The sequence below is a fragment of the Prosopis cineraria genome, unplaced genomic scaffold, assembly GCF_029017545.1.
Source record: "Prosopis cineraria cultivar Desert tree isolate PC_DT_omini unplaced genomic scaffold, ASM2901754v1 PC2, whole genome shotgun sequence".
NCBI lineage: Eukaryota > Viridiplantae > Streptophyta > Magnoliopsida > Fabales > Fabaceae > Prosopis > Prosopis cineraria.
The window spans coordinates 193,939-304,353 of record NW_026555333.1 but is presented as its reverse complement, the minus strand read 5'-3'; the positions used below and the strand labels follow the sequence as shown (position 1 = coordinate 304,353).

At 34.6% G+C, this 110,415-nt stretch overlaps 7 protein-coding genes, 2 long non-coding RNA genes and 1 pseudogene across 20 annotated transcripts; 3 read left to right on the top strand and 7 right to left on the bottom strand.

Annotated features, from left to right (window-relative positions):
• Nucleotides 1-12,409: 12,409 nt before the first annotated feature.
• On the top strand, nt 12,410-15,906 carry LOC129304069 (U-box domain-containing protein 15). Its single transcript, XM_054943703.1, is given in 7 exon segments — nt 12,410-13,212; nt 13,307-13,423; nt 14,129-14,303; nt 14,306-14,553; nt 14,765-15,248; nt 15,251-15,599; nt 15,601-15,906. Coding segments are annotated over 7 exon segments (1,896 nt in total). The 5' UTR covers nt 12,410-12,873; the 3' UTR covers nt 15,785-15,906.
• A 902-nt stretch (nt 15,907-16,808) lies between these two features.
• On the top strand, nt 16,809-19,990 carry LOC129303257 (catalase isozyme 1-like; annotated as a pseudogene).
• Nucleotides 19,991-20,212: 222 nt separating this feature from the next.
• On the bottom strand, nt 20,213-36,686 carry LOC129303256 (uncharacterized). 3 transcript variants are annotated; one of them, XM_054942453.1, is made up of 39 exons: nt 36,515-36,686; nt 35,754-35,833; nt 35,348-35,447; nt 35,033-35,140; nt 34,717-34,833; nt 34,102-34,252; nt 33,638-33,885; nt 33,330-33,521; nt 33,117-33,193; nt 32,923-33,040; nt 32,078-32,161; nt 31,304-31,399; nt 31,127-31,228; nt 30,929-30,997; nt 30,197-30,292; nt 29,999-30,106; nt 29,508-29,621; nt 29,266-29,349; nt 29,003-29,131; nt 27,687-27,885; nt 27,439-27,504; nt 27,281-27,324; nt 26,766-26,849; nt 26,588-26,656; nt 26,431-26,507; nt 25,664-25,733; nt 25,277-25,426; nt 24,907-24,972; nt 24,653-24,797; nt 24,462-24,526; nt 24,320-24,385; nt 24,009-24,102; nt 23,137-23,173; nt 22,929-22,986; nt 22,650-22,760; nt 22,321-22,388; nt 22,057-22,123; nt 21,901-21,969; nt 20,213-20,652 (listed from the first exon to the last, which is right to left on the bottom strand). In XM_054942453.1, the coding sequence occupies exons 1-39, from the start codon at nt 36,557-36,559 to the stop codon at nt 20,572-20,574; spliced, it is 3,804 nt and encodes a 1,267-aa protein (XP_054798428.1). In that variant the 5' UTR covers nt 36,560-36,686; the 3' UTR covers nt 20,213-20,571. The 3 variants fall into 3 exon arrangements, with proteins under 3 accessions (XP_054798428.1, XP_054798426.1, XP_054798427.1); XM_054942451.1 differs by having other exon boundaries at nt 27,439-27,582; nt 36,515-36,685; XM_054942452.1 differs by having other exon boundaries at nt 27,439-27,582; nt 33,333-33,521; nt 36,515-36,685.
• Nucleotides 36,687-44,339: 7,653 nt separating this feature from the next.
• Nucleotides 44,340-50,254, bottom strand: LOC129304114 (uncharacterized). Of its 2 annotated transcripts, XR_008591598.1 has the most exons (4): nt 50,003-50,254; nt 47,553-47,836; nt 45,367-45,627; nt 44,340-45,262 (listed from the first exon to the last, which is right to left on the bottom strand). It is a non-coding gene; the product is annotated as an uncharacterized LOC129304114 (long non-coding RNA). The 2 variants fall into 2 exon arrangements; XR_008591597.1 differs by lacking the exon at nt 47,553-47,836 and having other exon boundaries at nt 50,003-50,240.
• Nucleotides 50,255-51,464: 1,210 nt separating this feature from the next.
• On the bottom strand, nt 51,465-53,379 carry LOC129301967 (probable serine/threonine-protein kinase PIX13). Its single transcript, XM_054940620.1, has 4 exons — nt 52,838-53,379; nt 52,617-52,753; nt 52,419-52,542; nt 51,465-52,329 (listed from the first exon to the last, which is right to left on the bottom strand). The coding sequence occupies exons 1-4, from the start codon at nt 53,289-53,291 to the stop codon at nt 51,941-51,943; spliced, it is 1,104 nt and encodes a 367-aa protein (XP_054796595.1). The 5' UTR covers nt 53,292-53,379; the 3' UTR covers nt 51,465-51,940.
• Nucleotides 53,380-54,865: 1,486 nt separating this feature from the next.
• On the top strand, nt 54,866-60,220 carry LOC129301968 (uncharacterized). 2 transcript variants are annotated; one of them, XR_008591129.1, is made up of 5 exons: nt 54,866-55,124; nt 55,467-55,545; nt 57,699-57,951; nt 59,072-59,174; nt 59,852-60,220. It is a non-coding gene; the product is annotated as an uncharacterized LOC129301968 (long non-coding RNA). The 2 variants fall into 2 exon arrangements; XR_008591128.1 differs by lacking the exons at nt 54,866-55,124; nt 55,467-55,545; nt 57,699-57,951 and adding an exon at nt 57,958-58,969.
• A 3,592-nt stretch (nt 60,221-63,812) lies between these two features.
• Nucleotides 63,813-67,647, bottom strand: LOC129303368 (probable serine/threonine-protein kinase PBL21). 4 transcript variants are annotated; one of them, XM_054942648.1, is made up of 8 exons: nt 67,535-67,647; nt 67,171-67,429; nt 67,020-67,055; nt 66,768-66,958; nt 66,403-66,592; nt 65,105-65,496; nt 64,505-64,794; nt 63,813-64,382 (listed from the first exon to the last, which is right to left on the bottom strand). In XM_054942648.1, the coding sequence occupies exons 2-8, from the start codon at nt 67,256-67,258 to the stop codon at nt 64,322-64,324; spliced, it is 1,248 nt and encodes a 415-aa protein (XP_054798623.1). In that variant the 5' UTR covers nt 67,259-67,429; nt 67,535-67,647; the 3' UTR covers nt 63,813-64,321. The 4 variants fall into 4 exon arrangements, with proteins under 4 accessions (XP_054798623.1, XP_054798624.1, XP_054798626.1 ...); XM_054942649.1 differs by having other exon boundaries at nt 67,520-67,603; XM_054942651.1 differs by having other exon boundaries at nt 63,813-64,341; nt 64,453-64,794; nt 67,171-67,585.
• Nucleotides 67,648-69,171: 1,524 nt separating this feature from the next.
• On the bottom strand, nt 69,172-73,576 carry LOC129304044 (uncharacterized). 2 transcript variants are annotated; one of them, XM_054943668.1, is made up of 9 exons: nt 73,064-73,576; nt 72,452-72,488; nt 72,282-72,360; nt 72,150-72,195; nt 71,973-72,071; nt 71,434-71,502; nt 70,995-71,337; nt 70,760-70,905; nt 69,172-70,434 (listed from the first exon to the last, which is right to left on the bottom strand). In XM_054943668.1, exons 1-9 carry the CDS (start codon nt 73,541-73,543, stop codon nt 69,598-69,600), a joined length of 2,136 nt encoding a protein of 711 aa, XP_054799643.1. In that variant the 5' UTR covers nt 73,544-73,576; the 3' UTR covers nt 69,172-69,597. The 2 variants fall into 2 exon arrangements, with proteins under 2 accessions (XP_054799643.1, XP_054799644.1); XM_054943669.1 differs by lacking the exon at nt 73,064-73,576 and adding an exon at nt 72,841-73,016.
• A 3,154-nt stretch (nt 73,577-76,730) lies between these two features.
• On the bottom strand, nt 76,731-95,884 carry LOC129303262 (uncharacterized). 4 transcript variants are annotated; one of them, XR_008591444.1, is made up of 29 exons: nt 95,441-95,880; nt 94,833-94,914; nt 94,020-94,095; nt 93,229-93,293; nt 93,094-93,138; nt 92,895-92,995; nt 92,632-92,773; nt 91,837-91,898; nt 91,685-91,758; nt 91,529-91,599; nt 90,711-90,798; nt 90,568-90,640; nt 90,388-90,483; nt 90,050-90,158; nt 89,621-89,714; nt 89,453-89,536; nt 89,217-89,373; nt 88,825-89,021; nt 87,580-87,624; nt 87,221-87,249; nt 86,998-87,119; nt 86,802-86,849; nt 81,008-81,132; nt 80,677-80,918; nt 78,340-79,261; nt 78,106-78,177; nt 77,576-77,695; nt 77,381-77,490; nt 76,731-77,238 (listed from the first exon to the last, which is right to left on the bottom strand). XR_008591444.1 is itself a non-coding variant. In XM_054942458.1 (28 exons), the coding sequence occupies exons 1-28, from the start codon at nt 95,787-95,789 to the stop codon at nt 77,221-77,223; spliced, it is 3,708 nt and encodes a 1,235-aa protein (XP_054798433.1). In that variant the 5' UTR covers nt 95,790-95,882; the 3' UTR covers nt 76,731-77,220. The 4 variants fall into 4 exon arrangements, 1 of the variants encoding a protein (XP_054798433.1); XR_008591445.1 differs by having other exon boundaries at nt 77,381-77,487; XM_054942458.1 differs by lacking the exon at nt 77,381-77,490 and having other exon boundaries at nt 95,441-95,882.
• LOC129303263 (uncharacterized) lies at nt 84,685-86,324 on the bottom strand. The gene is made up of 3 exons (XM_054942459.1): nt 85,821-86,324; nt 85,233-85,735; nt 84,685-84,906 (listed from the first exon to the last, which is right to left on the bottom strand). The coding sequence occupies exons 1-3, from the start codon at nt 85,835-85,837 to the stop codon at nt 84,878-84,880; spliced, it is 549 nt and encodes a 182-aa protein (XP_054798434.1). The 5' UTR covers nt 85,838-86,324; the 3' UTR covers nt 84,685-84,877.
• Nucleotides 95,885-110,415: the final 14,531 nt, after the last annotated feature.

Below are 110,415 nucleotides of genomic sequence, written 5' to 3'. Positions count from 1 at the left end.
AGCCTTTCACATACCGGATCACCTTATCCTTACATCTATTAGGTGTGCATGACGTGTTTCACGCCTCACAACTTAAAAAGTACCAACTCAATTCGTCTCACATAATAGAGCTCGAAGAGGTGGAGTTATAGGAGAAATTGACCTACCGAGTTGAACCAGAGAGGATAGCTAATGTGAAAGATAAGCAACTAAGAAACAAACCATTCTCCTAGTTAAGGCAATATGGAAAGGAATGACTCTCAGAGACACTACTTAGGAAACAGAAGATAAAATGAGACAATGGTATTCCCACCTATTCCAGTGAGGTATGTTCTACGTAGTTAATCAAATTTTAAGGATAAAATTCTTAAAATGATGGGAGAGTTATAACATCCTAGAAATTTAAATCCGTTTAATTAAGATTAATAAGGGTAATTAAGTGAATTAATGTGGTATATGACCAGAAAGGTCTAATTTGGGTAAATGATTGTGATTTCAACTCTAAATGCTGGTTTGAAGTAAAATTGGGCCACCCAAGCATTAAAAGTATCGGAAAAAAGTGAAGAAAAGTTTTTTTGTGCCAGATGCTACGGCTTAACGAATGTCCACCGCAGCCCATAAAGGCAAAATCACAAAGAAGAGCCTCTCTGTGCTGCGTGTTGCGGTGGGAGGCTACGTGCGCCGTGATGCATGACTAAAATTCTGTCTAAATTAGTTTGTGTCTATGCGAGAAATCAAAAGAAGAGAAAGGGAGAAAATGAAAGGCAAGCTCATCACTCTACTAGGGCATGACATTAGAACCCATTAGAGGTATTTAGGAACTTCCTAACATACAAGGTAAGTATAATATGTCTTTCTTTTCTCGTTTCTTCCATTTTTATGAAGAGTTAAGTTAGGGTTTGAGTTAGAAAAGGGATTTTCGATTAATATGAGTTATGAGTCTGAAATCATTGGTTAAAATGGGTATATGAGAGTTGTTTGATTTAAACCCCACATTTATGATTTTAAGAGTTGTTAATGGTTGGAGACCATAAATATATAAAAATAGCAATAAATAAGGTTGTTAGGAGTTTTGATAACCATTAATGATAGTTTAATGACTTATTAATGATAATGTGGGTTAGTAGAACCTAATAAATCTATTAGGTATGATGAGTAGTGAATTTATGGCTTAATGAAAGAGAGTGTGTGAAGCTATAATATTAAAAATTGCCTAAATATAGGGTAATAATAAATATCCTTGTGATTTCATTGTAAACTATCGATATTAGCACCATTCAAATTTGAGGAGAAGCTTTGGGAGTAATTATTTTGAGGGGTAATCCTTTGACCTCTTAAAGATTTGAGGTAACCGGAAAAACTTTAGTTTAGATAGTTGTATATTAATTAATTACTTGTTGGAATTAATGATTTGGAACTTGTTTGGCGTGTGAAAACTATTGATGCAATCATTGGCAATGTGATTATTTATATGTGTGGTATTGCTTAGTATTGTAGAGAACCATATGCTTGTTATTTACATATATCACTAGTGATGTTGAATAGAAAGCATGAAATTATGAAAATGAGAAATATGTTATACTTAACATATGGAGTATGTTGGAGTGAGAAAATCATGTGAATGTAATAATATAATATGATTTGTGTTGAAATGATATACTAAGTGTCAATATATACATAACATGATCATTGGCGAGAATTCACCTAGGGAGAGGAATAGATTAGTAAATCTATGTGGTATTGACGGCTTATTGTTAGGATCAAAAGCTTACCTTGACATTGACTATTAGAATATGAAGGTAGCCATTATCCTATGATTGACTCAAGACTGTCTCACTTGTTCTACAAGAGACTCGATCCAACTAGTCTCCATTAGCTCATGAGAAGGTTAGATTAGAGGTATAACACTTCATAGTTGTTAGTATTGGAGGAAACCGCAATATATAAGTGAGTGAGTTAACCTGGCCCAGTTACTCCTCATAAGTGAAAGGCTAGGTTTGTTCAAGTTGTGGACGTAGCCACTTAATAGCTATCGGTTTCATGTCAGAGGTAGCATGAGAATATAAGATTATCATTGATCATGCATTTAACTTCAGCCACATGATTGTTATTATTGTGGTTCAGTATGTTTTAGGGATACATGGTTGTTATTTTTGTGACCCTATGATATACATAATTGATATATATGATGATATGTGCTATATGCCCGATCACATAGTTGTTATTATTGTGGCCGAGGCTATATGTGCCATATGTGCATGATAATTGATGTTTAATGCCATTTTCATCTATTCTAATTGATATGCAATTATATAGGCTAGGTGGACTTTAGTTACTGAGTTATTGTACTCACCTCTCATTCTTTAATATTTGCAGGGCCTAACTCATCAAATTTGAATCGAGAGAAAAGATCATAGGCTTAAGATTTTGAGTAAATCCTGCTAGTAGGCCTCTTAGATTTGTTTTTATGTATATTTAAGTTGTTAACTTGCCAACCAAGACTCATATAATTGTTTTGATGTACTTGTATTATCATTGTGAAAATCATATGTATTTTATGCCTTGAGTCAGTGAGATGTGGTTGTAAAACTTGTATAGGGCCGAAATACTTGTACAAGTACAGTAAAGTGTAATTTAGGATGAATATTGATTATTTATGCAAAGTTTTCCTTCCCTTTTTGTTTTGTAAATTAAGAGGTTGAGGGTTGAATTTATAATATATGTGCATTTGAACAGGTTTGGTGTGTTACATGAGTCCAGAATGGTCTATTGAGTGTAGTCTAAAGGTTAGTATAAGCTTTTAGCACATATTTGAGTTCGGGCACCCTAATTGTGGTTTTTATGAAAAAGGAGTGAGTTTGGTATTGGGTGTCCAACTTTTGATAAATAAGGAATTTAGTTGTGAAACTTATGTTATTAGCTAGAGTTAGGAGAAAGCTTTCTATAGATACCTAGATTACCTTAATCAGACATCAGACGGAGATTTAGGATGTGTCAAAAGTTCATCCCTTATGCTATCAAACTCATGCAATATGCCGTGGCACATGGCGTCTCATATCACCACACATGGCACAAAAACATACACGCTGCAGTGTAGGAGTGCTTTGCCATGGTGCATATGTAGTTTTTTGCACAAGTTCACAATTTTGAGATTTTATTCAAATGTTTTGATTCTTTCTTAATTTCCATATTGTCGCAAACATTTTAAACTCTGATTTGAGATTATTGAAAGTGTATGGGAGTGTTTTTAAATATTGAAATCTTGGCATCCTATTTGTGTAAATTATGAAAGTTTGGTAACCCTTATTGGATTAAGACCCTTGACTACATTGTTGATGGAGTTTATGGTGATTATAGAAGGGAGATACATCATACGTGTGACTCTATTTACCTAATTTAACATCAATAATAAATTTGTAAATAAAATTACAAGGTCCCTCAAAGACCACCTTACTTGGCTTATGAAAGAGGATAGAGCATCTAGACTTCCAATTATTCCAACAAGTATAAGTAAAAAGCAAATTCCAAGGAACGACATGTGTATTGGGGTTCTCGACCTATATCTTGATATTCCAGTTGATCCAATCCTTCCTATCCAAACTAAAAAAAATCTCTCAATTAAATTAGCTTGGACATACTCCATTCATTATCATTTTGCATGACTGTAATCCCTAAAAAGTTGCATCGTGTCTTCTATTTGGTTACATCCAAACGAGCATAGTCTGTTGTGGTCAATCGTCTCCTTACCTGTAATTCCATAGCATGCACTTTATCATGTGCCATTTTCTAGAAAAGTGTTTTTTATCTTCTCTGGTGTTGACCATCTCCAAATATTATGCCATGTAAGATCAATATACTCTTAAGTACCTATACAAAGAAAGGAATAACCAGATTTCACATAATAATTTCCATCAATTGAATGGATTTATAGGTGTTTATCCTTACTACTCTCCTTACTAGGTACTCTAGTGCTAGTGATGAGATCCACAACATGGCTTGGCAACCACGATAACATCTTGAACACTTCCCATCCCCCATGAGGCAAGACATAATCTCTCGCATATTTATTTATGCAATAAATTCTCTTCCATCTTCCACAAGATCAATGAGGGTTTCTTTATTAGGTAGCTATTTGTTAAACCAAAAGGAAGTTTGATCCCTTGAAATAATATGTTTGCTCATTCCTTGAAGAAAAGAATTCCATATTTAACTATACTTCACCAAGTGATAAATACCCCCACTCTGCTTTTGACTCTAGGTATTATCCCATCACCATAATTATATTTAGATCTCAAAACTTCAACCTCTAAGGCTTTAAGATAGGTAAGTAGTCCTTAGCAAAGTTTCCAAATGAAGGCCTTATTTTGATGTTGCAAATTCCATGTACCAAAACCTCCAAATTCCTTGTGCTTTTGTGTGGTGTCCTAAGCTAAGAGATGAACTTTCATGAATCCTTGATTTTCTCCCTAAAGAAAGTCTCAGCTAGCCTTTTCCAGCTTATTAAGAATTCCTAATGGGAGGAGAATTGTTTGCATGTAGTAACTAGGAAACGCTGAAATGACCAACTCAACTAGCATCGATCTCCCTGCTAAGGTAAGAAACTTGCATTTCCATCCTGACATCCACTTCTTAGCTTTTGCTAAAATAGGTGAGAAGAGGCTATTATTAACTCTCTTGTGAATAAGAAGGATGCCTAAGTATTTCCACATTTCTCTAATAAGTCCCACTCCCATATTACTACTGAGTTTAAGAGCTCTATTTATATGAACATTCATAGAGACAAAGAGCTTTTGTTTTTTCTTTATTCATCTTTTACCCTGAGGCTTGATAAAATTTATAGATTCATCTATTCCTAGTATCAATTAAGATCAAATCATTCGCAAAAAAAAGGTGTGACAAAAAAGGCTCATCCTTAACAAGTTAATTGGTTTCCACCTTCCATTTGAAATTTTATGCTAAATAATGTGACTAAACTTCTCCATACATAGAGTAAATGTGTATGGAGAGATCAGATCCCTTTGTCTTAAACCTCTAGAAGGTTCGACTTCCATTATTGGCTTACCATTCTAAAGTACTCTTGTTGAAGGAGTGTTGATATAGGCCAAAAGAACATTACACATCCTTTCCTCAAAATTGATTTCCTTCAAATAGCTTTTGATGAAAGTCTATTCAAGTTTGTCATAAGCTTTTTCAAGATCCACTTTCCCTACTACTAATCCTTCTTTACTTTTCTTCATGGTCATTTAGTTAATAACTTCCTAAGTAATGATGATATTATCCCCACTTTATCTCCCAGCTATAAAATTGATATAGCATAGTCCTATATGTTTGTTCATTGAGCCCTTGATCTTGTTTGCAATAATTTTTGAAATAACCTTATAGCTCACATTACACAAAGAAATCAGCCTAAAGTCTTTCATGCTTTATGCGTTGTCACTTTTAGAATAAGCATAAGGTGAGTATTATTTAGTTCAGCTACTTTACTCGAATCTTCAAATAATTCTTTAACCATAAAGAAAATTGGCCTTCCCATCAAGTCCTAGTATTATTGCTAAAATATAGCTTGAATTTCACCTATTCTAGGGCTTTCAATATCGAAAGTCGCTTGCTTGATCTCCTTATCCATGATTTCACAGGTTATGGAGCCATGTTCCTCCTTGTTAAGATTAGGGAAGGAAATGAAAGATAATCTAGCTGGCTATGACACTACCTCTACCTTAAAAAGATCTTTGTAGTAACTTAGAGCCATTTTTTTCATATCCTTTTGCTCAAAAATCCAATTCCCATTATTATCTTTTAACATATCAACATAGTACCAAAAAACTTATTGTTCCTATCATCATAATTCAACCACTTACATCTCAATTTTTGGTACCAGAAAAGCCCTTATTGTGTAAGAATTTTATCATAATCCCTTTGAATTTTTGCTTCAACTTGTTCTATGTAGCTAGAATCTCTTCTCCTTCTAATTGCATCAATGTTTTCAAGTCTTTGCAATAAGTATCTCTTTTTTCTTGGTATATTACCCACCCAAGATATGTTTTATTGGCTAACTTTGTTATCAAAATTCTTTACCTTTTCATTCCACTTACCAACATTCCAACATTGCTTTATCATATCAATAAAACCCTCTTCAAGAAACCATAACACTTGACATCTAAATAGGCATTGTCCTCAACAATGATTAGGTTGAGTTGAGCTTCTAATGTAGATAGGATAATGATCAGATCCAACTTTACCCAAATGGCATGCCTTCATTTTAGAGAAAGAGGAGCTCCACTTATAATTAACGAATACCCAATCATTCTTTTCTTTTATATTTTTATTTTTCTAACATGAATCTGTCATCCACCATGTCCATCTCTATGAGATTAGCCTTATGTATCCTATTATTGAATTATTTCATCGACAAGTTATTTTGAGCAGCTCCACTATACTTGTCCACCATAATTAAATAAGCATTGAAATCCCCCATTATTAGCCAGGGTTCAAAAATATCCATCCCTTGTAACTCCAAACTACTCCAAAGACATTTTTAAAAGTTATAGTTTATCTCCACATAGACATAAGTAACCTAAAAAAGGAGTATTGTTTTCAACTTTATTTGCTCTGACGTGTAGAAATTAGGTATTATAAAAAGTATAATCAATAGTAATAGTATCATTATTCCAAAGCAACTAAATCCCACTTGAAAAACCTATAGCTTTAACTTTTAACTAGTTAGAGAAACCCAATTTCCTATAGATCACATCAGCCTTGCTGCTACTAGCACAAGTTTTAAAAAGTGTGAACATATCTACTTTACAATCATGTAACAAATCCTTTATTTTAGTAGGGAAAGACTTAGCAGCAGCCCCTTACAATTCCAAGCTATAGCTTCTAAAACTATAAAATTATATTAACAAAGAGTCAAAAAGATAAAACCTATGAGTCATAGCTCTTGTGGACCATCACAACATCATTCCCCTCGGTGAACACACTAGTAATTCCTTCTTGTTCTACTTTAAAGAACTATTCTTGACTTTCTGATCCCTTATCAATGATGTAAGTCGACTCCACCCAACCCGTTTGTTTTTCAAGAGGTCTTAACTGGTCATGTGTTTTCTTCTTACTTTCCAACAAGTCAAGCGTCTGGTGAATATTAATTTAAACCTACCCTAAGGCCTCTTTATTACAACCTGAGGGATTTTCCTTTGAAATAATATTTTGAATATTGGGCCTTTATTCAGGAAATAGAGGAGCCCTTAATAAAATAGAACCTACTATAATGTTATATTACCTTTCCACAATCTTTGTCTTGAGTAGTGGAGACAGCATTTGCAATTTTGTAGATTGACTTCTTCTTTTTTTTTCACTTGCACACATTGGTGAGCCCATTTTAGGTCTACTATGTTTTTTCACTCTACTTAGGCCTGCCTCCTTTAAGGCCTTTTTAAAAGTCTATGCATTGAAGCAAAAGTATTGGTTTCCCATAGTTGGGCTATGATGGCTTATTATCCTAATATCTTCACCTAACCCATTCTAGATTATACTCCCATTAGATTGGCAGGAACAATTAATTGGGCTACCTTAGCCTGACTCCTTGGCATATGTTTTATTCTCATGTTGATAACTTTTACCTTTATCCATAGTCATTGACTTTGTCTCTTCTTGCTTTTTTTCATTGCTTAAGGACTAAGCCCTTTTTTCAATTTCATCCATATACAATTTGCCATTATGATTGGCATGCCTATGCTCTTCTTTCTGCCTCCATTATGTTGTTATCCCTTTTTTTGTGAAATGGGGTTTTGTAAAGCTGGGTTCTCTATCTTCTCTCATACCAACTAAGATACCAAATCTCAGCTTAGAGGAAACTTTATTACCAGTAAAATGCTAATTTGTCTAATTTAGGAGGCCATACCCTTGTGGATACATCTTTTCCTTGTCTTGTTTGAATAACTTAGGTTTACAGTGTAACATCCGGGAAAATTTAACCCTCATTTATTAACCTAATGAGCGTAATTAGTGCATAATTGTTGTGATTTCAACCTTAGAAGTGGGTCTGGATTGATGGTAGGCCACTCGGGCAATGAAAGAGGAAGAAAAAGTGAAGAATTGTTCTATATGCCACAGGCCCGGCTCGTGGCTTGTCCACTGCGGCTCACAGAGACAAATTTGAATAACAAGATTCTTTGTGCCATATGTCGCGGCGGAGGGCGCCATGTACCGCGACTACGGCCAAAATTCTGATATCTTAGTTATGTTCTACATGTGAAAATAGAAGAAGAGGAGGAGAGAAAAATGAAGAGCTTGACTTAGGCTTTGCTAAGGCATGGTATTGGCTCTCATTGTTGACATTTTAAAGCTTTCAAACATACAAGGTAGGTAATCTAAGCCTCATTCTTCCTTTCTTTCTCTCATTAATGATGATTTATGGTAGGGTTTGACTTGGGAGATGGATTAAAATCCATAGAAGTATGGGGTCTGATTTCATTGGTTAAAATAAGTATAATGGGAGTTGTTTAATGTCTTAAAATACCACATTATAATTTTAAAAGTGGCTGGTCTATAGAAGCATTTATTATCCAAAAATTATCATAAATGTGGTAGTTGAGAGAGGTTAATATGCATTAATGATGGTTTAAGGTGTTGCTAATGATAATGTGTATTAATGAAATTTAATGAGCCTATTAGGTGTGAATGAATAGTGATTAAGAGTTGATAAAAATAGTGTGGAGTTTTATGTTGATCAAGCTTCAAGAGTTAGATAATGATAAAATTCTGTGGTATGGATGTAGAAAGGTTTATTTTTTACACCATTTGAGCTTGTTCAAGCTTTGAGAAGTTGATATAATGAGGGATAAACCTTTAACCTCTCAAAGGTTTGAGGTAACCGGGAGAAACTTAATCTTTATAGTTGAATGTTAATTGTGTTTATGAAATATGAATTATGAGTTATATTAATTATGCATATTGACAAAATGTTTGATTTGTGAAATGGTTTTTGAAAAGAAAACCTTGATTATGCCACTCTTAATGTTTTATAAAATTGATTATAATTTATTATTATTGGGTGGAGCATCGTGATATATTATGTGTTGAATTATTGAGTATTGAATTATATGGGTTCGTGTATTATGAATTGATTGTTAAATTGCATATTATGTGAGAAATGTGCATAGTATGATCATTGGCGGGAGTTCGCCTAGGGAAAGGAGTAGATTGATTGAAATCCATGTGGTATTAGTAATGATTGTTGGAATCAGGAATTAGCATTGGCACCGACTGTTGGAATCGAGAGGTAACCCTTATCCTATGGTTGAATTCGGGACTGTCTCACTTGTTTTATAAGGGAACTTGAACCTAACTAGTCTCTACTAGTTCATGAGAAGGCTAGATTAGGGGCACAACACCTCATGGTTGTGGGAAAAATCGGATTACATAAGTGAGTGAGTTCACCCTAGCCCAGTAGCTCTCACAAGTGGAAGGCTAAGTTAGTCCGTGAAGGATGTAGTCACGTGATAGCCACCGATTTTGTGTTGGAGGTAACCAGAGGATATAAGGTTGGTATCTGATCATGCATATAAGTCCGGCCACATGATTGTTAGTTTTGTGGTAGGGCATATGTTGATGGTGCATGGTTGTTATTTTTGCAGACCTTGTGTTATGTTTTTGCTAAATAACATGATAAAGTATTTTTGTGGCAAACCTAATCACATAACTATTAGTTTTGTGAATCATGATCGAGTGTTATGTGTTACATGTGCTTATTTGCCTAATTACATCTATTTTCAATTGATATGCAATTGTATGGGATAAGTGAAACTTGGTTATTGAGTGGCTGTACTCACCCCTCAATTCTCAATATTTTTAGGACTTAGCTCATCAGATCCGAGTTGAGAAAATCATATAGAGGCCTAAGATTGTGGAATAATCCTTTATATGCCTCTCTTTTGTTATTTTCATGTGTATGTATTAATGTAATTGCCAACTAGAATTATTTGACATGATTTTTTGTACTACTTACATGATTTTGTACATAACTAGTGTATTTTATACCTAGGTTAGTGAGTCTTGGTTTTGAACCTGTGAATAGGGCCAAAATACTTGTGCAAGTAGAAACATATGTATTTTGAGAAATTTAGAATGAGATTGTTGATTTTGTGCAACATTTCCTCCCCTTTATGTTTTGTAAAAATCAGGGCTGAATGGTAATTTTATGAGATAAGCATTTTTTATTGTGCGTAGTGTATTGCACAAGTCTGCAAAAGCCTATTGAGTGTGATCAGATGGTTAGTGTAAGCTATTGGTACGTGTGGTTGAGTTGGAATACCCCATTTATGAGATTTTGTGAAAAAGTGGTCAAAATAGATTTTGGTGTCTAACTTTTTATAGAAATAAGTTTAAGTATAAAACTGGTGCCTTTAATTAGAGCTAGGAGAAAGCTCCGTGTAGACACTGAAACTACCTCAATTGGACGTCGGACGGAGATTTGGGACGCATTAAAAATCCACTTCTTATACTGTCAAATGACAGCACTAATACTATCAAATTTAGTGCAATACGCCACGGCGCACGGTGCCTCACGCCGCGGTGCATGGCATAGAGAAGACACGCCGCAGCACACGTGACACTTCCTGCACAAAATTTATTTTTGAGTTTTAAAACTCATTATTTAGGTTTCAATTAATTTTCAAACTTTCGCTTTATCTTCAAAAATTTGATTTAAATTTATTAAATCATGTTTGAGATTTGAATTGTTAAAATTGAGATTCTTTAAAAGAATTTTGAAAAATTTTTTTATAAATTTTACAATTTGGTAATCCTATGAGGGCTAAACCCTAGATTATCATGATTTGGAGTCAATTGCAGTTTAATCTTAGGGAGGTTACATGTAGGGTTTCTTTTCTAGCATTCAAATTCTATACTCCTCATCTAGTGAAATTTGACTCGGATTGATAAAGCCAAATTTTGTTGACGACACTTCTGCTTATCTTCTTCGATGAGTTTTCAGCCTTTATCTTCTTCTTAGTTTGGTTCTCTTCTTTCTTCAACAAAGGACAGTCCTCCTTTTTGTGCTCATATTGACCACAATTGAAACAAATTGTGTCTAAACTTTTATATATCACTGTGAAAACTTGCCTTTGAATTACAAACGTGGACGATAATTGCTTATTAAGGTCTACTTCTACGCTAACGCAAGAAAAGCGACTCTCTCCATCTTTGCCACTTGATCTACCGTTCGTACTAAGGTATTTTTATCCTGTTTTAAGACTCTACCAATCTTATTTCCTACTTCCTTCAACATTTCTTCTATGAAATAATGCATGGGGAGGATTGGGATCTTAACCTATAATGGTAGTTTTCGCACCTTGTTGCTAAAGGAATTAAAGTTTGGACTCCATAGTTGCACTGCAAGATAGTGTCCTTGGATTACCTATGGCCCTTCGTTTAACGTAGCCCACTGTTTTCTAATCTTAGCACGAAGTAATTGTTAGCCATGTTGATTAGTTCAAAATCGGAGGTTCTCGGCAAGGTTTCTTTCTTATCTCATCTAGTCTCAATCTTTTCCCCATGAGTGTTAGGATCAAACCATCCTTCCATGGCTTACACATTTCCTTCCACCGAACACCGTTCATATCGATCTTAGGAATTTGGTCAAAAAGTTTTTTTTTTTTTTTTCGTTCCTCTGGCAATGGTGGAAAAACCTTAGCCTCCTCTATTAGCCATTTCTTAAATAAGTCATCATAGTTCTCTCCAATCTCTATATTATCACAGCCAACTAGACAATCCCTATGTGAGATTTGAGTCCAAGGTCTTGGCTTTTCTCCTTCATTCCCTAATTTATCTTGTTTGTTGTCGACATTGCCCTCCGACATTTCCACATCCCTGTTAGCGGAGTTGTCCGCCTTCTTAGTCACTATTAATTTTTTTCACGCTTCTCGCAATTGCATCTTCTGAGACTATCACTGTTATTGTCGGCCGCTTGCCACGTAGGAGTCTTGCCACCAACATCTGAGTACCTGCTCTCACTCTCTCTGGCACCCAACCTCATTTTTAGCAAATTTTTCAATCGAACTCCTAGATTTGCCATGCGGACAAAATTTATGGGAGCTAGTGGCGAGCCACATGAGCTTGAGGGGGCATATAATATCTTGATATCAAATAGCTATTGGCTGCAGTATAAGATGAATGCTAGTCAAATTAATCGACGAGTCATGCATCCCAAATTTCTTATGATGACATCATAGCTTAGCATATTCATGATAATTAGCCATGTTATCCTGATTGAATGCCTCACAATTGTATGTTCAAGCGTTAATATTGGTACATTATTAAATTAAATATTAGGCAGACATATGGATATTTTCAGTTAAATTAAATGACTTGACCTGTGCTCGTGAGATTTGTTTTGTTTTTAAACGCAATACACAATGGCCAAAATTAAACTCAAGTTTGTTAGAATCAAATTCAATGATATTTCATACTGGCACGAATTCAATGAAGCTCCATATTTGAAAACCCAATATGAATTTCGGCTGAGATGATTAGGAATCATAAATAAAATATAGAGAGAGAGAGAGAGAGAGGGAAGGAGGGAGGGAGAGAGGTGGCTCACCATTTGCGGGAGATTTTACCATAAACGATGACGCGTGACCTTCTTGTGAGGAAAGGGGCGATTTCAGCACATGATGCATTCTTTTAAACCGAACTTCATTGGAGACTAACCGGAAAAGCTTGGGAGATTGGTCTCCCACTCTCCCCAACACACATCACGTGGAAAACTGAGGCTAGGGTTCATTTTTTGAGCATTGATTCCGGTAATTTCTTATTAATCAGGTACCATTACAGTGCTCGAAACTAGCTATCATTAATTCCCCCTTAACTTTTTTCTTGGCCTTTATAAACGGATCCATGACGGTGGAAGAAGAGGAAGAAGGAGGTGAAACACTGGAAGGGGATAATGAAACACTGGAAGGGGATAATGGGTTGGAGGATTCCGATATGGTGGAAGAAATTCAAAGAGTGATTGAATCGGTAGCTCAGTTTGGGGAATATCGGAAGGCTCACCGAAAAGAATGTCATAATCTTGCGAGGCGGATGAAAATCTTGTTGCCACTAGTCGAAGAAATTCGGGACATGGGTCCGCACATTCCAGAGAAAGGCATAACTTGGTTGAAGGGTTTGAAGGATGCTCTCCTTTTTGCGAAGAAATTGCTGAAAATGTGTAGCGAGGGAAGCAAGATTCACCTGGTTAGGGTCTCCGAAAAATTTCGAGGTTTTCTTGAGAAGCACGAGTGGGTTCTATGGTGTCTCCCTCATATATTCTGACGCATTGTCATTTCAGGCGTTCGAGAGCGAAGCGGTTATGTCCAATTTTCGATCTGCCAACGAAAAATTAAGCCGAGCGTTCGACGGTTTCCCTGGTGAAGAATTAGAAATATCAGATGAATTGAAGGAAAAGGTAGTTTCGTTTTTCATCTCTCACCTGAACTTTAAGGAATCTTTGCCCTCTCTTCTTAGTAGCCACTTAGCCATGCTAATTCCTCCTATTCCATACGTACACATATCCAAACCAACTATTCTCAACTATGTCAATGGAACTGTGATCCTTTTCTGGCTCTGCTTCTATTTGGCGTCATGTACAAATTAAAATGTAACAAAATTCATCTAACCTTTAAAAAATACGTCACAGAGTTCCATTTATTCTGAAATCTGAAAGGTAGTAGTCTGATAGAGACATTTCCTCACTGGTCTGGGCGAAAATAGGAATTATTATTTTAGAAAAAATAAACTTAAAATACTCATAATTAATAGAAATTATAAAAATCAAAGTTGTTTTTAGATTTATTGTTATTATTAATATTTTTAAAATTATGAATTTTCTATTCAAAGATAAGTATCAGAAAAACCGTTGTAATATCAGCGAAAGATGAAATTATGACTTTCGATTATATGAGTAGTAATTTATAAATTGTAATTTATTAATTTTTCTATTCACTTTTTTAATTTTTGATATCCTTAAATAATAATATTTATAATTTTACAATTTAAGCTTCAATGAGCAGTTTGTGTTCAGCCAACAAGCTTACGTTACTTGCAAAAGACTTGTGTTCATGTGAAGTCTCTTTATTCATAAGTTTTGAGATAAGTTGATACTGTGATTCAGCTTAAGCTAATGTGCGTCCAACTCAGGCGGGCAAAGAGGCGAAAGGATACACAAGACATAGAACTGGCAATGGATATGATAGCTGCATTTTCCAAAGATGACAGCCGAAATGCTGATAGCGCTATCATCGAGAGGCTTGGACAAAAGCTCGAGCTTCATACTGTCGAGGATCTTAAATGGAAACTGTTGCTGTAAGGAACCTTGTCCGAGAAAGAAAAGGCAAGCATGCAGAGAGTACCCAGCAAATAATTGACCTTCTTAAGAAATTCAAACAAGCTGCTGGCATGGAAGACACAGATGTTCTTGATGAACCTATCATGCCCAGAATCATTGATAAGTGCGCATCTTTGGTCATCCCTCAAGAATTTCTCTGCCCAATCACCCTAGAAATCATGACAGATCCTGTTATCATCGCGAGCGGACAGGTAACCGAACAACTTTTGTTTGAAATAACTCATGATATTTCATTGAGAAATAAGTGAAGTAAAGAGTTGAGTTTGCAGATTAGGAGATTCTGCTGGAGCCATAGTAGTTTGAACCAGTTTCTGGCTGTGAGAATTTTTCTAGTGTTTGAGAGTTGATGCTTGTTTTAGTAACTGATTTCTTTTTCTTTCGTTTTTACAATTCTTGCTGAAGACATGTGAAAGGGAAAGCATAGAGAAGTGGTTCGAGTCTAATCGTAATACTTGCCCGAAGACGAGACAAACTTTGGCTCACCTGTCATTGGCACCAAATGAAGCTCTAAAAAATTTGATTTCCGTTTGGTGCGAGGAAAACAACTTTGAGCTCCCTAAAAAAGAAAGTTGTTGGAGTGAAGAAGGTTGCTTAGTGGATCCGAAAGAAGAAATACTGGCTTTGGTAGGGGACCTATCGTCTGTTCAGTTAGAAGTGCAGAGATAGGCAGTGAAGAAGATACGCATGATGTCAAAGGAGAATTCTGGGAGCAGGGTTTTGGTGGCGGAGAACGGGGGAATAGCGCCGTTGGTGCAACTGCTGTCGTATCCAGATTCAAAAATACAGGAGAACGCGGTGACAGCGCTTTTAAATCTATCAATTGACGAGGGCAACAAGGTACTGGTATGCAGAGAAGGAGCGATTCCGGCTATTATAGAAGTATTGCGGCCAAAGAAAACTCTGCAGCAGCTCTATTCAGCCTGTCAATGTTGGATGAGAATAAAGAAATTGTGGGCCTCTCAAACGGCATTCCCCCTCTAGTAGACTTACTGTGGAACGGGACAGGGAGAGGGAAGAAGGATGCCATCACGGCTCTGTTCGGTTTATCTATGAACCACACAAACAAGGGAAGGGCCATCAGGGCAGGCGTAGCGGCCCCTTTACTCCAATTGCTCAGGGACACCAACTTGGGAATGATTGACGAGGCCCTCTCCATCCTCTTACTTCTTGCCTCCAGCCCTGAGGGACGACAAGAGCTGGGACAGCTCCCTTTCATCCAAACTCTCGTCGACTTCATCAAACAAGGAATATGCATTGTGCGTTCTCCTTGACTTGGCTTCCTATAACTCTAACCTCATTCTTGCTGCTCTCCAGTTTGGTGTCTATGAGCACTTGATTGGCATCAAAGAAAGCGGAACAGCTCGAGCCAAGGGTAAAGTACATGCGCTCTTGCACCTCATGAGTAAGAGCGAGCATATTTAATTCCCTTCTTCTAGGTATCTGGGTTAATCAAAACAAACTTCATTCTCTTGCTGCAATGTAAAACACAGTTGAAGAGTGTAGTTGAATTTCTACATTGAGAAGTAAATCATGTTATTCATATTTCTCTAGTCTCGATGGTTGGTTCACAGATTTAGTTGTGTTTTCAATGAAGACTGTACTTCCTCACAGTCACCGTCGTCAACGCTTAGCCCACGCCATCATGAAGCTTCAATCACCAAACACCCATTTTTTTAAATGTGCAAGTGCAAGTTTGTGTCTTTTGATTTTTCTTTTTTCTTTTTTAAATAGTGTGTCTTTTGAATTCACTTCCACGGTGATGAGGCTTCGAAGCTCTAACTTCTAACGCTTACATACCAAACACCCATATTTTAACAGGCATCTAATTTAATTTTTTTTTTTTAAAAGATGTGTTACTACAACCAGGTTGCTAGGAAATAACAAATTAATTGTCCTTACTATAACCACTACTATAAGGATGCAAAAATTGGGCTGATCCACATGTCGAGGCTTTTGCATTCTTCCTTATGTGTGGTGAGTCCCACTGGATTAGCTGATTGATATTTCCAACGTTTGCCAAAATCAAGTTAGGCCACAAATGAACCCAAAACAATGTCTTTTCCTAATTTACACGGAGGAAGACAAAAGCAAATAAAATACAAGCGCTTCAATTTAAAACCCGAGATAATTTTGGGAATTGAAAGTAATTTCGAGATATTGAAATAGGACGTTATCTTTGATGTTTTATATTGCTTATTTTATGAACAAATTAATTCACTAGTTAAATTATACTAAGGTGAATTTTTGTGTTTGATTTAACATACTAGCGAAGAAGGCATGAAAGCTATGTTTTCTGCTCCACAGAAGTGGATTTGTTTTCGGCCTACCCAACCAGCAAAAAAAGAAAAAAGAAAAAAAATCAAGTAAACGCACGCCTTATTACTATATATAAAATTATTCAAGTTGAAGATAAAGGTTTTATCCAAGAAAAATGGGAAAAAATGGAGAAGATATGGACAAAATAAAGTAGGAGACGAAGATAACGATGAGATTTCTTAAAATGAATCAGGGAAATGGGTTGGCCAAAAAAAAAAAGGGAAATGGAGATTACGGCAAAGCGCGAGAATTTCATATTCGAAAAATAAAGCGCAAAGCCCCTGATTCCCTCACGAAATCACCATTTTTCTCTGCTGCTTCTCACTCTTCTGTGTTCTCTACAGCTCCCTTCCGCCATCGCCATGGATCCTTTCAAGTTACAACTTTATCAACATTTGGTCTTGGATTCTCTTGTTGATCATCATTTTGTCTTTGAATATATTCATACTCTCTATTTCTCTTCTTGTTTTTTTTTTTTTAACATCGATTTTGACTTTATTTCATTATCGACCTTCTCCTCTGCTTTGTAATTCTCAAATTTTTGCTGCTCTTTTTTGTTATCAAATCCTTCTTTGAAAAAAAAAAAATCCTTCTTAATTTAACCCGTCTCTTATGTTTCGAAGTTTCTGGGTTGTCCTTCGCTTGAGAAATCAGATAGGAGACATCACTCTATGTTTTCTTTGCCACATCGATCAAGCGAGTCTTGCTGTTTCTGGCTTCAACGCTGTCAAATTCAGGATACTATGTTGACTAATTTGTTACCCTTTCTGTTTCGTGCAGTATCGACCATCAAGCGCCTTCAATTCTCCTTTCTGGACCACCAATTCCGGTGCTCCAGTTTGGAACAATAATTCATCTCTGACAGTTGGATCTAGAGGTATATCAATATATTTGCGTGATTAATATTGGCATGACGGAAAACAATGATCAATGTGGAAATGATATTTTAAACTCCTTTTGGCAGGCCCAATATTCCTGGAGGATTACCACTTGGTGGAGAAGCTTGCAAATTTTGACAGGGAGCGGATCCCAGAAGGTGTTGTCCATGCCAGGGGAGCAAGTGCAAAGGGTTTTTTTTGAAGTCACACATGATATTTCTCACCTAACATGTGCAGATTTCCTTCGAGCCCCTGGAGTTCAGACTCCTGTCATTGTCCGTTTCTCAACTGTTATCCATGAGCGTGGTAGCCCTGAAACTCTGAGGGATCCTCGAGGTTTTGCTGTGAAATTTTACACCAGAGAGATAATAATCTGAAGTTAAAATTATCTTCTGGTGACTAAATATGATTGCTACGCTAGTTTTTTCTTGCCTTGTTATATTTAAAACGAAAGTTCCCCGTTTTAACTGAAACTAATAGCTTCGTGAATGGTGCTATATATACATGATTCCTATTCTTATTTTATAATCTCAGGGTAACTTTGATCTAGTGGGAAACAACTTTCCTGTCTTCTTCATCCGTGATGGAATGAAGTTTCCCGATATGGTCCATGCTCTTAAAGCCAATACCAAGTCTCACATCCAGGAGAATTGGAGGACCCTTGACTTCTTCTCCCACCATAATTCTGCACATGTTTACCTTCTTATTTGATGAGGTGGGTGTCCCGCAAGATTACAGGCATATGGAAGGTTCTAGTGTTAACACGTACACTTTGATCAACAGGGCTGGGAAAGCACATTATGTGAAATTTCACTGGAAACCTACCTGAGGTGTCAAGTGTTTATTGGAGGATGAAGCCATTCGGATTGGAGGATCCAACCACAGCCATGCCACTCAAGATCTTTATGATTCGATTGCAGCTGGAAACTATCCTGAGTGGAAACTCTACATCCAGACAATTGATCCTGACCATGAAGACAGATTTGACTTTGACCCACTTGATGTCACTAAGACTTGGCCAGAGGACATTTTGCCCCTCCAGCCAGTTGGTCGCTTGGTCTTGAATAAGAACATTGATAACTTCTTTGCTGAGAATGAGCAACTTGCCTTTTGCCCTGCTATAGTAGTAACCAGCATATACTATTCGGACGATAAGTTGCTCCAAACTCGCATCTTCTCCTATGCCGATACTCAGCGACACAGGCTTGGACCAAACTACCTGCAGCTTCCTGCTAATGCTCCCAAGGCTGCTCATCATAACAATCACCATTAGGGTTTCATGAATTTCATGCACAGGGATGAGGAGGTAAGCTAAGAGGCATTATTTTCTTATTTTCTTATCCTAGATAAAATGGTGGTAACCTTATCAGCCATTTGATGACGTTGCATTATTATTCACATACATATTCGGACATAGCTTTTCTAGTAAAACGGGAACTTAATTTTTATTCATGTACTTCATTATTATGACTACAATGCTGTAGGTCAATTACTTCCCGTCAAGGTATGAACCTGTTCGTCATGCAGAAAGGTTCCCCATTCCTCCTGCTATTTGCACAGGAAAGCGTGAAAAGGTTAGTTTTGTTTGTCGCACAGTGTAAATGTTGGCCATGGTTGGTAATGAATCAACTAATCATATCTTCTATTTATATTGTATCTGTTTATTTTAGCATTGCTTTGTTGAAATATTACATCATTTTCGAATTTTTTGTCTTTCCTTTTTGGTTAAAAGTGCAAAGTGACTTAGATGTTTCATGCTGTGCATAATTGAGAAGGAGAACGACTTTAAGCAACCACGGGAAAGATACCGATCCTGGGCACCTGACAGGTTCCTGGCTAACATTTGATTCTGATTTTTTTCAGGCAAGATAGATTTGTTCGCAGATGGGTTGAAGCTTTACCAGACTCACGTGTCACCCATGAGATCCGCAGCATTTGGATATCATACTGGTCTAAGGTGAGACTCGTTTTATACGTGGTTATTTATTAGGTAGGAATTATACAGTTAAAACCAAAATGATTTTTCGCACTGGCTTGCTGATGTGACGGTGCTGGTGCACAGGCGGGCCGCTCTCTTGGTCAAATGATAGCATCTCCTTTGAATTTGAGGCCACTCATCTGAATCTGGTCACGAATACGCCGATGAGCAAAGAATGTGAGGAGGACCTGGCCGCGAGGTCATTTGAAGGGTTCAATCATCAATCCCTTTATTGCAATTCCATGTAATATTGATGCGTATAGAAGTAGTATGACACCTTAATAAACTGTTCTTAACTTGTCAATTCTCCATTTTATTTCCTGTGCTTTTCATTTAATTGCATTCCTCGGATTGGAATGTTTAAGGTCTGTTATAGTGTAGGTAGCCCTGTTGAAGCTCCTACATCAATTGAGTCAACGAAACCTAAAGAATTTGAATCTCACATTTTTACGAGTAGAGTTTAATAATTTAGCATTTAAGGCAAAATGGTCACTGTGGTATCTAGCTTTTGAACATACGCAAAGAACATTCTCCCCCCCCCCCCCCCGGTTGAATAAAATAATGCTACAAGACCATTTGAATATGAATGATTCACTAGAATCAAGCTGGAGCATGCTTTGGGCGTTTGGTTGCTAATGGATCAGGTGCGAAATATCACCAGGAGTTGCGAACAGAGAATAAGTAACACCGAGTCAACCTCCCCGTCTGAGTTAAATAAAAGCTAAAGCCACTACTCAAGTTCGAGATAATCCTGGTGCCATCGTTAGATATTATGTAGTATATAGTAATATAGATGACTCTGTTTGCTACCCCACAACCATGAATTCTGATTCCCTCTCATCAACAATATCAAGTACTAATGCTAGGGGGACAAAATTTGGTGTTCTTTTCTTTCTTTCTTTCTTTCTTCTTCTTGTACCTTACCGTTTTACTATTCCCTCAAGTCACTCTATACATTGCGGGCACTTACTGTTTGGCATATTACAATTAGCGAGGGCGACCTGTGCATCAGACGCTTGTAACCTCATGTCCACAAGTTATGACGAGGTTGATGACCGATCTTCACCCTGCTCAATTTGCACGCTTCTTGATGGCGGGCCAAAGATGCTCAATACCACCTATTATTCCCAAACAACAAAATCGATGGAGAATTGTTTTTAGCTTCAACCCCAAGAGTCCATAAATGAAATCAACATGTACACAAGCATGAGAAAGCATTTATAATTTTGTAATGCAGGGGATTACTGGTAATACTATCACATAGAACATATTTGAAAACACATTGAACGTAGCGAAACCATGTTTTCACAAACAGTAAACTTGTCATACCCATAATAAACGAAATGCTAGGAAACAAAAAAAATAAAATCCTGAAATAAATAAATAAATAAGCAAAAAGAAGAAACATAAACACAAACAGTTTACAGACTGTCGTACAAATCCATTTGACAATACTTGCTAAACATTGACAAAGAAAAACCAATAAAGATGGCGTTGCCTTCCCAACAATGCATGCTACTAATCTCCAAGAGTAGACCAAAAACTATGATAGCTCCACGGAAAAAGGTTTTCTAGTGAAGGTTCTCTAACAGTTTGTGCTGGTCAACGGGCTTGAGATGAAATTTGGTTAGCTGACATAAATTTTAATTGATCGAAGCTTTCAACCAACCCTGAAAATTGTACTTTCCAATTTGGTGGAGTTTTTTTTCTTTCTAAATCACTTTTTACTAGTAACGTTCTAGGTGCAGAGTCTTCGCCTCTATTTGTCATGCGGAATCTGAAGCATCCAAATATAAGTCACCCCTATGGTGATATTATTGATATTGCTTAATGTTTTTTTAGGAGGGAGTGACGACTCTCAATTCATTTTATGTATAGAGAATAAAATCAATGAGCTAACGCATAGCTGGGATCTTCCATAGTTTAGACAGTTTTGTTCCTTATCAACCCCCACCTGCATGCCAAAAAGTGGTGGATGATGAAAGGGAGTCTAACGTTTGTAATGACTTGACGTAAACTTGTTTCTTGTTCCTTTTTGAATGCAGTATATAGTTTTTTATTCATAAAGAACTGTTCACATCATTTTTAAATTCTCAAGGTTTTCTTGAACGACAAAAAGAAAAGTAGAACATTTCTCTCCCAGATATTATTTGAAACATTAGGGTTATTGGCGGGTAAATTGCTTAAGAGTTTGTTACCCACGAGTTAGAAAACTGAACATCACCCAGACCCCAACAGGTACATGTTACTTCATAAAATCTATCGCACCAGAGCGCACTGGCAGGTATTCTGCTGCTTTTTGTTTTTTAACGCAGTCCATTTTGACTTAAAAAGAAAAGAACAAGAAATCAACAAGGATGACTGACCGGCAAGAAAATTAGTCCGTGCAAGAAACCGAGTAGTACTAATGCCAGGTACATTTGAAAGTAATATACCTGCAAAACAAGAAGGTAAATTATAAACAAGAATTCTTATACATACTTCCTACTGACCAGAAACAAAGGATGATTTATCAAAAATACCACAAAAACTTCAGTCCTTGAGAAACAAAGAACAATAACTCCAACCAGCTTTGTCAGAGTGATCCCACTGCAATCACAAAGGAATGCACTGTGTCAAAACAAAGTAACAGTGCAGATTAGAGCAAGACTGGATATGGATGTGGATTCTGATGTAGCACGTCGATTTCCTTTTTCACTGGATGTGAAATTGGTGCTGAACAGCATGTGCTTGCGTTTTGAAGAGAAGTCAGGAAATACGAAAAAAGATTTCTGCTGGTATATCACCTGAAAACTGAAGCTCCCATTGTACCCAGAGCCTCCTTAGCACGTTTTTCTTTGTCTCCACTTGTTACCTGTAAAAGATCGTGAAATAATATTAGGAAACGATTAAATTTCAGAGGACCTAAGCAACATGTTGTCATTATCATTCTTTTTCCTTCCTGATGTAATCACTTCAATTAAAAGACTATAACAGAAGATACGGAAAACAATTGCTCATTAGTTTCACCTAAATCAAGAGGGAAGTAGGAAGAGATGATGTACTTAAATTTTAACGAAAGCATGCTTTTCATATAAATCAAATTTGCAAAAATGAATTGCAGAGTAGCACTGACAGCAAAGGTGTGAGCAATATGCACACAAAACTCGACAGCAATGCCCACTGACATGACAAGGTTGACAACTGAGACAGCATTCAACTGGATGTCCAAAAGTGCCATCACACCCTACAAAGCACAACTTGTAAGTAAAAGAACTGTAGACCAAGAGAATTTTCTGTTCGTGAGAATCCAAAAAGATATTGGACAGATAAACTAGAAATTTCTAAACTGATAGCGGGTTCAGTTAGCAGGGAAGAGAAGAAACACAAGACGCCTAAAAATGATGGAACATACCATAAGATCAACAACAATCATGGCCAACACCAACAAAATGATTGCTGAACACCATAAACTACATTGAAGTTCAAAACACAAAAAAACACAAGTGAATAAGATGAAGACATTATTAATTAATAAAAAACAACCCTTGATAATCCCTTTGATAAAGCTAAAAAGCCAAAGACTACATTTAAACCAATGGCTAAAAAAAATTAATATTCACCTGCAAGTGATAACCAAGCACACAACAAATACTGCTCCTGTTACATTAATACAACACATAATTAATATTTTGCAAATTCAACGGGTACACACATTGTAAGTAAATACAAAGCTGGCATATACAAATAGATTATTGTTAAATCTAGTTATCCTTGAATGTTTTTTAGGGGTATCTAAGTGGGATGGAAAACCCTACCCCAAAAGCTAGCTATTGAGGTGAGAGAACTAACTCACTTATATACCCCATTGAACATCCCATATTATTCAATGTGAGACTTGGTATCCCATATTATCACGGCTCCATCAATTGCCCCCCTATAGAAAGTCGACATTCCAATGGTTGCGCTCCATGACACTTAACTCAGCCTTCTTCTGGTCAGAACCCTCAGTGGGTGGCCAGATACGAAATTGGCAACAAGGATGGCATCAATGGGTATCCAAGTAGGATAGGGAACCCTACCTTAAAAGCTAGATTTTGAGGTAGAAAAACTAACCCACTTATATACCCCATGCTACTCAATGTGGGATTTGATATCCCATACTACCAAGTCTCCATTAGTTTCATCCAATTTTAAAGCTGTGAATGTTCATTTTTTCTTTAAAGTCATAGGCCACACTTTGCGCTAAAAGATGGATGGGGGTAGGGTGCGAGTCATAGGGAATGGGGTACATAAGTTAGAAGATCTACTTTGTGATGTACCCATTAAGATCCAATTCCGTCATCTCATCCTCCAAGCTAAAGTTGTCACATGATGTGACAGATCCTTACCCCATGTGCGTGTGGGGCAATATTCATTGTATTTTAATTGGACCACATGAATGATGGCAATAGATAATGAAAGCATATCTTAGTTTCTTAATGTCAACACTAACCAATAGCTATAGCAAGGTTGATTAGTGCGGTCTTCCATATATCAAGGTATTGCTCAAAAAACATATAAAACACTGAATATGGGAAGATCTCAATCTGCAGCAGAAAAAGTTGTCAGTCTGGGCGCAGTAAAATCAAATACACAAAAATCCACAACTATGCCAATAATTTTTGTTGCAGCAATTGCAAGGTATTAATATTCCCATATACCGTAGGATGAGCACGAAATTAATCTTCTCTCTCAAATCATTATTATATTTTGCTTTAAATTCCTTTTGTGATAGGGGGTAAAGTGAACTCCTAAGAACATTACCTTTAAAGCCTCAGAAACTTTTGAACTGAACTCACGAGCAGCTCTTAAGGAATTAACGTAGTCAACCTAGAACATTATTACTGTTAAATCTGGGGCTGGCTGATACTACGAAATCATAGAACAAATAAGATAGTATTGCTACCTGTTTGCTGAGTGGAGTGTGATATGTACGGAATGATGACGCTTGGATAATGCCACCATCATAGTCTAGCAACCAAAAACATGATCAACTTAATGAGACAATTGTAAAGCCAAACAAACTAGAAAATGCACCAATTTTTAAAACATTCATGCCTACATTTGAAGGAAAAATACTTCTATAACCCAACAAACCTTTCAAGTCAACACTGCTGCTGTAAGCCCCATGACCCCCTTTTGCACAGTCAGCAGATGGAAGAGCATTAAGAAACCATGGCAGTTTCTCCTTAAATTGTTCTGTAGAAGGGCGATCATTATGAAGTTCTGAGTGATGGAAACACTGCACGATTCACATAGTTGTGTTTAAAACATCACGAGAATCAATAAACCATTCTAATTCATGCTACAAAACTACCAGACTTTTGTCCAGTGCAGAACATGCTGATTACCGTAGTGCAATCTTTGCATACTCCAACCGCCTGACAAGAACCTTCATCAGGAGCACAGCAAGGAGGCTGGAAACCAAATTAATTCATGCAAGTCAGCTACAAAAAAATTCTATTTGCCTCTCCTACTCCAGTTGATCTTTACTCTCCATATTTCCCTTGATTCTTATGAATATATCCACCAAGAAAGAATATCCTGATATTTATTTGAATTGTTATTATCAAATACTCAGTTAATCATTCTCCAATAGTGAGACCAAAGGTCTGACTATTTCAGAACAATGTTGAAAGATTCTCAAATTCTGCAACTAAATATAAAGATAAAATAGAGATGAAATTTCTTTGGTCCGACACCAGTCATAACAAAATTGACCTGATCATCAGGTGGGCAATAACTCCCATTTGTAAACTTTCTGCAGCATCCAAATGCTTCTGGAGATATCCACACAAGAAAATCATCAAGCCATGAAGCAGCTGGCTTGGCAATATAGCTTGATTCTGGCATTAGGGACGCCCTTGCAATCTATAGGTGAATACAAAATGCATACCAATGAGTATTCAAGAGCCCAAAACAAGAAAAGAGAAGGGAAAATAAAAACAACCTAAAGAATCAATCAATACAAACAGGAATTTGGATAGCTAGGCTTGCAGGTTCAAACTACTATAAGTAAATGTTTGTCTAATTGTGAAGAGCTGAATTTATAAAGTCAAATGCTGAATCACAAGAAGTTAATCAGCACCAGATAAGCTAATGTTATACCTCATTCAAAAGAGATCCTGAATCACATTGACTAATGGAGCACAACTGATTCGTATGCCTTGATTCTGAGCTGAGGTGAAGAACAAGAGAGTGAATCATCTTTGACATTTATAGGTATAAGAAAAGGTTGCAATCTGTAAGATTTCCTTTCAGAAACATATGCACGACATATTTTAAGAAATTAAGATGCAGAACAATGAAGAAAATACAATAACCCAAATAGATCTACAAACATTGATAAGGTGAAACAACTCTTGATCCATCCTACCTCTCAACCAAGGAAGACAGGATGGAGAATGGAAGACCTATGCTAGGTGTAGGAAATCACAAGTTACTAAGGTTCCTACCGAAGTCCTTCATGTTGAATTTCCTCAATTGTTCAAAATAAGAGAGAGAGAGAGATGGAGTGGAATCCACATGGGACCCACATGATAGGTGGGACCCAACTCTATTTCAACATCTAATATGGCAAACTTTTTCTATATTCAGAGTAATGTGGGCCAACCATGTGCAAACAAACTGCAATCACAACCGGTATGATGGCAAACAATACTGTGACTAAATATGGAAGTTTGGGAAATAATATATCAAAGTTTAAGATATTCATCCATGCTTGTACATCTAACTGTGACATACAGATAAGATAGATACGTGCATTGGTAGCAAATTATCTACATGAATGGACAAGATTGTGGAGCAAACCGATTATATAAATATGCCTACTTTGCAACACAGCGGGATCAGAAAAAAGCATGATCCAGAAATACCTGTAATTGTAGTTCTTTACAACAAAATACAACGGTGGTCCAATTCTGAGATAATCTGAAACATTATTGAAATATCCCTGCAGGAAAAGGATATAGATCTTGAACGCTTAAATATGAAATAAAGGGTATAAAACATGAGGCGGTGATAATATTGAACCTGAAGATAAGAATCTCGGGGTAGAACAATCTTCTGCTCCAAACCAGGTTGAATTCTAATGCATAATGCCTACGTGGTTCGGATGATGACAAATTAGAAAATAATAAATATACACACGAAGGGGAAAAATTTAGTTGATCTCAAAGAAGACTATAGAACCAAAATAAAGAAAACTTACAATGCTAGCAAATGTGAATGCCAAGAAAATAGCAATGACTACCATTTTTACTCCCCAAATACTCAGAATGGGAGCATGAACCTCCTGAAAAGGAAAAGAGAGAGAGAGAACCATAGGAGGCCAATAAAGAGGGGGATCAGAGTGAACCCAAGTAGTTGGACGAGAGATAATTTGTATGAAAAGCATGCAAAAGTGACAACACGAACTTGAAAGGTAAACGTCTTTTGATAAGCAAACTTCCAAATTAGAATTACAATTTTATCAACAGCAAGAAACCTAGCATCCCAATTACAAATCTTTCCTCATACAACATAACAAATTACAGTTATTCTAGGTTGAATACTTCAGGCACTGCGCTTGACAAAGTTGCAATTCAGCAGTTTAGCCTTTTGGTTTTGTTCCTTTAAAGTGCAAGTAAAAGATGATAACAGTTTTATCATTATCTCTCTCTCTCTCTCTCTCTCTCTCTCACACACACACACACAGAAGACAATGGTTTAACTAATGCCAATTACCTTCATATATCGAGCCAATATGCCAGGTTTTCTCTGTTCAATACCTAAAGTTACAAATCAACATGTCAAAAAAATAGCTGGACATAAATGAAAAAGATGTGGCAATAAAAGATTGAAGTGGCACTAGGAGCCTTAATTTTTAAAATCTTAGTAATAACCTTTATCAGTATCACCATGCAATGAAGAAGCTTTAATGCATGGGAAACAATCAACTCTCCTGTCCTCTGATCGTAAAAAGTCAAGAACTATCAGAGCAACAAAGGCAGTAACTTGTAGAAGGAAGTCCAAAAGAACAGCCAATGCTGTGAAAAAGAACACAATGGAAAGTTGAAAACTAGCATCAACATAAAAGGAATGCTGACACTACCACAAAGTTGTAAAAGAACACATGGAATGACAAGTTTACCTGCAAACATAGAGAATACTCGGCATGCAGGCATGGGAATAAAAGTTCCAACAGCAAATGCTAAAACCTCAGATAGACTAGCTAATGTTATGGATGGTCCAACTTCCACAAGGGCATTGCTTATTTGTCCTTCCAAAGGCAACTCCAGTTGTTGCCTTTTCACAGCATGAACTAGTATGCACATGTTATCCACCCCAACCTAAGACAAAGATAAACATTGAAAAGCCAAAGAATCGTCAGCATAAATAATAATACATAGGTAGATTACTTATATTGGCGATAATATTATATATTGTCTTCAGTAGAATCAATGGATTACTTATACTATATAATTTTGTTATTAAACTAAGAAAAATATACCAGCAAGGGAACAAAAGAGAGGGGACAAGTTCATATTATAATGTCTGTGTTAGAAGAAATTATACAAATTGTTCTCACAATATATTTGGTGGAATATTAACCCTTTATTTTAGCTTATCAACCAAGTCTGTCTCACTTCTCAGTCGGTTTCCCTGATTAGCATAAAAATGTTTCTCATAGAAAAGCTTCTTGCCTAGAAGCTCTAGCTTCAATGTTGTTTATCAAGTTCTAGCTTCAATAGAATGGTATTATTTAGAGAAGATAACTAGAAATTTCTTTAATTAGGCATTCCTACAGGGCTACAATGATGATTCCTAGTCAGGCTTTTAAAGAAAATCTTTTATATTTTGTCCCATATACATGGACAAAGGTCACAATTAGAACTGCGAAAAGGTTTCTAAAACAGTTATATAGTAAAACATAGTTATGTGAAACATACATAACTGTTTGTAGTTAGACATGGTTATGTGGTGCATTAAACTAAAATCTGAGATTTTGCTTCGAACACCACATGAATTGACAGGCAATTACATGTGTGCGGGCATGCCCTTGAGTGCAAGCACTTATGATGAGTAATCCAAATCAAAATTAAAAAAAAAATCTATTTTTTGTTTTAATTTTGCATTTTGGAAAGCCTAAGAGAACACTCTTGGAAGTTGTTGAACGCGATTTCTTAATTAATAATATTCCTAAAAGCTTGATAAATGATAGAGCACAATGGCGTCTTGCAATCCATGTAGCCGACCCCACCTAGTGGGATAAAGGCTTATTGTTGTTGTTGTTATTTTAATTTTGCATTTTATGATAGGATGTATTTTTATGTTGGCAGAATATATAGAATTCCTAAAAAGACATCTTCATGCCATGAAACTCTGCCTCAAACAATTCTCTTCACTAGTCAAAATTATTTTATCGTTAGTAGCCACATCTGATATCTGCATAAGAAGAACACTTACAGCGAGAACAAGAAATGGAATAACTTCCATGATGATCAGTGTCGATTTTACACCAATAGCACTGAAAAATCCAACTGATCCAAGGACAGACAGCATAACAACCGTTACTCCTGAAAGACCAAGCAATACCTGCAATCCATAACTTATGCAATTATTTATGAACAATTACAAAAAGGTATTTCAACAGAGTGAACTCATTAAGATCAGATATTAGAGAAAGGGATAAAAGAGGAAGAGGCTTCGTGCTAAGGTTGGGACAGCACCTTAGATGAAATGAAGAAGGAAGAAGAACGTGGTGTATCCCCCAAAGTAAGAGATATATATGCAAACATCACAATATAGCTTATCTGCAACAAAATGAGGGACAAGGTTTACATTCATTAGCATAAAAATATTAAAATTCTCAAAAAATAATCATTAAAAACTTGAAGTTTTTCTTGTTAAAGGAATAGATAAATGGGTATCAAACATTCAAAAAAAAAAAAAAAGACTCGAGAGATTTTACCAGTATGGTTATGGCATCAGCAGTGCTTTCTCTTTTTAATTCTGCCTCAATGGAGCTTTCAGATGAAAAAGCAAGTGTCAGATTTTTAGATTGAACCATTGGCAGCAACTCATCCTATCAACAACAGCACAAAGTAATGAAATAAGGGAGGAAAATAGGCCAAGAAGAACAAAGCAATTAACCACAGAAACTCAATTAAAGAAAGCCAAATAATAAGCACAACTGAGTCACATTATGGGGAAAAAATGCAAGAATACTTCCAAAACATCTTATGCTTATTGGTATCAGAAAGTTATGCAAATCCCAAGGACCCAAGAGTTCATTTGGAACTGCGAATTAGTTATTGGGTACCATCTCAGATATCCTGAGTCTGGACTCTAGACCCATTTTTCATGGTCTAGACTTAACATGGCCACTATAGCTAGAAATCAGGACTCAGGTAGCTCAAAAGGACAAGTGAAAAAGGAGCACAGTAAGAACAAAGTGCAAACCTTCACCAACTGTATAAAGGCCTTCTCCCAAGCCACTGACTTTGTAGTTTCATTCCCCTCTTCATTCATAGCATTATTCACCGGATAAGTTATAACAAAAGCAGATGCCTATCTTGAATAAAAATAACATAGTTAATTCATGCTCTGCAAAAATCAGTTGTGTTCACATTTCATAAACTAGGAGAGTAGAGAAAGCACCTCAGAATAATTGTTCCCAGAGAAGCCTCCTAGAACAGTGCTTGGATCAAGAGGACCTTTAAATGCACTCATACATTGGTCTGCTGAGGAATAATGCTGAGGAATACAATTTTACAAAATCAGCAACTCTGGTAAAACCATTTTGGGAACAAGCTTGTTTTAATTATTAAATAAAATGCAGCTATTCATACAAAGGATATTGCTTTCAGATGTGTGTCTCCACATAACAAGAAACAGAAAATGAGGAATATAGACTTAAAAATAGCATATTCAAAATCTTTCAAGAGAGATTCAATGTAATGTGATATTAATTATAAGAAATACTACAGAAACTGCCTCTCTCCCCCAACTTCTGCAGGCTATAGGCATCAATTCCATATAGAGAGAAGAAGCTTTTGATGAAAAAAATCATATACTTGACAAATGTATCATTACTAGTGACACCAGAAATTTAATGTTTCAAGAGAAATATTTTTCTTTGTATTATATTAGCATTTGTAATGAATGCATCCATTAAAGCTATCTAATTAGTAGGCAAGTTTCCAACTTTTCATTCTTCAAACCATAAAGAGCATAACCACACAGAAAGTGAGATCATTTATCATGAAAAAAAATTGCACTGTCAGGCAGAATATTTTGGAAACTGTTCAGCATTTTAACTTGCAAAAATGCTGAAGATAAAAAATATAAATGCTTACAATCAACTTTAAGATCAAATTTGGCAATTGTTACCTCAAAACAGTAATACAGATGTTCAACTCCCCCATACTTCTCAAAATTTCCAGGGTCCATTTTGAAGTACTGTAAACAAGAAGAAAATTGAAAAGAAAAGGTATAAGTATAACATTCTGATGAGATACTGATACTATATGCATTCTGATCGGTATCACAAAAACCCAGAGTTTTATGGCAGTGAATTAATGGATGTACCTGCAGGACACTTTGAGTGGCACAATTCTGGTCCAGTGGCTTCATGCAGATGTCTTGCAGGGACACTGTCATGCCAGAATAATTGGCACGGACAGCATCAACCTGAGAGCAACATTTTCAATCCAACATGATAATCAAGATTATTATTTTAGTAGCATTATTAAGCAGAATGCATACCCTTTTTTGTATTTCAAAAAGGAACTTAATGTTGTCCTCTGAGACAATGCTTGATGATGTACCATTCTCTTGATCAGGAATCGTTGCCAGAATGAGCTGCAAAATAAATAGGCCATTGTCATTCATTAAATCAACAAGGAATGTGATAGAGACTTGGTAGTATGGGATACCAAGTCCCACATTGAGTGGTATGGGATGCTCAATGGGGTATATAAGTGGGTTGGTTCTGCTAGCTTTTGAGGTAGGGTTCCCCATCCTACTTAAGTACCTATCAGAATGATAAATTATATATATTACATGATTATGTCTTTACAAATCTTGCAGGACACGGACTAGAAATGAGGAAGGTCATACAATATCAGCCCCAAACTGAAAGAAAAATGACAAGAACTTTGAGGAGTACAACTGTATGACTAAATGCCTGTATGCCATTTTGGCAAGGCAAGTATCTTGGGTAGATTCTTTTTCTAGGAAAGCAATTTTATGCCATAAATTTTGCCTTCAGATGCATTTCATCATCTAAAATTTATGTCTCTTTTACACAAGAGGAGGGAAAAAATAGCTGAATAATATGAAATACCAGGGAAGGATTAGACAAATAATATAGAGAGTGAGAAACATTTATAATACAGAATCAGATGTTGAATGCTGCACTGCTCAATAGTCTTGCCATTGAAATGCTTAGTATGTGATACGTTTAACACAAGCATGATAATTAACTAGATAAAGCTGGTCTATCAAAGAGGAAAAAAAGAAATGGTTCCCAGTAAGAACCTGTTCAATTCTGTAAAATGGAGCAAGATGGCTGTCAAAAAACTGTTTCTCTTGTGCAGCTTTACTCCCAGGTCCTACCCACAGCTGAAAAGTGGACAAAATTATATGACAAACTCCAAATCAATGTATCATATCATATCGAAATGAGAAAAGTAATAGGTAGCAACTTTATCGTTCTAATACTTTTGTTGATAATCTATAAAAGATTAAAACCTCAATAATTTTACCATTCTTGCATAAATAATTACCATTACATTTGATTTCACAATTTCAAATGGTTATTTTGAATTTGAAAAAAAGCAAACCCAGCATCACCTCTTCATACAATATGATTTTTTACAACCAAAAATATTTCCCCAATCGAACATGTGGATTCTTGTGTTAGCAACGTTTTTTAACCATGAATTCATGATATAAAGAGCCACTTGGCATTCTACACAAAAGTAAGCATCACATTTAAAATATGTGATAAAAATACCCACACTATCACAGAAAAGAACCCATATCTAAAAATCTCCAGAAACCAAAAACAGCAATAAATTAAAAATAGAAAGGAAATCAGTTGAGGCATCAGAGTGAAACAGATTAGCAAAAAAAAAAAAAAATTGGTTGAAAATTACAAAGAACAGGACGTTTTTGAACTGAATGTATAGAATGATAACCATGAGGCGAGGACATTTCAAAAGAGTTTTGTCATGTCTGACACAAGTTGGACGCACATTCACATTATGTATGCTAGACATGCAGTGATTAAAACTCTGATTGAATATCAGAAAGCACGTTTGTAAATTGTATGTAATTAAACAGAGAACTTAAATTAGTAAGAGTCTTTACTTCATACATACTTTTTCAGGCCGTGTCTCAACCTTAAACCGAATTAGACCTAGACAAAGTAGAAGAACCATAGCCAGTGATGAACACAAAACCATAATTGGATTTCTAGCAACGTATGATCCATATTTCCTGATCACATTTGTAAAATCAAGGTCAGAAATATTCAATTAAAGCTGATAAGCACATTGATGGCATAGACAGTGACCTGAAAAAAATTGACATGTAACCTTGCACAGCTGAGAGTTGGACACTCTGTCTGATTTGTTGAGCATTTTCAAGCATCTGGAAATCATCAATGCCAATCAACAAGTTTCATTGTCAGAAAATGGTGCAAGAACAAGGAAGTCAAAATGAAAATAACGAAGATGGTTCTCAAAGATGTCCCACTGAATAAATATCAAACTTTAACTGATACAACTACCTGCATTGGAAGATTTTCCTCCTTCTCCATATCAAGAGAATGCAGCATACCACCACTAACAACATTAGAAACAGATTTTGCAGCAGGCAATGGCTTCCTTTCTCTTATCCGATAATATAATCCCCAACCCAAGAACACAGAAATCAGTATGATGTATAAAATTGCTAAAATCAAGTCAACACACTTCACCTACAGGTGTCAAAAGGAGGACCATGTTAGAGAAGAACAACCAATAGACTTCAGCTGCATTTTTTCCATAAAAAGAAGAAAACAAATGCACGCAGAAAAATTCAAAATGCTCTCACTGTTAAAGATCCAATTCTTATGGAGCACGAATCCATCTTTTGGATGGTAGGAGGAGCAATGTTGGAGCATGCTGAAGATGAGGGACAATCACCACAAGAACACCCAAGAGAAATATCACCACATGAATAGGTTGAAACATTCATAAGTCTCATGCCAGATGATGCAGTAGCATTTGGGCGGAATGTAATTGCATACGGTGAACCAGGAACACCAAGAGGTGCCTTTCTACCAATAAATGCAAACCACTCTGATAAAAGCAATTCCAATACAAGCATTAAATGTTACAGCAATTGAAATAAAGAAACCAATTGTATCCAAGCAATCCCTATCAAAATGAAAATATTGTCACTATAATCATTGTCAAAAGGATTGTCACAACACTAATGTTTTGTATCTATGTTTCAAGGCTATAAGAATGGGGAACAACTGAACACAGTTTGGTTAGAACGTCAATAGTATTTACCTTTAAAATTTTTAGCACCAGCACCAATATATTGTATAGCACGAGAATTCATGGTACCAAACTTCACTTCCTTGCAGGATTCATACAACCCTTCCCCAAAAGCATCAGTTATATAATAATCAATCCCATCCACAGTCAAATTATCACCAACCTGAAAATTGTAAGAGTGAAGTCAGATTAATAATTGCATTCTAAAATCATTTCAGTAGTGTGCCACCATCTTTAATATAACCAACAAAGGGCAGAATATCAGCGTCTTTCAGTAGTTAATATTTGATAGCATATCCAACTAAAGAAGCTTAACTGTCACAGAATGCACACTAAAATTGCTAGGTTTAAGACATGTTCTAGAACTGAAATTGTATATTAGGGTACATAACCTGCACCATGCTGTTGCCAATATCTGTTATGAAAATCAACTAAGGCAACAGGCAATTGAAGCATATTTCAGATGTATTTCATGCTGTGAGTATGCAATAGTTAAAAATAATGGATAGCTAACAATTATCAATTAAGATTTTCCAGATAAATGACTAATAACAAAATTATGGGATCAATACAAAGGTTGCAACAGTATAAAAGTTAGAAGAAATAAAGGAGATGCCACGATCTTACCTTCGAAACTGAAGTCACGTTGATAAATAGACTCTGATTTGGGGAACAAGTAAGCTCACAGAATAAATTCAAAAAGTTTCTCAAGCACGCTGGACAACCTACAAGAAAAGGAATTGCCTGCCAGAAAGTACAGTATATCCAAGCATATGTAAAAGATTTTAGCATGGATGCTGATAATGAAATAAAAGAGAAACATGAACTAGGAAAAGCATAAAATTCTGGGATCAATTCAAATACCAGATTCATGAAACCTTAAGCATTCACAATATACGTCAATAATCAAATAATATTATGAAAGTTTGATCACAGGATTTACCTGCTGGACTTGAGTCCGTAAAGTGTCAAATTGATATTCTGTACAACAAACATTCCCAGTAATTGTTGGACACAAACTTTGAATCTTGGAGGAAAGCAAATCACCAGGCTGAGAAATATAAAATTCAAAATATCAGAAGTTTGAAATTTTTTAGCTGTAAGAACTGATGCGTCTAATATGATAATGATAACAGTAATCAAAGTTTAATAGTTTTCCATCACTACGCTGTCCACATATTTCTCAGCCAGGTGAGAAAAATACAAACAAGGCACAAAGTTCTTAGTTCAGGAGGATGATCAATTCCATTAAATATACCTTCACGGCTGGGGAACCAAATGGACAGTTCAATACTTTCCGATCACTACGTTGTCCACATATGTCATACATAGCACAATATGCATTTGAATGCCTTTCCCTGTATAAAAAGATAAAAAAACTAAATCTTTGTTTTACAGATAACATGAAGATATCCAACTTCTTCCTGCATGCAGTGCAGATGTGGACATAGACTCTTCAAATCATTCGGTTGCTTGATTTATCGGAATGTGATGGGGCCTAGATGGAACTAAGAGAACTTGATTCAATTAAATAATGTCAAAACTCTTCTTTTGACAAATGCAATATTAATATAAAAGGCCAACCCAGACGGAGGAATATGTTGCAAGACACAAACTACTCGTGCTCAAAACATTTTCCGCTCAAGCATAAAAATGGGCCTTACCTGAGTCTTGTTGCATTGGAAGTCAAAAGAAGCCTAGCAGCCAAATTCTCAGTTTCGGCAAAAGCGGAAATTAAAAAACCCTGCAAGAACGTGAAAAAAATAGTCAGCCAGCTAACCAGATGCAGACGGAATGTTATGTTCCCTCGCATTCTAGAACTTAATTTCAGCAAGCCAACTGTGGGACCTAGACGTAGCCTGAGCCACCTGAAATGGATGAGGTGACTCCAGTAAATAGTTCTCTCCCTTTCCATCTTCACTCTCCAATTAAAAACTAAAGCGGCATCCATTTCAAACAGAGTGGTGCCATTGATACACATCTTAGACCTAAAAACAAGAATCCCGTATCTACGGTCTGCCACTGATCTATGAGACAACTTTTTGATCAACCAGTACTTTCTAAAATCGGGGCAAAATCACAAAATCACTTTCCAAAATTTTGTAGCTTGAAGTTGAGGGGTAAAGTGATTTCTCAAACATGCTCCAGTTTCACACTCAGGCAATCGAAATAGTCGGGATTCTTTCCGCGCCTCCAGGGAGACACCCCCCCGGGGGAAATAATACAGAGTCAGACTTTTGTCTGAAAAAATAATATGTAATGACAATAATTTGGAGTTTGCGTCCATTTTCTGGGTAAAGAAGCAAAGAAGAAAGAACTGAACATCAAGCGCTTCAAAGGAGAGCATAGAGAATGAATAGAAGAAATGGTGTTGTATACGGAAAGAATGAGGAGCAGAAAAGTGGAGGAGAGTGAGTGTCATTGCCTGGAAGAGAAAAATGGAGGTAAGGAGCCCTAGGCGAAGGTCCATTGCAGTAGAGCTCGAGAGCGATTCTCAGAGTCACTGAGAGCAGATGAACAGAAGAATCTGAGCGTTTTGTTGGTTTTTTATCCGAGTGTGCGCCAGAGCAGAGACACCAGGAAGCCGTTTGCGGTTGTACTGATCGTATAAGGATATTATATATAATATATTCCCACTAATTTGCTGCTATACTACAATAGACCCCGTTGCGCGCACACTCTCTCTTGGGTCTACCGGAGTCAAACCCCGCGTCTTGTATTTGACTATTACAAGCAGTTTTTGCCCAAAAAAAAAAAGTGTAGAAATTGGAAAGTCAGTAATGCTGCCTGTGGTCCGAACGCATATATGCAAACACAATCTATTATCGAATTCTTTCATTGGATTGGAATATATAATAAACAAGATTGATACTTTAATGATAATTTTTGTTAAGGTTGAATGAGAATTTGGAAGGTCCCATTTTTTGTTTAATTTGAATTAATTGTAGATAAATACTTAGGTAGACTGAATACACCATATCATTTATAATATGTCCAATTAAAATATTTTAAATAATTTAAATAAAACCTTGTGTAATATTTTTTAATTAATTTTATTTTTATAATAAAATACACATTTAATTTCTTAAGTTTTCTCTCAATTTTATCATTAATATTAAAATTAATTTATAGTTAATGTCATCTAAATATTATATTTTTATTAAACAGATTACAGATGATATGATGCATCTGGCCCATTTAAGTATTTCTTTTAATTGTAACTAAAAAAATTTATTGCACCTAAAGGTGCAGTTTGATTTTTTTTTTCTTTTTTTGAGATAGATGGTAGGTAAAGGGATAAAGAATAAAGGAGTTGGTTTATCAATAGAGCCGAAATATAGGTTAAATTATGTGGATTGACCTAAATAACTAGTTATAAGGGTCAGGTCTAGTAGGATTGAAAAAAATTGACCCAAATAAAAATGAGTTTTTCTTGCCTAGACTATTTAATCCATGAACCATATAGGCTAACCTTGATGGGCTAGAATTGGCTTGTTTAACTCATATTATTTTTAAAAAATTCAAAAAAGAGAAAAATTTATGAATATAGACCATGTTAAACATGACTTATTTAGCCGGATCAATTTATATATTTTGTATAAATATTATAAATTAATATTTTGGTGTATCTATAATAAATCATGAAGAAATATCAAATTAAAACTTATTATTTAGGTGTATTTTAAAAAAATCATAAAAAATGAACTAACATAAATAAATAAATGAGTTGGCGGATTAACTCATTTAACTCGCAAACCCTCAAGGATTAAGTTGAAATTTTTCTAACTCATATAAAAATTTGTTAAATTCAACCCAACTCACATTTCTATCAACTCACATGGGTCGAGTTGGCCCATATTCCTACCTCTATTTATCATAGGAGTTTTTTAAATATGAGTTTGGCAACTTAAAAATATTTAAGAGGAGAGCAGCAAGAAAGGGTATGGAAAAAAATTAGGAAAAGAACTCAGATTTACTATGAGATCAAAATTAAAGTCTAATGAGAAAAATAAATATGGTTTACTAAGGAATTTGTGCAAATCTAGTATTTTCCATAGTAATATAATAAGCTGATTGGATCCGAAATGATCAAAAGGGATTCAAGATACAACATACATGCCATTTAATAATAATATCATACATTATCATATATTAAGTTTTAGTTAACAGAATCAAGAATCATATTATATGGAAAGACTTGTATTAAATGATACTTTTCTCTCAAAAGGACTTGCATACAGGGAAAAAAATAGTGATTTAAGAATTCAATTAAAAAAAAGAAATCAAAGCTTATCCTAAGGCCTTAAATTGCAAATTTTCTATATTTTTTGTTGTTTATTTTATACATTTTTATCAATATCAATAGTTATCTTTCACTTTGTGATTAATTTATCTTAAACAATATGGACTTAAATGTAATTTGTAATTATGGTGTAAAGATAATAATATCTCTATTAATCTATCTTTTACTTACAACTGTAACTTTATAATTTACGAGTAACAATTTATAATTCACAAGTCTTTTTTTTATAAATTGTAAAGCTATAGTTGTAAGTTAAAATCAAATTAAAAGGGGCCATGTCATTTTTTCTACCCAAACTCAAATTACACTCAAGTTAATTACACTTAAGTCTTACAAAACTTGGATGTAATTTCTTAATTTGACATGATTTATTTGTCAGTAAATTACGTGTATGGGATCGAATCATAATTTTTCCAAGTTTTTGTATAAAAAAACTACAACGAATTTCATGGGTATTTGTATATGCTATCTCCTCTGCGAAATATAAACAATTTTTAATGGTAATAATAATTCACATATTAATAAAATCTTTGTTTCTATGAATGTGTGTGTGTATTATTTTTTCTCTTTTTAACTTTAGTTTATGATACAAGATATGTAAATACAAGGGGTAAAGAGAACAATTTTTGTAGGAATACCAGGTTACTTATATTTTGGATCAAGATTGATTGAGAGAAAATGATTACATTTTGAACCAAGGGAGTAGTTTAAAATGAATTGTTTTGTAGATAATATGACTATCATATTTCTTGTATTCTATATTTTTTATTATGTACGAATATCTTTTTATTGAAAATAATCTTATTTAAATCAGGGTTGTGTCTATAAGTTTTAAAGTATAAGGCAAAATTATTATAGAGGTCTAGTATCATGTAATGTAACTCATAAAATTTCATATTATTTTTTATGTTTGTGAGTTGCAAAATTATTTATCAATGTTTTATGATAAAATAATTGTAATATTTTATTTTTAGTAAAAAATATCTTTAACTCATTAAACCTATATTGTAACATAGTTTATCTTAATTTAAACAATTTTAAAATTTAAAACTTATTTAAATGATAGCGATTATTATGATTACCATCATTAATATTCATTACCAAAAAAATCTTGAAACAAATGTGCAATTTTATAGCTAAAACTTTCATTGAAATATTTTTATATTTGTATTATTCACTTTTTATTATATTTATACCCGATACATATTTTAATAGTCATTTTGTGAAGAAATAAGGTCATCTCCCCTATAGTTTATCTTCAGATTTCATACAACTACTCCCTCCATTTAAAAATATAAGATATTTTTTAAGCAGTTGTATATTAAAAAATGTAAAACATTTTTAATTTTTTGAGGTGTAATCATTGTCTTTTTTCTAAAAGTGCCCCTATTGATAATAACTTTATATTTGTTATAGGGTGTTTAATAAGGATAAATATAAAAAAATAGAGTTAATTAGAAAGTAAGTAACTACTTTATTAAATGATAAGATTTGATTAAAAATGTTTTATATTTTTAAATGGAGGGGGTATATGTTTTGTAAAGTGAAATTCAATACTATTATAACTTAAACGAGGCATGTGACATGTGAGGCTATATGCAATGGCCTGAGCAGCCTAAAGCTAAGTAGTCATGGCCTCAATTTAAATCTTTAATATACGTTCGCGATTTAAATATCTAGTTGTTGGTTGATATTATTCAATATTAATATTGAAAGGCATTGCAAGTTTGCAAACGGTTAATTTATAGAAACACTTTGATCTTGTTTAGTTACTAGAATAGAAATGAATGGATTGAAAAAATTGAAATAAAGATAAATTAAATCACCCTTATCCTATAATAAATATAATAAAACTCATTAATATATATTACAAATATGAAAATTATCATACTTTTTTAAAATTTCATGAATCATGATTCCCAACTCTATAACTATCTCTTCCCAATGAATTTGTTCATCGATCCTCTTTAATTATCTTATTTTTATTTTTTTTTCAATTCATTCCATTTATTTTTAGACCTTTATCTTTTAATTTGGTAATCAGTTAATGAAGGTGCTGATGAGGTTAAAAAAAAACAACAACAACAACTAAAGTGAGAAAAATAGTTAATGACCTTCTGGGGCAAGGAGGGTGCTGTCGTATATTGCGTCAGGGGCGGGAAGCAGAATTATTTGAGTGTGACCAACACAAAGCACGCACAGGCGCGCGGAGTTCAGATGGTAGTTTTATAAGATGGGATGGTGCGATTGTAATAGGAAGGAAAAGAGGGAGGGGAGTGGGAGTGACTGTCAACAAGGTATGGAAATCCTGGAACACGAAGGACACATGTGCATGTATGGATACCAAAACAAATCTAAAGTGTAAGAGGGGAGGGTAACTGTGAAGGGGATGGATCCCATAATGAAGTTGATGATGGTGGCGTATTCCAGCGAGGGCGATCCCTCTGGAGCGATGCATGTGTGGGCCATATCATTAAATTTGAAAAGGACGAGGCCAAAGCCATAACAACCCAACAATTATGAGCGCGTATTAAAAAAAAAATAATAATATGAAAAGAGAATTGAGGGGAAAGGGATGATGTGGATGGTGGGGAATGAGAATAGATGAGAGTGGGTAGTACAGTGTATGAGGTGAATTGAAGAGAAGCAACCTGCACGATGGGAAGTTGATGCCTACTGCAGATAACGTAATTAATATTCATGCCATGGATGGAAGGTGCGGGGCAATTAGGTAAAATGAGAGGAGAGAATGCATGCGGGAGAGTGAGCATGATTATTGATGAGGGTGGGAGAAATGATGAGCACGAAATGGCAGAGTGAGGGAGTCATGATGAGGTCAACACGCCACCCTTCCACAATCCCCTTGCGTTGCCTCACCCCCTTCTTTTCACCTTACTTTATCTTCTAATTAATTAATTAATTTCTTTAAGTGTTCTGTTTTCATAATTAATTACTATTTATTGTCTTGTAACGCACTCGCCCGCATCCATCCCCTATTCCCCTTTCAATTTTCATATCCGCTTCGTGCCCCCATCCCTGTTATCTCTTAAGTATTAACTAATTATGTGCCCCTACGTATCATCGCAAATTCCATCAATAATTATGTCTGCTTTCCCAAAATTATAAACTGTATTTAATAAATCACAATGCTGCACAACCTAGTTTAAATTTCAGAAGATGAGATTAAGTTTGGTTTAGTTTGCTGGGGAAGCAATTTTTGTTGACAGGTGTTGGTGGCAAGAGGTTCGGTTTGCCATTTCAACTTACCTAGAGTAGTTAAGTGAGCCCTGTTAAAGTTTTTGGGATAAATGTACAAATGAATGGCTTTTATACAGAGGGTATGCTCACTGCTCATCCGCACATCGGCGTCTGTCATGACTCATGAGGCATTGAGTGCACTTCTAGAAGCCACGAGTAACGAGGCCTTTGGTTCCTGGTTCGGCAAGAGTGAAAACCTTGGAATAGAGTACGATATTATATGATTAAAATAAAGAAAGAAAACGGAAGTTAATGGACATTAATGAAATGAAAGAAGAGGAGGACTGGAAAAAAAAAAAAAAACGGTGGGCTGGCGTGACGGGAAGCACTAAACTAATCATTGAAAATCAGAACGAAGCTTTTGTTTTCAGACCAGACGATCAAGTCCCCAACGAAGCGTGCGCCATGTGGAATGATCATCTCCCCGAATCCCACTTACAAAAGATGAGAATTTTTTGTTTTTTATTTTTTGAGAGAGAGAGAGAGAGAGAGAGCGCGTGAGCCACCGATGACCGTTGGTCTCAACAACAACAACGGGGACCGCGCAAGTTAAATTTGGTCCAAGAAGAGTACCAGTGAACGGGCAGATGTATGGCAGTTTAGAGGGAGAATGAAAATGAAAGCAGTACGGGTATGATCAAGTGATGGGGACGAGACCATGCATAAACATAAATGCAACGATCGAGTTGACTTTAGGAGGCATCGTAAAATTTGTCAGCTTATAGCACAACGCAGTGAGCGACGATCCCAGCAACAGCCAACCCCCAACCACTCCATCCCATTAAATGAACCCGGTGCGACAGCTCAACTCCCTCCTCGCACCTTCACACTTCTTTTCCCCTTCCAGACCACTTTTCATTTTTTCAATTCAAATGTAGTGACAAGATAACTAAATAAACCCAAAACATGCAAGACATGAGATTCTAGTTTAACCTAATAATGCCCTTTTTTTTGCCGTTACGAGTAGCGCCTTAAATTTAGGTTTTTTTTTTATTTATAAGTAATATTTGTAGCGCCTTCATATGATTTTAAGTTAAATAATCAGGACATGATACCCAAAAAAAGAAGTGAGAATGACAGTTGAAGACCCTGTAAGAAAATTAATGCAAAATAAAAACCTTTGAATTCTAAATTCTTAGTGTTTCAATTATAAAAGGTTCTTATTTGTTATTCTCCCAAAAAAAAATACAGCATAAATTATAATTTAATCGTTGAAAAATTGAAAGTAAGTCTCAAATAATCGACTTATCAATATAAAATATAAAAGTTATATCAATAGAAAATATAAAAACCAAGACATTGAATCTGTCAACAACAATAGTATTGCATCTAATATAAGTAGAACAAAAATTGAACAACAAAAATAGCTGCGTGGTTAAAAGAGTCAAATGAAACAATTCAAAACTAAGTTAGATGCAATACGATTTCTATAATATCAAATATAGAGAATATATACTTCAAGAAAAAGAAGCTGCAGATCTTGAGATGATTACATATCCAAAACTTAAACTCAAAACCATTGATTAAGTTAGCACAACTCCTTACCAATTGAGTTACGTGCTTATTGGTAGAGTTATTATTTAATTTGCTTTAACTAAATAAGGCACATGCGTAATATGAGTTTCAGTATCTACATTTTATTATAAGTTGTTATATTTATAATTTATAAATATTGAGATTTTTTTATAATTATAAATTACAGGTATTAGGGTCTACCAGATATTGCACATCCATGTGAAGTCATTTTAGAGTCAATGGAGCCTTGGAGGCGAATACTGTATATTGGCAAAGAAAAAAAAATACTGAATAAGAGCATTGTGGAGATAAGAACCAAAAAAACTCGTTAGTTTCAATTACAGACTTACAAAGAGATCTTAGTAATAAGCAAAGTCCATAAAACGATGGTATGCCTTATTCATTTAATTCTTCATGCTTTCCTACGAGCTCTATTGTTATTAAGAAAGGTGTTCTTTTGAATCTAAGAGGCTCACTAGTATAGTAAAATTGTTGTAGCAGTTAATAAATACCAAATTAATAATATTCTTTTTTTACTTACTTTTGTATCTCACTAAAAAAATCTTTATATATTTCGATTTTGCAGTTACTTATCTATTAATAAATTTATAAAAAGATTCAAGGTATGTTGAATGTTGCATGACTTTTTTTTAATGGAAACTCAAAATAAGTACTCACCCACCCACAGAGGGAGGGAGGGGAACCACTCCTAGATAAAAGGTGATTTTAGCTAGATCTAGCTAAAGTATAGGCAATGCAATTGATATCCTAATCATAAAGTTAACATTAACATTCCAATTTCTGCACAGCAAATTTTTTGTCTCCTCTATAGTAGCTTGAAATGGATGATAGAAAAGTTGAACCCTTGATAGTAAATTTATGGCAGTAGCACAGTCGCTAAAAACTTCCACATTGTTTAAACCAAATACCAGCGAAACTTTAAACCAAGCTTAATGCCAAGTAATTCTGCAATGGAGGGAGGAAAAATCCTAAGCTTACAACAAAAACCCGAATTCCAATTTCTTCGAGCATCATAGATTACACCTCCACAATATTGCAAGACCTCGAAAACATCACCATTTATATAACAGCATGTCAAATTCACAACCATGCCATCGAACTTCATATCAACGATCAATAGCAAGTTTAAGAGAAATCAACAAAGCATCATAAATTTGCAAATGCTTACCTCCCATAAATAATGCATCCAATTATTCTTACAGAGGCAGATAAAGGGAAGCTAATCAATTCAAAACATGAAAAAAAATACTATTTTTAATCAATAATGCCTCAAATGTCACCAGAAATCTCCACATGAGCAAAAACCATCCCAAAAATGATGAAATCTTTAAGTCTCAATATAATTTCCCTTTAGCTCATTTTGCTAGCATATTTCATTATAAAATGGCAATCGCCATATACTCTCAAATTCTTCACCCCTATTAATCGCCCCAAAAGCAAGAGCCAATTTGTCACTATGCCTTCCTAAAGACTCTTCTTTCCCTTCCTCTCCAATATTATGGAGCACTCAATCAGTTTCAGGCATGTAACCTTCTTTCCGAGCTCCTGCCATTATGTCCTCTAATTTCACATATATCTCTTTAGCATGCTTATGATCTTGATCCCCAACAACAAAACTGCGCACTTGCCCATCTATCTCAATATAACTCCATCCAGGATCCTTTTCTACTCCACTGCTTTGCATCAAAATTCTTACTCTATCTACATCATTCGCCCCATTGTGGCATAAACATTTGATAAAGAGACATAGCTTCCAGGGTGCTTCTGTTCAAGCTGCAAGAGCTTGTCTGAGACTAATTCTGCCATTTTGATATCTTTGTGAGCTCCACAAGCACAGAATAATGCTCCTCATATGACAAAATCAGGAGCCATTGGCATGCTCTGGACAAACTCCATTGCTTCATTGAGTCTGCCTACCTGCCTAAGAGATCTATCACTAACGCATAATGTTTCATTGTTGGCTCAATGGCATACTCATATCTCATACAACTGAAGAAGCGTAATCCTTCATCAACTTGCCCAGTGTGCGAGCATGCAGTTAGGATGGCAATCAAGACAACAGAGTCTGTCTCAGCCCTGCACAGGTGGCAATATTCAGGCAAACAAAATGAATTAAAATAACAAAAAAATTGAGATACTACTTGGAATTGGAATGAGAAGTGGAAACTTAGGTTCTGCACCTGCAGACTTCATTTGTTCAGAGCCCTGCAGAACTTGCCCATGATGGCCATGGATTGCCCAGCCCAATAGCATAATACTCCAGGTTAGAAGGTCCTTTTGTTTCATGTTAGTAGACACCTCACTTGCAGCGTCGATGTTTCCACATTTGGCATACATATCCACTAGAGCATTTCCAATTGCTTTGGTGATAAAGAAACCACAATTTAAGATATAATTGTGAATTTATATTCCAACCTCTAGCGCACCAATTCTTGCACAAGCTGAAAGAGAAGAAACAATAGTGAAATCATTCGGTCTCACACATTCTTCAAGTGTAAATTCTCCTTTACTAATCTACAATTAACTCCAAAATTTGAAATAATCACGGAAATAATCCAAATGAATTACCAAATTTGTAAAATTTATATAAATGAGATTTCAAGTTTTTAACACTTAAAATGCTATAAAATCAATTCATAAACTAAAATAAGAGCAAAACCTACGTATGTAAGCATAGACATCACAAGACAACATTAAATTGGGGTCAAAAGAGCAAAACAGTGACTCTGAAAAAAATACACCGCAGCATAAACTGCAAAAATCAGTTGTCATAGCAGATTTTCTAGCCAAACTTCTGACGTGCACTAGATCTCCATCTGACATTCGATTAAGGTGATCTAAGTATCTACAGAAAACTTTCTCTAACTCTAGCTAATGGCACTGGTTTCACATTCAAATAATTTCTTAATCAAAAGTTAGATACCAAAATGCAAACTCACTTATTTGTGCTTTCCAAACACAACTAGGGTGTCCAAAACTCAATCCAAGTGCCAAAAGCCCACATCAACCCTTAGACTATACTCAATGTACTATAATGAACTTGTGCAATACACCGCAACAATCAAACAACACACATATCACATTTTTCACCACTCAAACCCTTGATCACAAAAACATAAAGGGGAGTCAAATCATGTAATTTCACATCTAAATCACTATCATTCAAAAATATAACCACTCCTTACCTGCATAAGTATTTTGACCTTACACAAATATCTCAACTAAAAAGATACCATACGCACTAGGGCTCAAAAACACATTTCAATACCCAATATTCAATCGTGCAAGTATAACAAAATATGAACATTCTAGTTGGTAATATCATGACAATTATACATTAATCAAAAGTAATTGAGGCATTACAATAAGAAATTTGATTCCTAAACCTCATATGTCTTTCCCTTGTCCCGACTAGAGCTAGCGCTCGTAAAAGGTTAAATGAGAAGTCAGTACAACCACTTAGTAACCAAAATTAATCTAGCCTATACAAATACATGTTAATTACTCATAGTGATGCAAATGACATATTCAAATGAAATATATTCACACATTAAACCACCGAATTCATGTAGTTACAAAACTAACAATTATGTAACATTAGGTTAATTAGCATGCAAGGGTCACAACAATAACAACCATATGCTCTTCGTAAAACATGCAAGACCACAAAAATAACCATATGGTCATATAATAATAATATGCATCAAAACACATATGGGGTCATAATACTAACACCCATATGCCCTTGTCAAATTATGTCAGATCATAATAATAACCACTATGTGGCTAGGATATGACATGCATGCTTGATGCCAACCTTATATCCTCCTGACACCTCCAACATAGAACCAGTGGCTATTTAATAGGATTCATCCTTGTTATCGAACTACCCAAGCCTTTCACTTATGAGGAGCAACCCAGCCAATGCTACTACACTTACTTGTGAGTCACGGTTTTTCCCAATACTAACAATCATGAGGTGTCGTGCCACTAATCTAACCTCCTCGTAAACTAATAGAGACCAGTTAGATTCAAGTATCTTGAAGAACAAGTGGGACAATCCCTTAATACTTCTAAAACTCCCAAACTTTCAATTTCTCACACTAGCATCGTTAAGCTCCCAAAACACCATTAATGGTATCAAGTAACCTCCAACCACCAAATTAATTGCCATTTTTGGGTATTTATTACCTTTTAACAACAAAACCCAAACAGCCATAAATACTAGATTTAAATAATCTAAACAACTCTCATTAACTTTATTTAAGTTGATGGGTTTAGACTCATAGCCACTCCCAATACAAACCATAACTCAAATCCTTAAAAAAATGGAAGAGAAAGGAGGAAATAGACATAGGAGATTTACCCTTAATATTTAGAAGTTTCAAAATGTCCTCAATGATCCAAAACCTCAAGCCCTAGCAGAGCTTGGTGCGTGCTTCTTGGCTTCTCCCTTCCTTCCTTATTTTTTGAACTGGTGCAACTCGACTTATTCTAAAATCCCACCATGTGCTATGGCGTGTGTACAGAATGGGAAGCTCCTGTTTCACATTGTGCACTGCGGCACATGGTGTAGTAGGGAGGATTCTGAATTTTACTCCTTTTTCAAAGCCCGGATGACCTAACCTCTCTTTGTGCCTCATTCCCGAGCTGCAATCACATCCCAAAAGGCCCATTAGTCCCCTATCCATTTATCAACTTAAATTTGCCTTACTGCCCTCAATTAGCTTAGTTAATTGAGGTAAAATTTTCAAGATATTACATCATTTTCCCCTCCTCTAGATACAAGATTTTATCAGATTCATAGTTCAATTGGTTTTGCATCAAGTTATCTAATTCTTCTAAATGTTTGTTACAAATCCTTCCTCTATTTACAAGGCTGTGCATTTAAATAGAATTGAAATGGAGTAGCAAATAATGAACCACCTCCTGAGATTCAAAAGCTGCAATGTTGAGTGAATTTCAGTGCTTTGAAGTTTACCCCTCATACAGAGCTACTTTGTAGAAGGATTGTCAAAATTTTCAGGGAAAAGTGACCTTTCCTTGTACTTCATCTTAGATAAAAGATGGAGAACATGTTTGGCTTTTCTGCTTGTACACAGGGCTGTGACAGACAAACAGCAGTGAGATAAAGGAACTCACAGAAATGAGGTAATCTGAACTTTCTTTTGGGATTCATCTCAGATCTTTTGACCCAACAAGTAACTCTCATAACCCTGAGCCAAAGATTTATTTTCATGGTACAATATCTATTTTGTTTATTTGTTTATCTATCTGATGTAATAATATAAACTTGGGCTTCATAGATATTCTAAAGACTGGTGGAAGGAGAAAGTAATTAATTCTGAACTGAAGAGGAATGTCGGTTTATGCCCTTTGATACCCAAGGAAGCTGCTCTACCATTGACAGCACCAGGTATAGATCACAATGTTCAAATTTATATTGCTGTTGATTATCTTGTGTCTCTAGAGAGTGATATATTCATTCCAACTTATGATGGGAACATGGCTAAAGTCATAGAAGGCCATTGCAGGTGTTGTTATGTTGTCACTTATGCCCTTCTATGCTTGGTCCATTAAAGATATGTGAATTTTCAATAAACTTGGGATTTTCTATCTGCATAAGGTATATAGTAGATTTGAGTGTGTTTGAAGTGTTATTTTCACTTTGGCAAATCTCAATAGATAACGAGCGAAGGTCATGACTGCCTATCATTAACAAGCCACAGATAAAAAAGATATTAGTTTCCTTTGATGCTATACTACAATTCATCCATATTGTGGTTAGACTTTGTCCGGGTAATTACATCTTCATATGCTGTAAGTTTCATTATGTTGCTGATATTGAAATTTGTTTATTTACTAATAGGATTTGTATTCGTTGTATAACTGAGATTGGTTTTGTGAATAATATCTAAATTGCTTGCATCTTGAATGCTTCCACTACCACAACATCCCAATCTCTTATTATGAGGTTTGTGACTTTCAAGTTGCTTGGCAAAAATCTCCCTTTTAATTTTTCTTATTTCATGAATATTTGTATCAATCCTTGCTTCTGCAGTTTTTAACATCTAGGAATTATCCTTACCATAAATCATGCAAGAAAGGAAACTACCATCCAATGTGTGATGTCTTCGACCACTTTGTAAGTATTTTTCCTTTACTTTATACTCTACTAAGATCTCATGGGCTCAAATGGTTTGGCTCTACAAATTATGCAATTATTGATGCAATCAACATTTCATGTTTAGACTCATTTGATGCTAAAGAAGAGAAATTAGAACGTTTAATATATCTTTTGATAGATTCCAACAAACCCTGTTGGTCTTGTTGAATACAGAGCACGTCCTTTTGTAATGATATGTCTAATGCAGTGACTTGAACATGAGTTCTTTTTTTACCTGTAGAACATGATGTTCAATTCTCTTAAAAAATGGTGGCTTAGTATTCTTTTCTTGATAATTTAGTACTTTATTATTACGTTTTATCATTTTTGCCCTACACTTTGAATTCGTAAATGATCTGAATTGCTTAAGATTGTTTTCAGTCAAAGTTCTCTCACCTAAGTTGTTTATATTTAACTTGAAACATATCATCTCACAGTGCACCTGTCAGGTAAAATAAAGTATTTTATCAGTGGGATTGTTTTCAATTAAAGTTCTCTCGCCCTTGTGAAGACGGATTAGACTCCCAACGATATAATCTCATTGGGAATGAAGGACTACACTGTGTTTATTACTGTTATTACTTGTTAGATTATTATTAGTCACGGAATCAGCAAAAAAAAAAAAAAAGCAGCAGAGATGTCGAACATACCTTGAGAGCAAAGGCCGAAAAAGGAAAGGCGAAGACGAAGTCGACGATGAAGAGCTGAAGACGAACTTACAGTCGAAGATGGCGAGGATTAAGAGTTGAAGTGGAGACAAAGGGGCCGGCAGGCGGAGGTGCAGGCGATGTCGCAGTGAAATAAGCGAAGACCGAAAAGAGGGCGTGATGGTGAGTGACTGAAGACTGAGTGCGGATAGGGTTCCCTGAACTCATTCACTCTCTCTCATTCCTGAAACGACGACGTCGTATAGCCGATATATATATATATATATATATATAACCCTATCTGTACGTGCGAGAGTTTCTAAGTATTAAAAAAACAATAATAATATGTGCATTTAACTGACAGAAAAATTACAAATTTATGTTAAAAAGAGAAAAAATGTAAAAAAAATATTCTACTATTTTTCTCATTAATTATATATTTATTAAGTGGTATAAAAATGCTTTGATGATTTCCTCATTAAATACATATTTTTAGAAATGTATAAAAAATTATTGCTAAATTTTTTACTAATTATTTGATTTTAGAGAGATATAAAAAATATCTTGCTAGATTTATCTCTAATATTCTCATTTTAAAGAGCAATAAATATCATTTTATATTTTTTTTAATTAATTATTTTATTTTAAAGAAGAATTAAAAGTTTCTTATTATTTTTTTCGTTACCTCACTAATTATTTTATTTTATTTTATTTTAAAAAGAAATTAACAGTCCATCATTATTTTCTTTGTTAATTATTTTGTTTTGGAAAGGAATAAATATCCTTCATTATTTTTCTCGTTGATTATTTTATTTTAAAGAAGAATCAACAATCCCTTGATATTAATTATTTTGTGTGGGAGGAATAATATATCTTACTATTTTCCTTGCTAATTACCATTTTATAGAGGAATTAATAGTTCATTTTTATTTTTTCTCACTAATTGTTTTATTTTAAAGATGAATTGACAATTTGTTACAATTTTTTTTCATTAATTTTAAGTTGAGCTATGAAATTAATATTTCTTACTAATTTCTTGACTAATTTGACATTTAAGAGAAATATAAATGATCCTTCACTAAATTTTATTATTAATTTATATTTTTCTAATAATTAGTCAACATAAAGAGAAGAAGAAGAGGAAAAAGTTTAAAATCTTGTTTGATTACTACAAAAAAATAAAAAGAAATTGATTGAAAAAATTAAGGTAAAAATAAATTAAATCACCTTTCCCTTCATATAATAAAACTCCTTAATATATACTACGAATGTAAGAATTAACACATCTTTGAAAATCTCATGAATTATAATTCTCAACTCCATGAATTAAATTTCTCTTATTCGGTTAGAATATACTCACATATTTTTTTATCATCTTATTTTTATATTATTTTTAATTCATTTCATTCCTCTTTAGTAAGTAAATTGAAACTAAATGACTTAGATTCAAAAATTTACTAGAATTAAAGCATGCATGCATGGTGAATTGCAGACCAAATTTTTATTAATTGAATCCGTATTTGTTGGTGCTAATGAAATGCATTTATGATAAGTTTTTTACATATTACTTGCTTTTACATTAATTCTGTTTCAGGTCTTGAAACTTCTAGACATGACCCTCATAAATGCATGGGCCAGGTTGGTGAGTGTATCTTTCCTTCTATTGGGCTGCGCCCACCCTGCCCCAAGCAAGTTTGGCGCGAAACATTGCTGACTTTTGTTGTCCATCAATTAGTTACCGAAGCTGGATTATGCATGGCAGGACGCGAATAGCAGAATATTGTCACAAAACAAAACATATCAGCATATCACAAGCATGTACTACGAACTTGATAGCGGATAAAAATATACATATGTACGACGAACAGTCACGTGTCGCAAGCTGATAGGAGAGGTCAAGCGCAAGGGGTCATGGGGGGCGAGCGGGCGAGGGTGAGTGAACTAACGAATTGAAAATGGAGAGGGTGGTTGGACAGAACTGGACTTCAGGGGCCTGGTCTTAGACCTGGGCTTAGGTTCGTATGGGGTGCGATAGGCTGTCTCTAAAGTGGTCAAGACATCTTGCATAGAGGGTCGATTTTTAGGATCGGATTCTAAACATTTGAGAATGAGACGGCACATGTTAAATGCAGCGGTCAGGGAATAGCGGTGTCCCAGCTTTGGGTCGATTATGGTTTTGAGCTTCTTCTTACTGCTCAAGCATGGCCTCTTCCAATCCACCAAATTATGTTCGCCGCTGGGCCTGTTGGGATCAAGTGCCGCTAACCCCGTCAGAATTTCTAACAGCACCACCCCAAATCCGTACACATCGCTTTTCACGTACAGATGACCTGAGATGTTATATATGCACGTACAGAATACATTTAACTGGGAAGGAGTAATAATAATTAATCAAGGGGAGTATTAGTGAAAGTGTTACCGGTGGCTATATACTCGGGGGCTGCGTAGCCGTACGTCCCCATGACCCTGGTGGTTATGTGGGATCTGCCGTTGGCGGGGCCGAGCTTTGCGAGCCCGAAATCTGAAAGCTTGGCATTGAACCCCTAATTAACACACGAGAGCAGGAGATGTGAGGGAGAGGATGAGAATAGCGGAGAAAGAGTAGAGAAGGGGATACCCCGTCCAGCAAAATGTTGGAGGACTTGAAGTCCCGATAGATAACAGACTTCTCGGAGGCATGCAGGAAGGCCAGGCCCCGAGCTGCTCCTATGGCGATCTTGAGCCTCACGTCCCACGCGAGCGGGTCAGGTCCTCCTGCACACCAGCAAGCATGATTAAATAACCTAGTCAGGGGTGAGGGTTAGATAGATAAATGTTGGAATGAAATGAAGAGCCTACTTCCGAAGAGGTGGTTTTCCAAGCTGCCCTTCTGCATGTACTCGTACACAAGCATCAGCTGATTCTCCTCCCAGCAGTAGCCGATGAGCTTGACCAGGTTTGGATGGGAGAACTTCCCCAAGAATCTCACCTCACTCTGCCATTCTTCTAAGCCCTGAATACTGTCAGGATTACATTTCTTGACGGCGACGGGGATTCCGACGCCAATTTTGGATGGCTTCAAGGTGTTGTAGTCGATCCATCCCTTGAATACCCTCCCGAAGCCGCCCTCCCCTAGCACCGTGTCGGGTCTGAAGTTTCGGGTGGCGCTCTTCAGCTCGTCTAAACCGAACATTTTAAGATTTGGCGTCACGATCTCGGCCGTCGGACTTGGCTCTTCACTGTTGCTCCTTCCCTCCAAATCCAATGCTGCCGCAGTTGGAGCACGGCTAATTTTGCCAAGGCAGTTTCCCATGGTCGCCGAGAAGAATCTTGTTTAAATCTGCGAGTCAACACAAGGGTTTACTGATAAAATAATAGGAGTGATGGGATAAGTTCTGCGAAACGCGGGAGAAAGTTCAAAGAAAGAACCGCCAGAGATTGTATTTAGGTGCAGTTGCTTCCCTCAGAACAAAAAATAATAATAATAATTTAATAAATACCCTTTCAATACACTTATTTAAATTTAAAAATATTAAATTTTATTCTAAAAAAATAAATAAATAATGTGAGACATGTAATAATATTTTATAAATAAATAAAATAAATTAATTAATAAATAAAGTAAGATAATTTTAATATTTAAATATTAATTTAAATTAAAAATAATTTTATTTTTTTTATAAATTTAATATTAAATTAATACTCTTAAATCATAGTAAAATTTAAAAAATTTAAAAAATTTGAAAAGATTTTATTAAAATTTTTTTAAATAAAAAAGGATCCCATGTCCTGAGTCAACCAATGCGTCTCCAACACGGAATCTTCCATGATTTGCACGCCCTTTGAAGCTTCCACGCTCCCACCGATCCATGTATATATTGATTCTATTTTTTTAATGCGATCTCTACTCAAACTGATTTGACGGAAGGATATGATGTGAATTTAAATTTTTATTTAAAAATAAATAAAATTATAAATTTAATTTAGATTAAAGTATACTTTTAATCTTCTAACTTTATATGAGGTTTCAAATTAATCCCTTAATTGTAAAAAGTATTTTTGTTAATCCTTTAATCCTAATATCATTAATTTTAAATAATTATTTTTTGTGTAAATCATTATTATTTTGAAAAAATTTAAATTTAATATGTCAATATTTAAAAATATTTTATCAATATTTAAAAGTTTAATGAAAAAATTTATTAGAATGAAACTATCAGTGTTAGGGTTAAATAATTAAAAAGATACTTTATAAAATTCAGAAACTAAAATAAAATTTTATATAAAGTTAAAAGACTAAATATATATTTTAACCTTTAATTTATTATTTTTTAAATAAAATTAATAACTTAATAACCTCTCCTTACTTTTCAACTCCTACGAAATAATTAAATATATCTTGTAATAAAAATTAAAGGAGTATATATATAACGTCAATATGATTTTTAATTTTTTGGAGTGTTTGGCCAATCCTTTTAATCAATATATAAATAGAAATTTGTTCCACAAAACTTTTCCTATGAACAGTAACTTTAGATTTTTTTAGCCATTTTATTGTTTCATTCATGAAAGAATGCAGCAGAATGGTTTCATTTTGAAGAGTCAATTGGGGCATTGTAGTCTTTTGGCTATTTATCCAGTGGATCATGTCATCACACCCCTAGAAAGTTGTGTTTTGTTTATCCAGTGGATAAATTTGCTTTTACAAATTTCAAATTTTAAATTTAAATTATATTTTAAAGTATATATTTTATAAGTTACATAAATTTTTTTATTTACTTTTTTTTATCTTGTTAATATATTTTCTTTTGAATTAAAAATAACTTAAAATATATGCTACCTTCTTTTGCCCTTGTCCAAAACACCTTAACTCTCATGTCTTTCTCCCGTCATTCAATTAATTTTTCTTTCATCTCTCTCTCTCTCTCTCACCCATCAGGGTTGTTTCCTCACGCTGCTCCTTCCCTTTCCCTACCTCCACCAACAAGCCATCATCTCTATTTTCTCCTTTAGAAGACGCTTTCCAATTCCTCCTTTCTTGTAGCTCTATTTCTGCTAATCAAACGAAGAAAGGCATGACTGCACCGTAGTACGAATGGTGTCCGAAGATGCTTTCCCTTCAATTACAACCTTTTAATTTCATTCGGTAAGTATATCCTTTAATCTTTCGCCTCATCACCTTTATGTTCATTCTTTTCCCTCTTTCTTCATCAGCCTCTCCCTTTCTTTTCTCTTTCTTTGTCTGTTCTTCATCGATTCTATCTTCTTCCAATGAATAAATCAGCTAGGTCTTTAATGGCTTTATCATCATATTTCCTATCACAAGTTCAAGCAAATGGATAAATTTAAGGAAGGGAAAGAAAGAAATTTTTGGAACCCTAAGCTCATTGATCTAAACATTTACTATGTCGCTGCTTAAAATCATCGCTTCTTTGTTGTTGTTGTATGTTGTCACTTGATGGGAGGATTTCTACTCTTTCCATTTCAGATCCCATTACTTTATTGAGGTTTTGTTTCCAGGCTAGAAACGATGGCTTGTTAAAGAAATCGAAGCTGGTGCCGAATTGGTAAATTATCTCTCTTCTTTATAATATTTGGTTTTTTTTTGCTATCGTTACTATGAGAGAAAGTATTAGTGTGGTGAATACTTATTTCTTTTCAAACATAGTGTCATATGAAAGTATTAGTATGGTGAATACTTAATTCTTTTTAAACATATTGTCATATATTAAGAGCTTGATTTTCAAGGTGTCATTAAAAATGGTGAATGCTAATTTACCCATACTTATTTTTGGATGGTGTCACTGGATGATTGCTTCTATTCTAACTTTTTTGCTCACAATGACCTTTTTGTATGATAAATGCTTATTTCCTTAAATTTCTCAAATTTAAAGTGTTGTTGCTTGCGACTATTTGTGCTTTTCTTGGTTAAATTCCTTCTTGTCATGAAGAATGTTTCCTATCTAGAGATTTATATAAGTGTATATATCTCTATTTTTGTAGCTTGTTTTTTCAAGTCCAATGATGTGGCATGTCCTCTTAAGGGCTCTCGTGTAATTATTTAGTGAGCTTTATATTGATGTTTATTACTATTCTTCTTTCGTTGGATTATGTTATTCTTTGTTAAAAAAATTAGTTCAATTTGCTATCATGTCGTGCTTGTTTTATATATATATATATATATATTGTCAAACATGCTTTATCGAGAATCTCATTGATGATTGTTGATTATGGTGATCTAAATGATGAAACTTGTAAAATGTGTTAAATATTAATTATAAAATTTGATGATAAAAGAGAAGCTAAGAATAGAGAAGAAAATGAGAAAGAGTAAGTTCCTCCTCTTCTTTAGGTTGCTTGCTATCATTCCCAGACATTATTTTTGATCCCCTACTCCATTTTCCTCTTAAATAAGTCCAATTTGGCATCATAATTCAAATATATCAAATAGGTTTATAATGAATTATTGTTTATTATAGTTTCTAGCCATTGCTTACAGGTTTTATAGAAGGGTAAAGGGGCAAAAATACCCATAAAGTAGTTAGCCACGGGCATCCAGTATCCTAAAGTGACAAAAAGGATAAAAATATCCATAACGTTACATGGATGGGTGCAAAAGTAACTAGATCATTAAATGCTGACTGTACATGTCACGTGCCAATCTTTGCTGATGTAAACTAAAAAAGGGGAAAAAATACCCATGAAGTCATCGGCTAGGAACAAAAATATCTATAATGTTATCAGAATTAGTGCAAAAGTGACCAATACATCCAATTCCTTAAATGTTGACCGTTTAGCTGATATCTAAGTAAAAGTTGACTATTTTTTTCACTGATGTAGATAAAAATTATTCCTAGATAAAATTCTCTGGGACTTAATTGGTTATTGTATAAATATCATGTGAGAAAATATCATTTTGACTGAATATCCAATTAAATTAATTATTTCTTTACAGTAGTAGCAAAAATCATTTGAATATTTTGAATCTATTGTGAAAACAATTGCTTGAGGTTATGGCAATATGCTTAAGTTAGATGTACTTAGTCTTGATCTTTGATTTTAAACAACTTATCTCACTATTAAATTTCAGATTTTGCAAATAAGAAAAATGAGTGGAGAGGGAGAAAGGAAGGGAGTGAGATACGTGGTGATGGAAAGAAACCATGTGGTATTGATTTTGACGAATTGGTCACTATTGTACCTACTAAAGTAACATTATAGGTACTTATATAATGATCGATCAACATCTGTAAAAATTTATTTTGAAATATTTTTTGTCTACATCAATAAAAAAATAGTCAACTTCTGCCTAGGTGTCAATTAAATAATCAACATTTAAGGAATTGAATGTATTGGTCACTTTTATATCAATTCTGGTAACATTATGGGTATTTTTGCTCCTGACCGATGACTTCATGGGTATTTTTACCCCTTTTTTAGTCTACATCAATAAAGATTGACACATGACATGTACAATCAGTATTTAATAGTTAAAGTTAACAGTGTTAAGTCAAATTTAACGGTCTGGTTACTTTTACACTCATCCATGTAACGTTATAGGTATTTTTGCCCTTTTCATCACTTTAGGATACTAGATGTCTATGGTTGACTACTTTGTGGGTATTTTTGCCCCTTTACCCTCTATAAAATGATAAATAATCCATGATGTTTGGGTTTGTAGCATTGGGTATCTATAGTTTTTGTTTTCAAATTTTGACAGACACTGAGATACGCCATTCTAACATAGAGAGAACACAAATATTCTTGGGAGGGTTTGATGACAACAGGAATGATGAGGGACTCCATATGGGAAAATGTTGCTACTCAGTATGAACAAGTATTCGAATAGTTTCATGGATCAACCTTATGTTTCTTGATGAAGACACATCAGTTGAAAGAATGGAAGATCAGATCCATGCTAGTTGAATTTCATGTTCATCGGAAGCTGTTTCATTTTAGAGAATCCAACAAAGGTAGTTTGTTTTTATTTTTGAATGTGTTTTACTCTGCATATGAGAACTTTTTCTTGACTTGTCATTGGTGTGATGTTTTATAGTTAAATATGTTATTCATGTACTGCTCTAGAAATGAGGCTTTTGTCTTCTTTTATATTGAATCTGTTTAAATTCTTTTAACACTGGTGTTTCTTGTATTTCTTCGTGATTCTACCTTTTGTCCTCATTTATATTTAATTTTCAAAATTTTTTCCCCATATGTTTTAATGAACTATATATATGGGGTAGATTCATTTAACCTAAGCGTATACATCATGTAGATTTGGAAATTTAATATATATTTACGTGTGTTTGTATAAGTAACAGAGGAGCATTTGATCAAATCTTGATGGAATAGATCTTTTATAAACTTTTTACCTTTTGGTTGAATATTATGTTATGTTTGCAGGAAAAGATGCTCTGATGCAATTCTTAGCAAAGATGTTGTGAATAATTTGTATGGCAAGATTTATTATAATCTTTAATTTTTTTTTCAAGATATATGTGAATTTCCCCCACTTGCTTCCTTCTTTTTCCTCTCCCAAGGCATCTTTCTTTGTTTCTCTGACTTTGCAATTGTTAAGTCATGATCTGTATAAAAATAAAGAAATAAAATCCATGATCTCATTTCTAATGGGATTACACCACAGTCAGAGTTTGTAGTTTCAGTTGATCCTTCTTATTCTTCCTTTTTAAAATATGATAGATGCATGGTTTTCCATGATGGTAAGTATCATTGAATTAATTTATATCCTGTGTAAAGTTTGTTATATCATTTTTGGTTGGGATAATTTCTTAGTGGCAAAATGGTATTTAGTAGGTGACTGAGTAGGTGACTATACTAATTTGACACTAATTCTTTCTCTTTATTCAATTATGACTGAGTCGGGAACTCCAAGTGGTATGAAGAGCTTACCTCACCAAAACTCTTGAACACACTCCTAAAGTTAGTTAAGAAGTTCATGACAAGAGAATATTTTCATACTAGCCATTATAGGTGATTGTATTCTTTCACATATTTATTATACAAGAAGGTTAAAGTAATTTTTTTTATTTTCTATATGAAAAAATCATTAAAGAAGTTTTTATCTGTTTATAGGTGAAATCTATAATGATTGGAAGCAGTACTCATTCTTCAAGGTTCAAGCCCTCGATAGCTCTTTCTCTATCCACGAAAGTCTTTGGGAGTAATCCATCTTAAGGTTCAACTTTCCTCTCCCATTTTTTAACACTTATATTTATGACCATTGGGTAACAATTTTGAATATGGTACACTAATTTTTAACTAAAAAATCAATAGGTGTGTTTTGGCACTAGAACTATTGTAGTTATGTATAAGACAAGTCCTATCAAGTTGGACCATGATGGTCTTGTCAATCTCATTCAAGAAAGTCAAGATTTAGAATGAAAAGGAATTATATATGCATCACAAAAGGTTAAACTTTAACAACTGCACATTTTCCTTATTTATGAATGGTGCATGTTAGGTCCGACAAAAAGTCATTTGATAGAAGACAAAATTAACCATTATTAAAAAAAAGAAGATGACAAAATCAACTTTTTGGATATCACTGACATGTTTAATTGCGAAATTGTGAGTTTTACCTTTCATGGTTTTTTTTCATGTAAGAAAGGGGGCTTCTCTTTTTATTTATTTTATTGGTATATGTGATAATGGTAATTTTGTGAAGTTTGCACCTTAGTCCCCCTTTTAGAAAGAAACATGCTAGGAGTTGCAAATGTAAAGGCCCTACACTAATGTGACTTTAACCATGTTACATTCTGTAATTAAGTCATTGGAAGTGCCAGCCGTCAATCCATTCTCCATGCAATCTGAGTTTAAAATAAAGTTAACTTTGTTTTTTCTACATATTTACAGACTACGCTAAAAAAGGATGTAGGAAGGAGAGACAATATGCCTAATCTTTACAGTCACCCCAACATCTACAATGGGAGATAGGAAGAGTGGAGAGATTATGTTGGATATGAGAAGCCTCATGAAGTGATGTCTACCTTTAAAGCCTGTGAAAGTTATTAGGCATAAGAAAAAATAGTCCCTCTACATCATCAAGTGTCCCTCATCTGTCATGCTTTCATATTTACTTCATTTTTTTATGTTAATCTTATGAGTTGTCGCATTTAAGTAGTGTAGTCGATATTGTGGGCTTCATTACCCACAAGACATTCCTACTGTGTTGTGTTTTCAATCAACTTTTAATTTATATGCCAATTTTAATTTTTGCTTAAAGCCCCATGTGTTACCAAGTTTTTACATTGACCAAATGTTATATTCCCTTATGGAATAAATAGGCTGGTGTAATTTTTTGATTGTGGTAATATATTTGTTCTATTTCCTATTTGAAGAAATGTTTCAAAGAATAACCAAATTAATAACATGCAAGTAAATGGGGATTTCGACACTGGAGGGTTAGTGAAGTAATATAATGAAGTCATTCTATTAATTATGATTATTAGTATGTTCACACCAACATGCTAAGAAAACATTTGATTAAAATTTGATTAATTTATTATGAACCAAAAAAGATTAACCACTATTTTACTTTATAAAATGATTAAAACTGTCATCTAACACCCATTTAGTTTGACAATAAGTAGTTGGTTCGATCTATCCACATCTTCAACAAATTACTTCTCTATAAAATCATTGTGCTCACATGCCTTCACATTCGTAATATGTTGAAAAAGTAATTAATTATTAATGTTAGTAATAATGTGAGCATATTCTTCCACTTTAACGCCAACGCATTAGGATATGACTATTTCTTTGTGATCAGTGTCAGAAAAAAAAAAATACACATGTGGAGGTCAACTGAGGTTTAAAGGGAAATTCATTTTGATCTAAGCAGGCTGCGTCATTTGGTGAAGGCAAAAAGTAACTTCCATTTTTAGAATTAAAGTGTTATTAAAAGGCTGCAGACAGTAGAAAGTATTCAACGCAAGATAGGAGGATCCCTCGTCACTATTGCTCTATGTTTGCCTCTGTAGACAAAAGGAATCACAAGAATACATTTGCAACTCTGGTTGAATTTTGTCATCCCTTTTGATTCTCATTGTTCTCAATCATTGGATTGATAGGAGAGGGGCAACTTCATGCTAGAGTAATTGTATGAACAAATTACCAAGGACCAAATTAATTTACTGCATAAGATAGGGCATGTAATACTATGGCTTCAAAGTCTCCACTAAAGTACAACCAGATGTATTCCTATACAGTCATTTTTTATTATAATGATGCACAAATAATACTAAATTTCTTGAGTCAATTAACTTAGTGAAGTAGACATATCACTGTCTTAGAATTGAACAAAGCTAGAGAATTCATTATGCAACACATGTGGATGTATTTTACATGAAATCTATTCCATTTTATCATTTCCTACTTTATGGATTAGTGCTGTTGTTATGAGGAGATGAATCTCAACCAGGGAAAAAGAAGTGCCAAGGAGAATGAAAATAAAAAATATACTCATTCAATCCTCTTTATAAATTATTTCTATTAACTTTATCAGTATCAATGCAAAAAAAAATATAAAAGAAATAAAAGTGTGTAAATTCTAAATATATCCTTATATAATAAATGTAAAAAGTGATGTCATGTTACTTCTTTTTTTTTCATGAAGGACAATATTGAAAATACTTTTTAAATAGCACTTAAAAAATCGCACCATGATTTATAAATAAAATCGAATGAATTTTTTAAAATATACCTTATAAATAGGACTGGAGAGAGCAGTTAATAAGCATAGAAGATAAAAGTAAAATTTTGTGCAAAGTACCCCTTCAACATAAATATATAGCCATCTAATCCGTCTATATTGACTAAGTTGATGACAGCCAATTTTTTAAATTATTTTGAGAATATAAAGTTGTTCTAATTTTTACAAATAATTATAATCTCAAGTGGATTCTAAGTTATTAGGTGCCCGTTTAGATTTTAGTTGGGTATAATAGATATAAAAATAATTGATTAAATGATAAATTTTAATCATAATTGATTATGTTATAACGCAATCTGTTTAAATACTATTTTTATAAAATTAATTTTAATAGAATTGAAGATGTTTGGATAATTTATTGAGAATCAATTTTAGCTATATAAATTACTATAAAGGACATTACCTTTCAAAATTAAATTACTGATAAATTTGTATCTAATATTTAAAAATTAAAATATATTATTTAAATTATATATCTGATTAATTATAAAATTTTAAATTATATTAATATTAACACTTTTAATTTACGTAAATAAATAACGCAATATATCTTAATTCAAATAAATTTAATAAAAGAGGAAGATTTTATTCTTAAATACCAAAGATCAATTTTATAATAACAAATGAAGATGATAATGTATAAGTTGATCTCTAATGACATCATGAATATAAACCATATCTGATGGAGATGTGAAGCACTGCTTAAAAATTCTAGCAATATAACAAATAACGCAAAATCCCTCTCTCTCTCTCTCTCCATGAACCTTTGCAACCATCTTTGTAATAATTCTCAATTTTAAATTAAATTAAATTAATTTTTCTCTCCCAAATAATATTTTATTTAAATTAATTTTATAGTAAGTGCTAAGTAAAGGGTGGTGGTTGGCAGGAATTTATGTTAGTAAATTTTTTGAGTTTAAATTTTACTTCAAAAAAGAAGAGAAGAGAGTTTGATTTTATTTTTATTAAATTTTGTGCCTTTGTTGTAATTTTTTTCTTGAGCCTTTTTTTGTAATTTTCTCCATATATCTGTGTAATTTGAACGCAAAAGCTGCCTTTGACAGCTTTGTGAAAAAACTGATTTTTTTTTGTTGAAAAAACCAATTTTTTGAAAAAATTGTTGTTTGGATTCTTAACTGCAAAATCGATTTTTTCCTCTCAAAAAATTGATTAATGAGCTATCCAAACACACACTTGGATATTGGTGAGCGTCTGGTAATAAAATTACTTGCCATTAACACAATCTCTAAATGGATTTTAATTAAAATGTCATTGTCTATTCAACTAATCCTTGATGTACTATTTCATTACATCCATGAGTTGCCAGTTACTTTTAACATAAATAATTAACATGATTAGTTAATTATATTTGAAAATTTTATGGTAATGTAATTTATATTAATCACACTCATTTAGATGAAGTTATATGTGCTGAATGATATTGATGTCTAATTAATCAATGCTTCCCGTGGGCTATTAAAGGCTAGTTGATATAAAGCGAAGAAGAATCAATTTTCTGTTTCCTCTCATTCTCCCTTCCCCCTAAAAGTGGGATGGCCTGTTAGGGGGAGCGACTAAGTTTCTTTAGGGTAAAGACTTGAACAAGCGTTATTAATTTATTTAATTTTAACGTTGCACGTGGCCTCTTTAAATTTAAGACAGGGACTATTGGCGACAATGTTCTTTCAAAGAGTAAAGAGAGTAGTGATGGGGAAGAAAGTTATGCATGAAATCTTCAAAATGCAAGCAACAAGTTGCTTTAATCTTAATTTACCTGCATCTATTTCACACCCCGAGTGTAAATTGGATTAGTGGTGAATTTTGCTCAAGATACAACAAGGACCTTTTGATATATAGTATTCATTCTCAAAACTTGAGCCAACATAACGAAAGTTGAAGACAGCAGCAAGGCCGACTTCCGTGAGGTCAAAGCAAATCTAGATAAGGGATCGACGAAGCAAATCCCAAAATGGTAGACAAGACGACGAAAGACGACGTTGACGCACAAACATCACGCAAGTAGGAATAGAGAATGAATAGGTTCTATGAAAAGTTGTGATCAGCCTTATCACGTAGTGTAGATTTAGACGAAACAAATGGATATGCGGGAATGAAGTCCTGATTATTAATAATTGAATGAACCAAACAAGTCCCAAGCTATCCGATGCCCTAGCTGTTGATCCAATTATTTTAGTTTCACCGTATGATCATTAACCATTATTTTGGGCGTTGCCAATCCAACATGATCTATGACTAATGCAAGCCCCCAATGCGCAACACAGCGGGTTATGCCCATACTTACCACTCGAATCAAACGATACCCACACTCATACCATAAAGTGGGGAAAACATAGCCTCCTTATTCATGCTAAGCATTTTCCTTCCTCTCTCTCAGATTTTTTTTTTTTTTAACCATCATGCATCCCCAGAGGTTACTCGCAGTAATTAAAAGAGACAGAAACACAATCAACTTCCAATTTTTATCACAACTTTGACATTCGCTGGAAGTCCGGAAACTACTAGCACGCCAAAGTGACGGTTTGGGTCGGGGCTAGAATCCACTGAAATAAATATCCCCTCACTTGGTTGAAATGGCGTGAAATTAGTGATGGTTACCCATGAATGATTACGCCTGTACAGGAATAGATTCCATGTCCGTTGCGATTAAGCAATCTGCAAGAATAATTGTTCACTACTTGAAGTATTATCAATTCACTGGAAAACATGGAAGATAGCGGCTTACAGTTTTAGACTGAGATGGAAATATCTACTCAAAATCTTAGGCGGAAGTTGACCTCAATCTAGAATTTGATTCCACCAAACAACATTTGTCCAGTTGTGACGGTGGTCGAGATGACAGACATTGCTCCCCACCTTTATGGACTTCCGAGGCTTTACTTTGCGAGTGCAAGTATTCCAGTGCAACAACAATGTCACCGATAAGTGGGCGGAAATTTGGTTGCTCTTGGAGGCACATTGCAGTGATAGCAATCGCATGATGCAAACAGCGCAAGGGGAATTGTCCTTCAAGACGAGGATCAACCAGCTGTACAAACTTTCTCCGATCCTTGAGAAACTGTCGAGACTGCAAGCAACCAGAGATGGGGAAAAAAACAAAGTTTCAGAAATAACAATTTTCCATACACGGAAGGGGTATATAGATACAGCCGTACAGAAAGCTTAAAACATGTATTGCCATGCCACAGAGTCCCAGTTAAAAAGGGGAATCATGGAGATGGCAGGCATTTTAAAGGAATCAAACTCTATTTTCTACCTTCCATTGATTACAATTCAAAAACACGTTATTTATACCAGAGATGAGATTTCAGAAGAAAGAATTAATTTAAAACTTCCACGTCTACGTCTCCAATAAACTAAAATGACCAAACATTTACCCATGCAACTAAGTTTTGCTCCCCTGGTTTCTTACTGACATCTATTGCCCTTCGTCCAGTAATCAACTCCATCAAAACCACACCAAAGCTATAGATATCAGATTTAAGAGTCAATTTGCCACTCATGGCATACTCTGGGGCACAGTAACCATATGTTCCCATCACTCTAGTTGAAACGTGAGTATTATCCCCAACAGGACCAAGTTTAGCAAGCCCAAAATCTGAGAGTTTTGGGTTGAAGTTATCATCTAATAATATGTTCGCAGATTTCAAGTCCCTATAGATAACAGGTGGATTTGCTTTACAATGAAGGTACTCAAGCCCTCGGGCAGCTCCAACAGCAATCTTCATCCGATCATTCCAACTTAGCAGCTCTTGATTTAGTTTCAAATCTAAAAAGAGAAACGCCCACATTATTGTGCTGCAGTTAATGAGATTAATAAGACACTAACTCTGGGCCATATCTGATAATTTCTTCATAATGCATGCAGACTATTCAAACTGATGTTCCTGCTTTTTCATAAACTTCATAAAAGATACATCCAACCAAACCAGCAGAAAGACGGAGACGGGGTAGTAAAAAGGATACATATTTTCACGTTACCATGCATCTTAAAGTTGCTCCAAATCAAAGTGGAGAAATTCAGTTTCTAAAACTTTAGGATCAGTTCACTGATGCAAAAACCCAAATAGAAAAACTTTAATACCCTGTTGTGGAAGTGCATAAACATCAAAGTTTAGACCATTCCCTCCAATGAACAAATCAGAAACTACTTTTGAGACTCTAAACTCAAAATAGGAAATGGTTGTCATTGGCATACATGACACAAGTTAGAAAATGAAGAAAGTAGTCGTTTCTTTCTATCTTGGTCTAGATTTATTGGCACCATTCTCTTTGAAAAGGCCCTGTATATGGTTGTCATTCACATATTTAGTTCAATTTATATTAAATAATAAGAAATTTCACATGGAATATCAAATTGGCAAGAGTTATACATAAAATGAACACCTCATCCACAAAGAATGTTAGATAAGCAGAATGACATGAGGACATGCTATACATTCTCTAGTTCAAATGAAAATGAAATATGAACAGCAAAAAGGAAAGTAGCAACTAGGCATGGCAAAACATAAAAAAGAAAGCAAATTCTATGCTTAAGTTTTTAACAAAATCCTTCTTCATAGGAGATTTTAAACCGTTAGTCGTGTAAATATAAACATGATTAGAATTAGAACTTCCAAATGACATAAGTTGCAGAAACAAGAGAAATAAGAAAAAAAAAAAGTAATAAGGTTACCGAAAAGATGATCTTCCACGCTACCCATAGGCATATATTCGTAAACCAAAAGCCTTTGATCCCCATCGGTGCAGTAACCAAACAAGGTGACAAGATTAGAATGGTGTAGAAGGCTTAACATGAGAACCTCCACTATGAATTCCTGAAAACCTTGATGACCATCGTGATTTAATTGTTTGACAGCAACAAGCTGCAAATAGAAAATAAGCCATAAAAATAATCCCCAAGTCCCATCAAGACAATGGAATATCCAAAAGATCGGACTCAGACACATGAGAAAATCAGAAGAAAGTAAAGAAAACGCTTTGAAAAGGAAAGAGGCTGTGAGGAGGTGATAAAGGAAAAAGAGATGGAAGCTAACTTGCCTGGCCTGTTTCAAGACGTCCTTTGTAAACCCTTCCGAAACCTCCTTCCCCAATCAAATTCACGTGCTTGAAACCCCTGGTTGCAGCTGCAAGTTCACGGAAAGTGAAACTACGAGCTGCGCTGCTTTTGGGGCTGACGGAGACGCCGTTCTTCCCATTCTCGTCTGAGGATCCTCCCTTGCTTCCGTCGTCTGCAGAAATTACATAATTAACAAGATTCAAAAGTATCGGGATATAAATAAAAACCCTTACCGTCATTGTGGGCATGAGACTTAGACCGCCCAGCCCCTACAAAACCCGAAGGCATATTAAAATAATAACAACAACCAAACCAAAAAGGAAAAAAAAAAAAAACGGAAGGCTAGGAAATGGAAGTAGAGAGGAGAGGAGAAATGAATGAGACCGGAAGAAGAGGTAGATCGAAGAGCATTATCAATTTGGACTCTGCTGGCATCTGTGCGACGATGACTAATGCAAGAGAAGCAGCTCATCTCCCTATCATACAGCTCTTGCTTTCAAATAATAATATTTGAAAGAAGATGGAGATGAAAATGGAGACGAACCTCTTCTCAGAGCGACTCAGAGAGAGGATTTTGCCTCTCCCGTCTTGCACCCCCAGATCAACAACTGCTCACTCTACCCAAAATTAGTCCAAAAATTCCCTACAAAACAAAAAATTCTTAATTCACAAACAGCCCAATCTGGCGGCTTCCTAATTTGTGGTGCAATAAAAATCGGGAAATGGAATTCACGCGTGAAGACGAAACTGCATTTTGTGAATGGCTAACGCCAAATTTGGACGCAAAACCCATTTAGCGGCATACAGAGCGGAACAGACTGGACTATAATAATAAATGGTAATGATGATGATGGCTTCTTGCTAATGTACACTTACGGGAAATTAAATCGACCCTTGGTAATAATAATTTATATTTTTTCTAAGAAAAGGAAATTTGTTTAGATATCATAAAAAGAAAATGAAGGGAATGAATGCGAAGGCATGATTACCGGGGGTCGCTGTCCATCTCCAAGCGACCAAGCCTTTCTGTATTTAAACGTTACGGTGCCGGCATCATAAGGGATGCTTTTGTCATTTTACCGTTGCGTCGGTCCCTTTACATTCCCAATTCGGTTTCAATGCTCATTAGGTGATGAGAACCACCCTACTCATCATTTGATAAGCATCTGAACCTTTTCAAACTATGAATGGTTCAAATTTTATAAATTTATTTTTTAATTTTATTTTATATTTCACTATAAAAACTTATAAAATTTAATGAATTTATAATATGAATTTAATTTAAATAATTTAATTTAATATTAATTTTTTAAAAAAATTATAAATTAACTAGATTCAGAATACATTTGAATAGTTAGTTTATAATTTTTATTAAAAAATTAATATTAAATTAAATATGTATTGTTTATATTGATGATAAAATATATTTATTAAAATTTTATATTTTATAATTTAATAAATACATATTAAAATATAAAAATAAAACTGATAAATTTAGATCATTCAAATTTTTAATGTAAACAGTTTAAATTGCTCGATATGATGAGCATCAAAACTGAACGCCTTTACATCCCTGTCCACACTACAGTCATGCTAAATGCCCGGACTTCTCTGACTTTTCAAACCCACATCCTTTTATTTTTGCGGGTGCTCGCTGTGATGTGTTTTCCACTTCATTTACATGACCAAATCAAACAATTCACTCTCCCAATGTAAATTTAAGATGCTCGTCTCTCTTCTTCTTCTTGGTGTCCTTTCACACGCACACACATCACGGGAGCTCAGTCATAAGCACGGAAAGCACAATTCTAAACAATTTAAATTTACTAATAATTGTTTGCAATATCATTTTTAGGTTCTTGTATAACGAACGTTTAGCTGGAACTTGAAAATTGCAAATAAAGCAATGGTAAATTACTAAAGCCTTGGGGGTGGGGGGAAAATTATGGAAACTAGTTATTTACAACTGACCTTACTTTTTTTTCTTCTTCAAATCACTGTGTTTTCTATCCATAACATTATAGGTGCTAGTACTTGTTCATTTTCCCTTCTATCTTGTTACAATATTTTTTTTACATATTAACAAACCAACCCCAGTTTTATCGCCGAGAATTCAATGCACGCATAATTTTGCGTAAGAAAAAATTGTCTCCCATTCAAGCTTGCCAAACACCTCGGGGCTTTACAACAAATCTGTTGAAAGTTCACTAATGTAAATCTCAAAAGGAGATAGTTCTCTCCTCATCATTTTTTTACCCACATGGTCTAAACCGACAATCTTATCTGATAGTTAAATATCAATTACGCCATTTGATGTTGAATGCTTTGTTATCAATTATTGTCCAACTAGACATTTCTCTCCCCTATCATGCACCAGATAGAGCCTTGTAATAATAACAATGATAATGATAATAACGAATGTGAAATTACAATTTTCTAAAGAAATTCCCGATTTTAGCATCATCAGGAACCTGGGGAGAGCATAGCAAAGAGGCTGAACTCGCATTCTCATGAAGTTTTCCAATGATCTAAAGTTCACAAGATATCTACCTAAAACTATGAACCTTTCGTGATAATCTTGGAAGCCATAAATTCATTTGAATAGCGTGAAAATAATGATGCTTTAGTGTTGAATGCCGTAACTATACAAATGTCTAGAGAACTGGAAGTTACAATACAACCACCAATTACAGCCACCGTCTTAGAGCCCATCTCAATCCGAAGTCAAATGTTTAAAATGGTCCAATCCTTCATTCTGTTTCATGAAGCTTCAAAACCTCGATGGAACGAGTAAGAATAAATAGTCCACCGTCAAAGCTGGAGTGCCAAATTTGGCTGCAGATGAGAACCGGCATACACACTGGAACTAGGTGCATTTGTTGCTCCATTCTTCCTACTTAAGTCATCAGCAATTGACAAAGTATTGTGCTTCGCAGGAATTGATAATTCTTGCCAAGATGGTTTAACAGCAAGCCCTTTCTGAAAATCAGAGCCAGATTCCTGGACCAATATATTACCGGAATCTGATTGACCAAAGTCGTTTGAGATTTGGGACCTTACAGGTGAACTCCTATTTGAAGGCGTCAAGCAGGCAGAGAAGTTGCCTGTTATATCCTTGTCAATCATTTGAGGATCATTACCCGAACTGGGCAGCCCAGTTAACTCAGAAAGCTTTACCATCCTCATTTGAGGCGAAAAAATAGGACCTAGCCTATCACTTGAACCAAAAAACTCGTCAGAGTGAACAACAGGTTCCTGCTGAATCCTTGAAGGAACCACATATTCAATGCCAAAATCAACACTGTTAACTGAATTAAACTCATTTTGGGAATTCAATCCTCTGATAAATTTCATGTCTCCGCTTTGTAAGCATGACTTATTCGCAACAGAAAATGAGCCAGATGGAGGAGGAAATCTACTTGAACAATCATCTGGTACAAAAGCGTCGGAAGATCTATCCTTATCATAAATTGCGAACTGTTGTTTCTGTGACACCTCAGCTTCTCCTACCCATCCAGGACCAAATTCTTGTCCTACTGGTAAAACACTGCTGATTTTCCTTGCAGCAATCTTCCAAACAACCGGACCAAGATCAGCAGCAAAATGGGCCAGGCTTCTTGTATAGCTATGCTTCACATTTAAACCCACCTGATTTAAATTACACAGACAAGAAAAAGAAGAGCTAAATTTTATCACCGAGAAAAAAGCCTTCTAAACAAAACGGTAAATAATCCTTAAGCATTTCAACAAATAAAGAGAGTTGCTATGCATTGAAAAGTAAAAGCAATTGGAGAGTACACAAGATATTTAAAGTATCATCCTTCTATGGTAAAACAGAATCATGAACAAAAGATGTTGCCTAGCAAGTACTATCTGCATCTGTGAAAACTTTACAATGGTTTACAGGTTTCCAGCTTCTGGTCAAGGACTCGGGGCAAATGAATTTAAAGAATAAAAATAAAAAGGTTAGTACCGCAATTAGTTGCTTGAATTCTTCAATTGTAGCCAGCACTGGAGGATCATTCTCAGTAGCCACTGGATGCTTGTACGTGTCACGCTTGGTCTCATCAACCATGAATTGCTTCTTTCCATATCTTAAAACAGCTTTTAAAACAGAAGCTGCAAGAATAAATTAAAATGAAGCAAGATTTACAACAAATGAACCATATAGAAAGGGAGGTGCAAAAGGTAAAGGACTAGACCCTGACCTGGAAATTCATTATCCCATTCAGACACCCAATTAGTATATCCTGCACCGTTTAAGGTGCTGTGTGGAGTCCTGATTAATGAATCTGCAGGCTGGAACTTACCTATTCCTTTTCTCAAATTATAACTGTTTGGGCCACTGGCATTATCTCCCCCTGAAGCAAGTGTTACATCTGAGGAAGAATCAGGAGCAACACGTTCAGAGGGAGACATCCCCAATGACTTTCTTGAGTTCTTGCCTGGTGGCCTGCCTCTTCTCACAGTTTTGGGCTGGGGTTCGCTATCATCACTATCCTGCCTGAGATTGGCAAAGTCCTTCCTTGCCAACTCTTGCATTGCTCGGGCCTGAAAAAAGATTTAGTCTTCAAGTCACAACAAACACTTGGTAAATGTATAGATCGGGAAGACAGCACTACAACACAACTTCAGACTTCACCAAACCTGACGATGGTAAATAGTATCTGGTGCATTGTATTGCATTGCATTTGAGCATATCAATAATACATCTTTCTGCAAGAATGAAGCAGTGAGTTCAAATTCCTCTCAAAGGCAAAAGGTGATAATTAACTTATGGAAGACAGCATTTGTTTATAATTGAAAAAGTTACGGTGCAATAGAAAAAGCAATAGCTAGTCATGAAGAATAATAAATTTGACATTTTCTGATCCTTTATCCTTAAACAGTTTTTCTTTTGTTTTAATGCGGTTCTCATCAGAGGAAATAATGCACCTGCTATATGATGAACAAGCAAAAACGAAGAGCAGACAAATGTATGTCACAAAGAGCATATTCGATGCATTAACCAGGATTCATAAAGAGGAACGTTATAGAGACGTGAGAGAGACCAGCGATTCCTTAATCATCCGTTGAGTCAGCGCAAACGTCATAAACAGAAATAGAGGAAAAAGAAATATAATTCATCATTCAGAGAACCGGAAAGTAATCACTCGAGGAAAATAAAACAAAATTGTACCACCGACCTCAAATTGTTCTAAATTGTTATAGACTCCCCCATCCAATTTCTTCCTCACCGTTGCAAAATCCATCGGGTGTTCAATGATATCATGATAATCAGGAAGCTGTAGCAGTAAAGATACTTCATAATCAGAATAGGTAATAGAAACTAGAGCACTCAAATAGTATTCCAAAAAATGCACCTCCTCTGGATCCACAGGCTCTGAGAACACTCCGTGGCTATCTTTTCTGCAACACAGCAGGATATAGTTGAATTAATCAATTACGGCAGAGAGAAGAAGCCAAGAAAATAAAGGAAGCACCCAGTCACGCACTTTTGAAGCCTATCAAGTATAAACACCAAGAGCTTTTTGTCTGGCAAAGGTGTAGTGGGACCGGACTCCCCCTGCGAACCTGTCAATACATATTATTAAAATCAGCATTAATATTCCCCACCAAGCCTTTGCAGCAGCAATTGAGAAATGATTGATTGATAGCCTTATACCATGTTTACTGTCCGTCGCTTCCGGAACCTTTTCATTCTGCAAAATCAGTCTACTATCAAATACCAGAAAATATCTTTAAAATGGCAATGGATGCACGCAATTTTTTTTTTTAACTTATGATAAGTTTCTCGGGATGAGAATCGAAATTCAATGGGAAAAGCAACAGTAAAAAGCTCCAAGCAGCAGCTGGAGTACATGTGGGCAGAAGAAAAAGAGAGTTTAAAAAAGAAAAATACTGAGCATACTAATAGATAAGACAAACTGAAGCTTTTTGGGAACATCTGTACATTCCATGGGTCGGCGACTGCTCAATTTAGTACGACCAATAAGGAATACATAAATAATGAAGATTTAAATTGAGGAAAAGAAGAGAGAGAGAGAGCCCCACCCAAATTGTCCCAAAACAAAAGGAATTTAAATAATACCGAACTTGACCAGTCAAACACATCCCCTCCCTCCCAAATCGACGAGGAGACCGTAAAAATTTTATAAAAGCACGAAATACCGAACGAAACAAATCTCATCTTCTAATAGTCATATCAGGAAGACCCCGCGAAACAAATCGAAAGTGTCAAGATAATTAATTTAAGAGGTGAATGCAAGACGATCACCGTTTCATCTGATCCGTGATAGGTGACATTGATCTTGCGTCTCTTGCGGAGATCCTCCGGATCGTGACCGTCCTCGTTCGAGTTTGTGCCGTGCGGATCAGAACTAAACGGCGATAATGTTGAATAATGATGATGAGAATTCAAACCAACCAAGAGCTTATGCTTCTTCTCTTTGCGCTCATCGTCATCGTCATCGTCATCGGCAGCAATCCCCTCCTCAGACGCGTGCCTTAAACCAAGAACGGAGTTTCGGCGGGTGGAGCGACGGTTTAGGTCAGAATGTGAATTGATTAATTTCGGGTTCGGTAGCTGCAATTGCTGTTGTTGATGTTGCTGTTGTTTTTTAAGAGTGCGCTTTTGAAGATCTAATAGAGATGGGCGCCCCTTCTTCTTCCTCTTCGTCATCGTTTCAGATACCTCGCCCATTTTCCTCCTCTTTTCTCGCACCCCAAACGTCCCCTCCTTTTTTCCCATTTTCATCTCAATTAAAATAAAATATGGACATTCTGGTTTGCACGTGAAAATCACGTGACCATTGAGGGATGGATTTCCCTTTTTTTTTTAATATCTGAGAATGAAAATTATAAAATAGGTACTTTTAATATAAGAGGCCGCTTTTAACACACAAAAATAAAAATACATTTTTTCACCTTCGGTAGATTAAGTATAACACATTATTTGTGATTTAATTAATAAAAATATAACATTTAAATAATATTAAATATAAATTAATTCTAATGTGAGAAATATTTAAATAAATTATGTGCACCACATCATTTATAGTTTGTCTAATAAAAATATGGACATTTAAGTAACATTAAATGTAAATCAATTGAATATTAATGATAGTATAGAAAAAAAATTAAAAAATTAAATGTGTATTATGTTATAAAAATAAAATTAATTAAAAAATATCACATAATATTTTATTTAAATTATTTAAAATATTTTAATTGAACAGATTATAAATAAAGTAACATACCTTATCTATTTAAGTATTTTGCTTCTTTCATGTTCTCTTCCATTCCTTTTTATTTTTATTAGATCAAAATCTAGATAGTTTAGACCTATTTTTTTTATAAAATTATTATTAAAATATTAAATTATAAATAAAATAAAGTTCAAACTACTACTGAAATTTAATACCAACGAATAAAAATATAATAAAACTAAAATAAAAATATAATATTTTATAAAGAATCAAATCTAAATTATTCAAATTTTGATCTCAAGGTCAAAGATTAAAGAAGAGGATGGGAAAGGAAGAGGATCCCAACTTATATTTTTTTATCTATAAATAATTAAGTAATTAACTATAAATGTATTAATAATTGTTTTTCCAAAATATATTAATAATAGTTAATAGTTAATATTACTACTTTTCGTGAATTTGTAGATTTTCATCAATTTCTTTGATTTTTGGATTTAAATATGTTTTTAAAATTTAATGTTACATCTTAAATTATTTTGGAATTGGATATGACTATATATATTTTTTAAAAAAATTATTAACTTATTTAGAAAAATATGATGTGTAATATGGGCTAGCTCTCATGAGTCATAACTCACTATAGGTTTATAAAATCCCAACGCACAAGAAAATTATCAAAAAAGGTCAAATGACAATTTTACCACCAAATTATATATTTAAAAAAGTTTGAAATCCTAAATTTTTTATTTTTGCAATATTCTCCCTCAAATTTTTAAAGCAATACAATGTAATCTCAAAAGTTAAATTTCATCATTAATTAATTAGAAGATGATAGAAAAAAATTAAAAATTTGCAAGAAATGAATCAAAAATCATTGTAAAAGATTTTTAAAAATTAAATCATTTTTTTTGCAATTTTTGGATCCTTTTCTATCATGTTATAGCCAATTAATTGCTAAAACTAATTTTTATTAATAGTAAAGGTTACATTACATTATTTTTAAAAGTTAAAAAAAAAACATTACACAAACAAAAGTATAATCTCAGACGTTTTTAAATATATAATTCAGAAGTTAAATTGTTAATTAACCCTGAAAAAAAAAATTAAGACTATCCCATCATGATCTAAAATAGAGCTTCAATAACAGCCCTTCTTGTTGATATTAAATATTAATATAAATGTAAAATATGAAAAAAAAAAATCAAACTCTATACATTCCCTCCGTTTACAATATTTTTAACTAAATCTCACCTTCAATAAAGTAATTATTTACTTTCAAATTAATTCTATTTTTTTATATTTATCTCTATTAAATACCTTATAATAAATATAAAATCACCATCAATAAGAGTACTTTTAAAAAAAATAATGATTACATCTTAAAAAACTAAAAATATCTTACATTTTTTAATATTCAACTTTTTAAAAAATACCTTATATTTTTGAACAGAGAGAGTACATCCTAAATGCAATATTAAATATATTGAATATAATGTCTATTGTAAATTTTTTAATGTCATATTTAATGCATTTATATATTGTATATGTGTATATAAAAATTTAATCATTTAATCTATGTAATTTTTATTCAATTACAACTCAATTTCTAAATAATTCACAGTAACTCATTGCATTTTTTTAACTGAGTTATAATTTAATTCCTATATTTCATGAAATAATTTTAACTATAAAAACTAAGTAACAACTTGTTAAAATTCAGTAATTAAATTATAACTAAATCAAAACTGTATAAACCAAATAACTAATTTTCCTATACATAAATTTTAGGCCCTTCTTGCATCCAATCCAATATATATATTATATGAGGTCCAAAACATAGATATAATATATTGTTGTAAATTTTATCATATAATGAGCACATATCTATTAGAATAGTTTTACGCTAATTTTAACTCATTTGTTAATTCATGCATAATGCGAAAATAAAATTTCAAGAATGGGCGGCTATATGGTTTACAAATAAGTTAAAAATATATTAATTAAATAATTAGAGAAATCTAAAGATTCTTCTTGCCTTGCTACACGTCTATCTTCCAGAAGTGGAGGGCCAGTTTCCATCCAACATTGATGTGACGAATGAGAACAATCAATTAATGTAGGCCACATCAAGGTAACTCAGCAAAGGTGGGATGAAGCAGAGTAGGGGTGCGATTACCGGTTAGTGATTATGGTTTCCATCGTTGTGACTAAAAGAAAGCTTCAACTAATGTAAAACCACCAACCCCCCCCCCGGGGGCAAAAACTACTGTACTTATCACATTTTGAAATTGTTATATGAATAAATGTGTCAATTTTACTCTCATTCTAGAAAGTCAAAAATGCCAATTAAAAATTAAGGTTCTTTATCCATTTTCTAATATTATGGACAAAAAAGTCCTACACTAAAAATTGACTTCTATAAACTGCTAAATTTTAAAAACCTGTTGCGGGCAAAATAAACTGCTAATCTTAATTATGAAAGATGACTAGTTAGAAAGTAGAAACAACTATACGCTTCCATTTAATAAATAATGGGTTGCGAAGTGTTTATCAAATGTTTAAAGGGTAGTATAATTTTCGTTTTCAAATATTTCAATCCATTGTATCGTGTTAGATTTCATGCTACACTACTCTGCATGTTTTAAGTCAGATATTTTAAAATAAAACCAGCTTAAAAAGCAAGCAAGCAAGCAAAGAAGCATTATTTAGGCGTCTCGACAACCGGTGATGCAGATATCGCAATAATCAGGGCCTACTTAGCGATTGCTTCAGAGGTCAGAGAACTTATCTTCTCAACATCATAAATTCACAAGCACCGGTTGCCTCATTACCCTACGCCCAGTTCTCGCCATTGTAATTACCATTACCATTACCATTATTAGTAAACCCCTGACGCTCAGTCCTCACAGTTCTTTCTATATGGACCAGCAGAACTTGCTGCACGGAAGGCCCAACCCAATGTAACGAGGCCGTGTGACGAGCCAACAGTTCTACATCTTTGAACACAACCAGCAGTCATAATACAAGTGCCATTAACAGCCGAAGTACGATTTCATTGTCACGGAAGCAACAATTGCAAGTTGACGATCTCATTAAATAATTTACCAGCAGTAGCAGTCCATTTAAAGAGGACGTTCCTTCTCACTCCCTCAAAGAGCTGAGGGTAACATCTTAACTCAGGACAGCATGATCAAGTCCCAGACTGGGGTGTTCCAAATTCTGAAATCTACATCCAAGTCAAATTCTGAAAGCCACATAATGAAAGGCAGCCAAGTTAAGTGGTATAAAATCAATCTCAAACAAAGAATTTAAGCTAGAGAATGCAAATAAAAACTATTCAATTTTTTCTTTTTATTCTATTGTTTAAAGAAAAATGGAATCTTTACCTCACTTGTCACCTTAATTCCTATCTGATTATTCACAACAAAATTTGTCATTTTTTTGCTCCAACTTAGGCTTTCTGCATTGGCAGTAAGCCTCATGTTGGCAATTTCTGCTGCGTGTTACAAATACAAATGTCAATTTTGACACGACAAAGTGACTATGAACTTAAATGCCTGAAAAGTTACTTGAAATCTGACCTTTGATTTCCTAGTCTTCAAGACTCTTGGCTTCTCAAGCCGTGTAAGATCAACAAATTTGTCAAAAGAATTCAAGGCAGCAGTTTCGTCCGCATCAGAGCCTGTATTTGGCAGCAAACCCTGCAACCATGCCAAATGTGTTTAATATATTCCCCAAAAAGGTTCTAGGTGATGTTTATCTTTTTAGTCAACACTTAGAAGCCTACGTGAAACAATTTGAAATGAAGTACGGAGAAAAAGGTTGGTTGACCCTTCATTCTAAAAGTCAGGATTTATAGTTCTTAGGGTTGACTATGGGTAATATCACAAATTACTTTTTTGGTTCAATACCTGTTCCTAAAGCACTTCAAGGTCAACACCAATTAGGCAAGTGCTATTTTGTCCAGCTCACAGTTCAGTTCTTTGCCGTATCTTCTATTCCAATCATACCCAATGCAACTGTCTAGGAACCTTTCTACCCAATAAAAACTTCCTAGCATTAGCTATTTAGCGTTAGGGAAACAGTAAAAGGCCATACTAATCAGGCTTACCGCTTTCTTTGAATCCTCACTCCTTGATTCCTCAAGATTCTTAACTTCCAAAAAATCAAAGTAAATCAACATCTGATGAAATGCAAGAAAAAGGTAAGTAAAAGATGAGGAATGCAAAAGTTTCAAGGGCTGGATCAATTCCATCCGAGAAAAAAAAAACAAGAAACAAGTAAAAAAAAAGACTAAGATTTAGGCAAAAGTGCAACAAGGATGCCTATTCACGCACAAACGCACCTTGTCAAGCAAATGACTATTTGATGCATCAGTTGCCATAATCTGTACACCAAGCAAATTGCTGGGTTTGCTGCAGAAGGGGCAAAATATAGACCTGAAAACACACCCATCTTCTGGGCACCAAATACCCTGCTCTGGAACACTTCCGTTGACTCTATTGCAGATGCGTTGATTAACATATGAAATGCAAGTTACAATAACTGGTACACTTCTTAAATCCTCATCATCGCAAGCCTTCAGTCTCCGTTTCAAAAGAGATCTTAAGTGCACTTTTGATGACGAAGTCAAAGAACATGTAATATACAGATTATTCTCAGGCCGACCCAAAGGGTTTTTGCAAAGTGAGCAAAATATCTGTAACCTTTTCTCCATGAGAGGATCAGTTAATAAAAATGAACTAGTCAGATTGCTTGTCTGTGATTGAAGTGAATTTGGCTTCAATTTTTTGTGAGAATCAGATTCATTTCCATTAATTGCCTCATCGGCATTCACCAAGCCCACAGATTGCCTGGAAGGGATGCTAGCACAGGGGGTGATGTAATTTTCTTCCTCAACAAGGCTTATAAATGGTACGTCCATGGACTTTCTCCTTTTCTGGGTGTGAGAATTAACACTCCTATTCAAAGATGACTCTATTTCCACAGTATGACAGCTGCTTGCAGATACTTTTCTTTCAGGAGTAACTGATATTAAACACTGAGCTGTTGAAGAATCTTTAATTCCACTTCCAATACTCAAAGAAATTGGAAGGATTGACTGATCATCTAATTCGCAAGATGCCTCAACTAAGGTGGAGCTACAGTGGTCGTCCTTACAACCATAAACAGGGCTAGCAGGAACAATGCTGCCATCCACGCAAGGGGTTACCTTCACAACGGAGACTTCTTCATGTATAACTACCGCAGATAATACCCCAGTGAAGCTGCAAGGGGGAGAAAATAATCTCTCAACAAGTACCGATATTGTCACTGTTTCGCCATCTAGAATGGTTACTATTTCATGGAGATTCAAATTGATTTCTGATGGCATAAGAAATTCCAATTTCCACATTCTAAGAATCCACGCAGCAAATATTAAATTTGAGGTATAAATGCAGCCTGAAAACAAATAAACTAAGTGTTTTTTATATTGCTAAACATCAAAACCCTTAAATCCCCCCTTCTCCCCAAAGAAAAGGGGGGGGGGGGAGTACCCCAGAAGTTCACACAAGTGCCTTGTTAAATATTTGGTCACTAGAAAGAAGCCACTAATGCTTAAAATATTGATCCTTGTCCATGATATCAATGGCAAGCACGTTCACCAGACAAAAATGAAGAATAGGAGCAAGAGCACAGAACAGCAGTTTCTACAAACATAATAGAACAAGCAGAGTATTTATGAAGCTTAAATTTCCTCATCCGGAAGAGCACTAATCTATGGCAATTTTAGGATGAGACCAGAAATATCAGGCTACAGGATAATAAGCAGGGACGTATCTACTTGTATTATAGAGGGGGCAATTGCCCCCACAAGCCCAGAAAAAAATACACATAATGACCTTAAATATTTTATTTGCCTCCATTCAAAAATTTCAGCTGCCCCCTACCCCCTCAAAAAAGAAAAGAAAATTCACGTGGTCCCATAAAAAAATATCACTAATTTCCTAAAAAGTTTATTTGACCAATGTCCTATTTATGTGTTTTAAACTTAAATAGAAAGAGTTTTAAAAAAAAGGGAGCAATAGTTTAAAAAATAATTTCTCTGATTGTATGTTTAAATTGAAAATTTTGTCAATAAAAAAGTATACTATACAAAAGAATTAAATCTTGTTGGCATATAAAAGTTTAGATACATGAGACAGGTCTTAAAAGATCATGAACTAAATCTTTATCCATTGAACCCACTTTTATTAATCAAAACTCAAGATACTTAAGTTTTATTAATTGAAATGAAAAACAGAATTCTGATAGATATAATTTTGTGTTATTATAATTTTATATTTTATGTATAGTTCTTTAATAGAATTTGATTTTAATAAATTTTATATTTAATATTATTTAATAAAAATTATAATTAATTTAGTGATAATATTAATATTAACATTTATCTTATGTACAAATTTTGCCCCCATAAACTAATTTTTCTGGATCCATCACTGATAATAAGCTATAGGTTTAGTCGATCACAGAATCAGTGGTACTCAATACTTCAACAGAATGGTGCTGAAAATAAGATTAATTCCCTTGCACACTTGTGGTGTGGCCAAAGCCGAAAGTACATAAAAGTAAATAAATGCTCAAATCTGACATAACTATCATTTGGAAGCCTAAATTTCATTAGTAAGTAGTAAACAATTACCATGGTCCTGCCTGTTTGCAGTCGTTTGGGTCAAAACAGTCTTTACAGTTGTATGAATCATTAATCTTTTGCACAGATGGTTGACTCTCATCCTTGATCATTTCTATATTTTTCTCACCACCAATGTCAGACTTTAACAGTTTCTTATTTATCTTTCTTATAAATCCCATATTCTGATCCTTGGCTTGGTCACATTCCTGGTTTAAACCCAAATTTTGAGTGAAAGTTGTGCCAAACCGCTCCTGCAGAAAGCAAGTTAATCACATCAACAAAACTAAATTTTTTTTGTGAGAGGGAGGGTGGGTATACGGGACAGAAGTACACCAAATACCTTGGCATTCTCAAAGAATGATTTCATTCCCTTCAAAGACAAGTCAAAACTGTCATATATCCTTAAGGTTTTTCTTAACCACTTTGAAATGAATGCTCTATTTCTTTCTTCCTGAAAACGTTCATCTAATTCCACAAGAACAGTTGCATTAATGAATGAATGAAAGCAAGCTGAGTGTTGTTATGCTATGGTTACAGAGAATAATCTCTACTACACAATTCAAGAATAGCCAGCAACAAAGACAGAAAAAAGGAAAGAAAGAAGAGAGCAGAAGATAAAAAGAAAATGAATGTCCGAACCAAAAATGCAGGCTGCCAGCACTAATTGCCTGTTTCAATGAAACGAGTCAATTAACTGAGCCATTTAAAATTCTCACTATATTACAATGGTTCTAATTAACTTATTATCATGTATCAAGAAAAATACTTTGCAAAGTGAGCGATTAGCTTGTGATCGTGTACCGAAAAGAGTACTTTGGAAAGTATCGGAAAAGAAGAGTATTTGAGTTGCCTATATTCAATATATTCAGGACATCTATGAGGGAGCAATAATTAGTATAAGAACGCCTAGTAGAAAAATAAAAGATTTTCCAACAAAGATTGAACTGCATCAAAGATCATCTTTGAATTTTTATTTGTTTGAACTAATTTTAGATGTTTTGACTGAACATATTTGAAGATTTATTGAGCAAAAACTGAATTATTCTGTACAGTGGGTGTGTCACATACATATATACATACAGACCATGATGTCAGCCGAGATATAAGGCTGAGAATAAGGGATAGAGAGAATAAAATAAAAGATTTCCTAATATATCTAATCCTATAATAACTATCAAATATTTACATTAAATATAGTATATTTCTACACTCCCCCTCAAGTTCGACCATTAATGTTAATCATGTCCAACTTGCTGAAGAAATAATCAAACTTATCTCTACTCGAGCCTTTGGTGAGAACATCAGCTGTTTGCTCCCTTGTTGGTATGTGTCTCATCTGGATGATGCCAGTATCAATCTTCTCTCTAATAAAGTGTCTATCTATCTCAACATGCTTGATCCTATCATGTTGGACTGGGTTGTGTGAGATGCTGATTGCTGCCATACTGTCTGAATACAGAGTGATAGGCAGGTTAACATCCTTTTTTAATTCCTTAATCACCCTTTTAATCCATATACCTTCACAAATTCCCAAAGCAATAGCTCGAAATTCTGCCTCTGAACTACTATGGGCTACTACACTTTGCTTCTTGCTTCTCCAAGTAACCAAGTTTCCCCAAACAAAGGTGCAATATCTAGATGTAGATTTTCTATCCTCTTGATCACCTACCCAATCTGCATTTGTGTAGAGTTCCACACCGCGCTTCTCAGATTTCTTAAACCACAAACCCCTTCCAGGAGTACCTTTGAAATACCTAAAAATCCTGTAGACCTCATTCAAGTGTTTCTGCTTGGGGTCATGTGAATGTTGACTCACCATGCTAACTGCAAAGGCAATGTCTGGCCTAGTATGTGACAAATAGATTAATTTCCCCACCATATGCTGATACCTGCCCATATCAACAGACTTGCCAAGATCCTCTTCATTGCTTATCTTGTCAACTCGGATGGGTGTATCTCTAGGTCTACACCCAAGCATGCCAGTCTCGTTTAAGAGATCTAGCACATATTTTCTTTGAAAAATAGATATTCCCTTCGTGGATCTTGCCACCTCCATGCCCAGAAAATACTTCATTTCTCCAAGATCTTTTATCTGAAACTCTTGAGCTAGCGCCCTTTTAAGATTTTTAATCTCTTCAGCATCATCGCCTGTAAGAACCATATCATCCACATAAACCAACAAAATAGTAATTTTAATGCCTCGGTGTTTGAAGAACATCATGTGATTGCTTTGACCTTGTTTGAACCTTGCCATTTTTAATACCCATGTGAGTCTCTCAAACCATGCTCTCAGAGACTGCTTTAGTCCATATAAAGACTTCTTCAATTTGCACACTTGATTCAGTTTATTTCTTGGGAACCCTGGTGGCAACTTCATATACACTTCCTCTTTCAACTCACCATTTAGGAAGGCATTTTTTACATCTAATTAATGTAATGGCCAATCAAGGTTGGCTGCTAGTGATAGAATTATTCTAACAGTATTGAGTTTGGCTACCGGTGCGAATGTCTCCGTGTAGTCTATACCATACACTTGGGAGAACCCTTGAGCGATAAGTCTCCCTTTGTGTTTGTTTAGAGTCCCATCAACATTATATTTAGGTGTGAAGACCCACTTACATCCAACTGCTTTCTTTCCTGGAGGTAATTCTACCACATCCCAAGAATTGTTGTTTGTCAATGCCTCCATTTCCTCCATTACAGCTTTTCTCCATTCAAGTACGGCCATGGCCTCTTCAATATTCTTTGGTACTGCAACACTGTCCAAATGGGCAGTAAATCCAGAAAATTTACAGACAATGCTTGATAAGACACAAACCTCTCGATAAGATGCCTAGCACAAGCTCTCAGCTTCTTCCTCATAGCTATCGGTAGGTCAATATCATCCTTACCACTTAATTCTTCCAGACTTCCTCCATTATCTTCTTTTGGACCTACATCTAGTTCTGACTCTTGGTCAGTGCTTGAGATATGGATCTGTTTACCTGTCTTGTTTTTCCGTGTATAGATCTGTGCAAATCTGGTGTCTCTCCCTGTTGTGGACGTCTCCTTTGGACTAGGATTTGGCACATCACTTCTAGTATTGGTGTTCTCAATTCCTAGGTCCAAATCAAGATCAGTGAGTTCAAGAGACAAATGATGAGGTACAGCAATAGGGTTGGGTGTTTCAAGTATTTCACTCATGTTTTCACACATACCAATCTGCAATTCATTCCAATTCTCCCCTTGGATTGGAGATTGGGAGTAGAAGGATTCTGTTTCGTGGAAGGTGACATCACAGGTGGTAAAGATACGTTTGGTGGTGGGATCAAAGCACTTGTACCCCTTTTTAGTGGCAGAGTAACCAAGAAAAACACATCGGACAGCTTTGGGGTCAAGTTTGTTTTTGTGATGAAGATGAACATAAGTAGTACATCCAAATACTCGTAAGGGTAAAGTATTTTCCAGGTAGGGTAGATTGTAAGTTTGGTGTAGAACTTCAATAGGAGTTTTATATGATAAGATATGATTGGGAAGGCGATTAATAAGGAAGGTTGCAGTTAGGACAACATTATCCCAGTGATATTTAGGAACATGACTGCTAAAGAGAAGTGCACGGGCTGTTTCAAGAATGTGCCTGTTTTTCCTTTCAGCAATACCATTCTGCTGAGGACTGTAAGGACAGATACTTTTGTGAACAATTCCATTGGAAAGTAAAAAGGTGGAGAGATGTTTGTTGAAATATTCTGTGCCATTGTCATTGTGAAGTGTTTGAATAGACATGTGAAACTAATTTTTTACCATATGATAGAAATCAATGAACACCTGAGAAACATCAAATTTGTCTTGTAGAAGGAACACCCAAGTAACGCAAGAATGGTCATCAATAAAGCTGATGAACCACTTTGAGTAAGTCTTATTAGGGACCCGAGAAGGCCCCTATAGATCACTGTGAATGATTGTAAAAGGTTTTGATGCAATGTATAGCTGATTAGGAAAGGAAACACAATGATGTTTTGCTTTTTCACAAGAGTCACAATAGAGTTGAGAATAATCATTTTTATTGCAAATTAAAGTAAACAATTTTGACATATACTTGAAATTAGGATGACCAAGACGTTTGTGCTACAACTCCAACTCACTAGTCTTAGGGAGAGACACTTTATTGCATGACCTAACATTACTGACTTTATTTCCATCCAGGTAGTAAAGACCATCAAATTCCTTAGCACTACCAATCATCATCCCTGTCAGTAGATCCTGAAAAAGATAATAAGTAGCAAAGAAATCAACATGACATTTCTCATTCTTTGCCAATTTACTTACTGAGAGTAAGCTACATTTTAAATTAGGCACATGCAGAACATGATGGAAGGTTAAAGTAGATGAGAGTTGTATACTCCCTATACTAGAGATGACCGACTCCAATGCATCGGCAATCTTGACTGTAAAGTTCTTTTGGCAGGGTACATAGGTCGTAAATAATTTAATATTATTAGTCATATGATTCGACGCGCTTGAGTCTACTATCCAACAGTCTCCAGTGCATACTCGTTTAATAGTAGCCAAGGCTTTAGAAAAATTACCTCTTTGTACCACAGTAGCAATAGGTTGCCTATTAGTTTGCAGGGCTGACAGCATTTCAATGATCTTACTTAGTTGATCATTTGAGGGCTGTGAATTATCATCTCCCATAGAGCTTTCAGCAACATATCCACGACTTTTTCCCTTTCTTGGCTTCCAGTTGGGTGGCTTACCATGGAGGTCCCAACATTTATCCTTTGTGTGGCCCACTTTCTTACAGTGTTCACACGTGGGACGTCCTTTAGTGCTTTTAGGATCATTAGATTTGGCAACAAGAGCAAATGATTCAAAGGTACTGGTTCGAGAAATGGGTTCATCTTTCAACATTACCTTCCTTCGAGAGTACTCCCTCCAGATCATTGCAAAGGCTTCTCGGACAGATGGCAAAGGTTCCAGACTCTGAATTCTGCCACGAAAATCATCCAAGTCTAAATTAAGTCCGACTAGCGACTCATACAGTCGTTCTTTCTCCAGCCGTTTTCTAAACCGAGCAGCATCCTCAAAACTGATCCATTCTTCAGCAATAATCAGATTAAGTTCTTGCTATAGAGCAATTTTTTCAAGGTAATATTCAGTTGGGTCACGATTACCTTGCTTCACGAGCCATAGCTTGGATTTAATCTCAAACACTTGAGAAGCGTTCTCCCCATCTGAGTATGCCTCCTTCACAACGTCCCATATCTCCCGAGTTGTTGGGAGAAATAAAAAACTTTCATAGTTGGTGCTATTGAATTAACCAGCCATGACCTTCTACCGCGAGCCGCACCGTCTGGGCCCATTCTCGGTAGTTGACACCGGTGAGTTTTTCTAAGACGAGAGAGACAAGTGAGCTCTCTTGGCCAGTCACGAGGTGTGCGACTTGACGTGAGCTCACACCGAACGAACTTTCCAAGCCAGTCGACTCTGTAAGGCTGAAAGTTTGAGTCCATGTCCATCTCTGATGATTCAGTTGCTCGTTCTTCGTGCTTTGATACCATGAAGATTTACTGAGCAAAAACTGAATTATTCTGCACAGTAGGTGGGTCGCATACATATATACATACAGACCATGATGTCAACCGAGATATAAGGCCGAGAATAAGGGATTGAGAAAATAAAATAAAAGATTTCCTAATATATATGATCCTATAATAACTATCAGATATTTACATTAAATATAGTATATTTCTACAATATTTAAGAGCAAATTCCTAAATGTATGTTTTTTGTGAATGATATAGTTCTTACTGTGGACACAAGAGAAGATATTAACTATAAACTTGAGTTATGAAAAAGGACATTGGAGTCAAAAGGTTTTCGTTTAAGTAAGAATAAAACAGAATATCTACATTGTAATTTTGATAGAGTCAGTGAATAGTAATTTGAAAGTGAAATTGAGTGATCAAATTATACTTTAAGTGAAAAATAAAAAATTTTGATAAGAACAATAAAAAATAAGCACATAAGGAAAAAAGTGGGCGTCACATCTATTAAAAAAATGGTAGAAAATTGTTTGAGGTGATTTGGACATGTATAAAGGAGGAAATGAGTAGCTTGAAAAGAGAGAGAACTGAAGTAATCAAAATAATTACCCAATAAGATGACTGCTCCATAATCAAGCCTATGTCGTATACAACGGCCTATAAAAAGTAAGAACATAATTATAAATGAGAACTTCTTATCTACAACTGAAAGTGCATAATAGGCAAAAAGGGTAATATAAAAACACTGAGCTAAGGAATAAACTTATGTCATAATATTGGGAAAAAACCAATGACCATGATGCACCTGCTGCTTGATTCAAAGCTCGAAATGCTTGATGGCAATACCACTCATTTCCACTCAAAAGATTTTTGGATGATTTGTATGTGTCGTTGTATTTCTTCTTTAGCGCAACTTGAATATCATTTCTTGTGAGAAGTCAAAACAAATCAATCAATGAAAATATCATGTGCCTGTGCTTAGAATTTAATTAGTAAAACTTAAAATGTAACCAGTTAAAAAGCCTTACATGTTGGGAAATGGAATGCCGACTATAATCTGAGATTGTCAAGAATATTCAATATTTAGTAAACATTCACGTAAATTAATATTGGCATTTGTAATATATGTAACCCATTGACATGACATGACTAAGGTGCAGGTGAGCAGCAATTTGTTGGCAAAAATAGAAAGAAGAGCTACAATTTAACCCCATATCCTAGCCACAATTTTTATTGGCAATCATCTGAGCAACAATAGTTAATCCTTCTTTTAATCATCTAAGAACGACCATCACTCAATTATCGAAAAATAAATACAACAGCCAGAAGGGAGATCTAGATCGACCAAACAGATAATTATAACATTTTAGAATAGAAATAAGGATACAACCACTCGAGCATTATCATTAGAAAAATCAATGCCTTCAGAAACCTGCAAGCATTAAAATGATGAATGAACAGTCACATAATAAGAAAATTTCATAATTAACCATGGTGGAATATGGTAGAACAATCCAGCTAATAAGGCCATATGCCCACATCAAATTGATTCCATTTACTTATATTTCAATTAGTGATAGTGTTTCACAAGCTCAGTCATCACATGCTTGTATTTAAATTGTATAATGAAATCTAGAGTCTATTTTTATTCATCTTGGACTAAGATAATGCCAATCTTAAAATTTTAGCAGTTTGAATAAATCTATGCCAAAATAATTTTCCATTGACCATTTTCTTTGGTGAACATCTGTATTGACATTTTAATGCAAAGATAATAGCTTTAGTACCAAACATGTTCCATTATTGAAAGGGAAAATTTCAAAAGTTGTGGAACCATTCCATGTATGAGTCTAAACACTTCATAAATGCTGTCAATTTACCTCACAAAATGTGAATGAAGGAATTTGATGTTTGATAGGTAACCAAGTGGAATGAGAAACCCTACCCTAAAAGCTAGTTGTTAAGGTGGGAAAACCAACCCACTTAAATACTCTATTTAATATCCCACACTACTCAATGTAGGATTTGATATCCTATACTACCAAGTCACCATCAATTCGAGACCATAAAAAGCCAATGTCCTAAAGACTACACTCTGTGGCACTTAACCCAACTTCCTGCTGGTCAAAACCCTCTGTCGGTAGCCCCTTCTGAAACCACTGACAACCAAGCTCCGCTACCAATTGATGGTTACCCAAGCAAAGTAGGGAACCCCAAAAAATAGATGTTAAGGTGGAAGAGCCAACTCAAATACCCCATTGAGCATCCCACGCTACTCAATGTGGGACTTGATATCCCATACTATCAAGTCTCTATCAATGTCTTTTCTATAACTTTTAAATATAAAGTCCTAACATATATTTGCTGTGCTTTATGTCAATTAACCAACACATAATATTTTAGACATGTTCATTTACAATGTACTTTGGATCCGATGACATAAAATAAGATAGTAGTGATATGATTATAGACCAAAATGCAGACACTTTTTCCTCTAGGTATATTAACTTACACAACCATTTGAATCAATTTCAGCACTACTTAAGCATAATGAAAGACCAATTGCCATCATTTAGATTTTAAATAAGAAATGCAGAATATAAGGTACAAGATAGGTGCAATTGCAATAAACCTTTCCTCGACAAACGCCAAGTAAAGCAGCTCCTCCTTTCTTAGAATTTTGTGGAGAATTGACTGCATGTAAGTGACTATAGCCAACATTCTTAACCCTTTTTTTCCTGCCCAATGCAGGTGAAGTGTGGAGATGAATTGAGTCATAATACCCTTTTAAAGCCAGATCAAAATCATCTTGGCTTCCTCCTCTAGGTTCTGCATACCCAGACAAGATATAGAAACAAAAGTGTTGTCAATAGACAAGATCAATTTCAAATACCAAAGTAAATTTTGCTCAATGTTGACTTTGCACAAAAAGGATGCAAATAGGAAACTGTCAATATTAAGAGAAACTCATTGTTTATTCACTAAATTCCAATGAGTATTTAGAAAGGCACAAGGATAACTGACCAACAAAAAGTGACTTTTCCGCATTTAGATGAGACCATTGACCTGTTTCGGACCATCGATTGCATAATTTCTCCATTAATTTATAACTTGGAAAGAAAACAAGACAGCCACCAGGGACAATTTTGAAGATTTCCTCTAAAGATCTTCCAACTGCATCCTACAAAGACACCTACAATAATAGTCTGTTCACATAGGCGAAGAAAAACACCTAGGGCTGAAAAATTTGAAATGAGTACCTGGAATGCATATACATCTGCTGTTTTATAACTTGCATTCAAAGGATAATTACCTGGACCAGTACAAATTACGGCAGGCCATACCTGTATGGAAGAGGTCAAACATTTGTTGAAATAACACTAACAAGAGTAAAAGGTCAGACAACTGATAAAGTGCGAAGATAGGACCTGAGAGTCAACATCAATTACATGTGGAGCCTCCAGACTAGTTTCAAACTGAACTCCTAGCTCAGAAGAAAAGGAGTTCAGTGGTGACAAAGTCCTAGAGTACCAAAACCAATGCAAGTGAGAATACTTAGCAGAATAATTAGAGGGATTTATGGAAAAAGACATGCCACGGCAAAACTGATCCTGCTGCCCTGCAATATCTGGTCCATGTTCTGGGTCTTGTACAAATTGATAAATAGATACATGCTTACAGATAAATAAATTGATAAGTGCTTTCTTTTGGAACATTACAACAGAAAACAGGCCACTCAGGATTTTTGACCATTCCAATAAATTTATTTAGCCAACCACAAGCATTCATGCACAGAACTGAAGAATACAAAAAGAACTATAGCCTGAATTTGCATAAACTTGGCCCAGGGAACATACCCAGAAGTCAAAATGACCGATAAAGAAAGATTGGCAATGTCACTAAACACAACTGCTGGATTCAAGCACCATAAACTCAAAGTGTGGGTCCAATTTCCAAAAGATCTTCCTGACACAGTAATATAACACTGATTACAAGGGTGTCCTAGCAGCAACAAATATAATGCAATTAATCAATTTATCTGTTCATTTTATTGCCAAATCAAGAGCAAGAGTCATTGTTTGTCTTCTCCAATCCATCCCTATAACACATAAACCTTCCTAACCACTTTTCATTCAGTGACAAGGGATAAACAGCATTACTATAAAGGGCTCTGCTTGAAAGTTCAACTACTTACCAGCTTCTTTCTTAACACTTCGCTGCAGAGCAAGCTGGTAATCCAGCATGTGAGAACCATTTCTTGAGAAGAAATATGTTAGTGAAGAGAATAAGCCTGAAACAAGATTGCCATAGAACATCATTAATGATATAATGTTTTATAAACAAAACAACACCATATACAATCATAATTCCACACCTTCTAGTGTCATTACTGACATGCCACTTAAATGTGGTACATCTAACTCCAAGTCTGAAGCAACTTTGATTGCCTTGAACAAAAAGACAAAATTGATAAGTGACACACAAGCACAGGAATTAGCCCAAATATAAATGAGATACCTTGGTAGCAGATTCTAGCAAGATAGGGAAGCACTGACGTGAAATATTTGCTTCTTGGAGTTCTGTTAAAGCATTTGACCCAGTCCAACTATGCATACAAACAACCTACAATGTTAATACCCTTGCACAATTTGTAGGCTGTAAGTTGCTTGAGATGTAAAGACATTAACTTTCAGACCATCAATTCAGGTAAGATAGAAAAAGAAAGAAGGATTAAATCAAAAGAAGTATGAACTCAAAATAATCCATCACTTCTCACCCAGTAAACATCAAAAGAGAAAGTATACATCCAAATGGTCCAGTCACTCACTCAAAACAAATGATCAAATAGGGAAACAAAAACCAAGTTCGTACTATAAATGTTTGAATATGCATGACATGGCATTTACTTAAAAGTATGCATAATCAAGTGATTAATTTTTTGGCACCTCCACAGGCTTCGAAACAGCAATAAAAATACTCAATTCCTAATTTTCTGAACACATTAACAATCACAGATTACATGGGGAGAAAAGAAAGGCATGCATTACTCATGAAGAATAGAAATGAACATTCAACAAGTTCAAAGTTAACAATAATATCAGCCCGTTAGAAGGATCCATATTAACCATACTGTGAAATGCAACAGTAAAGTATCTTGAGCTGTGCACATTAGCATATTGATATGATTGAATATGAGTGTTCATTCTTATAATATTGCTCCCCATAAAGCATGATTACACCATATATACAGAACATCATATGCTGTAATATAGTCTATGGTGCATGAATAAAAACAATGGATAAAGATGTGAAAAAGGAAGAAAACCTTGGCTTACCAAGATACATAGTGCTGAAAATCACGCTTTTCTAGTTTTTTTTTACTACGTTCTATCCAGCTTGTAAGACCCTAGACAGTTGCAGCTCCCATTAAAAATGCACGGATATTGGCTGCATGTTTAAAAGTCAAATATTTATGGTTCAAAATTAATTACCTGCACCATTTCATACAAAGGTTGGTATATCAAAGCATTGACAGGACAAAGTTGTTGAAGCTCCATTTGCAGCTCTTTCAAGAGATTATAACAACAATTTAGAATCATAATTACCAAGAATCAAAACAAGAGCTGCAAGATTGAGAGCATACTATCCAAAACATCCTCTTCAATATCAACACTACCAGCATCGCGAGTGATATCCTCTATATTGCTGTAAACAGTTGAGACTGGTGAAGAAAAACACCACATAAAACAAGAAAAGGCAATAAAGAATGTTCTGCATATTTTTGTCTGTATTTTATTAGAAATAAACCATTAATATATAGAGTGGGAGACAAGGATTCTGCCACTTACTCATAAAAGTTAAGAGACATCAGAAAGAAGGAAAAAAGGAACAGAAGGATGCAAGGAAAAACAAATATAATGAGACCTAATGATGAAATATAAGAATAACATACTTTAATGAAACCCAGGCTAGCAGATTATCATTGTATTTTACTCTAACTTGTGAGAAACCTCCCAGGTTATAGCTTATTCTAGGAAGAAATAGGTTTCCTTTTGTATTATTTTTGTAAGAGGAAATCTGTAACTTTATATGGATGGGTTATTAAGGTTTCCTTATTAGGTAAGAAAGCTTAGTTTAAATAGACTAAGCCTTGCACTTGTAAAGAAAGATTTGAATGAATGAGTATCATGCTGAAAGTCTGATCTCTTTCTCTCTCTGCGCATTCTACCTTCCTCTCTTCCTCCCCCTTACTGTTCTGTCTTCCTCTTTCCCCATTTCTCCCTCTCTGTTTCTAGTTTTCTCTACTATCTCCCTCTGTTCAAATTTGTGCAATTGTGTGCGTGTTATATCACCTAAGGGAAATGATCATTAGACAAATTTAAGCTTTAGAGATGAAATGATACTTGACAGAAACCAAAAGGACAAAAGATAAACTCACTGGGCTTCATCCAGAATCACAATAGCTCCTTTAATATCTACATCCATTGCTCCCCGGATGACTGGATTGATTATGTAACTATAAGGACAAAATACCAATTGCGCATCATCTGACATAGAGCGGGCTGCATAATAGGAGCAACCTGGAAATATAAAATGTCTTTGTCACATGTATTAAGATAACATGGAGTATTTAGTAGATAAAACAATGAAATCTTCCAAAACAGAAACAAATATTAAAAAGAATGCAATAAGAAGCCAAACCTTTCACTGCTTGTCCAACTTTCACAATATCTTCTATATCATGTACCTCATAACATCCTCCTCTTTGTAGGGATGGATGACTTTTGACTTTATGCGCATTTCTGTTTAATTATAAGTTTCTGGTTGCTTCTACTTTCATTGAAGATTGAGAGATAGTACATTAATAATTGGAAGGATGTGTAGGTAAGCAAGTACTCACTTGAATTCTGGGCATCCTATTGCCTGATCTTTCAAAAGTAGTTTACTGGAATCATTTAGTAAAATATATCAGTATAGAAATCAACAAGTCAACAATAGACTCATGGATTAAAATATTCATGAGGAAAAAAACAACCATTCTTCATCAATATTTTCTTTTGCTAGTATATGTTTATTGGTACAATAATGCTTCCGTGATGCCTGTCAAAGAAAACAAAAACAAATTATCAAAGCGATAAGAAGTAGGAAGAATTAAGAAGAGATATATAAGAGAGAATAGGAGAAAGGAATGAGGATATTATTATCAACTAACAAGACACCCCTCTTCTCACCCCTTTATATATCCATAAGATTCAACTAAATAACTAGCTAGCAAAAGATAAAGGATTAAGGAATGAGAAATGATATTATTGACTTCCAAGGCACCCCTTTACATAGCCATAAGATGCTAATAACTAAAAGACTAAAATCCCTAAAAGCCAACTATTACAAAACACAACCAAATCCAAATGACTTGACTACTATGATACTTAAAAGATCACATAGCTATGTAATCCAAAGATGACTAGTTGGATTACTGACATTGTAGAGCACATTGTTTCAAAAAATTTTGTTGCATAAGAACCCTCAATTTATGGTTCATGATCACAATGTTTCATTCAGCTAATTATATTTATTTAAAATTAATATAAAACAAATTATCAAACACAAGAAAATATTACCTAATAAAATAAGAGTTAAGCAAAAGTGTGTGCATGAAGATTAATTACATGCTACAAAATGCTGCTGGAGGAAACCATAAAAGATACATCTAAAAATGAATAAATAAAAGTAAATTACTCAGAACCACAAATTATCAGAAAACCTTACCCTTGAAGGCAGTTTACATTAAAAGAACAAAGATACAAAGCAGAGGATTTCACCTACCAGCACAGCCATAGGCACTCTATAAGCTGTTTTCCGCAATTCATGAATTACTTGAGAAATTTGTGAGTGTGTCCTCCTTATATATAGACAAGACACAACAAAAGATTTAGTCAAGTGATGATGATGATGATGGTTGATTGCAAAAGGAGTAAAATATCGATTGAATGTGTCAATTCTGCTCCAAATTTCTTACACACAGTCAAAACTCAGGTCATCTAATGCTGGTGAAATTTGGAAAAGCATAAAGATTGTTCAGAAATTGCCACCAACATGTAGCAGTAATTATCCTTTTAGGGCATATTCCAATTTATATTAATATGCTCCATCATTGGCTAACATTAATTCAGAAATAACCGGTACCTAACTATTGGTTGCTTTGTAGTATTCTTATGTCTTACGAAGGATTTGCCATCCTCTTAATTGTTGGTCACTTTAATTAAGATGATCCTCATGTATTTGCCTTTCTTCCTTATACAATTGATCTTATGCTGCAAGAAAAAAGCTATGATAATTGTGACTTCTTCTATGAACATGCATTGACATTTTTTGTTATATATTGTTATATGAACACTTTCCAAGGTATTTTATAAAATACAATAGCATCCTAGAATTTTACAAGAAAGTAATGCACAAGTATCTTGAAATTTTGTACAAGACACACGTACAAGTATCATAATGATTTAGAAGTAATAGTAGCATAAACGAATGAAGCAAAGTCTAAAATAACCATCTATTCATGATTTTCTTAAATATTTACCAATAATCATTTATGCAAATAATTCGATTGGTAAAAAATACGATAATAAAACTTACGAAGCATAATATATAGTGGGTGCAGCCTTTTTCTTCTGCATCTTGTTAGCCCCAGACTCTGGCAGCTCCACATTTTCTGATGCTGAAATCAAGTAGCATTGCTTGAGGACAATAGCGTACCAAACAAATAAAACATCAGATTGACAGATATTGGAATAAAACGTATAAATCACAAGTATGTGACACTCTGGACGTTAATCTAGTAATTTGATCTTCATAGGCATAGCAGACGAACCCTAATTCGTTAATTTGGGTAGGATAATGCTCTGATTGCAAACCCCCCATGAATATACCAGCACAACAACGAGGAAGAAATTTCCTGCTTCAATGAACATCATTTGGAAATTCACCGCAAAAACCCATAAAAAAAAAAGTCCAAAGAATTGTTTGTACTTTTTTTTCACGGAAGCACACGAGTTTCCTTTTTTTTTTTAGCGAGTTGAACGGCTGAAATATATCCATAGATATCGATAAAAAGAAAAATGCTAAAATACGCTATCTTATTGATCTCCCTCTGTCTTCTTGAAGACCTATTGAAACTTAAATGATGGTGATGATGATGACAATGATGCATTAGTTCTTAATGCAGTCAGCAGGAAATCCCTTACTCGGAAAAACCTCGTCAGGAACAAATCCACCACCGTAAACAAGAGGGTCTGTCGTTGCTTCTGGTGCGGGTTTCAGGTGAGAGAGATTTGTGTGCTGTTTATTTAACTTGTAGTTCTGCTGCCAAGCGAGGGAAGAACAAAGAAGGGAAAGGGACTTGCCAGTACCGGTTGGAGACTCGAGCAATGCGTGACAATGGCCTTCTCTCTGAGCCCGGTTAAGGGTAGAGATGACTCTACCCATAAATGCAAACTGAGAACCATATGGATGGTAAGGAAATTCCACTTGGAGGCCTCCGATGTGATACACATTTTTAGGGTTCTTGGCGCTCGTCGGTTTTGCAGAGACCATCTCCAGCTTAGAGACGTTCGGCAGAGTACATGAGATATCAGAATCAGATATTGATATGCCTGGGATGCTAAATTGCTAATTCGTGATTAAATTGCTCCCTTACCCCGGGATCTTTTTGGCGGGAATCCGAGCTCGTATAAATTTGCAGAGGGCGGCAGGATTTTCATTTCTGCTACAAATTCAACTAAAATAAAAGAAATTTGCCTAAAATTAAAGTTAAGTGCATAAAACACCGCTACGGTTTTAAAAACTCGATAATAAAATCTAATGTACTCTCTATTTTAAATTGTAAAATATTTTTAAATAAAATTATATTTAAAAATAAAACTCATTAAATATGTTATATATTTTTATTTTTAAAATAAAAATATTAATTTTAAAAAATATGCTTCATTTAATATTTTATTTATAAAAAATTAAAAAAAATATAATTAAAAAAATATAATTAATAAATTTTATTTTATTAAAATATTTTATATTTTGAAATATCAATCTAAAAAAGCTTTATAATTTAAAATAAGAGAGCACTATGTCACGGATGATATCTCCGTGACCGTGTAAAGACCAAGATAATGAACGGTCCGCTGGTTAGCCTCGCACAATATGGGTAAAGGGTGCGACATTAGCATTGGGGTGTTCTGCCTCAGTCTTCGGACTGTGTGCACAACTGGTCGGGGGCTAGTGCCGCCTCCCTGATGAGCTCATGGCAGGGCGAAACCAATGTGATCCGTACGTGGTAAGGCTTGTCCTGAGGATTATGGGGTCCTCCAGGACGCCGCACGGGCGCCGTGTGCTGCGCCAGACTCTCAGCCCGTGACAGAGTGGTATCAGAGCAGGACGTACTTTACTGCCGTGTGCGCGTGGGGTCCCACGTTGAGACTGGTCGGCCTCGGCACCGCTCCAAAAAGGCCTCCGAGCAGGTGGGTCCAAAAGTAGGGACTCGGGCGGGATGGTTGGCCGTTGTCGACTCCACTCCTGTTGGCTCGCGGGTGCAAGTGGGTCCGAAGGGTGCAGGACTCGGGTGGCCACTCAGCAAGTAAGCTGATGTGTTTGTGGCGGTACTGTACGTACGATCCTTGGGCGGAGTCGTTCTCCCCTAGCACGAGGGCGTGCTAGATTGGGTGTGGGAGAATGTCACGGATGATATCTCCGTGACCGTGTAAAAACCAAGATAATGAACGGTCCGCTGGTTAGCCTCGCACAATATGGGTAAAGGGTGCGACAGTAGCATTGGGGGTGTTCTGCCTCAGTCTTCGGACTGTGTGCACAACTGGTCGGGGGCTAGTGCCGCCTCCCTGATGAGCCCATGGCAGGGCGAAACCAGTGTGATCCGTACGTGGTAAGGCTTGTCCTGAGGATTATGGGGTCCTCCAGGACGCCGCACGGGCGCCGTGTGCTGCGCCAGACTCTCAGCCCGTGACAACTAGCTTTTCATTGATAAATTCATAATTATTAATAAAATATGAAATCGGTAGAAATTAGAAAGGCGCCAAGCCCACATCACAGTGATGAAATCGTCAGTTCCTTATTATTATTATTATTATTATTATTATTATAAATCGGTAGAATGGAAAATTTTAAGGCATTTGACGTGAATATTTTTGAAAAAATTGTTATAAAATCCCTCTTTGAAAGAGAAATTATTTTAAGGGATCAATATCAAGGGTGCATTTGGTTTCTCTACGTTTAGCATTGAAAAGTTGGTTTTTTACTTTTAGTTAGTCAAATATTGTCTAGGATCCATTTATCAAATACAATTGACTTTGAAAGTGGGTTGAAACGGCAAAAATGAGAAGCAATCGACCATGATACGCCCCTCGTGATTTTGTCCTTCTCGTGCAACTAGCTTGGGCTCAGAACTCATTTCATCGTTCTCTCTTCTGTGTGTGTTTTTTGTTGCCCAATCTTGCTCCTCCATCACTCCTTCTCTCCTTCGTCACTTCACTGTCTCTCCTCTTTCTCTCTTCCGCCATCTAGTCATAGATCTAACTCCCTCCATTCTTTCTTCCCCGAGCTCCTCATCACTTTTTGTTGACCTTCCCCACCATTCCAGTGCCCATTTCCTCATTTGTAGCTTGAATCTTTCACGGATTGAGCTTTTTTTCAATCTTGGATGATGTTGCAAAGCTGACAGAAGCGAAAACACCTGGGTTTGCAACCTATTGAACTAAACTCGGACCAACTCGAAACTTTGACCTCCTCTCTAATCTGCTCTTTCATCTAAAGGTATGATGTCTTTCAACCATTTTTTGCTAGATTTGAAAACGGTGGTCCTCTGTTTTGCACGAATATATGAAAATATAATGGCCTAGTATGTTCAACCAATGGTCCTCTGGTTTTTGGTTGGTTCAATTTTGATTTGCTAATTTTTTTGGGTAAAATGCTTATATATATATATATATTTGGTTATATGAAAAAGAAGGATTGGTATGTTTGATCGGTGTGTGCTCTGATTCTTTGTTGGAAGTATCAGGTTTTGCTTTGTTTTTTTTTCCTTAAACTTGTTTGCTCGTTTGGTTCTGAATTTCTTAGTAGAAATTTTATGCCTTGTAATGTTGACAGTGATGTAAACCCTCCTTGATGCCAACTCTTAGATTATGTAAAGCCTCTCATATATATAGACACAAAATCAAGGCATGTTTTTAATGAATATGAAATTCGATAAATTTTGAAAGAAAATTTATCCTTTACTATGAATGTGTTGTTTGATGTATCCTGGGAGTGCAAGAGAATTCACATTTTTTATTGAATATATTCTAATGAATGAACAAAGTTGTGTACATACTTTTCCTTAGTGAATGATGATTTATGATAATTGGAAATTCACATTTCTCATAAACTTGTATTATAGATTGCTATATTGAGCTTAACATTTTGATTAGAATGATTTACAATAATTGTGCTATATTGTGACCACATGTTACTATTTGGTAGAAAGTAATTCAAAATCCAACCATTTTGTGCTGGCTATTAACAATGAGAAATCTAGTGAACTTTTCTTGGCATTTTGTGTCTTATTCTCCTGATCTGCAAATTCCAAACCATTTTTTCTTATGGCATAAGACATATATAAAAATGTTACTGTATGGGTATTGGGGTACAAATTTTGTAGCCCTCTCACTTTCTTCTACTCATGTTTTTATAAGCGCAAAAGAGAAACACATAAAATAATAATTTAAAGATTCCCTAAGATGCTAACTGACCTTTTTGCATCAGAAAAAAATAAGAAATAAAAAGAAAACTACCAACGACCCAAGATCTAATCCACTAAATGAAAGAAGCCAATAGTAAAGTCGCAACTATCATGAAAGCAAAAAAAAAAATGTTTTGTCTTTGTGCAAAACTTTTTTCTCATCATCACCTTTCTTTTCTATTCTTATATGCTCTTTTTCTTTCTTCAAAGCTTTCTGGATTCTCATTAGCGTGCATGCATTGTGGAAAAGAGGGTTAAGTTCATTCATATAAACAAACACACAAACATAGGCTTCACAATATAAATCCAATAATAAAGGTTTGAAAAGTGTGCTTTTCAAAAGGTGATTAAGTATGTTAACTAACAAGACTAGTCAAAGTGTGCAATAAAGAAGATAGATTTGTGTGCAAATTGTGTTTGGTTGATATATATATATATATAGGTCTGATTTATGTTAATTAATTGTTGAGAATATAACATTTTGATAGTAAATATGAGTAAAGAGAAGGCATTGCGGATTGCTGAAGGGACTGAATTGTTCATCAAATTAGCTCTCCAATAAATTAGAAAAAATAAGCATAAAGGCTCTACCTTATCAAATAAAGTTTGGGATGTGCTAATGTAACAGTTCAATGCATTAAGCTCTAGAAGCTATGATAAGAAGTAGTTAAAGAACAAATAGGACAATTTGAGAAAAGATTGGAATATATGGGACAAACTGCTAAACAAAGAGATCGACTTGGGATAAGGTAGCGAAAAGAATACTGCATCAGCACTGGAAGAGTGGTGGAATCAAATTATTAAGGTATACAATTATATATGGCATGCTATATATTTGATGCTTTATTTTGTAAATATAATAGACTCAACTCTTGTAAATGAGCAAGAGAACCCTAAAAACAAAAAATTCAAATATAGACCACTTTTATATATACAAGAATTGACATAGTTATTCCAACCAGTTGCAACACGGGGTACTTACGTATGGACACTTACAGTTGATGATCTGTAAAATGTGTATAGGCCTAAATTGGATTTGACCGAAGGATCAAGAGACAATGATGACATAAAAAATGTTAGTAGAGGTGCTCTCCCAGAAATTGGGTAGGTTTACTTGAATAATGCATACAGTGGTAGTACTAATTTAGGGAGCAAGCAAAAGAGAGGTGAAAATGGTCAAAACAAGAAGGGAAAACGTCTTGCAACAATGATGATTAATTGAGTGAGCCATTTGGTTTCCACACAAGAGGATAGGGGTTTCAACACTGAAGTCAATTCTTAATTCCATAGAGGGTGGAACAAAACTAGTTGATCAAAATATGGTGGATATTGTAAAAGAACTTTATGGAATTAAGGAGATTGCTTGTGATGAGGCACTTCTTGAACAATGTGCTATGGCCTTGCTAGATAAAACTACAAGGGACATGTATATTGGGCATAAGGATAATAGAAGAGCATTAGTGGCCTATTTAAAGTACTTAGGCAAAAAAGCAGATTAGATCAATTATAGCTTGCCTTCTCAATGTTTTAAATCCAGCTAGTACCGTTTATGTTGTTAACTTTTTTTTTCAAACTGATTGTATTATTTGACTCTTGTTTTATATGTCTTTTATGTTAAGTCATGAACAATAGTGTAATGGTTGTTAAATTATGTTATGCAATTTTTATGAATAAAAGTATGCAGTCTTACTTATTACAATTACTTGTACATGTAGAAGACGATGAGGTTGAGGCTATTACTGTAATAGTATCTAATTATTCAACAACTTTACTGAAAGGGCCTTATAGAACTAGTTCACAATCAAGTTATGTATGGGTGGAAGAAATTTTGCAAGGGCATCCTCAACGTTGTTATGACATACTTCGCATGGAAAAAGATGTTTTTCTTTAACTTTGTGATGAACTAGTGCAACATGGTTTACATCTAACTAGAAGAATAGAGATTCATGAAATGGTCGGTATGTTTCTAAATATTGTTAGACATGAGGTAGGGAATAGGATAGTATAAGAATGATTTCAACATTCAGCATAGACTATTCACAGACATTTTAGAAATGTATTGCATGCTTGTGAGAACTTAGCAAATGAATATATTCAACCAAAAAATCACACTTTTCAAGATATACATCCAAAAATTTTAAGTGATCCACGATATTAGCCATTCTTTAAAGATGTCATAGGAGCAATTGATGGAACACATATCATGTACGTGGTCAGTGTTGAAGAACAAGGGAACTATATTGGAAGGAAAGGTATTCCAACATAAAATATAATAGTCGTATGTGATTCACTTATGTCATGGCTAGATGGGAAGGGACTGAAAATGATGCTCGTTTATTTAACTATGTACTCAGAAGGCCGGATATGAAATTTTCACATCTAACCCAAGGTATATTTTATATTTATCTAATTTAAAATAAGTTTTTTCAATTTTTTTGATCTTACAATTTTTATTTTTTATTGGTAGGTAAATATTATTTATTAGATGCTGGCTATCCAATGCCATATGAATGTTTAGGTCCTTATAGATCTCATAGGTATCACCTTCTAGATTTCAAGCATTCATCTGAATTTGCAAACAATAATAAGGTTTTCAATTATTATCATTTAAGTTTAAGAACCACGATTGAAAGGACTTTTGGGGTTTGTAAAAATAGATTTGCAATCTTACGACATATGGCTAACTATCCATTTGTGACACAAGTTTGTATGTTTGGAGCAACAATGGCTATGTATAATTTTATTAAAAGAAAATCTGCAACTGATTTTGACCTTAGGCATTTTGAGGATGAAAATATGGTTAACACTAATGATAATAACGACGAGCATGCATTTTCATCAACAATTTCAAGCGTAGCTTCTGATAGAGATATGAATAGGGTTCGAGATTCTATTACAGATCAAATTGTATATTATAGATCGAACCATTAATCATATAACTATTTAATATTAATGAATGTTTAACTATTTATTACATTTTTTTGATATTAAATTTTATATTTTTATTCTTATTATTTAACATTTTAAATTTTATGTTATTTTAAATGTATTTCTCTTTTTTAAACATTTTTAATATATTATATTTGTATAATAAAAATTGTAAATTATCATAAATTAATGTCCTTTTTGATCACTGCATATTAAAAAGTATATTTAAAAACAAAAATTTTTATTAATCTAAACAACTTTCAGTTTACTAAACTGACTTTTGAAAGAATGTATCCAAACACAAATTTCACTACAACAACTAACTTTCACCAAATTGACTTTTGTCAAATAAATTTTTATCAAACTGACTTTTAGCAAACTAAAAACCAAACACATACCAATTTAAGTAGAGCCGGAAATAAGGGCCGGGCCTGGAGGGCCGGGCCTGAAAGCCTTGTTTAAATAAGGGTTCGGGCTTTGAAAATAAATATTTTTTAAAGTAATCGGGCTTGAGGGCTTGGCCCTGATAAGCCCTGTAAAATAAGGCTCGGGCCCGGGCTGCCCTTCAAGCCCTGTTATATTATTTTTTTATTATTTTTTTTAGTAAAACACGTGTTTGAAATCAATGACCTGCTCACCTGATCCTACACACATTATATTATTATTAATTTTAATTTATTCTAAAATTAATTTAATCTAATTTAATAAATATCAGTGTATAGTATAAAATTTATGATATTTTTTATTTTTCTATAATTATTATGTTTGTATATTTATAAAAAAATGAACTATTTTTTAAATGAATATTTAAATTTTATTACTAGACTTCTAATGTATGCTATTTAATTTTTAAAAAATTATGATGATTTTAATTTTTTTAATTTTAAAATATTTTAATTTATTTATAATGTTTAATTTTATTTTAATTTTTTTATTTTTTAAGAAAGGGCTTACGGGCCTGGCCCTGAGCCCTGAGTATAAGGGCCAGGCTTGAGAAATGAGGGTCAAAATGAGAAACCGGGCTTGAGGGCTCAGGCCCTAAAGGGCCGAGCCCATAAGGGCCAGGCCCTTAAGGGTCGGGCCTGCCCGTATTCCCAGCTCTAAATTTAAGAACCAAATGCGTTCCAAAGCCTTTATCTATCACTTTATATCTCAAGCCTATGAACTTATACACCAATGTTATCACCTAACATGCCAAGTTTGTGACCTTGTACCCTAAGCTTTTACCTTGCACACCATGCCTATAACCTTGCAAGGTCATAAGCTTGGGTACATTTGGTCTTTAACTTGATTTCAGTCCCTCAAAACAATTTTTCTCCTAAAAAAAGAATTTTATGACAATTTTCCTTTTTTTGGCAAAAATGTGCATTTTTGCTCTCAAAATTTTCTTTAAAGAGCACCTAATACTAAAGTATTTGTTAAAGTATTTTTGCTCTTAAGGTAATTAAATCAGAATATCTCATATCTTGTCTTTAAATTCTCACAAAAACATTTGTTAGAAAAAAGATAGCTTGGACTAAACTTTAATTTAATAAACACCTTTAGGGATTTAGTGGAAGGGTAAAAGATGCTCTAATTGATTATTTTAGGAATGAAAATACTTTAAAGTACAATGTGCTCCTTAAATAGTACTTCAAGGGCAAAAATATACCTTTACCCCTTTTTTTTTCAATTAAGGCATATTCTCTTGATGAAGAAAATTAGGGGAGCCTCAACGTAGTACACCCCATAATTTTAGCTTCAACGTAGTGCCTGGATTGGGGTATTGTGGGAGATTTTATGTGTATACTTATCAAAGAGGCCTTTCAAGACCCATTCAGGGTGAGAGGTATAAATAAAACTCCTTTTGTCCTCATCCTAAAAGTTAATAATGTGGAAACTATGAGAGATCTTAGATCCATATTCTTGTGCAATGTGAGCTATAAGATCATCTCTAAAGCCATTGTCAATAGATTAAAGCCAATTATGAGTAGAGTTATTAGTGAACACCAATCTAGCTTTGTTATAGGGAGGCAAAGTAGTGATAACAGCATTGTTGCTTAGGAAATAATTCACATTATGAAACTTAAAAAAGGCAGCAAGGGGTGTTATGCTTTAAAAGTTGACCACAAGAAAGCTTATGATAGGATTGAGTAGCCTTTCATAAAACATACACTTGAAAAGCTAGGACTCAATGAAAGGCTTATCCACCTAATCATGGCCTGTATTGAAAGTGCGACTTTGTAATATGGAATGGTGAACCTTGTAAGGAGTTAAAATCATCGAGAGGATTATGATAAGGGTATCCTATCTCTCCTTACCTTTTTTCTTTGTGTACGGAAAGAATGGCACATATTATTGATGATGAGGTTCAAAAGGGAAACTAGAAACCTTTTAAGTACTCAAAGAATGGGAGATGCTTTTCTAACCTATTTTTCACTAATGATATTTGTTGTTTGGAGGAGCCACTTATGATCAAATGGATACTCTACTAAGATGCATTAACACTTTATGTAAAGCTTTAGTGCAAAAGATGAATAACCCCAAAACCCATATGTGTTGCTCAAGAAATGTACACTTCTCAAGGGCTTATGATATGAGTAGAAGACTGGGTGTATCTCTCATAGGTGATCTGGGGAAGTACCTTGGCATCCCCTTATTGCACAAGCATGCTATTGTCTTAATGTTTGATCCCATTCTTTAAAAGACCAAGAAATGACAACTGGAATAAAAGGGTAAGATTCTAAATATACATGGAAGATATACATTTTTATTAAGGCTATAATCTCTATAATGCCTAGTTATTTCATGCAAACTATGCTAATTCTTAAGAATATCTTAGAGGAAGTGGAAAAACAAAGTTGTGGATTCCTTTGGCGAGATACAGATGAGAAGAAGTTATATCTCCTTTTATGGAAAAAAGTAATAGGGGTCTAAGTGTGAAAGATCTTTAGAAGCATAATAAAGAATACATTATGAACTTATGTTAGCAATTAACTATAAAACAAAATAAGCTATAGGTTTGAGCTCTTAAAGATAAATATAAATGTAGGAATAAAGACTTGCTAAGTTTAGTGAAGAAAAGAAATGATTCTCTTACTTGAAAAAGTATCTTATCTGTGTGGGAGAAATTCATTCAGGGAATAGGTATAAAAAAAAATCTCGCTAGTGATACGTTGTTTTGGGTAGATGTGTGGTCAACACTAAATACATACATTCTAGATGCAGTGCATAACATGATGGGTTTAGTTGATCTTCAGGAAAAAGTAACTGAATATATTCTCCTGATAGGGGATTGGAATAAGTTTAAAGTGTTGACTCTTCTTCCTAGTCATATAGTTAATTGACTTACTTACACCATGCCTAGATTTAGTTTGTTTGAGAGAGAATTCTACATATGGAAACATTCAAGAGATGGGAGGTTTTCAATTAGCTATGCATACAATTTTCTCCTTATAGATACCCAGAATACATCATTTTTCAACTGGAGATCCATCTGGCATCTATAAGTACTTGAGAAGATGAAATTTCTTATGGCTAATGGTGTATAGAACGGATCACACTGATAGTCTACATTAAAGGAGCCTATTAACTTTAAACTTATGTCCTTTGGGTTGTGTTGCTAGAGAAGATGGCATCCACTTATTTAGAGAGTGCATGAAAGTAAGGAAGAGATGGGAACATTTGGTTTCTCAAAAGTTTTTAGATCAAATTTAGTAGCAAGAATCTAACTCAATGGCTATCATAGAACCTGAGTAATGAAGTGAGAAAGGAGTAGACAAAGCAGATAAATTGGAAAACTCTCTTCGCCTACACATATTAGGAGATTTGGTAGTGAGATACAGCTTGCTCTTCAACAATGATGGCTATAATTAACAAACTTAAGGTTTAAAATATCCTTTTTAATTAATTCAAGAAAGGTAAATATAGGAAAATATGAAAATCTTGATAAGAACACCTTTCATGGATGATAACCATCATAATAGGGATTTTGATCTAGTTTCTTTAGAAGTTGCAGGGCCAGTCCCTTATGAAAATGCATTGGTAGGTGCTTTTATCATAAGAAGAGAAAACATTTACAATGAGTGGGCTCTTGTTACTAAGGTAAGAAAATTCCCCAATGAATTTGTAGTTCTTCAATCAGTTATATAAGGACTCACCACCTGCTGGACTAAGGGGTATAGAAAGATTTTAGTAGAAATTCATTATGCCGGTAGTTTTAATCTTGTCATTAGAGAACCTCTTCGTAATAACCCTTTGCACCCTCTCCTTCTTGAAATCTAGAACCTTTTTTTTGTAGAGATTGGATTGTTTGTTTTTCTTTCTCTTATAAAGATGTTAGTTTTAATTTTAGTGATCTCGTTAGGGTGAATAGTCATAGTGCCTTTTCTTTCAGGACATTTTGCTATCAACCTTCTCATTTTGTAGGGAGGGTGGATGGTGAAAAACACTAGTTCCTTGCTAAACTTGTTTTATATGGTTATTTTGATATTTTAGTTGATCTCTTTTTCATTTAAAAAATATTAGCATCATAATGACATCACCAATAAAATTTCTATTTAAATCTAAGCGGGCAAATTTCATGATTACCTTTATACCACGTGTATCCTATTTCATATAAAAAATCCTTTAAATCATGATTTTAATTGAAGTATTATTTTAAAAAGAATAATTATAAGTTTAATGAATTTTAGTATAATATTTTATTTAATAATAATTATTTTTATTTTAATGTATGAAATCCTTGTATAAATATAAATAATATTTTTTATAATTACCTATTATTCATAGGCCAAGCTAAGTAGGATGACATTGGCGGCAAATCTCTCCTAATAAGTATTTAACACAGCAACATATTTAGGACTTGAACTTGAGACTACTAGTTAAGTTAGCACAACCCCTTATTAGTTGAATTATATGCTTAAATGTCGTGTAGTAAAAGAATGAAATAATCACTTGAGAATTAAAACTTTAAACATAGATTATTTAAATTAAGGTTGTTAGAACATGGAATGTTCACATTTACGATTACACTAATTTTTAACTGGGAAAATCTCATCTAAAAAAAAATTGGTAATATAAGCCAACCTATAATTAGATTACGGACTGTACGGTGTGGGTTGGCGTAATGCCTAATCGTAATATACATGGTTTATATATGAATCCTTGTGATTTAGAAAAGGCCAACACGATGCTTGATCTTCCTTGTAATCTCCTTCTTCACAATTGGGGTTTGTTGCTTGTTGTGTGTTTTCATATATAACATCCTAGAAATTTAAACTCAATTAATTAAGCTTAATGAGAATAATCAAGTTTATTGGTGTGGTTTGTGGCTAGAGGAGTCTAAATTGTGTAAGTGATTGTGATTTTAGCCCTAAACATGGGTCTGAAGTAAAGTTGGGCTATCTGAGCATCAAACAATGAGAAAAAATTGAAGAAGAGTCCTCTGTGCCACATGCCACGGCATAAGAAATGTCCGTCACAGTGCACAGAGGCATCCAATAAAGGGTAGGCCTCTTTGTGCCATTCGTCACGATGTAGATTGCATGCACTGTGGTGCACAGCTAAAATTCTGGTTAAATCGATTAATGTTTATTCGAAAAATCAAAAGAAAGAAAAAGGAGAAAACAAGAGCACACTATTACCTCTACTAAGGCACAAATTTAGGAATATTAGACATATTTTAAAGCTTTCCAACACCTAAGGTAAGTACATCATGCTTCTTCCTCCCTTTTCCTTCCATTTTCATTAAGGTTATGAGTTTTAACCTATTAACTAAAACATAAACAATGGGAATGGTTTAGAGTATTTAAGCCCTATATTAATGGTTTTATGAGTTTTTAGTCATTGGGAGCCATTAATATCTAAAAAATGACAATAAATAAGGTTGTTGGGAGTGTTTGATGGCCATTAATGGTGGTTTAATGGCTCATTAATGATAATGTAAGTTGTTGGGATATAGTAAACCCATTGGGTATGATTGGGAGTAGGTTTATGATGTTGATAAAATGAGAATATGGAATTAGATGTTAGGAAAATTACTTAAAGAAGGATATTAATGAATGTCTTTGTGATTAGTTGTGGATTGTTTAATTTTGGTACCATTCAAAATACTTTGCAAGCTTGTGACTTGAGAGGTAAATTTTTGACATCTTAAAGGTTTGAGGTAATCAAAGAAAATCTTATTTGCATAGTTGTATGTTAATTATTTGTAAGTGATTTAAATCATTTGAGAATTATTTGAATGCTTGTGAACCCTTTGATGCAAACTTGGCAATGTATGAAATTGTTTTGACTTGCAGAAAACAATGTGCATATTTCTATTCATGTAATTGATAAAGAATGCGTGACCTTTGGCATAAGGAGAATAATGGATAAAGTAAATAGTATGGATGTGATATAATGTCAGTAATGGTGTTAACATGACATAATATGTGTCCATATGTATATAGCATGATCATTGGCGAGAGTTTCACCTGGGTAGAGGAGTAGATTGGTAAATTTATGTGGTACTAATGGCTTACTATTGGAATCAAAAACTTGCCTTGGCACCGATTGTTGAATTCGGAGGTAACTTTTGTTTGATGGATGATTTGGGGCAGTCCCACTTAGTTTTTAAAGGACTTAAACCTAACTATCTCCACCAGTTCATGAAGAGGCTAGATTAGGGATACAACATCCTATGGTTATTAGTATTAGAAATAACTGCGAAGCATGCGAGAATGAGTTTACCCTAGCTCGGTAGCTCCTTCCAAGTGGAAGGTTGGATTAGTCAAAATTGTGGACATAGCCATTTAATAGCCACCGGTTTTATGTAAGAGGTATCAACAGGGCATAAGGTTAGCATTGATTATGCATTTATAGTTTCAGCCATATGATTATTATTGTTATGCTTCGGTATGTGTTTTAGGGGCACATGGTTATTATTTTTTTGACCCTAAGATGTTTATAATTGTGATATATCAAATGATATGTGTTTCATGCTTGGTTACATGATTGTTATTGTTGTGGTCGAGGCTATATTTAATATATGCGTATATGAGTTTTGAATTCATTGCCATTTACATCCAAGTTAATTGATATGCAACTGTATAAACTCGATTGATCTTGGTTACTGAGTAGTCATACTTGGTTCTCATTATTTAATAGTTTAAGGCCTAGCTTATCAGATTAGGGTCAAGGAAAATGATTAAAGGTATAGGATTTTGAGTGAATCATACTTGTAGGCCTCTTAGTTTTAAATTATATGTATTAAACATTGTTAATTTGCCAACTAGAATTTCATTCTATTATTTTTGTCTACTTACATTATAATTATAATTGAAAGTATTTCATGTATTTCGTGCCCTAAGCTAGTGATGTATGATTGCAAAGCTTAAATAGGGTTAAAATACTAGTACAAATGGGGTAGATTGTAATTGGGTTGTTTTTGGTTGAATATTAGTGATTTTATGCAAGTTATCTCCCCCTTCTTATTTTTTGTAAATCAAGGGGTTGAGTGGTGAATTTGTGTAATATGGGTAATTGATTGACTGTGGTGTGTTGCAAGAGTCCAAATTGGTCCATTAAGTGTGGTCTAAAGGTTGGTGCATGTATTATCTCCCTCACTAATACCTGATTAACTCAAATCTCAAGTAATTAAGGGATTATCTCAAAGTAACAACAACAAATTTGTCAAGTTATACAATGAGATCTCAAGTTTTCAATGTTTAAAATACTTCCATACACTTTCAATATTTCAAATCAGAATTTAAAACATGTATGGAAGCTTAGGAATCGAAGAAAGAATAAAAACATTTACATATAATATCAAAATAATGAATTGTGCAAAAAACATCACATGCGTTACGGCTTGTTGCAAATGCACCGTAGCATGCATGTTTTTGTGCCATGAGTCGTGGTACATTGTACAAATTTGACAACAAATTTTGCTGTTATTTGATAGCATTTGGGACGAATTTCTAACGCATCCAATTTCTCTGTTTGATGTTCGATTGAAGTGATTTAGGTGTCTATAGAGAGTTTTCTTCTAACTCTAGCTAGTGGCGCAAGTTTCACAACCCAATTTTTTTTATCAAAAGTTAGACACCTAATACTAATCTCACTTATTTTTTACATTATTTCACAACTAAGGTGTCCAAACCCCCACTCATGTGCCAAAAGTTTACACCAACTCTTAGATCAATTTAACAAACCATTTACGACTCGTGCAATACATACAACCATTCCAATATACAATTACCATAAATTCAACTCTCAACCCCTCAACTCATAAAAACACAAGGGGGCATTTTGTATAAAATCATACATATTCATATGAAGCAACCAAAATACACTTTACTCTACTTGCACTAGTATTTTAGCTTTATACAAGCTTTACAACCATACTATTATAAGCTCAAAGCACGAAATACACATAGTGTTTTCATTTATAATGCAAGTAGTTCAAAATAATAATATGAGTCATTGTGGCAAATTAACCATCAAAATATACATGAAAAAAAGCTAAAAGGCCTATAAATATGA

Coding starts and splice junctions, on each gene's coding strand:
- LOC129303368 (XM_054942648.1), bottom strand. CDS start 67,258: ATGAGCTGCTTCTCTTGCATTAGTCATCGTCGCACAGATGCCAGCAGA. Junction 67,056..67,170: donor TCGATCTACCTCTTCTTCCG/GTCTCATTCATT, acceptor CGGGTTTTGTAG/GGGCTGGGCGGTCTAAGTCT. Junction 66,959..67,019: donor GTCTCATGCCCACAATGACG/GTAAGGGTTTTT, acceptor TAATTTCTGCAG/ACGACGGAAGCAAGGGAGGA.
- LOC129303262 (XM_054942458.1), bottom strand. CDS start 95,789: ATGGTCTCTGCAAAACCGACGAGCGCCAAGAACCCTAAAAATGTGTAT. Junction 93,139..93,228: donor GAAAATATTGATGAAGAATG/GTTGTTTTTTTC, acceptor AAATGATTCCAG/TAAACTACTTTTGAAAGATC. Junction 78,178..78,339: donor ATAGTCATTTGCTTGACAAG/GTGCGTTTGTGC, acceptor GCATTTCATCAG/ATGTTGATTTACTTTGATTT.
- LOC129303263 (XM_054942459.1), bottom strand. Junction 84,907..85,232: donor TGCTACTGTGGTACAAAGAG/GTAATTTTTCTA, acceptor TATCTTTTTCAG/GATCTACTGACAGGGATGAT.
- LOC129303256 (XM_054942451.1), bottom strand. CDS start 36,559: ATGGACCTTCGCCTAGGGCTCCTTACCTCCATTTTTCTCTTCCAG. Junction 35,141..35,347: donor TTGGTTCCCCAGCCGTGAAG/GTATATTTAATG, acceptor TATATTTCTCAG/CCTGGTGATTTGCTTTCCTC. Junction 24,103..24,319: donor AAGTTTCTGAGGCTTTAAAG/GTAATGTTCTTA, acceptor TTTCTGCTGCAG/ATTGAGATCTTCCCATATTC.
- LOC129301967 (XM_054940620.1), bottom strand. CDS start 53,291: ATGGGAAACTGCCTTGGCAAAATTAGCCGTGCTCCAACTGCGGCAGCA. Junction 52,754..52,837: donor GGAAAACCACCTCTTCGGAA/GTAGGCTCTTCA, acceptor GCTGGTGTGCAG/GAGGACCTGACCCGCTCGCG. Junction 52,330..52,418: donor CCCCGAGTATATAGCCACCG/GTAACACTTTCA, acceptor ATAACATCTCAG/GTCATCTGTACGTGAAAAGC.
- LOC129304044 (XM_054943668.1), bottom strand. CDS start 73,543: ATGAAAATGGGAAAAAAGGAGGGGACGTTTGGGGTGCGAGAAAAGAGG. Junction 72,489..73,063: donor ATCACGGATCAGATGAAACG/GTGATCGTCTTG, acceptor CTGATTTTGCAG/AATGAAAAGGTTCCGGAAGC. Junction 72,361..72,451: donor AGCGACGGACAGTAAACATG/GTATAAGGCTAT, acceptor ATGTATTGACAG/GTTCGCAGGGGGAGTCCGGT.